The 144,179-nt window shown below is 41.2% G+C and overlaps 1 protein-coding gene across 4 annotated transcripts; it reads left to right on the plus strand.

The window, feature by feature from the left end:
- Nucleotides 1-13,420: 13,420 nt before the first annotated feature.
- MACROH2A1 (macroH2A.1 histone) lies at nt 13,421-85,694 on the plus strand. Of its 4 annotated transcripts, none has more exons than XM_073355517.1 (9): nt 13,421-13,555; nt 26,100-26,300; nt 49,200-49,306; nt 51,031-51,228; nt 53,783-53,893; nt 67,481-67,580; nt 73,759-73,848; nt 77,502-77,676; nt 84,961-85,694. In XM_073355517.1, the coding sequence occupies exons 2-9, from the start codon at nt 26,129-26,131 to the stop codon at nt 85,124-85,126; spliced, it is 1,119 nt and encodes a 372-aa protein (XP_073211618.1). In that variant the 5' UTR covers nt 13,421-13,555; nt 26,100-26,128; the 3' UTR covers nt 85,127-85,694. The 4 variants fall into 4 exon arrangements, with proteins under 4 accessions (XP_073211618.1, XP_073211619.1, XP_073211620.1 ...); XM_073355518.1 differs by having other exon boundaries at nt 53,786-53,893; XM_073355519.1 differs by lacking the exon at nt 67,481-67,580 and adding an exon at nt 69,178-69,268 and having other exon boundaries at nt 13,423-13,555.
- The last annotated feature ends 58,485 nt before the right edge of the window (nt 85,695-144,179 follow it).

Below are 144,179 nucleotides of genomic sequence, written 5' to 3' on the forward strand. Positions count from 1 at the left end.
ACCTTAGATTAATATAATTGAAATCATTTTTAAAATCTAATTAAACTGTAGCTATTTCTATTTATTGTATGCATTTCTGTCAGCCTGGGAAATAGTAATAGAGCAATCATATCATTTTTATTTGTCGCCAGTTGCCAGTAAACCAAACCCCAGATGCCAAATGTGAGGTGATCAAAATCTAGATCCAAAATGTGGGGGCTCCATCCCCTCTATATAGTTCCTGGTCACTTTGACATTCAGATTCTTATGCTTTGGTATAAGACTGCAGTATTTCAGTTGCAAACACTTATAGGAGACCATTTGCTTTTTGAAAAAGCTGTTTCCACTGGATTTTTTTAAATGGTGTAAATATTAGTCTTAAGTTTTGTAATGGCCAGATTTTAAGGTTAAATTTGAGCTGAAAAATGTGTTAGAAAATTACTAGTCTGAAAAAACTCAAATGCTCATTCTCATGCAAGACATATGTAATGACAATGACACCACTGTAGCTCATTTACGTACAGGACATTTTTAATCTGAATGTCTTCAAATCTATTTTAGGTACTTATTTGGCCCTCATTACCATAGCATCTGAACAATTTGCAATCTTTTATGTACCCTCACCTTCAACCCCCACTGTTACCAACACAGCACCAGGACTTTTGTCTGATAAAACTTGCAATTCATGTGGAGTTTGCAACACTTTCATTATGTGGTATTGCCAGTGAGTCCTTCTCAGTCTTTTCTTTTCTCGGGTAGGTAACCCTGTTAGGAACTAACAAGAAAACTTACAATCAGGAAGTTAGTTCAGCAGCAATAAGTACCTTTTCCCCTTTTATCTATTCACAGAACTATGTTAATTGACTGCTTACTTTCTTTTTCATTTAGGAATACAGACAATTATTTAACCCTTCCACATGTTATCTGAAGTTGATATGAGTGAGATTAATAAACTACACATGCCACCCTTTGAAACAGCCTATCAGGGCTTACAGCTAATGGAATGCAAAGTGATCTTAGGGTTCTTTAGAACTTTAAAAATTTCTAAGCCATAGGAGGTACTTTTGATGATAAAATTCTGAGCAAGGGCTAAAGAATATGCATGGCTCTCTCTCTCTTGTTTTATTCCATTTAGACTCCACCTGCTGGTTGAAACTGTTAACTTCATTTCTACACATTAAGCAAGGACATTAGCCAAAAGAAAGGAAACACATCTCATCTAAAACATACAGATCAAGGTATTATAAAGGGACTAGTGATTTTAGGTACCCAACTTGAGACACCTTACAGGGGCCCAATTTTCAAAATCAATAGTCACTTTTGAAAATCTTGGCCACGCTATTCTGGAATATTCTAAAAATCCCACCAGGCCGAGGAGGGAAAGTCCTAGTTATAAAAATAGTCATGAATTTGCTAATGAAGTCGTGAGATAGTAGTTTGAGTAACCAGATGTTTGTATCCAAAAAATAGAATGCCATCTTTTGCCAAGTACATTTTCCCCAAATGTATTACATGTAATTTCTTACTGATATATATATATATATATCAGATACATACATACAGAACACATGATATATACATATGTTAGCGATGGTAGCATGTTTATTTCAGTGTGTTGACACATAGATATATATATTTGTGGTCCACACACATGCATTTTTTACAAGATCACACATTGAAATTAATTTGTTTGCATTCAAGATCAATTTGGATTTTCTAAAATCTTTTTTTCCTTTCAAAACAGGAAGTTCAGGGGGAAAATAATCTATATCAAAGTTTAAAAAATGTTAGGCATCCAAAATGCACAAGTAGGTGAATTTGTTTGTACAAATAAGCAATTTGCATGTGCAATCGTGGTATTTTAGCATCCAGTTGCACACCCCTCATTTCTGAAAACTGGCCCTATGTTAGAAGAACATTATCATGCTAATGCTAATACAAGACTGACAACTTGAAACACACAAGTGTCAGGAAATTTAGAAGTTGATTTAAAGGTATTACCAGAGCCACAGGAACTATACACAGTGAATAATTTAATTTAGTCCTTTTTTCGTTTCAAAAAAACAGACTTCGATTTTAGGGTTACATACTCAATTATCCAATGAACACTTTACGTGAACATTTTTCAACCTATGCATTGTTTGCAAACTATTTGCCATCACTATTACTTTGAATATTATTTGTTTTTCATAATTCAAACTGTGGGATTGGTCACCACAATCACATGGGATTGTTTCTACTGTCTTCTTGGTTGATTTTCAAACCCCGAAAGAGCCTTCAAGATGGCCATGTGAGCACTTCCAGATAAATTGTCATGGTTATTCTCGTTGCTATTCACATCACTTTCTGAAAATATTCTTACAAACAAAAACTTGATCACATGCACTTGCAGAAAGCAAACAGGAGAGGCTGTATATCCGAAAGTGAATGTGAGGGGTTAATTCAAACAAGCAATCACAAATACTTTGCTGCTGCATTAACCTAGCTCCTGTACTTACACTATGCGTGACATACGCCTACTCATCCCTAATTTGACAAAGCCATGTGATAGTAAGATGTAAATTGAAAAAATATTTCTCCATCTGTCCTCAATAGCTGTTTGCACAGATTCACCATGGTGACATTCCCCTATCTTTGTAATGGGTAGAACAGCATAGGAGTAAGTCATGGAGGATGGTAGGGTCAAAACATAGGACAATGGGCAACTTTCCGTGATGATGGACAACAAACATACTGCATTGCTGAAGAGTAGCACTGTGGCTATCCCACCCAAAGCAGGACATATAAGCACACTGCTGTCGCTAAACTTGTGGGAAAATTAACACAATCGTTGGATAGCTCCATGAGAGTAAACTCTTTTAAAACACAAGTTCTGAACGGGTAACAAGGCACCAAGGCTTTTATTCAGAAATAACTGGTTGTGGTTCTTACCCTGAGCCATCTGTTTGCTGTCTGCCCACACAGCATATTTTGAATTAACAGTGCAATTTACTGGGGCCTGCTGACCAGTTAATCAGCATTGTAGAAGTTTTAGCTGGCAAGAGAGGTTGGGCGATGCAGCACAAGTGAATTACTCAGGTAGGAGATATTTCAACCCCTGCTTTTTTCTTTTTTTATTAAACTTTTCTCATTTCCATATACTGGGGTGAGGAGGGGGAATCTGCAATCACCAGACAGACATTTCATGACATCCAGATTTTTGGAGCCAGGCCACGTACAGCACCAGAGCTTTTCATATAGATCACGTCATCTCATTTCTATTTGTTAATGCAGCTCTTTCCAGTCTTTTAATATGAAGTCTTTATATAGCATTTTAGCCCTACATAGAAGACAGCTACTTAGAGGGTGACACTGTGGATATCACTTGCCAAGCTATACGGAGGTAACAGGAGTGTACAGTACTGTGATGACCTCAGGTTTCCTTTGAACCAGTTTCAAATACCTGCTGCCACCACCAAGCTTCTCACTTGGAAATTTTATCTCAGGTCACCTCTCCCCCTGCTCCTTTGTTACAAGAACTCCGTCGCCAGGAGCAGGAGTCCTCTAATAGGCATGGTAGGTGTTCAAAGGCCACTGAAGAGATCCCCATTCACTCCAGCTCCACTCCAGACTGAATTAACTAACTTGTAATTTATTATTTACAATTTACAATTATTTACAAACCTATGAATGAACTCTGGTACTGACCATCTGGCAGTGCCCACTGGCCTTTTCAAGCCCCAGAAAGTCCTATTTCATGCCTCAAGTTCACCTTTCATATGTAATAGAGTCCGATGTTCTCCTTATCTGGTCTCACCACCGCCGTCTCCACTATTCCTCCACTCCTCAACCCCCCGCAATACCATATCCAGGAAGCACCCTCCTAAATGGTGGGGTGGCAGCTGTGCCCCTCTGAGGCAGCATGACTCAGCACTGCTGTCAACCTGAACTTGTATCTAACATGCACAATTTGGACTACAATCCTTATCTCCCGATCACAAACAAGTTCACACCCCTTTAAATTAATTCTTTCCATGCCCCTTCATCTCTCCAAAGAAAAAAAATACATCAAAACATAACAAAAGAAACAAAGAATCCTCTAGGATTTGATGAATTTATGGCACTGTTTCTAATCCCACTACATTAGCCTTCAATAAGGCTCTGTGTCCTTCGTTTTCTATGCCAGTTAGTGACATTCACGTCTACAAGAAAGGTCTTGCTTCGTTTCAAGACTGGTTTGCTAAATTCATGGGATGAATTTGAAAACCTTCCAATTTCATTGCTAGCACTTTGTTGTGGCTTACTGCAATTATCTAGACTCTCTCATGAGTTATGTTCTGTCAAACATGTGATGTCCAGCACTGATGGTTTTTTTTAATTTACTATTCCTAAGAAAGGTGATCTGATTTTGCTCTTGCAGGCAAATAAATGAGTCAGTTTTAAACAATATTTTTTTATTTGAAATGAAGTAACTCAGAGCTCACTGTGCCTTAACTAAACTCAGAGGTTCTCAAAATATTACATATCAGGAACCACATTTTAATACACATTGTCTCCTGGATGCCTCCCTTTGCATTTGCAATCACTGAGACTCTCTCCTCTCCAAGGGAACCAGGTAAAATCCCTGTGGCAACTTCAGCTATAGCTTACATGGAAAATTGTCAGGAAAGTAATATATTTTAACAGTCAGTTAATAGGATTTAGCAACTGAAATAAGAAATATCAGATAGTACCATGTGATCATCCAGCTTTCCAGAGACTACCCCCAAGTGCTTGGCAGGCCACCATGGATCCATGGGCCACAATTTGGAAACCTTTGACTTAAATTATTATTAAATGCTGGCTCTTACATTCTATACTTTTTTAGCACAACATTGGAATAGTACTGAACTTTTCCCTGCCACTTTACATTCAAAAATATTTGTATAAAGCACTGATTTTCAATACATGCCAGCACACTAATCTCTCTACTATATGTGAAACCTGATTCAGGTCATGTATGTGCGACTGAACATAAGAATGATAAATATGGAATGCCCTGCAGATGGGAGACAATTCTTTATTTTTTGTGCTCTGATCTCAGTAAGAACAGGCCTCTTTTGCATTGGCCATGAGGCCAGCAATTACGCTTCCTCGTGCCAGAGTGTCAAACTCATTGTAATATTGCCACACATGTGTATAAGAACATAAGAATGGCCATATTAGGTCAGACCAATGGTCCATCTAGACCAGTATCCTGTCCTCTGACATTGGCCAATGCCGAGTGCTTCAGAGGGAATGAACAGAACAGATAGTCATCAAGTTATCCATCCCCTGCCACGCATTCTGAACTTCTGGCAAACAGAAGAAATAGCTACTATTGAATTTTCCCCTTACTATTACTAGCTCTTATATGGAGCTTTTCATCAGTTGACTTCAAAGCACTTTACAAAAGAGATCAGTATCATTGTTTCCATTTTCAGATTTATTGCCATCCTACAGAGATCTTATTGCCAGGTACGGCATTCAAAATACCCACCAGCTGCATGAGATACCTCACTGACTTTTTTTAAAATGTGTGAAATATGTCACAGTTGTTTCCAATTTTCAGGCTACAAATGGACCCACTTTTCATTTCTGCAAAATATTTTGATTGAAAATGTTTATAAAAGGTATTATCCAAGTGGTTATCACTGTTCATTTTACCAAAACACCTGGTCTTGATAGACAAAAAATACTGATAATTATTTTGATAGTTTTTTCCAGAAAATTTTCAATAAAAATGTCATGAAAATGTTGAAAAAAATGATATGCCAAATATTTAATTTGGTGGGGGACAGGAGGGAAGAGTCCCTTTTCCAAGAGAAAAACTTAGTTCAAAATGTTTTGTTTATTTCTACTCATAACTATCTACCAAGCTGGGAAAGTAATCCTCAGTGGGAAATAAGAAGGCAACAAAATGAATGTCCTCTATAACAAACTGCATCTGAACTAAATACAATATGGCAGCTGCCTCCAGTAACAGCAGGCTACTAGAAATGTAAAGTGGAGTGCACTGTAAACCAAATTGTTGCACTTAGAGATTCATAGATTTTAAGGCCAGAACCCACCATTAAGATCACCTAGTCTGATGTCCTGCATAATACAGACCACAGAATTCCACCCAGTGGTACCTTCATTAGCCCCAATAAACTGTGGCTAGAGCTAGAGTATATATCTTGGAGGAACAAACAGTCTTGATTTACAGGCTTCATACGATGGGGAAATCCATCACATCCGTTGGTGGTGGGTGGTAGATGACGTGGACTGAGGGAAGAACATAAACCGCTACTACAGACATATACTATGTGTGCTTGCCCACTCATCTCTGCATTCACCACTGGCCTCAGCTCCCAAAGGGAAGACTTGCCGATGCCGAGTTTAATCAGGCCCTGGTGGAACCTGTTTAAGAGTGGAAGAATCATGTGGTTCCACCTCAGGACAGGTGAAGTCAAAAGGCCTATCCCCTGAGGGTGGAGAGGGGTACACTCAGAAAGACCAGAAAAGGACACAGAGGTGCAGCTAGTCCAGAACCATGATAAAGAGTATCAGAGAAGTCATATGTATGGGGGTCTGATGAGTCCGTTCATTCTTCTTACCGTTGAACAACAGCAGAAGATGGAGGGAGAACATCAGGGAGCTGCTGGCTCTGCACATTGTATTTTGTGATGGCATTTGCAAATTACATTGGGGGCATTTGTACATGATATTTCAGCAGATTGTTGCAATGTAATAAAATCATATCAAGAACTCTTAAATTAGTATAACAAACATACACAAAAATGCAATGATGGCAAAATCCTTAAAGTTCAGAATCTGGATAAATATCCTAAAGTGCAGATCCTTATCTAAGTCTAGGGGGGCTTCCACCATACACAACACTTCCCCCACCACAACCATACCTCCATTGCCTTTTCTATCCCAGTGTAATGTTCCCATTTCTACCTCCTCATCCAGTGTTAAAGGGCTAGATGCCAATACCCTCAATTCAGGCTGAATAGCACCTTATTCCACAAATAGTCCACTGAAGTCAACAGGAGTATTTACAGAGTACTGGTGCTAAACTATTCATGGAGTAAGAGTTGGAGGTATGAGAGACTGTAGATTATAGACACTTTAAATTTATGAGCTGATAATAGCTCATCTTACTTAATTAGCCTCTTACAGTTTGTATGGCAACTTCCACCTTCTCTGTATGTATATATATATATATATATATCTTCTTACTGTATGTTCCATTCTATGCATCCATTGAAGTGGGCTGTAGCCCACGAAAGCTCATGCTCTAATAAATTTGTTAGTCTCTAAGGTGCCACAAGTACTCCTGTCCTTTTTTAAATTTATGTTAATGGACCTTAGAGCTCTGGATAGATGCCTTTTAGCAATATAAATCTAAATAAATACACAGCAAAATAAGCAGAGGGAATAAAGCAGAGGGTTAAGTCCTATATTTGGTTGATACTTGAGGCATTGCAGTGTTTCCCAAATTTTTGAAAGCTGCGTTTAGTCTCCCCCCACTCCCTGCCCTTCAGTCAAATTAAACCCATTGTGCCCCTCATGTGTTGTTAAAAGAAATATAAAAGGAATGGTCACTCAAGTAGATTGGAATGCATCCGATGAAGTGAGCTGTAGCTCACTTATGCTCACTTATGTACCTCACTTATGCTCACTTATGCTCAGATAAATTTGTTAGTCTCTAAGGTGCCACAAGTCCTCTTTTTCTTTTTGCGGATACAGACTAACGCAGCTGCTACTATGAAACCTGTCAAGTAGATTGGGTAGATTTTCAGAATATGATGATTTGTGTTTTGATGAGATAGTTAATGCTGACATTTAAATGAATATCAGTGGCCTTTGAGTTGCCATTGAAATAAATGGGGAAATTCATAACTCAGTGCTACTGTTTCAGGCTCTCTGCAAACTCAGGAAGACATCACTGCATCAGTTACACTCAGGTTATGTTTTAAAGGTTTTCTTCACACCCATAACAGCTAGAGACTCCCTTTAAGAAAATTGAAAGATGAAAACCTACAGAACAACTGAGATACCCATCTTCATCATCCTCCAAGCTAATCCTTGATGCCCATCCTAAGGCTAGGACTCTCCCTACACTTAAAATGCTGTTAGATTGATATCAACTCCCAACCGAAAGTCATTGCTCTGCTTTTTACATATTGGCAATATTAGTACTTATTTTTTAAACTAAAATTTGTGGGTCACAACAGCAGGTGGGGATGGGCAGAGAGAGGCACTGGGAGCATGAATTCTGTTCCGTGCTCTGCGTACTGTGTGAGGGAGCAGATGCTGCATGGATAGCATTATTAGTAACAAAGGGGATGAGATAGGTTCTGGTGTGGATAAGATGAGGAGATGGGAGGGAGGTGGTGGGTGTGGATTACAGTTAGGGCAAAGTATGCTGTATTCTTAGCCATATCTGCAAAGGCACTGCAGACAGTCTAGGGGTGTATCTGTGTTCTTATGGAAGTTAGGAGACAGAATACCTTTACAAATCTGGGCCAAGGTGCCTGGCTATGCACGATCGTGGTATTTTCTTTAACAGGGAGTCTTTGTCAAGAAAGACCTAATGTATCATTAGTGTTTGATTTACAGTAGCATTCAGAAAGTGCAGTCATATCAGGGTCTCCTTTGGCTGTGTTGTACATATATGCTAGAGTAATTAATCTGTGGAACTCATTGCCCCAAGTTATCATTGGAGGCCAAGCGCTTAGCAGGATTCAAAAAAGGACTAAATATTTATGAGACCATCCACAGTTATAATAGTAAAGATTTAAAAACTTCAACAGTTTGGAAAGGATTTAAATCCATACGCTTCAGGGCCTAAACCAATCTTTAACTGTGAGGGTTAGGAAGAAATTTTCTCTATGGGCCGCTATTAAGTGCCTTCTGCGGGGTTTCTTATATATTTGGTGCTGGCTAGTGTTGGATAAAGGACACTGGATTAGATGGACCACGAGTTGAAACCAGTATGAATGTTCTTGTGTGTCCTGGCCCAAAGAGCTTTCTGTTGGCTGGCAGGTGACATGTCTCTAATATGAGTCACTGAACCTTGCAGCTCAACCTCTGCCTCACCTTAGTCCAGCCCCCACACCACAGCACCACGGAGAGAGGGTGGGACGGCTGCCTGCATGCTATGAACCCTGTGGGCCTGCTCCTGCTCTCACAGAAGGCAGGAGAGAGGAAATGCTCTGGTAAGATAGTGGCAGCAGCAGGAGGGTAAACTGTCTCAGCAGGCTGTCAAGTGTTGGGTATCTCATGTGACAGTCAAGGGGCTCCAACTCTCCTCCCCTTAATATCGCACTGGCCACACGCAGGCAGGGCGAATTCCACTGCAGTTACTCCTCCCCATCCTCAGGGCCATTGAGGTGCCTGCTGAGCCAGCAGCCTCTTTGCTCCCTCTACAGCAGCAGCCAGGGTGTGGGAGGGAGCACAGCCAGTGGGAGGTGGGATGCAAGCATGGGCCCCCAGGTGCTCTCAGCTCACTGCACCCAAATGCCCAGCAGCCCCAATGCCTCCCGCAGGGATGTAGCTTATTGACTCCTGCAGCCATGAAGTTATCACTCCAGCAGGGTAGCATGCGGGCCTGGCAGCGCACAGAGGGGACAGGCCCTTTTGGGAGGCCTGTGCAAGGAAGGGGGAAAGGGGTTCCTTGTATACAGCCCCCCTCCCACTGCATAAAGACCTGTCACAAGCTGGAAGAGGGGTAGGTAGCAGCAGCAGCGGGGGCTAGGCAGTAGAGAGGCAGGTGGCATCGGGAGGGGGGCATGTCGCAGGCACAGACCAGAGGGAGGATGAAGGGAACTTTGCCCCGCTCCTCTCCATGCTCCTGAGCAGCCAGGCACAACTGCAGCCCTTGTGACCCTCCCTTCCCGCCAGTGCAGCACTCCTCCCCTCCTAAACACTTCCTAGGCTTCAGGACAGCAAGGAGAGAATGAGACAGAGCCACAGCCCCACCTGCCTCTCTGCGCTGACCAGCAGAGCGGGTTGGTGATGCAGTGGGGAGCAGGCTGCACCCCAGGAAGAAGAGCAGCAGCAGGCACGCTCCCCTGGCATGACAACGGGGTACACACAGACGTGTTTGCATCTCTAAGGCAGAATTCCTCTTACGAGCTGTGTGAGGAAGCAAGGGGTGTGGGGCAGTGTGGGTGGCCATAGCCGCCCGGGGCGAGGGTATGTGTATCATGTGACTGTGTGGGAGAGAATCAGAGACACTTTCTTCTAACACTGAACAAGGAACTTTATTCATATAAGGAAACATTATCCCTCAGCTTCACTGTAGCCTTTTGCTTCCAATCTCCCCAGCCTCTTTAGTAAGGAAGCCAGACACGATTGAAAGAACCAGAGCACACTGTGCTGCAGCACAAGGCGTGGGTAGCCGCAGGGAAGAGGCAGTCGTGCGGGGAATGGTGCTGAGGCACTTTGCAGTGTGCTCCACACCATGAGTGGGGGAAATCCTCTACTGTGCTCACTGCCTGGATCTGAGTGGGAGAGGTAATGAGACGTTGTCATGAAGACTGGATTGTGCATTACATACTTTTTCAGAGGATGGAGGGGAAGAGGCAGGGAGGGCCCAGGGTGCTGGGCAACGCATGCTGAGTCGGTCACAGCAGGAGGCTGGGGGAGAATCCCTGCAAAGGGAGGCACAAGGTGCTGAGTTAGGCCCTGCCCCAGGGGAAGTGGGTATATAGGACAGGTCTGCATGGGAGAGAGCAGCAAGTGTTGCTGTGCTCGCCACCCTGGGTGAGAATCAGCAGGAGATGGGGCACTGGGGCTCTGTGTTCTGCCCACAGCGTAGGTGGCAGACAGGAAGAGAAGCAGATGGAAAGGGTGCTGGTCTCTGCGGTGTGCTGCTGCACATTCTGTGGGTAGGGGAGCTGTGGAGGGAGGGAGAGAAAAAAAGGGGGATTGGGGCCTCTAGGGTTTTGCAGTATGGGTAGGGGAGCTGCAGGGGGAGGGGGAACAGGGCTATTCCACCAATTTGATGGGCTGTGCATAGGGTGTGGGGCGATGCAGGGGCAGAGGGCTCTGTACACAGGATGGGTAAAAAAGGAGGGTCCAGTCCAGGACTCTGTGCACAATGGGGAAGAGAGGAGGCTGGCGGCTCTGTGCACAGGGTGGGGGGGGGGGGAAGCAGGGGAGGTTCTGTGCACACTGGGAGGAGGCAGGAGGATACTGAGCACAGGGTGGGGGAGAGAAACGGGGGGCTCTGTGCACTGGGGGAGGGGGAAGAGGGGCTCTGCGCACAGCAGGAGGGGTAGGGGCTCTGCGCACAGGGGGGCGGGGGGGCTCTGTGCACAGGGGGGCGGGGGGGAAGCAGGGAAGGGAGGTTCTGTGCACACTGGGAGGAGGCAGGAGGGTACTGAGCACAGGGTGGGGGAGAGAAACGGGGGGCTCTGTGCACTGGGGGAGGGGGAAGAGGGGCTCTGCGCACAGCAGGAGGGGTAGGGGCTCTGCGCACAGGGGGGCGGGGGGGCTCTGTGCACAGGGGGGCTCTGTGCACAGGGGGGCGGGGGGGGAAGCAGGGAAGGGAGGTTCTGTGCACACTGGGAGGAGGCAGGAGGGTACTGAGCACAGGGTGGGGGAGAGAAACGGGGGGCTCTGTGCACTGGGGGAGGAGGAAGAGGGGCTCTGTGCACAGCAGGAGGGGTGGGGGCTCTGCGCACAGGGGGGCGGGGGGGGCTCTGTGCACAGGGTGGGGGGGGAGCAGGGAAGGGAGGTTCTGTGCACACTGGGAGGAGGCAGGAGGGTACTGAGCACTGGGTGGGGGAGAGAAACGGGGGGCTCTGTGCACTGGGGGAGGGGGAAGAGGGGCTCTGCGCACAGCAGGAGGGGTGGGGGCTCTGCGCACAGGGGGGCGGGGGGGCTCTGTGCACAGGGGGGTGGGGGGGCAGGGAAGGGAGGTTCTGTGCACACTGGGAGGAGGCAGGAGGATACTGAGCACAGGGTGGGGGAGAGAAACGGGGGGCTCTGTGCACTGGGGGAGGGGGAAGAGGGGCTCTGCGCACAGCAGGAGGGGTGGGGGCTCTGCGCACAGGGGGGCGGGGGGGCTCTGTGCACAGGGGGGCGGGGGGGAAGCAGGGAAGGGAGGTTCTGTGCACACTGGGAGGAGGCAGGAGGGTACTGAGCACAGGGTGGGGGAGAGAAACGGGGGGCTCTGTGCACTGGGGGAGGGGGAAGAAGGGCTCTGCGCACAGCAGGAGGGGTGGGGGCTCTGCGCACAGGGGGGCGGGGGGGCTCTGCGCACAGGGTGGGGGGGAAGGGAGGTTCTGTGCACACTGGGAGGAGGCAGGAGGGTACTGAGCACAGGGTGGGGGAGAGAAACGGGGGGCTCTGTGCACTGGGGGAGGGGGAAGAGGGGCTCTGCGCACAGCAGGAGGGGTGGGGGCTCTGTGCACAGGGGGGCGGGGGGGCTCTGTGCACAGGGTGGGGGGGCAGGGAAGGGAGGTTCTGTGCACACTGGGAGGAGGCAGGAGGGTACTGAGCACAGGGTGGGGGAGAGAAACGAGGGGCTCTGTGCACTGGGGGAGGGGGAAGAAGGGCTCTGCGCACAGGGGGGCGGGGGGGCTCTGTGCACAGGGGGGTGGGGGGGAAGCAGGGAAGGGAGGTTCTGTGCACACTGGGAGGAGGCAGGAGGGTACTGAGCACAGGGTGGGGGAGAGAAACGGGGGGCTCTGTGCACTGGGGGAGGGGGAAGAGGGGCTCTGCGCACAGCAGGAGGGGTGGGGGCTCTGTGCACAGGGGGGCGGGGGGGCTCTGTGCACAGGGTGGGGGGGCAGGGAAGGGAGGTTCTGTGCACACTGGGAGGAGGCAGGAGGGTACTGAGCACAGGGTGGGGGAGAGAAACGAGGGGCTCTGTGCACTGGGGGAGGGGGAAGAAGGGCTCTGCGCACAGGGGGGCGGGGGGGCTCTGTGCACAGGGGGGTGGGGGGGAAGCAGGGAAGGGAGGTTCTGTGCACACTGGGAGGAGGCAGGAGGGTACTGAGCACAGGGTGGGGGAGAGAAACGGGGGGCTCTGTGCACTGGGGGAGGGGGAAGAGGGGCTCTGCGCACAGCAGGAGGGGTGGGGGCTCTGCGCACAGGGGGGCGGGGGGGCTCTGCGCACAGGGTGGGGGGGAAGGGAGGTTCTGTGCACACTGGGAGGAGGCAGGAGGGTACTGAGCACAGGGTGGGGGAGAGAAACGGGGGTTCTGTGCACTGGGGGAGGGGGAAGAGGGGCTCTGCGCACAGGGTGGGTGAAACACGGGCTGGGGAACAGCAGAGGCGGGCGGGCGGGCAGGAGAAGCCGCGGGAGAGGGGGCCGCGCGCTCCCCTGGGCCCGCGGCCCGGCAGCGCCCGGCGGGGGCGGGGGCTCGCCCCACGTTGCGGGCGGCGGCACCAGCGCCGCCGGCCCGCCCTGGCACAGGCGGGGAGGGGATGTGACGAGGCGCTCGCGGTGCATTGTGGGAGCCCACCCCGCCGCTCTGGGGTCGACTTGTTCCAGTTCACACGGCGTCGGGCTGAGCCCAGCGAGCGGGACGGGCAGACGGGCCGGAGACATCGCGCTGCTGCCGGGAGCCGCCCGGTAAGTCGCCGGCGGGGTCGCTCCCGGGCTCCGGCCGTTGGGCTCCGCGCTGCCCGCGAGCTCGTTACCGGGCCGGGGGCGGTTGCTCTGTAACGTTCCCGTCTTGCCCCGGGTACAGCCGCCGGGCGGGCGCTCCCGGGCTACGCTGCTGGGGGGGGGGTGAGAGCGGGCTGCTCGCTGAGCCCGTTGGCAGCTGGGGCTTCGGGGAAGAGAAAGGAGCTTCCTGGACCCCTTCCTGGGAGCAAATCCTCCTAAAGCCCCCATCCCCTGCTCTGCCTTTCGTAAAACCGGGACGTCAGCTCCTTGCCCCCCAGGGCGGGGACAGGGGCGTTGTGTTCGCGTTGACTCCCAAGCAGGGGGGTGGTATTCAGGCTGGAAGGAGTCCAGTTGACGCCCGGCATGACAGTGTGTTGCACAGCGATGAAAATGAATCGTGTATATGTTGAAACAAGCTCTTCCCTCCTCCCCGGTTTCCTCCTTCTCTTTCCCACCGGGTCATTGGACAGGAGAAGATAATAATGTGTAGCGGCTGCCAAAAAAGAATGGCTGAAGAACAAGTGGGAAGACATTTTTGGTACATTGCACTTCAGCCTGAGGAGACGATGGCACGAAGTTGTTTTATGATTGCAAAATGGGAAGGATGCAGCCTAGAAAGAACTAGCTGACATTTTAAAAACAGAGAGGGAACCTCCAAGTGGGAGAAGTAAATATTGTTCAAGGAATGGATACGGCACACGTTATTTTAGGACTGTCACTTCTTTTAAAGCCTGTGCAAATCTTCCTGGCAAACACATCACAATCCATGCAGTGTGGGCCTGGGTGTGGGTGTTTCTCACATGGGCTGCACCCTAAATGCATGTGCTGTATTGCATGCTGCAGGTGAATACAGGTTTCTCAGTCTCGGGAATAAGGCATAAAACAAAGTACATGGATTTAACTTGAAAACTGAAGAGTGTGTGTGTGTGTGTGTGAGAGAGAGAGAGGAAAATGAGAGGAGCAAATACACACAATTTGTGTGTGTTTAATCTAACAGTAGTCTTGTTTGCAATGCAGTCTTTAGAGGTAACTTTCACAATGCCCCATTTATAGTTGTAGCAGACATTTGGGGGCCAGGTTTTGATCAGTTAAACTGGTGTAAATCTGAAGTGACTCATGGAGTTAACTCAAAAAATCAGTGTATGTTTGAATGGTAGCAGCTTATGATTTCATATTTTGACCATTAGAATGAGCGTAACAATTTTTCTTAAGATTACAGTATAACTGTCATGTAGCAACAGGTGTGTAAGGAATTTTACAGCTGAGGCTTCTCTCCCATTCCTAAAGGTTTATGAGAAATAAATGAGCCAAATAGCAAGTTAGTCTGTAATTGGAGAATGAACAACTGGGTTCTTATGCACAGAATGGAAATAAGAGATTTAGGCATAAACACTATTACAATTTCTCTGACAAATCTATTTCTGTTATTTTAAATGCTGTTGGTTACAGTGAGAATTTATACTGAGTAGACATTACAGGACAATTTCTCTGGACTGCTGTTGTTTTTATTTTGATTTTTTAAGCAGTTGAAGGAATTACCTTTAAATATTTTAGGGCCAAATTTTAATTGCAGGGCACTTTGTTGTTATGCTAGAACATGGCAAAAATGGTATAAAAAAAGTGAAACCTTTTAGGCCACTTAAACTCCTAAGTGAAAACTTTATTTTAAATAAAATATTCTTTTGTCTGTTGAGTTGAATGCAAACTGTACACACCAGACCAAATCCTGCTCCACCTTTACAGTGGTGTAACAGAGGAGAATTGGCCAGCTGACATTAACACTGGAGGGTACTCTCAGGTGTTCCTGATTTTAGCTTTGTGTTAACAAAATTATAACTGCTACAAACATCAGTGTTTAGAAATTAAACATTCAGACATTTACATAGAGTGAAAATAAAATTCTCTTGGTGCTGCAGGACAAATTCCACTGAATAACAGGGAGCTCCTTAAAAAGATCCATTCTCTGCAGGACAGTTGGAATATTAACACTCCAGAACAATAGTTTGGATCCAAATTTCCCTCACTCTCAAAATAAGGAAACGATGATGTACATTTCACCTTACCATTTTAAAGGCCCCAATCAGTCCCCCTGCTCTGCATGCTTACAATGTAAGTATATGACAAGTAAAACAGTTGGAGGAAAGGAGAAGGCCTCAGAATTTTAAGAGCTGTGTTAAGGAGAGGGACACTGGCCCAGTGAGAAATCTGGGCAGCATTATGCTTGAAAGCAGGCACAGTGCTTTCCAGAGGTCTAAGTTGGGGAAGGGGAGCATAGCTATTCCCCCTCTTTACCCAACCATCCCTACTGGATGTTGCTGGGGAAGAATGGGAGGGAGGGATGGTCTATGGTTCCATCTCCTTCTCCCTTCCCAGCCCACACTGGAGAGACTAATACCGGCATTCATCTTAATATAGTTCTTAACAGTCAAAGGAGTTAAGTGTGAGGATCAAATTGTGCCTGACATCTACTCAGGGGCAGGTGTTTGTACCCTCTCCTCTATTTGTGCACCTGCACAGGGCCAGGCAGTATTCTTGTCTATTTTTAAACTTATTCTACCTCAGGATTTTGGCTGGGAAACATCCACATCAACTGTTTATTGCATTTTTGCCTGCTTCCAAAATAGTGGTTGTGGTAAAGGAATTTCTGAAACATTCTTTCCCTGAAACACATTGTCTGTCTTGACATATATCCCCAGTTCTTAAATGGTTCAATGATTTAAAGTCCTTTCAGTCTTAATTTTATGCCTGCTCATGTACATACAGCATTTCTCTTACAAGAGGCTTCCTTTTTCCCCAGTGTCAGCACTTCCAAGAGTGGTCAACAGAGACAATAGTATATTTACATTAGTCTAATTATTTGCAGCAAGAAATGCCCTGCAAGGAATCATAGCACACCTCTAATACCATTCACACAGTCTCATTTATTTATTAAAAGGGAGCCGTTGCCTAAATATCTTGCAGCTTTGTAAAAAGCCCTTTTGTCAATATGCTAAAATTGTGTAACTATTTTCATTCTTGCACACAAACTTAGTGGAAATAAAACGACCATTAGCTTAAAAAAAAGTAAGTTTCCTTTGATTTAGACACTTTCATTTGTTATGGAACCTCCATAAAATGAACAGCCATGGGGCACTGTAGTTGAGGAGAATTTGTCTTGATAGAGTTTTTCTGTGGATGTATTCATTTTTAACTGTATATTTTGATGTAATGCTTTTAGATGAGAAATGAATGTAGTAGGGTAGTAGTAGTGTATGGGGGTTGTGGCCATTCTTGTTATTTGATTCTTCCATACTATTGCTGCCTCTTCACAGGCCAATAATAAAAAAGTTACTGCCTCAATAGAGGACTTAGTTTCATGTGAAATCATGTTGTTCTATCAAATCATTGCTTGCCTACTTGCTGATATAACCCTATTTATTATTTGTATTACTAATAGAAGTCTTAGTCAGGGACCAGGAATCCTACTGTACTAGGCTCACATATTAGAGACCATTTTATTCATGCTTTTAGACACTGTATTTTATAAAGTATTCCTAACTAGCTTCTGATTAGCTGAAGGACAGAGCAAGTCTGCAGTCAAAGATTATCAGAATGCAGCTTTTCAAGAGTAGTACAGTGAGCAATATACATCAGATGGGATGACAGCATTTACATTGTTACTGATCTGGGATGATGGAAAGAAAATGAACAGTATTGCAACAGAATTAATCTCTGCTGGAGCAAAAAACAAACATCTCTCTTTTGCCTTGATGGTGAAAGGAGGAGGGTGGGAAAGGCAAATGCCCGTGTTTCATCTTGATGTGTACCCAGTTGCAGAAGAACATTATCCTGTAAAACGTTCCCCTTGATATGCTTATATAAGAGCTAGTGAAATCTGTCATCTTTGTTTGGTGAGTATAATTAACATGTGGATGTAAGTATCTAATCAGACTAGTCACTGTCTCTGACCTGATTAGCATGAATGCTACTTGCTTGACTAAAATAGTCACTTAGAGTCAGCACTTGATGACTTTTAATAGCAAGTTATTAGCTTGACCCTCTTACCAGACGTTAATTTGGTATTGGCTAAACTAATGTCAAATGCAGGGTATGACAGCCACCTATTATTATGTACCTTTTTACCAAGATGTGCACTGTGTGATATGAATTGTATGATGCTTAGGCTTTCAAACAAGGAAGACCTCCGTGTGCATCTGGAGTGTATATTAAAAATGTGCCTTTGACTGCAATGTATGCATTCTTCACATACAGTGTTGAATTCAACCAAGAATATCCTAGCCAGTTTCAAGCATGAATTAAAGAAGTAGAGCTGAATTATCCTGACTTGCAGAGGTACAGCTGAGCATTGAGCCTATTGACCTCAGTGAACTTAAAGCTGATTCACACTGGTGTAGGTCAGAGAAGAGTAGAGCCCATAGCTTGTGTTTGTTCTTTTCTTTCTTGTTAGTTATTTTGATGGGGGATGGAATCCTCCTAAGGGCTTGCCCCACTGAAGACAATGGGAGTCTCAACATTGGTGGTTATTAGTGTAAACGTTAAGCTTTTAAGAAAATTCATGGCTGAACCACTGCCTGGTACGTTATTAGGGATCTAACTCATCTAGTCTGTCTTTATCCTTGATCCAGAAGTATCTGTAATATAAATCACATACTTTTGCTCTATGTCAGTGTGTCACAGTCAGAATAGAGTTGTATTCCCTACACATTCGCGGAAGTTTGCCAAATATTGCAATGGAAAGTCAGTGGAGAAAGAAGAGGAATGCGCCTATTACATGTGTTCTCTGATTTTTTTTTTTTTTTTTTTTTCAAATCTTGTAACAACTGTTGAGCACTCTGTGCAGTTCCTTTTGGTTAGCTTTACCTTGTGTGCAGTGACTCAGCAAACTGCCCTAGGTTTCATGAAAGTTGGCAGCATTTCAGAGTTTGTTTTACAGTCAAACTGTTTGTGAGCACCATGTAAAGTAAAATAGAATTTTCTTCAGCATCAGACCTATGGCCATTATCTTTACAACTGTATTTTCAATAAGTATGTTTATTTTGGCCATTGCAAATTAAATCCCTCCTCTGCCTCCAGCCTCTTCCAATCATGTACAAGTTATACAACCTGATACTCACAAATCCATAGTTAGAATTGAAGGGATCTTTTAAAACTTTGTCTTATTTTTATCCCTTTTATGTTAAGCAGATGCCAGAATAAAGGAGGGTATTAGAGCTTCAACTAGGAATTCCCTAAAACTTTTTTGCATTTACAAATTGAGTAATTCCATGTATACATCAAACAAACAAACTCATCCTCTCAGCTTGCACTATATTTTTCTGATTAGGTAATCAGTTGTTGTCTGATCACCTCACAGTACACTTATTTTTTGATTCTTAGTGTAGGTCCATGGTTACAATTAATGTTAGCAGGAGCTACTTGTGGTCATGCGGAAGTAATGTTAAAGCAAGCATAGTATGGAAAAAATACTACCCATTGTGTATATATCACTAGTAGCTAAAATCGTACGCTGTCACATGGATGTGGCAGTTGGACCAAGTAATCCACCATCTGTACATTCTCCCTCATACAGCCAATGAAACTGTTACATGCGGACTAGCTGTAGAGTAATGGTGGTGGTTGGTTGAGTTATCTCTGATATCACAATGGTCTAGCACTCTTGGCATGGCCCAGATACACGCCTTGCACAGGTTTACATCAAAGTTAAAATGGCAGAGAATTTAAAAATTGGATGGTAAAAGACCACAGATCCCAGTGATGATCGAACTTGGTGATATTCTGAACAAAGAGAGCTCTCAACCATGCTTGTAGCCGTTTCCATCACTTCACGCTGACTCATATATTTTAGGCTTCAGAGTTACACACAGAGTGACAATCCTAGACTCAGTCTTGTTATATACATTGCATCTTGAAGGTGCTTACTATGAGCACAGAAGCCTCGAATGTTATACATTAATGGGAAGATTATTCTACTGAGCAAGAACTACAAGATGGGTTGGAAAGCACCAGCCAGGCTCTTTTCTGCTGCCTTTGCTCAAGCCCGATAATGGAAGTTGAATTTGATAACGATCGATGACAATTGGCAGTAAGTTAACGACAACCTTAGCATCACTCAAATAGACTTTCTATATCCACAGACAATGACGTAGGTACAATCTGCTTCCACATATGAGGGAATAACGTTCATAACTCACATCTCCATCTCTCATGAGTTGAGTCATTTTCTTGGTGGTAGAAATAAAAGTGTCATGCCATGTGGTCCCATTGTACTGTACATTGTGGCACTCTACCACGACGGTCCATGTAGGTCTTCAGTTTGTATTTTGAAAAATCAGATATGCTGTATTTAACACCAATTCAGTCAAAATGTCAGAAAAATGCTATTTTGCTACACGTTTTACTCTTACGAATTGGGCTCCAAGTGTTAGCCACTCAGGGCTAGATCAAACATGCACCCTCCCCTCCCCCCGGTGCACGCGCACACACACACAGTAAAATCCACAGGGGCAGTAAGGGAAGGAAAACCGAGACTCTTTCAGATTCCCCTCCAACCATTCCGAAGGACAGACTGCCCCATGGAGTAAGTTGCCAGATTGCATAAATCCAGAGACTGGGGCCACCTGTAGAGAGGCTTTGTGGAAACTGGCATCCGTTTCAGTGAAGCCACATTGCCAAAGAATGGCAGCCAAGCTACCAGGGCCTCCATGGGCATGGCTGCCCCAGCATCTCCTACACGGGGGGGTTTCTCACCTCAGACAGGACACAAAATATAGCCTAAGAAACTCCAGGGTGCTGCTGGGAGGATGTGCTCCCCTGTCCAATACCTCACTGCTGCTCATTGACCTACCCTGTTCCATGTGGGAGGGGTGAGACATGCACTGAGATCTTGGAAGTATGGTCCTACCTGAATTCTTCTTCCCCTTCTCTGGGTGTCAGAGCTATAGGAACAAATCTACAGACACAAGTATTTGAATTGTATATTTTTTCAAAAGTTTCTAGAGCAGAAGTGGGCAAACTATGGCCCGCGGGCCACATCCGGCCCGCGGGACTATCCTGCCTGGCCCCTGAGGTCTGGGCCGGGGAGGCTAGCCTCCAGCCCCTCTCCCCGCTGCTCCCCTCACCCGCCCACCTCCCAGGCTTTCCAATAAGCCAGTCCTGCCGCTCTGAGCGGCATGGGGGGTGGGGGTTGGATAAGGGGCAGGAGGTTTGCGGGCGCGATCAGGAGACAGGGAGCGGGGGGGTTGGATGGGGCAGTAAGGGGACAAGGAGCAGGGGGGGTTGGATGGGGCAGGAGTTCTGAGGGGGGCAGTCGGGGTGGATGGGGCGGGGGCCAGGCTGTTTGCGGAGGCATAGCCTTCCCTACCTGGCCCTCCATACCATTTTGCAACCCCGATGTGGCCCTTGGGCCAAAACGTTTGCCCACCCCTGTTCTAGAGGTCCGACAATACTATTTGAAATTAATTGTTTGGCCAAGTATAAAAATATCCCATATGCCAGCCTTTGGAGCGGTATAGCACTCTTCAAAACATAAGTAGAGCCACTCTAAACTTCACTAATGACTAGCAGGCCCATTGCAGGTTAGAGTTTTTCAAATTGGTGAACAGGAGGCAAACTGTAACCTGCTAAGCCAGACTGGGCACTAAAGAAATACAGGCCTTGGAGCCGCTCCTCGTAAGCTGCTGTGGAGTAGCTTTGCAGAAGAAACGTTAGCCCAATGGGTGAAGTAGACTCCATGGAACATTCATATACCCCTGCCAATTGGAGGGTGAGTGGAAAGGAGAATTTATTCAGCCCCAGCATTTTTGAAAAACTGGGAAGTTCTGTTTCACAGGGGCTCTCTCTATAGCTGTGGAGGAGCCTAGATTTGCCTCTAAATGAATAATCACCATTTGGAAGCAAGGCTAATGCATCACAAGATGCATTTTTTCCACTTACTGTGACAGTTAATGTTCAGTTTTCATTTATGACCATGCTTCATTCATTAAATGTTCACTTCACTAGTAAATGTTCTGTTGTAGAGTTGGAAAAATGAAGTTCTGGTAATGTGGCATCTCATTACAGCCTCAGCTAATAAATCCTTGCTGAGAGACTGTCGGATGTTTGCATATTTTAGATTGTGTGAACAAGCAAAGTTTACTTGTATTTGTAAAATAGCTGGTATTTTGTTTTCCACCAATAGCTTTGTTTGAAAACTATGTACTGAAGATTCCAGCATAGAATAACACATGCATAAATGTTGCTTTAATTGAATTGCAAGTAGTTCAGAACATGCCATATACTTTTGGGGATTTCATATTTATAGAATCATAGGAAGGGACCGTGAGAGGTCATCTAGTCCAGTCCCCTGCACTCATGGCAGGACTAAGTATTATCTAGACCATCCCTGACAAGTGTTTGTCTAACCTGCTCTTAAAAATCTCCAATGATGGAGATTCCACAACCTTCCTTGGCAATTTATTCCAGTTCTTAACCACCCTGACAGTTAGGAAGTTATTCCTAATGTCCATCCTAAACCTCCCTTACTACAATTTAAGCCCATTGCTTCTTGCTCTATCATCAGAGGTTAAGAACAAAAATTTTTCTCCCTCCTCCTTGTAACAACCTTTTACATACTTGAAAACTGTTATCATGTCCCCTCTCAGTCTTCTCTGTTCCAGACTAAACAAACCCAATTTTTTCCATCTTCCCTCATAGGTCTTGTTTTCTAGACCTTTTATCATTTTTGTTGCTCTTCTCTGGACTTTCTCCTATTTGTCCACATCCTTCCTGAAATGTGGCACCCAGAACTGGACACAGTACTCCAGTTGAGACCTAATCAGCACAGAGTAGAGCTTCTCATGTCTTGCTTACAACACTCCCGCTAATACATCCCAGAATGATGTTTGCTTTTTGTGCAACAGTGTACACTGTTGACTCATATTTAGCTTGTGGTCCATTATGATCCCCAGATTCCTTCCTAGGCAGTCATTTCCCATTTTGTATGTGTGCAACTGATTGTTCCTTCCTAAGTGGAGTACTTTGCATTTGTCCTTATTGAATTTCATCCTATTTACTTCAGACCATTTCTCCAGTTTGTCCAGATCATTTTGAATTATAATCCTATCCTCCAAAGCACTTGCAGCTTGGTATCATCCGCAAACTTTATAAGTGTACTCTCTATGCCTTTATCGAAATCATTGATGAAGATACTGAACAGAACTGGACCCAGAACTGATCCCTGCAGGACCCCACTTGTTTTGTCCTTCCAGCATGACTCGGAACCACTGATAACTACTCTCTGGGAACGGTTTTCCAACCAGTTTTGCACCCACCTTATAGTAGCTCCATCTAGGTAGCATTTTCCTAGTTTGTTTATGAGTATGTTAGTTATATTTGTTCCTTGCTTTCAATGAAGGCCATCTTTTTTACATACCATAATTAGCCAGCTTGCAATGGAGACCTTCAGTACTTCCACACCCAGAAGAGCCCCTGTGGGGAAGAAAAATTATATATCTCTACTTCTGCTTTTCAGTTAGGAAATGAGAGAAACTAAAACCCACACAGTTTTTTTTTTAAACTTCCTCCCCTGCTTTTCCAATGCTTTGGTTTAGTGAAAACATGGATAATATTTTGTTAAAAGTTTGATGGAGTTAGCATCTGTAAAATTGATGGGAACCCAAATTGAGATTATTGACTGTAAAAATATTTGCTAGTAGGGCTATAGTAGGTAGAAAAATGGTTTATACAATTCCAAGTTGGAGCTGACAAAGAAACCACACCATTTTGCTAAGAGCATGCAACGAGACAGCACTTAGTAGATGGTACTGTTTTAAATAAAGTTTTAAATCTGATTTTTGCAGTCGTGGTTTTAAAAGGGGATGTAAACTAATTTGAGTAATTTCCCAAAGCAACGAGGCCAGCTTTTGCTGTCATATTCACTGATGAGCTGTTATGGCAACTGGCTCAGTTTGGTGGGAGCTAGCAGAAGTAGTTTGATTTTTTTTTCCCCCTCCAAGGTTGTCTGACTTTGTTTTTGAACAAAGTCAGTTTCATAACACTAATATAACCTGTGTCAAAGTGAATAGTCTAGAGCTAGATTTGTTTCCCTTCAGCAGGCAATAAAACACTCATTGATTTCACTCAGTCTTTCGCGCAGGTATTGAATTGTTGAGGAATACAGCCCTCCGTGCAAGTGGGAGGGAAAGAGCATGTTCATTAGATGTTTAAAATAAGGTCGTAGTCATAAGAAGTAATCCTAATTTGAGACTGATGCAATCTGGTGCTCAGTGACTAGTTGGGATTTGAAAGTCTTCAAGGTATATCAGCACACATCCGAAGCCTTATAGCCAAAGTTGCAGAATTTAAAAATATGGTTGGGTGAACCTGTTTTACCTAATTTTGAACTCAGTCATTGTGTGTTTCAAGTTTGACACACATGGTATTAGGTTTGTGTTCCACTGTAAAGAGATTGCACAGAAAAAAAAATCCAGTTGAAGAACAGAATGAAAAATGGAGCAGAGCATTAGCCGAGTGAAGAATAAACACAAACTGTGAAAAAAGGAGAGAAAAAAATTTACACTGAAAAACCTGTCTAACAGGTGCTCATTTGTGCCAGGCTGGATTTGGGGCAGGAGATGGGAGGACTAGGGGCTGTATTGCTAATAGACCATTGGTTTCCATCTGTCTAATAAAATATTTTTTTTAAACTCAATCTCCTTTCTGAGAAAAAAAATCTCATTACTATATGTGTATTATGGGGAGCAGTGGTGGGGAGGAGAAGAGAATCATGAACTGGTTTTACAAACCAGTAGCCCAACCCCCCAAAAATATTTTGGGAACTTGGGAGCTCTCAGGCTCTATGGGGCTTTGCCTGTTTCTGTTTAAAAGTTATACTCTGGCAAGTATCAAAAGGTAACAAGGCATTTGCCAGAAGTATCAGCAGCAGGTTTCTATACTGCAGTAAATTAAAATACGGTTATCAGACATCTGTCATGTGTAAAGACTAGTCATATTAGGGGAAGAAAGGAATCAGATTGAAGTTTATCAAATTCCTGGAGTCGATGTCTCAGTGGTTTGAGCATCAGTTTGGAGACAGCTAGATTCCTATGAGTTCATCTCATCCCTCTGTCCTTCCAAAACAGCTAAACTACAGGAGTTATAGTTCACTATGCATGGGTCTTCTGCGGAACTTTAAACTGAGTACTGCTCTTCTGCAGGGACCTAGAATCATACAAGTATAGGGCTGGAAGGGACTTTGAGATTATCGAGTCCAAGGTTTCTCAAACTTCAGTGCACTGTGACCCCCACCACAAAATTGGACAACAAAAATTACTACATGACACCGGGAAGAGGGACCGATGCCTGAGCCCAACTGCCCCATACAGTGGGGTCAAAGCCCAAGCTCGACCGCCCTGGGGAGGGGCCAAACCTTGAGGGCTTCAGCCCTGGGCTGGGAAGTTGCAACCTGAGGCCTGTCGCCCAGGGGTGAAGCCAAAGCCTGACTCCTGCCACCCAAGGATGAAGCCCTGGGGCTTTAGCTTCAGCCCTGGGTGGTGGGGCTTGGACTTTGGCTTCATGCCCATGTGCCAGCAAGTCTAACGCCAGCCCTGGTGACCCCATTAACATGGGATTGTGACCCACTTTGGGTGCTGACCCACAATTTGAGAACTGCTAAGGTAGGGCCCTTTATACCTAGACATCTGTTGCTTGTATATCTGGCCTTAACAATAATTTAATCTAGATAGGCATTAGTGCAGGCTGTTACCCAGTTTTGTGCACACACAGTCATGGTAATTTCACCTACACATTAGCAGCACAATTATATACTGTACTTTGAAAACGTAGCCAATGGCTTTTTCCATAAGAGTAGAGGTTTGCTCGGTGTCTTTGGTCAAAATTTTCCCTCCCTTCACTCTCAAGCCCTGTTTTACTATGACTGCCATGATTCACCTCAGAGATGGCTGCATTCAGTGATACTTATCTATGGTAAAATCCTTTAGGATCTTCAAGGATAAGAGGAAGCTCTAGATGAATGTAAATATTGAAAGGTCTGATTTCTCACCAGCCAATCTCTGGATCACACATTTTGTATTATAAACAAAGTTATGGCAAGTAAAATTCACCATTTTAAGGAGTTCAGAGTAGCAGCCGTGTTAGTCTGTATTCACAAAAAGAAAAGGAGTACTTGTGGCACCTTAGAGACTAACCAATTTATTTGAGCATAAGCTTTCGTGAGCTACAGCTCACTTCATCGGATGCATCAATGGTGTATCCACTATAGAACAACTTGTAAAACTTTATGTGGATAAGTTTTAGGCACCTTTGATACAACTCTAAAATGCCAACTTCAAAGTAACAGTTCAATATAGCTAAAATTCAGCATATGACATTTTAGCAGTCAAAAAATCTGTTGATTTTGTCACTGATGAAAAAATGAGTTGTACTCTTTCCATGGATGCAAGAATAATAGTCATCTGAAAGCATTAAGTGTTGTATTCCTTACTGGTAATCTTAATTTTTCCTTTGTTTACAGTGTGCTGTTCTAGACCCAATATAGACAAAATGTCCAGCAGGGGTGGAAAGAAGAAGTCAACCAAGACTTCCCGCTCAGCGAAGGCTGGAGTCATATTCCCTGTAGGAAGAATGCTACGTTACATTAAGAAAGGTCACCCAAAGTACAGAATTGGTGTTGGTGCCCCTGTGTACATGGCTGCTGTACTCGAATACCTGACTGGTAAGTTTGATAGAACAATGCAAAATAGCAGCAGTGAGAATTAAAAATGCATAAATAGAATTCCTACAATATGCAAGCAATCAGAAAAACTAGTTCTGCAGATTTATGAAAGGCTATAATAAGATCTAGTTCAGTTGTACCTATAGGCCCAAACTACCAGGTCCAGACCTAGATCAAAGTTTCCTTATTTTGACGGCATTCCAATCCTGAGTTTTGGTTTAGTCTGTTATAAAATCCTTATCTTGCGCATAGCTTTTCTAAGGGTTTCTCATGGACCTCAGTAAGTGTTAATTGAACTCTCAGTGCTGTACTCCTGTTTGGTCCCATTCTTGCACCTAATCTTTTTGTTCATGTTGTATTTGTCTGTTAGAATGTAAGCTCCTTTGGGCAGAGGACTTGTCATCTTCCATGTTTATACAATGCTGGGTACACTTTCAGCATTGTACGAACATGAGATGTATCTTAACTTCCAAATTCAATCCTTGTTGGAGGTGAACTGATCATTTTTGCTGATTATGAATTTGAGACATATGGCTTTACAGTTAGACTTAATCAGCAAACTTGTGCTTGTGCACTCTATCCAGCTGCACCAAATCAGCACAGCTTATTTTCATTTATAGTCTTTCTATTGCTACCATCATTGGAGTGCACAAGGACCTTAGAAGCAATTAAATTATCCTCATAATGCCTTGTTGGGGTAGGTAAGTGCTATTTTCCCCATTTTACAGATTAGGACTTTGAGTTGCACAGAGATTACATAATTTTCCTATGGTTTCATAGGATTTGGCAGAAGTGGAAATAGAATCTGGATCTCCCAAGTCCAAGTGCAGTTCCTTACCTACAAGACACTCCTCCCTGTCTTAGAAGTTTCACATTTGCTTCTAAAAACATTCTCCCTCTGGCATTAACTTGACATTAATCTTAAATGTAATGAAAAAAGAACAGGAGTACTTGTGGCACCTTAGAGACTAACAAATTTATTAGAGCATAAGCTTTCGTGGGCTACAGCCCACTTCATCGAATGCATAGATTGGAACATATAGTATGAAGATAGATAGATATATACACACACACACACACACACACACACACACACACAGATAAGTTGGAAGTTACCATACAAACTGTGAGAGGCTAATTAGTTAAGATGAGCTATTATCAGCAGGAGAAAAAAACTTTTGTAGTGATAATCAAGATGGCCCATTTAGACAGTTGACAAGAAGGTGTGAGGATACTTAACTTAAGGAAATAGATTCAATATGTGTAATGACCCAGCCACTCCCAGTCTTTATTCAAACCCAAGTTAATGGTATCTAATTTGCATATTAATTCAAGCTCAGCAGTTGCTCGTTGGAGTCTGTTTTTGAAGCTTTTCTGTTGCAAAATGCCACCCTTAAGTCTTTTACTGAGTGGCCAGAGAGGTTGAAGTGTTCTCCTACCGGTTTTTGAATGTTATGATTCCTGATGTCAGATTTGTGTCCATTTATTCTTTTGCGTAGAGACTGTCCGGTTTGGCCAATATACATGGCAGAGGGGCATTGCTGGCACATGATGGCATATATCACGTTGGTAGATGTGCAGGTGAACAAGTCCCTGATGGCATGGCTAATGTGATTAGGTCCAGTGATGGTGTCACTTGAATAAATATGTGGACAGAGTTGGCATCAGGCTTTGTTGGAAGGATAGGTTCCTGGGTTAGTGTGTTTGTTGTGTGGTGTGTGGTTGCTGGTGAGTATTTGTGTCAGGTTTGGGGGCTGTCTGTAAGTGAGGACTGGTCTGTCCCCCAAGATCTGTGAGAGTGATTTTTAGGGCTAATAAACTTGACCTTAAAAGGAGTACTTGTGGCACCTTAGAGAGTAACCAATTTATCTGAGCATGAGCTTTCGTGAGCTACAGCTCACTTCATCGGATGCATACCGTGGAAACTGCAGAAGACATTATATACACAGAGACCATGAAACAATACCTCCTCCCACCCCAATCTCCTGCTGGTAATAGCTTATCTAAAGTGATCATCAAGTTGGGCCATTTCCAGTACAAATCCAGGTTTTCTCACCCTCCGCCCCCCCCCCCCCCCACACACACACACAAACTCACTCTCCTGCTGGTAATAGCCCATCCAAACTGACCACTCTCCCTACAATGTGTACGATAATCAAGGTGGGCCATTTCCAGCATAAATCCAAGTTTAACCAGAACGTCGTGGGGGGGGGGGGGACAAGGGGAAATAGGCTACCTTGCGTAATGACTTAGCCACTCCCAGTCTCTATTTAAGCCTAAATTAATAGTATCCAATTTGCAAATGAATTCCAATTCAGCAGTTTCTCGCTGGAGTCTGGATTTGAAGTTTTTTTTGTTGTAAGATAGCGATCTTCATGTCTGTGATTGCGTGACCAGAGAGATTGAAGTGTTCTGGTCACGCAATCACAGACATGAAGATCGCTATCTTACAACAAAAAAAACTTCAAATCCAGACTCCAGCGAGAAACTGCTGAATTGGAATTCATTTGCAAATTGGATACTATTAATTTAGGCTTAAATAGAGACTGGGAGTGGCTAAGTCATTACGCAAGGTAGCCTATTTCCCCTTGTTCTCCCCCCCCCCCCCCCCCCCGACGTTCTGGTTAAACTTGGTTTTATGCTGGAAATGGCCCACCTTGATTATCGTACACATTGTAGGGAGAGTGGTCAGTTTGGATGGGCTATTACCAGCAGGAGAGTGAGTTTGTGTGTGGGGGGGGCAGAGGGTGAGAAAACCTGGATTTGTGCTGGAAATGGCCCAACTTGATGATCACTTTAGATAAGCTATTACCAGCAGGAGAGTGGGGTGGGAGGAGGTATTGTTTCATGGTCTCTGTGTATATAATGTCTTCTGCAGTTTCCGCGGTATGCATCCGATGAAGTGAGCTGTAGCTCACGAAAGCTCATGCTCAAATAAATTGGTTAGTCTCTAAGGTGCCACAAGTACTCCTTTTCTTTTTGCGAATACAGACTAACACGGCTGTTACTCTGAAACTTGACGTTATACACTGAATTTAAATAATCAGGAATAAACCATGTACTCAGATTGGTTTATGGAGCCTGTGCATATGGGTTAGAAGCTTCAACAAGAATCAAGATTCAGCAGAACCAAATTGGTGCAAGAGGTCTGAATTACTAGCAGTAAGGGCAAATGAAAAACCTGCTTTGGTTCTTATCTCTCTCTGTCAGTACTTCCACTTCGTAATTGTTTCATTTGGTCCTCTGCAAGTGGTCAACAACTGATGCTTTAGAGGAAGGTATGCCATCTCTATAATTTATTTGATCAGCTGGGCAAGGGGAGGAGGAATTAGTTTAACTGCCTTTTCATGAATGTAGCAGCATGTAGTAAAGCATGTGACTTAAGCCTGGGTTTTTTGTGTGTGTGTGATTTTTTTTTTTTTTTTAAAGTTACATTGATGTTGCTCTCACCACCAAGACTACTCTTGCTTGCGGTGATCTCAGAGTAGCTACAGACACTGCCACAGCAGATGCTGGAGGTAGGAGACAATGAGTGCAGTCTAAAAGCATTCTCCTTCAGTGTTGTATTGTGTTTTTTTTTTTTAACAAACCTCAAAAGGAACTTACAACATATCAGATTCAAAATGAAAAGGAGTACTTGTGGCACCTTAGAGACTAACCAATTTATTTGAGCATGAGCTTTCGTGAGCTACAGCTCACTTCATCGAGCTCACTGTAGCTCACGAAAGCTCATGCTCAAATAAATTGGTTAGTCTCTAAGGTGCCACAAGTACTCCTTTTCTTTTAGCGAATACAGACTAACACGGCTGTTACTCTGAAACCTGTCAGATTCAAAATGTTCACTCTACACTGTTCCTCCTTCAGTGGAAGACAGCTGTTCTGAGGCATGTCTGTTGACCAAAATATCAATGGTAGATCTGACTTTTAGGCCTACCTCTTGGAGAATGTGGTCTCTCCTTAGAGCATAGTTTTCAAAACAAGAATTTAGCAGATTGATGGGTGATTTTATCAGCCAGTGGTTCATTTAATTAAGTAGCTAATAGTACAGGTTTGTTAGTTTTTTGCAATTGTTGCTGTACTTTTAAGTATAAATTTAATGTATATTTAAAAAACTGAATAGATACCACATGGGCAATGTAAATGAGTGTTAATTCATATTCAAAGGACAACATATGCTGCCAGAATCCTTCAGTTACCTGCCATTGAATGTGTGTCTATAGAATAGTTTTATAGCATTTTTTTCCTTAATTTGCCACACTTGATGCAGACTTTGCTACTGGTTACATTCCAATTGGAACAACAGGGCTATCAGGTGTCAAAACTAAATAGGTGTATAACACTGTATTTAAAGTGTTCATACTATTAGCTTGCTTTTATATGCTAAAAATAAACCCACTAAAATGTTATCTGGGTTTATATTTTAAGCTTTTTGTAATATTTTGGACTACTTTAAGTAGTTCCATAGATTTTTCTTTTCATTCCTACCAGAATTTTGTATCTCTTACTGGAATCCTCCTTCAGAGAATATAGATGTAATTGTACTAGCCAGCTGTAAGTTCCTGGCTCCTAAGCGCATTCTGAGTGCTTTTTGTATCTCAGTCATTTCTTTTTAAGAATGGAGCATGATCATACTGATATGTCTTTTAAGTGGTGGTCGGACAATTTTCTGTGGCTTCTGTTTATTAGTACTTCCGTTCGCACAGCCCCATAGTTGTTTGCCTGTTTTTCACTGGTGAGTCATTTGGCATATTGCCTGCCAGCCTCTGAGAATTGAAGACATATAAGACTAGTAATTTAAGGGAGTAATTGGTAGTCAGCCTGATTCATGTGCGTAGAAACTATTTTAATTACCTTGTTTTTCTGTCAGCCACCAAACCTTCCCTGCCTTTCTATACTTTCTTGCAGATTGTCGTCTTTTTTGCTGGATTTCTTCTTAAACCCTGTAGATTCCCTTTGAAACAAAATCCCTCCCCCCTTCACCTGAGCACCCCCAGCTGAAATGTCCCTTAAGAAGAGAGTGCTTTGAATGTTGTCCTTTTAAGCAGAGCAATACAGGTGTGCTTGAGGTAGTGCTAAGGAGCAGCACATGTTACCATTTAAATGCTTGACTTAAAGGCTTTCCAGGGTAGGGATAGCTTAGGCAATGGAGAAGAGAGTAGAAAAGGAAAGATGTTTCTTTAACATCTGTGCCTTCTGGGAAACCTGGTTGCAGGGGATAAAAGCCCAGCTCCCAAAGAGGTGATCCTAGAAGGAGGGGGGAAAGGGAAACTGAAGTATTTTGAATTTAGGGTTTTCTTGTATGTTCATGTAAATTATCGTAACATTTTAAAAACCATATAAACATACAGGCAATAGACCAGTTTATTCCAAAGCAACTATATTCTCTACACTAAGGATTGTGCAGGCAGTGTTAGAATTCTTTTGCTGTTGTTTTGTATCTCTTCTTGCTATATGAGGTAGTTTTGTTACCTAACCTCTAACATTTCTTCTCCCCTTTGAATTGTAACAGTCCTGTTTGTGCCATTTCTATTTGTATCAGATATGGCTGTTTTTGTACTCTGTTTACTGTTCTGTGAACTCTACAAACTTTATATTATTGATATACCCCTTCTAGGTTAAAGGTAGTTAGTGTTGTCTGCTGAAAAGTATAAGAGAAATATAAAATACAAAAGTTCATTGCCACTAAAGAGCTTTTCAGTTAAATGGAATGTCTAGAAACTTTTCTGTATGCCCCATTAACTTTCAGCAAGTGGTGTTGTATAAAGAGGTCACAGAGATAGTCAAGAGAAAAGGCTAATGGAATTTTGAAATTAGGTTTTGTACATACAGATTATGGCTCTTATTTCAATTCTTTAGCACTCAGACTGGTTAAAAGCACAGTAGGCATGGGCCCAAGCTGTGAAGTCTAATTTTGGAGTTAGATTTGAACTTGCCCAAAATTTGGGTGCTCAGATCTGAGGTTTTGGTTTGGCCTACTGCAGAGAGAGGGTTCAACTACAAAGTTCAGTCTGGGCTTTGAATTTCCTAAAGTTCACAGCTATTTAGGTTTAGAGTTCTGATTCAGGTCTGACTCTAGTTAAGAGGTTATTCTTTATCCCCTTGGCACCTTGAAGGATTTAGTTTGGCCATGTTTCATTAGCACTTCACCCCCAAACATACTGTACTGACACACTGTATTTTCATCCATTTTTTTCTCTGCCCCTTATCCTGATGCTTCCCAAGCTATATTTCGTTTTCTGCCTTTCATTACTTATACACACAAACTTTCTGAGCATTGCCACACACTGCCACTAACAAGAAAGAATATGGCCCCTACTTTGAGCTGAAAAACTTGTAATTTTGATATGCCATTTTTCAACTTGAGGAATAGAAAATGTACCATGAGTGTTCTAGCAGCTCCTTTGCAAAGGCTATCCAGTACATCGTCCCTGCAGCCTTTATTTTTCTGCAATAAAAATGACAGAGGAAAAAGGAATAATCATTAAATCTACAGTTTGGCTTCTGCTTTCAAGCTAGTAAAACAATCGTCTTTATCTCATTTTTCAGTACACTTGACATCTGAAATATCGTCAGGTCAGACAAGATCCCTTTACTGTTCTAAAAGTTGTATCACAAAATACTTGTGTTTGTCAGCACATCCAACCTACGTAGGTTTCTACGAACATCCTTAGTGCACATCTTTATTGTGCTTTTCTTTCAAGGAAATAATACGTAACATCTACAATGCCTCAGAGGCGAAAGTGTGTGGGGGAGAAGAAGGAGGCGAAGACATATATTTATTTTGCCAAAGGTTGTGAGGTACGTGGCTGTGAACACACTAGCCACACACTAAAGCTACAGAATGAAATGAGCACGTCAGTTTTACATGGATACTTCAGCATCTCACACTGTCATTTTGTAATTCATGGTTTGTGACATCCCGTCCTTCAATCCAGGCTAGTTCAGACAGTGCAGCCAAATATGCAGGGGAGCTAGGTCAGGACATCCAAAATGCTTCCTCATGCTCCAGAGCCAGTTATGTGGATTACAGACTGGTTCATGTGATAATAACATTGAGCTCCTTGAGGAGTCTCCTCACCTTATCGTGGCACTGGGGGTGGCATGTTGCTGGCTTTTCTCCCTTATCCTCTTTAGCAGGAAACTACAATCCACCATGCCCCCAATTTCCTCTGTATACGAGCACACTAGTTCTGGAATACCCATGCCTCCAGTTGTCTTGGCATAAGAGGTTACGGCAGTCCAAGAAGTCACATATTGAATCTTGGGTCTCTCAGGAAGAACCCCCATTGAAATGATGTTGTATAGGTCCTTAGTTTTGCTTAAACTGACCTGGCCATACACCCAACCACATGTCTTCCCTTTGGGTCCATAATTTGCAGGAGTTGTTACGTCTGTATATTATGAATATTTTGACAGAAAGAGAAAGACACTCCTTGACCCTCAAAAAGGAAAACAGAAATCTCCTGAGCATGCTTTAAAGGCAGGAAGAAACAGTCCTGGGTGATTTTTTTGTTAACTGGCTCCTCTACACAGAAAACAAGTTTCAGTTGCCAAAATGTCACAACATATGAAGAGAGGGAGAAGTGTGTAAAACAGCAGGAGAACAGGAATACAGAAAAAAAAATCAGACTTTTGATTTATGTTTGTTCTGCGCTTACCGAAGTTAGGTAGAAGAAAACTTGAAATGTCTGTTTTTTCCATTAACATTTTTTTTCTTGACTGGATTTTATTGTCTGTCCATGTATTCTGTTAAAATATAAAACAAGTACCTTCTGAATTCCAGAGCTAAAATTCCATCTCTGGGGTTCTGGTGACTTGAGCTTTGTTCTCATGCATTACGACATCAGTAGAATTTCTCAGTGGAGTTTCAGGTACCCCAAGTCAGTTGCCTGCTGTTTCTTCTTGATTCGTTTTAGATGTGGAAAATTATTCCAGGCCGTTTACTGGCTGAAAAATAAGTCATGTTCAAGTCCAATACGTTTAACTGCTCGCCCCAAATGAGCACTTTTGTATGATGTCCAGATTCATTAACTCGAACTGCTGTTCACCTCTTGTGTTCTGCTTCCTGCTCAAAAACTACACAGGCTCATAAAATAGGAATACAACCTAAATATATTTTATTTTTCAAAGCAAATGCCCCAGTGAACTTTTTTCTGGGGGTAGGGAGAGTACGTGGGTAGCCTAGCATTTCACAATTAAAAAAAAAAAATCCATTGGTTAGAAGCAGATTAGAGTTCCAAGTTTTCTGGGGGTTATTGTTAATTGTAGCACATGAGGGGTCAAAGGATTTTAAAAATTATCCATTGACAGTGTTCTTTTGAAACAGTTAAAACATTTTAATCTCTAGCATGATATGTTTTCTTCCATTCAAACATGCAACTTTTAAGCAATGATCCCATTTTTGGCTCTGTTTTGATCTGATTGATTCTGGCATAAGCCATGCACTCCAAGGCTGGACTTAAGTATGATCAACTTAGGAGACTTCTAGGGTCCATGTGTTTCCTTCACCACGGGAAAAACTGAGTAATCAGGGGAAACAGTGTTGCTGAGTATACACAAAGTGATGTCTAATACACAGTGCAAACAAACTGAAAAAGAAAAATACGTTCCTCTAGCTTCTTTGAGCTGCTTTTTGTATGACATCTTGAAAAGCACCATTAAAGGTTTCTCCTTTTATGATGTTTGCCCTAAAAAGGGCCATTTTGTTTGAGATGGTTGCTTTTTAGACCATGAGGCCACTGATCGGCATTCAGACACCATGTTGGTGACATGGGTCATGCTGAAGCACTTAACAGAGGATTGGATGAATGTTGCCATCTTCGTCCCTTAAATTCTAGTAACCTTAGCTGTCCCTTGTAAACATTCACAGATAGATGTGTTTTTTTAAGTTGATGGCGTATCTCTTACACTGAGTTGTACCAGTGCCAGCCATGGCCTTGCTAAAGAACCGTAGTGGCAAAGCTTCTTTGTAACATTCCACTTTCTGTGTTGGTTCTGTGCCATCCTCATAGCAGAGGTGAGACTGTTACAGTTACTTTAGACAGCTTTATACTTGTAGAATGTGCCTGTTTAACTTTAAAACTGTGTAACGTTATCAATTAAATGTTTAACAGTCTTCCCTTCCAGCCCTATAAATGCATGAATCAGAGTGCTTCCGACCTATATAAATGAAGCGTTTCCTTTCTCCTATAAGCCTTGCTGGCTTTGGCTCCGATCCTGTAAATACTTACGCACATGTTTAACTTAACACACAGGAATAATTAATTTCAGCTTCCCAGAACAGTGTGTAGTTTGGACTGTTAAGTAAGATAATGAAGAAAAAAAAAAAGGTTTCATGTACTAAACCTTCATAGCATATAATGGAAAATGCAGGTAAACAAAGCTTTAGTTCAAAGTATAAACTTAAATTAAAATCTCGTTTGTGATGGGTATCTTTTTGGAATAGTGTATGGGACAATACATACGGTTGGCTGCCTTCTGATTTCAGTCACTGTGATTTATTTTCTACCTTCATAAATATTAGCCTTGGTTAATATTTACCTCCTTGAGTCACTAAATCTTGATATTGACAGCAGCAAAAGTTGATATTTATTTATTTTAGTGATAGCATCACCTTTATTACTTACCTTCTTTTTTTCCCCCCATAAAACTGCAACACAAAATGAAAACTGTGGTAAATTTTGCTATACATTCTTTTTGTCTGTTCTAAAACCCTGCCTGATCTTGGAAAAAGGCTCTCTTATTATTGAGAGAAATCAAAAACCATCTCTCTGTGCAGTTTGTGGTGCCTCTCTTCACCACTCCCCATTTGGGCCTGACATCATCCCAGGACAGAGAAGTGGGAAGAAGGAGGACATCCATTGTTGTCAACTATATAAACGTTTCCCTTATTCTACACCTCCTGCCTTTGTAAGGCAGTGCTCAGGGCTAAGCCACATGCAGGCTTTGACTTGTGACTGAGAGGACAAACTCTTTTTCTGAATCTCATTTAGTCTACCCATTTAGGGGTATGCAAAGGTGTGTACACACTTCAGCTGATGGCTAGATAGTCCTCTTCACAAATGAAATTTGACATCAGTATGACAGTTTATGCAAATGCAGATTCTTTTAAGTCAGCATGTCACTTTCCAAAATGAATTTGCTCTGAATGAGTCAATATTTAAACTCGGTCCAGGCAACATATTTTAATTTGTGACCCACATTAGGCTGCTAGAGAGAAGTGTGATCTGAACACAAGACTAGAACTTCTGAGTTTTAATCCCTCTTATGGCACACATTGAATGAAGATGTTACAGTAACCCCAGCTTCCCACCTTCTAAAATAGGGGTAATACTCACAAAGCTCTTGTTAGTATTAATTGTTAATGTTGATAAAGTATTTCTGAATCAACAAAGTCCAAAATCTGTTAGAGAAGCAAGCATATTTAATCCTTGTGTGTGTGGAGGAGTTGCCTGTACTTTTGTTCAGATGAAGTTCTTCATTGGCGCACATTGTGAAAGTTCTCAAACCTGTTGTTGTATCTCCTCCATTTCCTTGAAGGTCTGTGGTAACAAAAACTTTTTAATGGCAGATGGATTTGATCTGCAAAGTTGGAATCTGGTTGTGAATTTACCCCAAATTTGAGAGTGCCCTGTTGAGTGGTTGGGGATCCAGATCATCATAATGATGAGAGGACCTAACTTTAAGGTTCAGGTCAGAATGTAGGTTCAATTTATGAATCCTCCATTAAAGTTTGAGATGTTCAAACTTGGATTTTTGGTGACATCACAGGGAAAGGGGACAGTTGCATACTTTGTATCTGGATTTCTAGCCAAACTTTCTCAAAGTTTTCAGATCCAGGATTCTGGTCTTGGAAAAACTTCTAATCATTTTCCTTCTCCATCAATGTTCTCGAAGCCCCTCTGAGCTCCAGTGACCCTACCAATTCTCCCCTGGGCTTTACTCTCTCCACAGTAAGAGCCTGTCTAGTCCCCTGAGTTCAGTCAGAAGACTCCAGTCTCTAGGCCTATCAATCCAGCACTTGCTTACTATGAGCACCAACTTCATTTAGAAGAAAAGAAATCACAGTGATGTACCACCAGAAAAACATCCAAAGTAGTAAAATGTGGAGGTTTGCAACTTAACTCAAATGGAGAGAGAGACCAATTGTGGCAGTGATGGCTTAAATATGCTACATCATCACCACTGCACCAATTGTATGAGATGATCAGGACAAAAAAATACTGTTAAACACATTAACATTCACTTTCAGAATAACCTACAAAGATGTACTGACTGCAAAAATTTGTGATTATTATGGCCTCCAAGAAGAGTATCTTTTGATACAGAAAAAATTTGGGGCATGGGAAGGACGATGGGATAAAATCACTTTTTTTATTATTAAAAATCAAAATATTCTCAATCATTAGATCTAGCTTCTTTTTAATCTTAGAGGCAGTGTGTAATAGAAGTGAAGCAGATACTATAGTGTGGAGAATGGTATGAAACTCAGAGAGCAAAGCAGTAAAAATATTATTAGACTTAGCTAGATAAATCTTGACTTTATAGTGGTAAGAACTCTGTTAGGTCAGTGAAATCTTGAGGGTTGGCTTCTGACCTTACTATGGACCAGTGCCTTGCTTTGCCTATATGCTTGCACATTATCTCAGCACACAGATATTCACACCCTCTGTACACAGACACATTCCATGCATCCTCTCTTTCTGCCCCCAGAATTCAGAAACTTTCCCTTTGACATAAGTTGAGCCAAAAACCAGACATTCAGTATGAGGTCATCTGCTTTTCTTTCATTACTCATGCCTTTGGCATTCGCTGTTTCCCCAAACTTAGGGCTTCAATGGGTGTTTGGCCACCTTATTTATTTATTTAATTTGTGTAAATGCAGGTTCATTACATATGCCTGCAAAGGTCAAAGGTTAAACCAAGACCAAGTCTTAAGACATTAGTAGTCTTCTGTACTATGAACCAACTAGGCCAAAACATACTGCTGTACTCGATCAAGTAACGTCTGGCAGCAGTTAGGTTAATCATGTTTGAATACATTTTTTTAAACATATGTAAACTGTTAAGAGTGAGTGTAAACTACTATGGAGAGGACACGCCACTGCAAAAAAAAATTTTTTTTTAGTTTGAGTTAAATAGGAATATGCTAAGTTGAGGGAAAGGAACTGTGCTGTAGGCGGGATCTAAACATTGCACATCAATTTTCATTTAAGCTTGAATTTGCTGTCAAAGTGCCCTAAAAACTGAACTCCTTGTACCTTTTTCAGTGATTAACCTGGAACTTTAAAAAGCCCGACAGTTGAATGATATTGATGCTTGCAAAGAATAATGGAAAGCTTAAGAGTGTAGAAAGGAGAAAAGAGCTGAACAGAAGTTTGAGTCAGATCAGAACGGTTTAAGTGGAAGTGGCTTTTGTGGCCTCAACTTGTATTTTATGTAAACATCAGTCTGTCATCTGCCTCACAAAACTTACAATAACTTGACAGAGTTAACAGTTGTTGCTCAACAAGGCCCAGTTTTGATATAGCCCAGGCGCCAGAGCATGAAGGTTTTTATCACATTCCTAAGAGTATGATTGCCTTGTTGAGGTTAGTGGGTGAACACCAAGGCTTGCACAGAGTAAAAAAAAAAAAAAAAATCCCTTTAATAGATTTTCACTCCATCAAATTTCTCTGACTTTGAGTCAAGGTTTGAGAATTGTTTTATAGGAATGTGGGGGCGTGGGGGGAAAGAGTTATTAAATGATTCTACCATTGCTGTTAAGACTAGAGGTTCCATGGGGGATTGAATGGAATATGTAGGGGGAAGAATTCAGGAAACTCTTAACAATCATACTTGATTGGGGTTGATTGGGGTAAAACCTGGAACCATGTAAAACAATTCTGAACTCAGTAAAATGCTGATGGAAGGATTAATTTACAGAAATACAATAAACAGATTCCTTGTCATATACTTGGCTTCATAGCAAAGACGTGTTTTCTCAATGGGATTATACCAACATACACTCTTCTTTGATTTCTCAGTGTTGTTTTTAATTTTCCTTTGGTTAGAAGAGAGGCTTCAAACAGTTTTCAGAAGGCTCTGACTTCTTTCTTGTCGGAAGTCCTTTATTCAAAAATTGGCTTTGTCTCAACATGTCACCTGTTAGCTGTTACAAGCTGAATTTGCAAAGCTATGATTTCATCTCCCTGAAGAGAAGGTGGACAAAAGGCTTCCATACAGCAGAAATCACTTTAGTTCAAGAGACATAAACCAAACAAAGGGAAAAATCGTTCATCCAAAGAACGTGGAGAGCAGGTCCATCAGCCATATTTGCATTTGGAAAGCAAGGCTAGAACCCTGAAAGCCCACCAAATGAAAAGGTTTTGTCATTTAGACCAGAAAAAGCTTTAAAGGAATCACATTCATTAAGGAGAAATAATATTTTGTTGAAGATGAAAATATAGAAACCACCCGCTATCTATCCAGAGGGGAGGGGAATGGAATCAAATGTGTTTTCATCCAGGTCAAACGTTGCTACTGTGCATGGTTCATTTAGCACTTCAGTGACTTGTTTTATTTTAACCTCAGAAAGTCCGTGCTTGTTCCTAAATTCTTTAGACGAGAGCAGAGCAGTGAAACACCATAGTGAAGAAAAGTGTATAAGGCATACATCTGGTTTGTGGCACACACAAATGAAACTAATTCAAGTGAGAATTTTATGAAATGCCCAAGAGGTAAGCAATGTTGAGTTTAGATGAGTGTTCAGAGGCTCATCCCAACCCTCTAGGATGAAAATTCACTCTGAAAATCACTCTAGAACATGCTTTCTGTGAAGATTTCTAATACAACTTGGTTGTGGTTCAGTAGGAAATGCTGAGAGCGCAGCTTTTCCCGTGGTCTTATCTCTGACTTAAGTGCAGAGGTGCACAACCTCTTTTGTTTTCTCTTAAAACTTTTTTTTTTTTCCAACTGAACTTTTAAAAACCTCAATAGGCCAAAAAATTAGTTCAAGTTTTAGGAACAGGTTCAGACCAGTTTTTGTTACCGAAATCCGTTTGCCCAGTTCTAAATTTTGCAAGGGAATTTTTTTCAGTTGATACAAATGATACAGATGCCCATGGACACAGTGTCTTAGCTGGATTGTATTTAAGAGAAATCTTTGCAACTTACAAGACTCCACTTTCTTCCATTTAATTTAAAAATCTTAATGGACAAAATATAAATATAAATCAACCAAACCAACATGTTCACATTACAACTTGTCCCCAAAGCCATTCCACTCTTTTTTGCTTCATAACCAACCATTAAAAACAGAGTCACATGACATCCAAACTGGTGTCTTGCATTACACTTTCCTTCCCTAACAATACATCTTTCTCAGCCTTTCTTTTACTGGAACAATGTTGTTTTTAAATCTGCAACAACAATAACATATTTTTTTTAAAAACGGGGGGTGGGAGGAGGGCGGAACAGAACTGCTAGACCAGGTGTTCTCAACCTTTTTCTTTCTGAGCCTCCCCCCTCCCAACATGCTAAAAAAATTCCACAGCCCACAACAACTGTTTTTGTGCATATCCAGTAGATTAAAAGCCAGGGCCGGTGTTAGGGGGTAGCAAGCAGGGCAATTGCCCAGGGTCTCATGTCACATGGGGCCCCGCAAAACTAATTTGCTCAGGCTTCAGCTTTGGCCCCAGATGGTGGGGCTCGGGCTTCGCCTTTCTGTCCTGGGCTCCAGAGAGTGTCATGCTGGCCCCTCTCTGGTTTATTTTGGTAGACACCCTGAAACCTGCTCACAGCCCCCCAAGGGTGCCCAGACCCCTTGTTGAAAACCAGTGTTCTAGAGATCAATTTTTTAACCTTTATGTTGGTTAACTCTCGATTTTCAGAGGGACTGTGGATGAGAGAGCTCTCCTCGGCATGTGTCCGGGTTGCAGAATCAGTCCCTGAAATGTTAAACCCCACCTGATACTTGTGTTCCTTACTGAAACTTTTTTTTCCAAAATAAATATTTTGATGTGCGATTCTTTTTAGAAGGTGTATCTCAGATGTACACAGGCTATGGCCCTTTACATAAGGGTTGCTATAGTAACTATCCATCTGGAAACAAAATGCTTGAGTAAATAAATGACTAGAATAAAGGTGTTGCACATCTAGCTAAAGCCTCAATCCTGTTTGTTTACCCTTGCTTTTGAAAATTGCTCTAAAACTCTGTTCTTCCGGTTGGGTGAATCTCTGTTTCCATCTCCTTGCCTGTTCAGAGGTTGCGGTCCTCTTTGATTTCTCTGTGTTGATATGCTGCCTTTTAAGGGAGTCCCACCTCTCTGATATTATTCATGTACCAGCCATTAGCAGGTCTGGAAACTGTGCAAGGTGAGCACTACCTATTAATCAACACACAGTAAGTGACTGCCTTGATTGCACTGAAACCTGGGGATGCAGAACATATTTGGTCCTTTGTCCCATTGAAATCTGTGAAATTTGTTAAAAATGTTAGACTCCTTTCTAGCCTTCCCCATAAATTCTGCCTATGGCACTGTTCAAAATGACTGTATTTTTTTTTAAATGGGTATATTCTAATGGGTAGCTTAGTGGGCTGAGCATCAGGTTGGAAAGACCTAGACTCCTTGAAATACGAGGTGTGAAACTGAGCCAGCAGGGTCCACTCGGCTTTTAAGCCCTGTGAGGTGTATAAATTGAGTTTCCTGTAGTTTGTGTGTGGATCTTTCAGATAAGGCCTTAAAAACTGAGGTCATGCCTCTTTTGCATGGACACTAAGGGCTAGATTTTCAAAAAGAGGAGGTCCATCTCTACCTGTGCAATTGCATGCTTAGACTTGCACATGCATTTACCATGGACATGTGCAACACATCTTGCAGAACAACAGTTACGGAAGGTTAGTAACCATTTTTCATATGTGCAAATGGCCAGTTAGGCATCTAAAAATGCTCATTTTTATGCACAAATACCCAATTTATGTGTGTAATCATAGCTGTGCAACATTTTTACATCTTTTATTTTAAAAGTGTGTTGCTAAACATTTAGTGGCACTTTTTGAAAGAGCAGGGTTTTGCCCCAGCATGTCTGTTGAGAAATGTCCTACTTTGGTTGTTAATCTCCTAGTCCCAAAGTAGCAGCAATCCAAGCAGGGCTGTATGTAGTCTGAAGTGCCGTGGGTACACCTCAGGGAATTACGCAATTATGCGCCTGTGTAATTTCCCGCATAAAACGTCTGGCTATGCATTGTCACATAATATTCCTTAGCAGATAAAGACCATGCAAAATGTTGGATCACACTGGGAGTCATGGGACCATTGATCGATTTTTTCCAGAAAATGCCATGACAAAGATCCCACATTGCAAATATACCAGCAAAAGAGAAAGTACAAGATTTTCCTGGACAGGTTTTGGAAGATAGAAGAAAAATCTTTTGCAAAATGTGCAATGTTGTTCTGGACCACCAGAGGAAATTGACAATTGCAAACCAACTCATCCAATCACAGAAGCATTTAAATAGAATGACAAAAAATGCAGCGTGCACTTTCAACACAACCACAATAGCACAACATGAGCACTTAGAGGTTGTCCGTTACTGTATCTTAACATGTGCCGCTTTTTTCCATGTTCTCTGTGTGTGCGCATATATATATATATATATATATATATTGCGCATATATATCTTCCTACTGTATTTTCTACAACATGCATCTGATGAAGTGGGTTTTAGCCCATGAAAGCTTATGCTCAAATAAATTTGTTAGTCTCTAAGGTGCAACAAGTACTCCTTGTTCTTTCTGCAAACATACTGTTATCTAAGGCAGACCATCCTTTTATATTCCAATTTCTAAACACTTGAATGAAGAATAGTGGTGCAGTTCCAGGATGTTACCGGCTGCAAGAGGCATAACTTACACACGTCTACAAAACTGAGAAATAAACTTGAGGACAAAGTGAAGGATAACTACGTGTCAGTTATATTCAATGAAATGACTGATGACAAGGGCTGCTATGTACTTCACATTTTACTCGCACCTGTGGTGAAAGCCAGTACTCGCACCTGTGGTGAAAGCCAGTACTGGGAAACGGTCTTCCTATCTTGCTGACTTGTTTTCTGCAAGAAGTGCAAATCACAGCACTGTGTCTCAAGCAGTCATTCAAAACTGTGCAAAGTTATCAAATTGTATGTGGTTGTGTTTGACACGGATATGCCGCATACATGAAGAAAACTTACAAAACTGTACTGTCTGTACTGTTTCCTGGTAGCATCCATGTAACATGCTTTGCTCACATAATCAATCTGGTGGGGGAACATTTTTGTAAGCCATTCAAGGATGTCAGCGCATTGGTAAAAGCTTTCTCACAAATGTTCTATGTGGCAGGGGACAGGAAAATGAGGTACTTAAATTACCTCAGGCAGAAAGTTCCCAGTATAACAATGGCACCAGACCCAGTGGCAACTAGATGGAACAGCTGGTTTGCTACTGTTCAGTACCATGAAAAGCACTTTCAATATTATCACAGCTTTGTTAAAGAAGAAATGGAGGTGTGTGACAACTCGGCACCGCATTCATTGCAGGAACTTGAAAGAGTGCTGTCAGATGAAACCCGATGTTTAATGCTGAAGATTGTTTTAACAATGAAATGCGCAAGCCAATCATTGACCTAATGGCTATATTTGAAAGCCAGAGACTGTGCACTCTTTTTGCTGTTCAGAAAATGGACGAACTGCTGTTTTTCCTTGAGAGAGACAATGGTTTCCTCCAAAAACTGAGTGTTAACAATAACCACTAATCAAAGTAGCAAGTTGGTGAACCTGTTTTGTTCAGCTGTTGACAATTCAGCTGAAAAGCTGAAGAAGTACATCAGTGATACTGAGAGTGGGCAGCCCTCAATTAAGTTCCTAAAATGCATAAGGATTTTCAACCCCAGAAGACTTCCTGTAATATCTCATGTGAAGAAGGATTACACCTCAATTCCTGGCTTCAGTGACATTTCAGCAGAGGAGTTTGCTTTGTGTATCGGGAAGGTGGCACCCGACACGATCCAGAGAACTCTACAGTCACGGGAAATTGACATCACCATGTTTTGGTCATCAACAGCCAACCATCTTCCGAGTTTGAAAACATTAGCTTTCAGATACATAAATGCCATAACAAACATAGCTGATGCTGAGTGCAGCAACTCGCTGTATAATCTTGTCTTCTCCTGTCGGAGACATTCTCTTTCAGAAGACAAACTGAAAGAGCTGATGTTCCTTAATTTCAATCTTGGAATTTAAAAAGATTTTATGTTAACAAAAAATCCATTGGTTTAGTCTTATTAATACTTTATTTTATTTTATTTTTTACTTACTGTGCTAATATTTTGGTAAGCAGTATGAGAGAAGAACCCAATATAACTGCACAATAATTTTGTTACATTGCACAGTACTTGAGGTACCTCAAGGACTCAGAATTCTTTTAATTGTTTTTTGTATTGCACTTGGACTTTGAAAAGATGTGAGAATTTGAAGTACTGCAGAAAAGGGGTAATTTTGCTGAAATTATAAAAAAAACTAACCTCAATTTAACAAGTCCTCATTTCACAACTTTAGTTTTAAAAATCACACCCACTGGGTCACATTTTTTTTGTTCAAGGAATACAAAAGCCCTACAGTAGATTCCGTGATAGTGCACTTTTGTCAGTTACAAAATTTGAGTAATTAAAGAGATTTATTCCACTATCTCCAGGTTACCATGTGAGATAGACCTATCCTAAAAGTTCAGATGCAAACTGGATAGTTAACTTCCAACCCAGAGTTCAGAGATGTGTGTAATTTTTCCTATGGAGAGAAGACCAGATTTTTATTTCACTTAAATCATGTAAAACGTTGAAACCTTACAATTTACAATTGGTGTAAAACTGATGTTAGAGGAGAATGACTCCAGCCAAATTATTAGGGTCCAAGAAAGATTTTGAACCTTCTTGACCCCAAAAGTTTGGAGGTGATGTGATCTGGAGGGTTGATTTGGATCTGGCTTAAGTACTATCTTTACTAGATAAGTTCTGTTGCTTGTGCTGGTTACATTTATAATATTGATAATGCTTAAATTAAATGCGGGAGGGGAGGGCAGAGAGGGCATCAGTGCTTGAGAAGGAACATGTGCTTGCAGCTTACTTTTGCTGGGCTGTGGGTCATTTCGATGCACTGGCAGCTTGTTGGATTCTTGTTGGAGTGATGGCAGAGGAGTAGGGAGAAGCAAAAAGAAAAGATTTCCCCCTCTCCCTTTGTGGCCCTCTGCTCCAAAGCAAAGCTTTCTCCTTGCCTTTAGTGCCTGAAAAGGAAGTGGGTTACCTCAACTTCCCTAAAGGACCATTAGAAAACTGTAATTTCAAAATGAGTTTCCTGTCCAAGGAAGAGAGCTTAGCACTTACAAGAACAGTTCTCCACTATAGGAGGCAGACATTTTAGTTTTATGAGGAACAAATAAAACATTCCTCCATGCTTTACAGGCATAACACTTTCTTAGGCTCTTTCGTTACAAAATGACCTGTCTACATAGTTACGCTGATCAGATGCAGAGAATAACATGACACAAGTGTTAGCAGTGGCTGATGTTGTAAAGAGATGGGGGGGGGGGCAGGGGAAGGGAGGGCAAACAAAAAGTAGCACACTGTTACAACCAATTCCCCCCTTACCTTTCAGCCAGCACTAAACCCTCACACATAAGGATCACAATGCCTGGATTGAGGTGTTTCAGTTCTTTATTACAGTGGTGCAGTCCTCCCAAAAGCAGTGGGGATGCACTGGGTGTTACTTAGAGCAGAATCTGTCCCTTGGAACTTAACACATTTCAAACATCTACTGCGATATTAGAATTCTGTAGTGATGCTGCTAAGCATTGTATGTCTGAACTTTGGGTCATGGTGAGTGAATGACAAGAGGGTTATGCAGGTTTTAGTCTGCTCTATGGAGGTTTGGGAGATGCCTTATCCTACTAGTTCTGATTTTTTTTTAACAGATTTGTTGTTTGTATGAAATATATTAATTAATATTGAAAGACCAAACCCAAGCCCAAGGACATGAATGTTCTTTCTCTGTGCCACACTCAAGTTGTCTACCCTTTAAGAACATGAGGATATTGAAAGCTTGCTGAAGTCCTTGATGAAACTGAATTGTAATACAGACAGAAGCAGCTATGAGTTTTCCAATATGTGTCAAAATTGGCTTTTTATGGGAGTTGTGATTAAAAGTAGCCTTAGAGTCATATTAAAATCAGTATAATATAAAGCCATGGACTGTGGCTATATAGCGTTGCTTTCTCAAGATTTACAGTGTTAGAGGAAAGTGATCTGATGTGAGCTTTGATATATTTTTTAAATCATCTTTTTTTCATTTCCAGCCTACTGTCTTTATTCCCTTCCACTTGTCCATTAAAGCAAGTTTATGCATCAGCTTTCATTGTGTATTCAGTTCATTTGTTAGCAGGGTGGAATGATTTCAATTACCTGTTTTAATTTTGTTTTGCATTTGTACGTTTTAGTAATTTTCCTAAGGAAAGATTGATTCTCATTAGTTGGAGACCATAAAAACTTGTTGTTTGCAACTAAATATAGCCTTTATACTAAATTTGGTGCTTGTTTTTGCTAACCAGGAGGATACACTCTATTTATATACATTTGTTTAAGCAAATGTATATCTTAACTTGCCTTTACCTTTATTCAGAGTCTTAATTTTTACATTTCGTATTATGTTAGAAAATGGTGAATGATGCATTATTTATTTACCAGGTGAAGACTTAATTTTTTTTACTTGTGATTTGTGTCCAACTCTGTGTATGGAAATACAAATTAAATTAAAATACACAAAAACAGCATTTTAATTTTTTTATTAAATAAATCTCCCTTAAAATGCTGTATACATGAGAAAAAATATCAAAGTTTATGAAAACATGTTTTGGGTTTTAAAACTAACTGATTTATTAAACAAAGGAAGTATTATCTGTACTTAATGAATTGAACTAGTTATTTCTGGTCACCACATTCTTCAAGATTTTAGTGCTAGTAGGTGTCATTCTCTTACACCTACTCTTTATTCATAGTTTTGGAAGGGGAAAACAACTTTCCTGCCTTTTCAACACCCAATTGATTTCTTAACTTTGAATGAACTAGTCATTGAGTCGAGCTAGGTGAACAAACTAAAATGAAGAAAATGTTCTCACTGTACCTGTAGAAAAGGTTACTGCTGTCAAAAACTGGTTTAGCACTTCAACAAACACTGGTTCCAGGTTAGCGATTGACTTCCACCAGTTCAGTGGTTTGACTTTATTTTACTTAAATCATTGATTTTTATCCATCTTGGTTGTTGAAAGAAAGAGTCAGGTACAGTAGCCCTGATGCTCAGACATTTTCCTTAATTTCTCCTTTTCAAAGATTACCACTCACAGGTTTGCAAAACTAATGATCCAAAAGCAGTAGAGAAATAGTGTCTTTTGTCTCCCTCTGTACAGACAATCTAAAAGTGAGCAATGGTATTTGAATGCGGAGCCAGATAAACATGAGCATGTTGCTGTAATTTCTGTATTTGTGCCCCATACTCTCTATTTTAATTACTTCTGGTTCCCTTACATTTTTTGCCTGAGGCTTGTTGAGCTGAAGATAGATAAGTTAGCGGATAAAGCACTGGCCTTTCATATTATAGACAGTTACACAGAAACAAGTTAATCCCCCCCTAATTCAAATCAAGAAACCATCATACATGCTATAGCTAAGTACAATTTGACATGATTGGAAATCTTTTCTCAGGAGATAATCTACTAGGAGTGAACAAGCTTGACGTGTCAATTACCTCTCCTCTAGGAGGGAAACCTTTCCTTGAAGCGCCAAAAATCATTAAGTCGCTGCCGCAGCAAAGAGATTTTGCACTTTTGCCTGCTTGTCTATAACCTAACTTAAATGTCTGTATGCCTGCCTAATGGCACTACAAATGAGAAACACAGAATAAACATCTCATTCAACTATGAAAAAAATGTAGGAGGAAGAAAAGCCATCACCCAGGCTGGTGCTGAGTGCAGCAAAAAGTTCTAATTTTATGTGCATACAGTACTTTGAAGTCTGGCAATAACAAAATCCTAGAAAATGTACAAAAAGTTCTGGGAACTCAAAAAACGGTCAATCAAGGTTTCTGATTTAGGAGGACATGAAACATAAATATAGTTCAGATAGTAGGACTTCAAACAGGCATTTAATCTTCACTGGCATAAATATTAAAGGTTTCAGAGTAGCAGCCTTGTTAGTCTGTATTCGCAAAAAGAAAAGGAGTACTTGTGGCACCTTAAAGCTTATGCTCAAATTTGTTAGTCTCTAAGGTGCCATAAATATTAAGAGACAGTGAGAACTGTTGCACTTGGTTTCTCATGAGACAGTATTTTAGCACAGTTTAAAACAAGTTCGGCTTGTTCTCTCTTACATGAGTGCAAATTAGGAAAAACTCCATTGGGTTCAGTGGAATTACATGAGTGTAAAATTAAGAAAAGATCTGAATCCAGCCCTTTGAGTTTCACTAATCTCAAATCTACAGCGTACATTGCTACATGTTCACAGATCTGTAAGCGCAGTAATGGATTTTGTGAAACTTTCAGTGCTGTGCCTCCAAGATTAGAGTCCATCCTCAACCATTTATATTGCATTCCCTGACCAAATGAGGCAAATAGTTCTCAAAAGGTACTACATAATGCTTTAATATTTGTTTATACGCAATGTTGTTGTAGCCATGTCGGTCCCAGGATATTAGAGAGACAAGATGGGTCAGGTAAGATCTTCTATTGGACCAACTTTTGTTTGACTGTTTGAGAATTGACATCTTATAGCCCTGTTCACCAAACACCCATTGGCTTTTAACTATCATATTTTAATTAAGAAGGGTTTATTTTCCCCCAGCGGAAATTCTTGAATTGGCTGGAAATGCAGCAAGGGACAACAAGAAGGGTCGAGTCACTCCTAGACACATCCTGTTGGCTGTAGCAAATGATGAAGAATTAAATCAGGTAAGAAAAGTCTCCATTATGTGAAGGCCAGGATTTCTTTTAGGGTTTCTTAAATTATCCTTCCATATTACTGAATTGTAATTCAAGACCTCTGCTTCTGAGCAGAGCAGGCCACTGGGAAGCAGTTCATTCATTCATTCATTATGGTAACTAGTTAAAGTACTCAGCTTAATTACATGTTTCAGGGAATAAAATGCACAATGCATAGGCGATACAACACAACCGTTGCCTCCTCTGAGACACCAAGGTAAAGCCTCCTAGGAAACTGAGTCCGTCAATTCCTTTGAGTTGATATTCCTGTATGTATTCTGGTTATGTATATCTATCTTTTTTGTCCTAAAACTTTCTTAACCCATTGGGGCCAGACTTCAGGAGTAAGAGGGCTGGATTTTTTTAGATAGTCAAATAAATTCAGACATAACTAGTATTTGTTTGTCATTTATTTGCATTGGAATCACATCACCCAGAGCACCTGCCAGGATCACAGTTCATTGTATTAAGTCCTGTACAAACACATAATAAGAAAAATTCCCTGCTGCAGTCCAGTGTTCCACTAGCTGAAAAAACAATCTACTCCAGCCATCCTCACTACATGGTTTAGAAATCCCATAATATTGCCCTGTTCATCATTCCTTTTGTGAGTCAGGGGCCTTACCTTATAGATCCTGAGCTGTAATCAAGGAGCACTCGGCGCAGTTCAAGACGGGAAATGCAACAGGGGCTTTAAGTCACTAATTCAGGAGAAATCTTGATGCTGGTCTGGTGCAGGACACTAACTGGAGCGTGGAGTTAAGGTTGTCTTTAGAATATGCAACTGGATATATTTCCCAAGTACTTTTAGTTAATAGCATGCATGGACTCTGAGTGTATTTGAATATATATCTACCTCAGTGGTTCTCAGACTGTGGGTTGGGACCCCAGAGTGGGTTATGACCCCATTTTAATGGGGACCCTAGAGCCAGCGTTAGACTTGCTGGGACCAAAACCCGAGCTCCACCCCCACCCAGGACAGTGGGGCTTGGGTTGTGGCCCCCTCCACTCCCCCCAGGTCATGTAGTAACCTTTGGCAGAAGGGGGTCGCGGTGCAATGAAGTTTGAGAACCCCTGATTTCTACCTTCTCTTAACTGTTCTATTTCTGTGTTTTAAAGGCTTAGATTCTTTTTAACTGTAACATTTCTGGACACACGCACACGCACACACGCACACGCACCCACCCCTTCACTTGAAGTTTCATGTCTGTTAATTTCTTTAGTTTTTAAAGATTCAAGGAAGTGCAGAGTTTAAGAGCTCCATACTCATGCCTCCCCCGGCACTCCCTGCAATGTGAAGCTTCGGGGCTCCCTCTCAAACACACACTGCCCTGCAAAGCTCCTGAGTCCACAGATATGACTACCCTATTTTTTCTCTCATCTATTGCTGAATAATTTAGTCTTCATTACACACATTTGACAGCATAGATGAAAAATTAATTGTTTGTGAGCACAAAAGACCTCCGGGATGCATAGCAACATGCAAGGATCTGTGCATTTTCTGGCTAAATTGTTCAGTTTAAATTCATGTTGTGTGGAAAGGGTTTCTTTTCTTCACAGATATTTATTGAGCTATATAAAGACATAATTAGGAATAGACAATACAGAATACAGTGCATATTAATAAATACTGTTCGCTCTTTATCACTGTGTAAATGCTGGATTTCATTATTTGCTACTTTATTTGCGTTTAGCTATTGAAAGGTGTCACCATAGCCAGTGGTGGTGTATTACCAAATATTCACCCAGAGCTGCTCGCAAAGAAGCGGGGGTCTAAAGGAAAACTGGAAGCCATCATCACTCCACCCCCAGCTAAGAAGGCAAAGTCCCCATCACAGAAAAAGACTGTATCAAAGAAAGCAGGAGGCAAGAAAGGATCAAGGAAGTCCAAGGTAATCTGTATATATCAAACCTGAAACGTGCAATGCAGGAGCTGCTAAAAACTGGAGAATCGGAGAGACCTAGATGTGTATATATATACAGTATAGACCTATATAGTAAATATCCTAAAGGATATTTTCCAGTTCAGGGTGTGATTGGGGAGCAGTTTCAATAGTAACATAAACCGTTACCAAAGTTCAAATAACAGCCCTCTCCTCAAGGTGTCTCAAAGCATGAAAGTCAGTCAAACTGGCACATCTGCTGTGAGTATTGCATCCCCTGTGTGGAGGCAGTTTCTGTATGACTGAGGAGCTGGAGGTTGTAACTGTGGCATGGCAGGATTGTGGCTAGCCTATCGATGAACCAAACAGATCCAAAAATCTCACATAGCCGCTATAGTGGCAGCTGTGCAGTGGTTGCGCGGGTGCCTGTGCTCTGCCACTGGGTGAGAGGGGCAATTTAAATTTACTTGGATTTCACATGGGGTATCCGCATGTGGCACTGAGAAAACGAGGATTTGGATAATTCTATCATAACTAAAATCACATTAGAACAATATCATTTTTCCTTCAGTTGCAAATATTAAGAAAAAGTATAACATTTTAGTTTGCTGATTTTATTAGTCAAGCATTTTTTTAAAAAGTAGATTTAATAATTTCTTCTCATTTAATAAATTTGCTGAAATTCAGCAATGGCTTTTGTTATCTCTTTGAACTGAAGACAGGATTCTACCAGAGCAGGTAGTTTGATCTCTTTCTGCATGGAGAAGTCATGATATTCAGCTTGCCTAAATACAGATTCTTCAGCAGAAGAGTGCCATAAATTTTTTTTTTTATTCCACATTTTTAGGTTGCTGTAATGAGACTCTTCTGAATTTTGAGCTGGAGACTTCTTTAATTCCTAAATACTAAATGTACTTCATTCGAAATTTGAAGAGAGAAGAAAGTGTGGGGGGGGGGGAATGGACGGCATCCAATCATGATAAATGTCTTGTAGTAAAATAGGGAAATTCATTTTTGAACTTTTTTTTACTAGAGTTTCCATTTATAGAGGTTAGGAATTTCTTTCTAATTCATGTGCTTACATGCAAGCTTTAGTGTGTGAAAAAAATTGTGGAAAATTACACATGCAAAATTCTGGGTGCAAAAACGTTCACAGGCATTTAATGTGCTGCATTTGAAAATGTTGCCTTTTCTGGTCAACAAAGACAATACCTTTGTCTTGAGCTCTCCATTCTGAGGTCCTAATTATTTTCCTGATTTTACAGTTACTTTTTGAACTCTTGAATTTTCTCTCTCCTTGTAGAACACATAGTAGGTGGCATTTGGAGTGCAGAGCTTCTAATAACCTTGCACTAATAATTTCCCTAAATCTGGATATTTTTTTTCTTTCTTGATTACAAAAGCAGGAAGTCTGTTGTGGGGTTCTGTTTTTCTTTCACACAATAAACTTCATTGTCTGCTTATTATACTAATATTTGGCTAATAATAAACTCCAGGGGAATTGAAATAGGAGGCATGAAAATCTAATTTTCGAAACATTTGTATAATGTAAAGTATGGTTACACTTCCTAGAAACACAAATATACTCCTGCATCTTCACCACCTTATTTGTTTACTCACACGCTATGTTACCTATACTTTTGGGGGGAATATAACACAACAGTAGCTTTGCTTTAATGTCCCAAGTAGAGGTTTGATTCACAGACATGTTATTGAGGCAATACATATTTATGCTAAATGACGATTATTATTATTTTATTTTATTTCAAATTAAAATATTCCTACCTCTCAGTTGGCAGCAGTTGAGCTAGTTGCTACAGCAGTTGTTTCACTGCCATGACTGACATCCCTTCAAAATGATACAGTTCTAATTTATATCCAACAATTTGATGCAGGCCAAACCTGTGGTGTTCTAGTTAAATAATCCAGTTAAATGGATGGAATAAATTTAATTTAATTTTAATTTTACTGAGTAATGGAAGATGACTGGGGCCAGGTTTGAAAAACAGAATTTTTCAGCTAGGGCCTACAGCACCTCTATTAGGCATACAGCATAATGGAATAATTTATTTATATTATTTACAGTAACAGCCAAATTTTAAAATAGGTACCTAAAAACACAGTTGTGAAATTTGCAAGTGACCACTTTCATGCACAGATACAAGATTTCGTGTCTGAAGAAGGCTCTTAGGAATGCCAAGAATGTCCACTTGCAAATGGGTACATTGCCCCTTTGCATTTGCATTTTTAAAAAATCGTTGAAAATATTTTGGGAAATTTTAGAAGACGAGTGAATTCTCTAATGTGTGTGGTTTCATAGGCAAGAGGGGACCTCAGACATCCAAACATTGAGGTCATTTCTCCTCTGGATGTGTATGTGTAGCTGCCTTTATTAACATTAATCAGTCACATATGTGACTAAAGGTCAGACTCCAATACCATTGTTTGTATTCGTTGTTTATAGCATAATAAATATGGCTACGTGTATTGCATGTCATATTATCAGTATTATTGAACCATATTTCTCAGCCTCTGGTTAACTAATTAACTATATTTTTACAAGAAGAAGCAGGGAGAAGTCAGCAAATCAGCAAGTGCTGACAGTACAACAGAAGGAACTCCTGCAGATGGATTCACAGTCTTGTCCACCAAAAGTCTTTTCCTTGGCCAGAAGGTATGTCTAGGCATTTTATAAGCCAATACCTATCTTGAAGTTTTGCTTAAGAGATACACCCCAAAAAGGCCTGTGCTTGACTAGCATTCACCCAGTCTTGTAGTTCATCTGCACGTGCATTACAGAGCTGATTTGGATAAGTCTTTTTTAACAAAGAAATCACCTGAAACTGGTTTTGAAAACTTTATTTTTAATAAATGGGTCTTCATGTGCGTAATTAACCAAACATTCTGATGCAGTGAAATTTTGCTTGCTGTGAAACTTTCCACATTTTTTATTAGACGGCATAATTATTACAGCTAAGCTTCTCCCAGTGATGACATTTTGCTGAGGACAAAATGGCTTTACAAAAGGACAGCCTGCTCTATTGCCAATATAAATGATTTGCTGGCTTCTATCAAAACCTATTTAAAATATTTATTTCTAATAGATCTTTTTTTTTTTTACAAAAACTAATAACATACAATAACGAATGACGCTTTTACAAAAAGCCATTTATCAACAGTTGTATTTACCCTGTGAGCATATTTTGAGAGTTGGGTGTGTTAGGGTTTTAATGCTAAAATAGCACTTTAAAGAGACATTGTTAATTCAAGAAATGAACCTGGTCTCTTTTCTTGAAACCAGCCTTTAACTTATGTGATATGCTATTTTGAAGTAATACTGCATCTTTCTTTTATCATTCAGTGGCTAAATCATTGTATTGTAAATTGAAAGTGACGAACCATTTTTGTCCCATCGTGGAATGTCTCCTTTAACTCATTTTTATTTCATATCGAGACTGTACTCCATTTATTGTTGCACAGCTTGTCTGCTAAGTTCATTATGCATGCAAATAACTTTATTTTATTTGCTGCAAAGGGTTTCTGTATTTTACATGCAGTTTACACTTGCAGTCAGATTGTCATTTGAAGGGGAGAGATTGGCTGCTTCCCCTGGAATCTTTCTGAAAATATTCAAATTTTAAGACACTTTGATTAGTTAAAATCCAAAGTTTATAAACTCAATATTCTCTTTACGGAGCAACCAAATTAAGGCTTTTGGAATTGATTTGGCATTCTTTTTGTTCAAAATAGGAATTAACGTCATGGTATCACAGACCTGACCCTGATGGCCACGTAGCCAGTAGGATTTTGCTATCCATTTCAATGAGAGAAAGCTCTTTGGGGCAGGGACAGGTTTTGTTTGCTGTTTGTAGAGCAACTATCACAGTGGGGTCTTGATCCAGACAGGGTCTCTTAAGTGATAACAATAATACAAATAATTAATAATAAGCAACTCTGAGTCCTAGTTTTTCTTTGATATGAATCACAAATATAATAGGTTTACCTTGCAGAGTTTACCTTCCTTTGTCCCCTTAACAGTGAGGGATTTCTAATCTTATGTTGGTGAAAGAGTGCAACCTAGCAACACCATAGAACTCTAGACAACTGGTTCCTTATTCACGTGGAACACAGCTCCCTGAGGGGTGTATTGTCATTCGGTGTCCATGCAGCCATGCTCCTTTCTCCCTCTGAGCAGCTTTAACTCCTAGACAGAACTGCTCATTGCTACATCTTAGATTCTCCTGCCCAGTGCTACTGGTTTTAGCTCCTCTCTACCCATGCAAGTGAAAGGGAGTATCTGTTTCACTTTGTGTGCAAATCTAAGTTACATTAAAAAATCATGCCTATGTAAGGTAAACACAAATCCTGTATGAAGGAGCTGTTTCCCAGTGGCTGTATTTGATGAGGCAGATCGTGGTCACATTGATATTAGTGGGAGTTTGCTTGTCTCATATTTGTAACAGCACACGTAAAGGGGAAAAAATGCAAACGTGATGCAAATTACACCTCCTATGAAGAAAAACCCAGGTAAAATGTGCACTTCTGCTGATGTAGAGAGGATACATGTTGATATACATCACCTAGCTATTAAAGGCCATATTCTGTTTTTGCCCCATACTGGGAACTGTTGTTATAGTCAGTGAGCGCTCAGTGCAGAAATCAAGGTTATAAAATACCATATCGTTAATGAATCTAAGAATTCCCTAAATCCTACTCTCCATCTTTATTAGGTTAAAAAATAGAGAGCATTCTTACCTTACACAACGTGACAAATAATAAATCTGTTACCGTGGTAATATTTTTCCTAGAAAAAACATTTTTAAGGACTAATTTGATTTTTCATGGATTCCTTTTAAGCCTGAAAACATGGAAAGCTTAGAAGGCAAAGATCTCACTGCATTGTAGTGTATAAGAGGTGATATCTTTGAATGCGTGCATTTAATAAGAACACAGGATAAAATAGTTAGTTTGTTTTGTCAGCTCATGGTTTAGGAATATTTTCAGAAGCATTCCCCAGAAGTTATTTTTCAGCAGCTCAACATGCCTCAGTGTATTTTCCTAATGATCCAACATAGTGTATTTTTTTCTATATTGAGAAAAAACAAGGGCAGAACATTGGGCCTGATCTGTGGTTGCTGAGTACCTCAGATGAAGTGCTTAGCACCCTCAACACCCACAGATGCAGTGGGAGGTAACCACCCTTTTTGCCTCCTAGGTTATAGGCCCATTCTGCACAGGCTCGGTTGAATAAGAAAGGCTCATGGGTGTTACAGTATGTCTGTTGCTAAGATACTTACTGTACTAAAGAGGGCAAGCAGGTTAACAGACTGGAAACTAATTGTTATTGTTAATGATGTTTGTCTTGACCCATTGAAATTTTCAAACAATTCCTTTCATTATTCTGAAAATTTTACAAATTACTTATAAATTTTGAGTGCATTATCTTGGAATCAATTAAATGCTTTTAAGTCATTTCTACATGCAACTGCGGTTTAAAAGGACCTTCTTGATTTAAAACATTTATCTAAAGCATTAAGTCAGATACTGTGTTTCCGGAAAGAATCTAAAGTTTTGTTATTGGAGGTGGGGGAGGGTATGTTTGTTTTTTAAATCGGAGTCTAATGATATTAATTAAATTTTCTAGGTCTTCTTGGCACAGCAGATATTTATTTTAAATGACTAATGTAGCCCAACAATGTGATGAGCACTGTAATTCTTAGAAATTCCCACTGTACAGTATTTTCAGAGTGTGGGGGAGGGAGAAAGTGCCTTTTTTTTTTTTTTTTTTTTTTTTTAAGGCAGTTAAGAGTCATGGAAAGTTACTGGGAAGGAAAGGGAGGACCTGGTTTTGCTTTCTTCAGCACTACTTTGCTCTTTCAGAATTGTGGAATTTTGTGCAAAAGTTAAATTATTCATAGCTCTCAGAATGCAGTTACCCTCATACTTAGAGGAGACAATGGGTTCAGGGGGTTAGTAAAGGGGGACTGAGAGTTATGATTCCTGGGTTCTAATTCTGACTGTGCCATTGACATACTGTAAATCATTTCATCTTTTGGTATGTGTTTCCCCATCTGTAAAATGGAGATATATGCATATATTCCTCACAGAGATGATAGCAGGCTTAATGCACTAATGCTTATAAGCATTTTGTGATGGAGACCATTCTTCCTTAAATATTGATTGATTTTTTTAGTTTGTTTCAGGTTTCAGAGTAACAGCCATGTTCATCTGTATTCGCAAAAAGAAAAGGAGTACTTGTGGCACGTGAGAGACTAACCAATTTATTTGAGCATAAGCTTTCGTGAGCATCCGATGAAGTGAGCTGTAGCTCACAAAAGCTTATGCTCAAATAAATTGGTTAGTCTCTAACGTGCCACAAGTACTCCTTTTCTTTTAGTTTTTCAAGCAACCTTCCATTGCTCTGGGTGCTCTTACAAAAATGTGATGCTTTGAATGTTTATATTGCAAACAGATAACGGTTACGGCCTCTTAGATATTAATTTTATTCACTGTAATAAGAACAAGCACTATAAATAATAAATAAGAATAACAGGCCCAAAAGATAACTACTCTTCCCTAAAATAGACCTATAATCAATAACCTTCAAATGACCCTTCTCCTCCCTGAATGCCTCTACAAGCACGTTCACTAGATCTGCAAATCTGGGCTGTGGCAGACTTAAGGGGAAGCAAGGAAGTAATCCTATACTTTCTACCATGTCATCCATGATGCCTTAATGGGAAAAATCACTTTTCCTGGCTCCACTTTTGGAGGAAGGAAAGGGTTTACTTGCAAGAACTGGCTTCTGTCACTGCAATATCCCCCGAAGATTTAATTACTGAGAACGTTGTAGCACACAGAGCAGGTTTGGGTACAGTCCATTTCTAAAATGTATTGTTGATTTTTGAACAAAATCTTTAAGCAGCCGTATTAAGCTTCACTTAAATTCAGAGGTTTTGAGAAATTGTGTTGCTGCCATTTTCCATGGGGGAAATCCCCCTTCATTTATTAAAACATGTAGATACCTAGTTATTAATGTTTTACAAACCTTAATCTAATAATCTAGTTGATTTTAAAATTACTGTTGCGGTCTACAAAAGATGCCTTTGTGGCAACCGAGGATTATTAAAATATTCTATAAATTAACTAAAAGCACCTTTAGTTAATTTATAGAATATTTTAATAATCCTATTATAATATTATAATTTAATTACATAATTTAATTTAATATAATATTATAATAATTTCATAATCCTGTTAGCACCAACACTTGTTTTTCTGGAATTGTTGACCAGTTGCTGGATTGGAAAACTTTAGTGGTAAGCATCTGGGTCTGGCTTTTCAAAGAGGCTTCAACTTCGCATGAAATAGGCATCCCAGTTTTCTGTGTGCAAATTAAATTGCTAGATAATTACTCAGTCCTTACCAGGCAAAACACCAAAGAATTCAAAGGTAGTTTTGCCTGCAGTAAAGACTGAAAGGGTTGGCCAAATAATAATACTTAGCACTTCTGTGGCACTTAACATTTTCTAAGTACGCTTTAACTAATTCATCCACTTAAATGTTAACTAATTAGAGGCCTACCCAGTGTTGTACACGCAAGTGCAATTTGTGTCTCTTTTTAACAATGTGGTCCTTTAGGGATCAGTCCTCTTCTCTTGCCTGATATACAAACTTGTATAATATGATGCATGCTTGCATATTGGGCAGTAAAATCGAGCCTTTAGTCATCAGGATTTAATTCTCAATGAAAGCTTTCAATTTATATTGTAAATATGTGACAGATACATAACTGCACAATAAATGCGTAATTCAACAAAAAGTGTCTAATTGCTGCACAGTAAAAAGGCAGCACAAGACTATGGATGATGGGTCTTTTGTAGGTGGATTTTTTATAGTTAAATTGGGACATACAATAATAACTAACGTAAATGCATGAATACCAAGGGTTCCAAAACTGAAAAACCAAAATGGTCTGGAGTTAATAAAAATGAGGGGAAAACCCACAGAAATCTGGGAACTAGGGAACAAAAAGAGTTAACTTTAAAATGAAACAAATAAATATGTTCAGGCCTCTATTACAATTTAAATCCAATATGGTCAGCTTTTTATTTCAGTGCACACAAAGTTTTTTTTCAGTATTGGTTTGGTTTGATTTAAAAAGAAAAAACAGCAGTTGCTTGTAGTCAGACTCAAGACTCAAACTGGATTATGTGAAAAGTCAGTAACGAGATGTGTGAAATATTACTGGGTTCAAATTCTATTTGAAAGTCAAACTTTTCCACATTTCATTACAAAATAAAAAATGGGCCCATATTTGCACAAATGTTCAAGTATGCTAATTTTTGGAACTAAAATGGGCCCATTTTTTTGAGTGACGATTGCTTACAGGTTAATTATGCAAACAGTTATGCATTGGCAAGTTTTTAAAAGCAAAATTTCTGTTTGTGTGCATAATCACATGAAATGAAATGGTGACAATTTTTGTTGGAAACTCCACAGAAAAAATTATAAATTTTGCACATCTCTAGGAATGACCTGTTGACTTTACTAGCATCTAGATCATACATTACACAAAACCAGTTGTCCAGTGTATCGACACATTTATATTCTCTCTCAGTAAATTAACTCACACGCAGGAAGGAGATGTACAGTTAAAATTAACGTGGATTAAAATACAACAGACCAAATTTAGCAATCAGTGGAAGTAATCTCAGGGTCTCGATATACTTGATTACACTGAAATGTTATACTTCATAGGTCTGATCCAAAGCCCATTGAATTCAAAAGGAATCTTTCCATTGACTGCAGTGGGCTTTAGATCAGGGCTTACCTGAGTGAATGAAAAATTTGTCTTTCATTTTTTTATCTCTAAATATTTGATAGAAATTTAGCATTAGCTCATATACTTACTTGAGTGGCCTTCTGTACTTGCATAGTCAGACACTGAAAAAGACACTTTAGGTGCATGGATAGCACCATGCTAATCACATCTATAGGCATAATTATAATGTGTATATATCTGCTTATTCTCACTGTTGTGCTCTATAAAAGGGATTAGGGAGATTACAAGTAAAAACATTATTGAATCCTATTTTTAAAACATTTGAGTTAGTTTGGTGCTTATGATATCAAAGACTTCACAACACTGGCTACAACTAGGGAACAGTGTAGCTAAGCACAGTTTTAAACTTCTCCACACAGTTTTGTCCAAGTGCTGTCTTCACTAGACTCTTGCTGTACCAGGGTGGGTATGTCAAGAGCAGAGTCTGACATTCCATGTTCAATTGTCCCAGACTACAGAGTAGTTTGTGATATAGATTAGAGACTCCCAAACTTGCGCTCAGAAGTGAACAAACTGCACTAATAGTGTGTCACTGAGCACTTTTTTACAAATATGTTCTTACTGGTATGGTATTGTAACCTTAATTCTTCTTTGAGTAGTATACCTAGGGTGCTCTACTTCAGGTGTGCATGTGCCTCTCGAGCCCTTGATTGGAGATTTTCCATTAGCAGTATCCGATTGGTCTGTGCATTCACTCTATACTACCTCGTGCTGCACACCAAGGGTTTGTAGAGTTGCATGGGCAAACCACCCTCAGCCCCTTCTCTACCACCTCGGCCTGAGACAAACCTTTTATAAGCTCAGCATGTTCTACAGTTGTTTTAGTTAGTTCAGTGTTTCTAGTTAGTGTAGAATTAATTAGATAGTAGTGAGGGGTTTGGGTTTTTTCACCCTTTTTCCGGGGAGCCTATTTGGCCTGGCTGGGCATGCCTGGCTCACCAGGTTTCAAATGCTGCCTCTTGCCAGGAGGCTCTCCTGGTCAGTGACAGCCACTCGAAGTGTATCCATTGCTTTGGAGAGTCCCATATCTCCCAAAAGGGTAACTTTCGCCAACCTTTCAAATTTAGCATAGAAGAATCGGGAGACCAAATGGAGGATGGAACACTCCCTTCGACCTGCTTCTGAGTCAGGTCAGAAGACACCTCCCGCCGCCTCCCGTACATCTGTGTCTGGACAGATCTAGCACCCCTTTGGCCTCAGCCCAGTCTCCCCGAAGAGGAGCTCTGTCTCTCACCAGAAGGAGTCAGCTGCCAAAAGGCCCTGATCTCCCAGTCACATTATGGTGTCAGGGACCTTGACCTCTTGGCTCGGTACCATTGTGGCAAAGGACTCTTCCTCTGCTTCTGGTGGAACTGGAAGATCCCAGAGCGCTTCAGGGAGGCATTGCTCCAGCAGGCCCCCAGTACTGTCTGTGAAGGACAGGGAGGCCCAGGAAATACTCCTCTAGAATGGCTTCATCTACGTCAGGTTTACCATCAGTGCCTTCTCACTTGGACCATAAGGACCAGGAAAATCAAAGCGCCAGACACCTTCAGGCCCAGCACCTACATGCTCCAGATCAACGGTACTGTCCACTTCAACTGTTGCATTGATACCGACTCACTTGGTACTGCAGGAATTCCATTACTCCAGGTACTTGTCAGTTTTAGATGAGCTGGAGTCCCCACTGTTTATGGGTGCCAAACAACTCTCGGTACCAAGATCCCGGTCTCCAGATTATCATTGTTCCTGGTACCACCAGATTCTCTTTTTTCTCCTGCCCCCGCCCCCTGGAGAACATTGAGGAGAATGACAGAGACATTCAGTCAGTCTCCTCTTTATCAGTGCAGGGTTCTGCTCTGTTTCCATGCAGGAACCCGTACTTTGACAAGGATCCTCAACCACAACAGGAATGGTGGGATCAGTCCTGAGTGTAATCCCCTCTTCTAGATGTCCCCCACCCCGAATGGCCATACTGGGATCTTTGGGCGGCATATTGGCAATAGTTTGCCAAGCCTCCAGCTTCATTGCACTGAGAGGTTGGGGTCTCCTATACCATGCCCACAACACAAGGAGACCTTTGAACAATAGGAGACTAAGGTGGATATGGAGGCCTCAACTCCTGTTTCAGCCTTGTCTCTGGAAAAGGCAATCATGCCTCCGCTACCATTGATGGCCAGTGATTTTCGTCAGTTCCAGGACCTCACGAAAAGGGTGTCTGACACCCTTCAGATACCTCTTGAGGAGGTTAAAGACTCACAACACAGGCTCCTGGACATTTTGCAGTTGGCAGCACCCAGACGGGTTGCACTACCTGGTAATGGAGTGCTCCTCCATCCAATGAAGACTATGTGGCAAACTCTTGTCACCATCCCTGCAACTTGCAAATAGGTGGATAAGAAATATTATGTTCCTCCTGGGGACTGAGAATTTTTGTTCCCTCACCTGTTTCCCTTGTAGTGAATGTTGTAAATTGGAGGGGCAAACTGCATTACTGTACATTACTTACAATAAGGACCAGAAGAGGTTAGATCTTTTTTGGTTGAAAGGCTTACTCATCTGCTTACACCTCCAATTTCAGATCTCAAACTGTCTGGTGATCATGGCCAAGTATGACTTCATGAATTACAAGAAGTTTGCTGCCTTTATTGAACATCTTCTATATGAGCATAGAGAACGCTTTCAGGCCATCATCAGGGAGGGTCAGTTATTAGCCAGAACCTCTCTCCAAAGGTCCTTAGATGCCACAGACACTGTCGCCAGATCCATCTCCACAGGGCTCAGGGTGTCATGGCTCCAGCTATCGAGGTTCCCGAGAGAGGATCAGAATACTTTTGAGGACGTCCCATTGCTTTTGGGGATTACAAATGAGTCCCGACACACACTGAAGGACTCCAGGGCCATGTTGAAGTCTTTGGATATATAAACCACTAAGAACAAGAGATTTTTTTAGGTCTCTAACTGCTCAGAGATCATGCTTGGGCCAGTTGTCTGGATTTCACTGGACTGCCGAACCCACTAGAAATTGAGAAAGATTCCAGAGGAAGAGAGCTCCTCACCCTCCTTCACTGAATACCCAGTCATCACAACAATTTTGACAGATCAGTCAAGGATTTAATTCTCCCTCACCTCTAGCAGGCAAGCTGCAAACTTCACTAACCTTCCCACTTTTGGAGACTGCCTTTCTCACTTCCAACAGGCTTGTCAGCATACTACAACAGACAAGTGGGCCCTGAAGGTTATAACATTTGGCTGTTCCGACCACTTTGTCTTTCCCTTCCCCATCCATCTTCACGATCCGTCTAATGAGACTATACTGAATCAAGAAGTGCATTCTCTCCTTCATTTAGGAGCAATAGCACCAGTCCAATCCCCTCACAGGTGGAAAAGGTTTTACTGGAAGTATTTTCTTATGCTCAAGGATGAAGGGTGGAGACCGATCTTAGATCTAAGATGGCTGAACAAATTTGTGAAGTCTCAGAAGTTAAGGATGGTGACTCTGGCAGTTATAATTCCTTCTCTAGAGGCAGGAGATTGGTTTTCAGCCCTCAGCCTACAGGACACCTATTTTCATATAGTGATTCACCCATTCACAAGAAATACACATGTTTTACTGTGGGCCAGGAGCATTTTCAATACTAGGTACTTCCCTTTGCCCTCTGTTCCCGAGAACTACAAGAGTGTTCTCAAAGGTTCTAGTGGTAGTAGCTGCTTTCCTTTGGCAAGAGTCGATTTTAGTTGTCCTGTATCTCAACAGCTGGGCCAATTTTACTCAAGGGCCAATTTTACAAAGCAGTGCTGACCTCCACCCAGGCAGCTCATGGTCTCTTCCAGGACGTGGGTCTCCAGCTGAATGTAAAAAACAAACAAAAAAAATTTTATCTTTGCTCTGGTACAGATAATGCAATTTATAGGGGTATACTTCGACTCATTAGCACCCAGAACCTTCCTTTCCATGGGCAGATTCATAACCTTGGCAAATCTGGTTGTGACAATTCAAGGAAATCCCCGATCCACAGTAAGGAACTGTTTACAGTTGTCAGCTTTCACCTTGGTAACAAGATTTCACCTTTTGCTGCTTTCAGGGCTGCTTCTGAAGGATCTATTACTCAACCAGAGACAGCTTGGACAAACAGGTCATGATTCCCCTCCAAATGAAGAACTCTCTAGACTGGTAGAAAAATCAGCTCCATGTCTGTACAGCCATCCCTTTCATCCACCCAGCTCCAACAGTAACTGTGACAGACACATCACTTTAGGGTGGGGAGCACACCTCCAAACCCTCACAACTCAGGGCAGATGATCACCTAAGGAAACCAGTCCCTCTATCAACCTGTTGGAACTCAAAGCAGTCAGGAACGCCTGCCTTCAGTTGCTGCCACTCATCGGGGCAAATCAATCAGGATCGTGACAGGCAATGTGGCTTGAATGTTCTGCGTCAACAAACAAGGAGGAGTAAGATCTCCTTCCATGTTCACCAAAGCTATCAAGTTATGGAACTGGTGTATAACCCATCAGATTCAGATCTCAGCCTTTTAGCTTCCTGAAGCCCAGAATATCACAGTTGATATGCTCAGCATGTGCTTCTCCCAGGACTAAGAATGAGCATTGTACTCAAATCCTTCATGGGGTATTCCAAAGGTAGAGACTTCCAGAGGTGGACCCATTCGCCACATTCAAAACCAAGAATTATCCCATTCTGCTCCAAAGGAGGCCTTGTTCACCACGCTTTGGGGGCTGCTTTTCTCCTTCCCTGTATGAAGGGCCTGTTCTCCAGCACCACTAATACAAAGAGTGATTAACAGGATTAGACAGGACAAAGACAGGACTATCCTTATAGTACTGACCTGGTTGAGACAGGCTTGGTATCCTTCCCTGTTTCACCCATGTGTCCAACTGGCGTTCAAGCTTCTTACCATCTCTCATCTGGTCTCCCAGGATGCAGGTCACATGCTTCACCCAAACCTAGGGGTTCTCCACCTCTGAGCATGGCTTCTAGATGGTTCACAGAATTAGAATCCACCTGCTCGATGAGAGAACAAGTATGACTAAACATTAGAAGGGAGTCAACTCGAATTAGTTCCTTTCAGAAATGGAAAAGATTCAACCACTAATGTTACCATCACCATCTTGTGTCTGAATTCTCTTTGCTGTCAGCCATCTTGGATTACCTGCTGGCTTTCAAGCAATCAGTGTTATCAACTGGCTCTATTAGGGTTCATATCACTGTGATATCAGCATTTCATCACCCACTAGAGGGGTTTTCCATATTTGCTCATCGTATGTCCTCAAGATTTATTAAGGGTTTAGGGAACCTCTGCCCCCAGGTTAAGGATCCTACTCCTACTTGGGATCTCAACCTGGTACTTAGATACCTCATGCGACCTACATTTGAACCTATGGCAGCCTGCTCCTTGCTTCATTTATGAAGACAGCCTTTCTAGTAACTATCACATTGGCTAGCAGGATTGGGGAGATTGTTGCCTGGCTGGCAGACCCTCCATTTATGGTATTTTTCAAGGACCAGGTCTCTTTATGGCTGCACTCAAAATTCTCACCTACAGTGTTGTCAATTCACATCTTCACTGATCTATTCATATACCGGTATTTTCCCCAAAACTGCATAAAACTCAGCAGGAGACCTCCTTTCATTCTTCAGATGTGAGGCAGGCATTGGCCTTTTATCTAGATTGGACCAAATAATTTTAGGAATCACCTAGACTGTTTGTCTCCATCACAGACAGGCCCAAAGGGTCCATGATATCTATACAGAGGCTGGATCTCTGTGTGTATTGTCACTTGCTGCGATGAAGCTGGTGCTCTACCTCCCCAGTGGAGAACAGCACACTCTATCAGTTCAGGCAACTTCAGCAACTCTAGTCAACAACATTCCAGTGTCTGAAATATGCAGAGCTGCTACGTGGGCCTCAGTGCCTACTTTTTCTAAACACTGTTTTGGTCAACATCATCAGATCTGATGTGGTTTTTGGTTCTGCTGTACTGTCTTAAATCTTCGACTCAATTCCAAAGCTCCCTCCTCTCTGTGGTGATGCTGCTTGGGAATCACCTGAAGTGGAGCAACCATAGAGATGCTACTCTAAGAAAATGAAGAGGTTACCTTTTGCAGTAGCTGTGGTTCTTTGAGATGTGTCCGCCTCTGGGTGTTCCGCTATTGACCCACCTTCCCTTCAACATTGGATTGTCCTTTGTTGGGCATTCAGATAGAGAAGAAACCAACGGCGGTTCACCTGCACACTCTGCGGTGCGCAGCACAAGGTTGTATCAAGCTCATGTGGTGGCCGAATGGCCCTTGCTAATGGAAAATGTCCAGTCAAGGCTCAAGAGGCACATTGGGCATCGGCAGTGGAGCACCCATAGGGACTCACATCTCGAAGAACCACAGTTGTGGCACAAGGTGTATATTTCTTATTTGAGCATGATTTATGATTTATATACCTTGCTGAAAATACGGTGCTAGACATTAAAACTGTATTGCCTGAGATTCCACTTGATAGTTTCATTTTTAAAGAACTTGAGATATAAATGTGAGGTTTATCTCCCGATGCCTGTGCTAATTGATTTCCATCACCCTGATACATACCAATGATAAATCCTCCTAATACTGATGGCTGTGGGGATGTCTAAAAGACAGCCCTGTGCAGGTATAGTTCACAGGCTGCAGGCGGTTTATTTTCAGAAAAATATTTAACTAAAAGAAAAAGTAGCCTCCCTAAAACTATTCCACTGGATTGCAGCACAAGCATGCACCACAAACACTGCAAATATTCAGACAGAGCCTTATATTTACTTAGTGATGCTACTTCACCAACCCTTCTACCAATATACTGCAGTCCTGGACAAATGAAAATTTAAGCTACTAAGGTGCAGATCATGATGTCTGCTTCTGTGACTGAAAAGGAAACATGCCTTCTTTTTAAGATTGGCAGTGTCATTGGAAATAAATGCCCGTTTTCTCCAAAACATCTTCACACTTAATGGATTAAGCAGAGAAGGGGAGACCCATTAAAACCACCACGTACTCTGTTAAAATGCTTGGTCTGTCTAAAGAATTCCTCGCTCAAATTGATGCATAAGAAGTCGTGAGAGTATCTTTGAGCCAGGAGTTCAAAGGGGAATAGTTTATCCTTTATCATGTCAGGAATTTCAAACAATTCTGAACATAAAACATACACTGTATAAGAGCAGAGCTCATTAACAAGAACATTGACTTCCTTTCCATATACAGAACAATGTTTGAGTCTTGTGTTTGAAATTGATTCTTTGTTGGACCAATAACCCTTTTTATGACCTGCACTTTATTTTGCATATTTATTTGCAGTGATGCTATCTCCATCTGTGTTGCAAAGCTTACTTTTCTGCAGCTTCTCCGATTTCCCAGCTGTCCTGTTATTTCCCACCTCATGCTTTTCTTTTCAGCTGAACCTTATTCACAGTGAAATCAATAATTTAGCCGGCTTTGAGGTGGAGGCCATTATCAATCCTACCAATGCTGACATTGACCTTAAAGATGACCTAGGTAAATGGGGAATGGGTTGACGCAACTAATGGTCACATGAAAATTATGGAACCCAGAATTTATTCTCCTGGACTTCATGCATTAAAATAAAACTTCAAATTCTAAAGTGCTCAAGAAAGTAGAATCTAGAGAATTCAGTTAAGAAGCATGATTTGCAACAAATCTAAATATTTGTGTATTAATTATTAGTGATTGTCTTCAAGTTGATTGCAATTAAAATAAGAAGTCATCTAAATTCCTTTCCATAATGCTCATAATTGACTGTTAGCTACTTTGAGGGGGGGTTCTTATGTGGATTCATTAAGAATTAAAATATTCTTTGTCAGGTTACTTTCAAAATAAGCAGTTTCTCCATTCTACCTGCAATCCCTTGTTTTCAAAGTAGACACAGAAATTCATAAAGAGGGATGATCAAATAATCCCCTAAATTGGCTTTCTGCCTTGATTTCATGTTTAATTCAATCAACTGGTTTGTATGTTTTCATTAGTCTTCAATTACCCCTCTCCATCACCTTCATATTCAGTTGAAAACCAGATTTTATAGCAGCATAAAATTTGAAAATATATTCCAGTGTACGGTGTATTGCTTTTATGGCTTCCACTCTGTTTCAAATAAAATATTACCCTTCAGCAGAAGTATGCCTACTAAAAAAAATGTACTGATCTAGATGCACTTCATGCAAAACTATTTTTAATATCTGTTGTATACCTGCTCTTTTTTATTACTTTTCAGATTTCCTTAATGGAACAGTAAATTTAATTCCATTTTCACTGCATTTTATACATGAATGTATATGTGTAAATTACCAGGACAAAGATACAAGAAGGCTGAGTCTAAGTCAGTGTTCATCTAATTATATAAGTGTGTGTGTGTATATATAATATTTATACTTCACTTGTTCAAAAACTATCTTCTTTTAAAAAATAACCACACAAATAAATGGACTACCAGAGGGAAAATGTTACATCATGCACATATTTTTAAAAATATAAGAAACTTTTGAAATCTAACTTCATTAGATGGATAAAATGTGGATTTTTTAAAAAAATACTCAGTTCTATTTTAAAAAGCAAATACCAGACAACTCTGCCTGAAACAATACTATTTTCTCCCGACATGAAGGTTACTTTCTTTTTAGAAGCTGACAACATGATGAAAATTGCAAATTTAAAAGCGACAGCAATGGTGGCAAAAAATGGAGAAACTAATTATTTTGTTTGACTTGATGATCCAGAATTTCTTTTTAAACAGATACCATATTTTAGTGTCATGCTCTGTGGGGTGCTGGTATTAGAGGTTTCTGCAAAGTGAAATGGGGTTTTTAGCTGGTTTTAAAACTTTCGAAATGATCTTATGTGATTGCTCTGACTTGTCATCCAAACGTTCATTTAACCATGTCATACTCAACATTCCTCCTCCTCTTCTCCACACACCCTTCTTTACACATACTTGCACACACCACTCAGAATACTCTCTTGGCACAAGGTTTGGAGATGTAAAGGTAGGAAAACATGGACGTTGGTACATGTGTAAATGTAGAGCCTGTCCTCGGTCTCTGTCCAACGTGGTTGATATACATTTGTTTACCTGTTGTAGTTGCAAGTTGTACAGGCTGACATTGCCACGATCGACAGTGATGCTGTCGTTCACCCGACAAACTCTGACTTCTACACCGGTGGTGAAGTAGGTAATGGAAAGTTCAGTGCTGCAGAGTTTGTATGTGTGTGCATGGTCAATCAGCAGCAACAAGCTTGTCCAAGCTATGCAGATCTGCATTACTTTCTCTCTTCCAGCAGTCCTGACTGATCTTAAAAACAAGCGAGTAAGTGCAAAGTCATTGGACAGCTCTGATTTGCATAGTCAAATCAGACTTCTAAAAGCAAAGTTATAGAATGCACAACCAAAACCAAAGTGCAAGAAACAGCGGTGCAGTGCTCATGTGTGCCCAATTAAACGGTACACCAGGATTGTTTGTTTTGGCTATGTAAATACCTGGACTTGAATAAAGTTGGGCCAGACCCCTCAGATTTCTGACTTAGATCCAGTTTCCCCACTGCTCACCAAGTGTGAGGTGTTCACATCTGACATCTTGGGGGTAGCCTATCTGGAATTTCTAAGCTCATACATTCAGTCATTTGGTCACATTTTACATACAGCCCCATTGTATTTGTGGCTTTCGTGAGCTGTCTTTGTATTCTCATGTACACTTGCATAGACATGCTACACCAAAGAGAGAATGCATGGGAGGCAGAATGACTCAAGGAGTTCAGTTTAATTTTTTATTCTTAAGATTCACATGTGTAACTCAATATTTTTAATCACATAATTCCCTGATAAGCACCTTGTATCTCAATTTAAAGCATTTCTCAAATTTTAGAATAGAAATGTAGACAGAGGAGGGAGCAAAAGAGTATTAAATCTTACTGAAACTGCCTGGAAAACTTAAGGCAGAATGGAATAATCCAAACTGGAACTCTGAACATTAAGGTTGCTGCTAAGAGTAGCAACCTACCCTTTGTGACAAAGTTTCTCCTCTACCTTGGTGGGTCTTGCGCTTATTGGTGGATTTGCTCGCCTTGGAGCTTCACGACGGCCCTTAGCTTGGCCGTTTTTCTGAACCCACAGTCCAGGTCGAGTCCTCCTGTGTCTGACCAGGAGTTGGGAGGTTTGGGGGGAACCCAGGCCCGCCCTCCACTCCGGGTTCCAGCCCAGGGCCTGTGGAATGCAGCTGTCTAATGTGCCTCCTGGAACAGCTGTGCGACAGCTACAGGTCCCTGGGCTACTTCCCCATGGCCTCTTCCCAACACCTTCTTTATTCTCACCATAGGCCCTTCCTCCTGGTGTCTGATAATGCTTGTACTCCTCTGTCCTCCAACAGTCCATGTTCTCACTCTCAGCTCCTAGTGCCTCTTGCTCCCAGCTCCTCATACATACACCACAAACTGAAGTGAGCTCCTTTTTAAACCCAGGTGCCCTGATTAGCCTTCCTTAATTGATTCTAGCAGCTTCTTGATTGGCTGTAGTGTTCTAATCAGCCTGTCTGTCTTAATTGTCTCCAGAAGGTTCCTGATTGTTCTGGAACCTTCCCTATTACCTTACCCAGAGAAAAGGGACCTACTTAAGCTGGGGCTAATATATCTGCCTTCTATTACTCTCCTGTAGCCATCTGGCCCAACCCTGTCACACCTTATAATAGGATCTAACAACAGGGATCACAGCCTCATTTTACCACTGAACTTAACCACATCACCACTGTCCACACAATGCCCCTTAATGCCGGGGATTTTGTTTCATTATTGGCTTGAAGGGAAGAGTGTCTCCACATGATGAGCACTTCCTGCAACACCTTGGGTTTTCCTAAAAGACCTCTCTTCCAAGCAATGTCCAGGCAAACCCAATTCTGCATAGCTTATTGGAGTAGCAGAGGCAATAGCCTGATCTGGTGCAGCTGTAGACTCGCTGGCTAAAGGAAATTACACAGAAGCCTTAAAAGTAAAATACAAGAATATTTTGTATTTGAATAATATTTTTCTAAAGACTATAAGGTTCAGCTAGCTAATGTACTCGTCTCTTACCTTTTGAAGAGATGCTTTTGAAACTAGTGGACAAAGAAACTTCTATGAAAACTGCACTGATCATGCTTTCATCTATGTTCTAATTACATCTGACTGCTGGAAGAAAGAATAAAAATGCACAAATGCTTAGCTTCCAATTATTAACTTTTACCATCCGTCTAACAATTTAAATGTACTGTGGGTTTATCCTGAAAATTTTACAAGCCTAAATTTCTGCTTAGGTTGTTTTTCAACACTGATACCCATGCCTGCTTGGAAAGCATGAGATAATGACCTTACTCTCATGGAAGTAACACATATTTATGCCTGTGAGTAAATAAGCCACTAACCTTGAAGCTGTGAAGCAAGACTTTCACCAAGAACCTTACTAATTTAGTGGAAAATGGTTGAATACAATATGCCCTTTTCTAGACACAGCTCATAATTGCATAAGAAGGTAGTGAAGTATAATGCAAAATTAAAACTTCACTATCAATTAAAAAGGCTAAATTTAATTTAGGAATAAATGCAGAAATTAGTCTTGATCTGTATGAAATACTTTTTGTTTTCACCACATCTGCAAGGAGATAAGTATTTGGATTGTTACATGAAAAGTGAAATAATAATTTTAAAGAAATTGTTTTTATAGATTTTGTTTTCACAGTAAATGAATCCACATCAGAAGGGGTGGAAGCCCCATCTCTTGACACAATTAAAACTTGATCCAGACAAAATACCATTACATGTACAACAATGCTATAATGGCAGAGTGCTGTCACTCAGTGACCTAATATCCCTTTTCTGTCTTTAGATTCTCTGTGGTTGTGCTAGAGGGTACATGGTCCATGCACAGTGTGTTCCCCAGTTCTGGCCAAATTCACCAACAGCCCCAAATGGGGTATTTCTGGGTGGAGTGAAAGCCCATTTTCCCCCATCCCTTTACACTCTGGAGTGGCTGCACAGGAGGCAGTGCTAGCTAGGCCTGTTAAATAGCAAATGGCACCCCCTCCATCCTTCCAGCCCGATCAAGATATGTTTTTCAAAGGCATATTGCTCTCAAGCACCTCTACTCAGGTGGTGCAACTCCCCTTTATCCCCAGTTGGCTCTGATTCAGGAGTCGTCCTGATTCTACAACTATAGCTATAAAAATGTGCCATTTGGAACATATGTAATGGATGTGCAGGTAACTTCTGAGATATCATAGAGGTAATCAGGAAAGTTGCACTCATTTGTGAAAATGACCCTAGACCAAGATATTTAGATGTAAAGTTGAGATGTTTACTGTGAACAGTTTAAACCCTGAACTACAGGGTCTGAGCTTGCAGTCCATACTTGGACGAAATGCCCAGTGTCAGTCAGTTATGGCGAAAGAGCATAGGATGCATATTCTCTAAAATTATTAGCATCCAAATGCAATAGAATAAGCTGTATTTAACAAAAGCAGAGTCAAAGTCAAAAAGTCAGTAGACAACAGTTATTTAACAAACTTTTAATATTAATTTTGGAAGACATCTAATGATGTCAAAGAAAAGCAGTCTGCTGCAGTGCTGTTAGCTCTTAGAATTGTAGCCCTGTTAGCAAAATGTAGCTCGTAGGAGGGTCTCTGCTTCACTGAGCATACAATATGTGCATTTCCATCAGAAAATGCAGTTTTCCCCTCCTAATCAGTAAAATGAATGGGCTTCACCAAATAAATGTGTAAATCTATTACAGTTTCTAATTCTGATTTATTTTTTTTAAATCAGTTTTCAAAGTAATGTCACAAATCAGAAACTTTGATACCACTTCTTACTTTGCCTATCTTATAATAAATGTGCACAGTGCTAAATGATTTGGGATGCTTGAGTAGTTAGGGAAATGTTTTCTTTGGCTATTTTTATATTAATATATGAAACTAGAGCTGCAAAATAAGATCTAAACCATTTCATGTTGGACTGCCTTTGTAGACTGCACCTTTTGTTGCCCTGAAACACTGCACAGCTCTCGTCCTCCCAGAGCGACAGTGTCCAGCTCCTTAGCAGTAGTTAGAGAAGTTCGTTGGAGGAGTATGTTCCTTAGAGATTCTCCTTATTTCTGAGGCTCTTCCTCTTGGTTAAAGGTGGCTCAACAAGCTGGGCAGTTGCCAACTAAAGCAGCCCGCTGCACTCACGAGACTGTTTCATTCCTGGTGCCACCTGTTGGGGTCAGGGATCAAGATCAGGTGAGTTTCAAGTTCTTATTGTGGCAAATTGCTCTTTAAAACAATTTATAAGAGAAAGGGGAACTGAATCCTAGGGGAAGAATTATGAACCATCAGTCACCATTGAAGTAGCCCATGAAGCACAGCACGGTACCAGGAACTATGTGGTATGGAGGCAACTAGGAATGTCACCACACATGTTGAGATTGAAATCAGAATATGAGTGTTAGAGAAAGGATACAAATGTGAGGTCCTGGTGGGATTTATTCTTAAATGACTAGTTAACTCCAAAGTCCCAAAAGGTTTAGATCTTACTTTGCAGTCCCCAAAAAAGATGTTTGGGCAGAAAAATCTAGGCTATGTGACCACCTAAAACAATGAATCACATGTCTGCTTTAGTAACTCAGGAACAGATGGATAAACTAAAATATGTCTTTGTTCAGGGAGCACTTTGGAGAAGAAAGGTGGCAAAGAATTTGTGGAGGCCGTCATTGAGCTTCGCAAAAAGAATGGGCCATTGGACGTAGCAGGAGGTGAGGCTTAAATCTCTGAAAATGGATGAATAGAATGTCTGCATGCATTGTGATTTCTAGTTGACTTTCAGTTTGGTTTTATTCTATATTGTGTATAAGTCGGTCACAAACAGACGCATTTGAACACAACATTTGCATGGGTGTCTCTCTTCTTGCATGTTTCAGAGTAACAGCCGTGTTAGTCTGTATTCGCAAAAAGAAAAGGAGTACTTGTGGCACCTTAGAGACTAACCAATTTATTTGAGCATAAGCTTTCATGAGCTACAGCTCACTTCATCGGATGCATACTGTGGAAAGTGTAGAAGATCTTATTATATACACATAAAGCATGAAAAAATACCTCCTCCCACCCCACTCTCCTGCTGGTAATAGCTTATCTAAAGTGACCACTCTCCTTACAATGTGTATGATAATCAAGATGGGCCATTTCCAACACAAATCCAGGTTTTCTCACCCCCCCCCGCCCCCCACATCAACATAGTTTAAGTATTTTAGTGTTCAGAGGTAAAAAAAATCCAACACAGAATCCACCCTAAAGCGATGGTCAAGTGGTGTGGTCGTGATATCAAAAACTCAAAATTAATTATTTACAAACATATATTGATGCGTGTGATTGATAGCGTATGCCTGTATACATGTGTATCTATGTACTTAAAAGGCTCTTTAGTGCCTCAATACAGCAAAGCACTTAAGCATGTGAGAAGCACATGCTTAACTTTAAACACATTTTCAATTCCATCCTTATTCAGCAAAGCACATACTTACATCCCATTGACCTTAATGAAACTTGAGCACATGCTTAAAGTTAAGCATCTGCTTACGGGCGTTGTTGAATCGGGACCTAAGTCATCTGTATAAATGTGATTCTTTCAAACAGTTTATGAATTTTTGATGCCCAGTTATCAAGAACTTAGCAATATGAGTAAATCTCACATATGGGCAATAAAGTTTGATGAATTGCAAAACATACTATTAGGCCATCTGTAAAATTGTTGATATATGTTGTGAATAAAGAATTCTGATTCTGCCATCTGTGTTTACACTGTAAAAATAAATACAGTGCATGCAGTTTACTAAATGAATACTGACTACAACTAGGACAGAATTTATGACTTGGGGATATGACAGGAAAATTGATGACTGTTTATGTCTGCTGTTTATCTTCACTTTTTTTCTTTCAAGTTGCTCAGTTTTTATCATGTCACACTCAGTGCACTGTCCTCATTTGTCCAAACTTGAAAATGGAGACGTACATTAAAACATAATGCTTACTTTGTTACTAATGGTTCTTGTTCCATGAAAATTATAGAGTGAGCTGTTCCCATATTCTTGATTGACTACAGTACTCTACAGTATTTCTTATTACTGTATAAACCAGACCCACAAACCCAGGCACACTGTGCTCAGCATAGTATCTGAGACTGCAGGGAAAAGTGGCTCTCAGCCACAAATCCACTTCCCCAATCCTGGGCTCTGTGAGGCCAGCAAAAACTGCCACCTCCAGCTTGTGACCACCGGAGAAAAGTGGGTTCCAGTCATGCCACCAGCATCCCCTGCACATTTCCCCTATCTCTGGGGATTCCTGTTCCATAGTGGAGACTAAACCATGATTATCTTCCTGGAGTATAGCTGTAACCATAGCAGAATTCTGCACACAGACTTTGTATGTTTTATAGAAAACTGTAAAATACTTCCTCTTTCAAAGCACTTTAATTTGAAATAAGTGAAAATTGCTTTGGATAATTAACAGTTGTCCTCCAGAGTCCCCATAGTTCCATCAGAAAGCTCTCTCCATTTCAGAGACAGTAAAACTAGTCAGGCATGTCAGCACAGTATTTTCCTCTTGCAGTATGAAGGTATTACAAGTGAAGAGAGGCACTGAAGTGGTCACATCAGAGTCACATGATACATAAAATTCCACTGACTAGGGATGTGTCAGCTGGCTTTATTAGATTTTTCTTGGATTTATGATGTATTCTGAATCTGCCAACGTTTTAGAGCTAATTATGCCAAAATTGCCTCGCACTGAAGTTATTCAGTATGTTGAGGATCTGCAGGCCCCAAAGTGCACAAATGCTTGTGCTTCCATTGCCTCTTAGAATTTATCCCGCTGCAGTCAGAATTCCACATGCCAAGGTCTATTTTCTCTTTTTTGCAGCACCTACAGGATAATATCCATATGTGATAACAAGGCTCCAGGAGTTATTGCCACCATATTGTAATAACAAAGTGCTCCAAAAACATACCAGCGTGGAATAGAGAATTCTTGCCAATAAGAACATTTGCAGGTCTGATTGTTAGAAGCAAGCTCCCATTTCATACCCACAATTTTGTGGGCACAGATAGCTTCAGCCCCAGATGCAGTTAGATGTCTGTCTGACTGTGAACTGCTATTCAAGTTTGTATTGTGTGACTAACTTTGTACTTGAGCCTATGAATAGGCATTTTTTAAATAAACCAAAGTAAGTAAAATAAAATTCCTGTATTTTCCACCACTGAACTGCGTCGCAGAATAGAGACGCAATCTGGCCCTAAGCTCCCTGGTATGCACGTAGTTGGCTCCCTTCTCTGCACCCAACCAGAGGAAGGTGAGAGGTGGTGAGGCTGTAGCCTTGCTTCCTGCCCTGTCCTCTTGGGAGATTTGTGCTCCCAAGTCACAGGAACTGTCTCTCCACTCCCCGAGCCTGGAGACTGATTGTCACTAGTCCATTTGTGGGGTGTCCTTGTGTCCCTTGCACATCTGTGCCAGGGCTGGGGTGCCAAGATATAATTAGCATATAAAATGCCCTCTTCCGTTCCCTGGCGCGCACACAAGATGTCTTCTGATGTATAAATCAAATGCTGTAAATTCATAAATCCATACTGGACAGTTGTCTCATTAAATAATGAAAGTGGTAAACTAGAAAACTGCATCGTATCAGTCATCAAGGGTGAGGTTATGCATGCGACAGAGAAGTTTTAAGGTAACATCAATCCAAAACTGTCTGTTGAAATTAGACAAAATAGACTCATACTAAATCAGAAACAGACTGCCGCATTGGCAGTGAATAAAAGAAAACAGTTGCATAATTACTGTAGCTTTTCCTGTCGATATATAGATACATCATAATCTTTGCATTTGATGACATTTGGGCTGCAGTCTAATCAAAAGCTGGCTCAACAAATTGTATATTAACACCAACCTCTAAAGATCACAGAGGTAGTTAATCTGAGACTGGAACAACATTCTGGCACGTACGGTAACTTGACAGTACCATTACAATAAAACAGCGGCCCTGTAACAGTTTTATACTCCAACAGACAACCCAACTTTGTAACATATTATCTGATAAAATAAGAAGAAAGTTGCAATAAAGTGCCCACTTCAACTTTATGTGTCCTCTAAATCGCCAGTGATAGATTTTGCTCTCTAGTCATTGAGGTCTATTATAGTTGTAACTTACAAATTACTGCAACAAAACGTAGTAGCAAATGTAAAACAGTCTATGTAATCATGTTATCTCTTCAGGCTATTTGATTTGTATGATAAAGGATCCACGGGGATTACAGCAGTGCCTGTAAGCTGTTTACTGTTTTAATTACACTTTCACATGTGTACTTTTTAATCCTGACAAGATGAAAGCAATTAAATTTCACTTTCTGTTTCTTACTAGCTGTTGTCAGTGCAGGCCATGGACTGCCTGCTAAATTTGTGATCCACTGCAATAGCCCAGGTTGGGGTTCAGACAAATGTGAGGAGCTGCTGGAAAAGACAGTTAAGAACTGCTTGGCTCTGGCAGATGAAAAGAAACTGAAGTCAATTGCATTTCCTTCAATTGGCAGTGGCAGGTAAGGTTGTCATGCAAACCTATTACCTAACTTGGTGTGGATCAGATTTTCTAATGCAACCCCACATCCTCCAGTCCTTGGGCATAACTCCCATTGCTGCAATATTGATTTATTCTTGTTCACCCACTCAATTCAGATCTCTTTAATGAAATTGCCCCTGGCTTGTAGACTCATTCAACCAGTAAATCACAATTGAAATACTCTTGTGAATCATAGTTCAGGCTTGAGCAGGTTTAACAATAATCCCTGCAGAATCATAAAGTACACAAATACGTTAAAGTGAATAAAATGTATTTTTATGAGTGCATTAAAATATTTAAAATTAACACATTTTAATAATCTAGCAAAAACTTGAAAAATAAACATGAAGAAAAGGAATCTATTTTACCAAGATTTAGTGTGTAGTTAGCCCCACCTGCCCCCACCATATGTCGTATGATAGCAACGAGACATGGCTTAGCGTTAGTCTAAGTATCGGGGTTCAAACACCTAGGGTATGTCTACATGGCAGTGAAACACCCGAGGCCTGCCCAGGCCAGCTGATTCAGGCTCCTGGGCTCAGGATGTGGGGCTATAAAATTTCATTGTAGATTTTTGGGCTTGGGCTGGAGCCCAGGCTCTGGGACACTCCCCCTTATCCCCCCGCCGCCCCCATTGAAGGGGCTCTATTTCAGTAGGGAATTGATTCCTGTATATCCTTCATACAGTATAAAGCAATGTTGGATCCTTTGAGATAATTTGCACTATAAAATGTAAATTATCCTTGTCATTTTTATTGAAACAGAAGGGACACACATCATACCAGGTTTAAAAATACAAGTTAATAGGTCATACAGAAAGACTGTTGGCATATGTCACTTTAAGAGGATGTAAGATTATGCAGCTTCAAGGAGACTTTGTGGAGAACAAGGTTTATGCAAAGTGTACTCCTTGACATGGCATTCCTTACAAAACAGAACATTTGGGTCACCAAATATGCAATAGATTTAAAACAAACAAAAGGAAGTATTTCTTCACACAGTGCACAGTTAACCTGTGGAACTCCTTGCCAGAGGATGTTGTGAAGGCCAAGACCATAACAGGGTTAAAAAAAAAAGAACTAGATAAATTAATGGAGGATAGGTCCATCAATGGCTATTAGCCAGGATGGGCAGGAATGGTGTCCCTAGCCTCTGTTTGCCAGAAGCTGGAAATGAGTGACGGGATGGATCACTTGATGATTACCTCTTCTGTTCATTCTCTCTGGGGCACCTGGCATTGGCCACTGTCAGAAGACGGGACACCGGGCTAGATGGACCCTTGGTCTGACCCAGTAGGGCCATTCTTAGGTTCTTAAGTATATTTTTTTTTCTCAACTGGATGACTTACAGAAGCCGTTGTTACAAGGAGTGTATTGCTGTTGAATAGAATGAAATCCCAAATAATCATTTCATTCATATTCAGTTGTGAGCCTGTCTGACTGACGGACAAGATTTTGGGGTATATTCTCTTGGTATATGCATGTAATTCTCACTGAAGCCAATGAGAACGTTGGGGGTTGCAACCTTTAGAACACGAGAGAGAGAAATACTTAGCTGTTTTCTTTAATTAAAGTGGGGAAGGGGAATGTAATTAATTTCTATGAAGGAGAATATATTCGTTCTGTCTCTACTGTTGTTTTGTAAAGTAAAAGGTTTTTGCTTTTTTTTAAATAAATAAAGCTTTTAAGGACAACAGACGCCAAAGGCCGCACATGCACGCAGCTGTTCTAGTACAGACATCTGCCAAACAGACATCACCCAATAAACCCACGTAAACAGCTTCATTCTCTTTTATGGCTGAGGAATGGGATTATGTGTGGGCAGTTACAATAAATCATTTTGTACTTCAGGGGGGAAATAAAATGGCTTGCTTGTAGCAGTCAGATGCTCAGCTACAGCCAGCCTCCAGAGAGCACAAGTCAGGGGGTGCTGTGCAAAGGGGCTTAAAGCTCACTGTAGCATGGCCCTGGGGAGAACCATGAGGGAGAGAAGTTCACTAGAGGTTCAGTGTGAATACAAAGTCACCCCCTCTGAATGGGGTTTTATTCCAGGGACTCTGACTTTAAATCAGTCTTGACACCAGTTTGGCAAAAATCGCAAACTGCAGGTTTACAAGAATTAATCTCAAAATACAAATAGTGCAAAGCTATACAAGTAATTCCTGTTTTCCCTGAAAGCCCCTAAGGTGGTCTCTGGTCAGCACCTCACTCCCCAGGTCTCTCTTTGCTCTTTCTAACATGTTGACCCTAAATAAACTCCCTTGCATCTAGTCAGTGTGCAGACATGAATGCCTCCCTGGTGGTGGTTGGTTGTTTGTATTACCACAGCACTTACAAGCTCCAGTCACGGACCCGGACTCATGCTACGTACCGCACAAACACCAAACAAAACAACAGCACCTGCCCCCAAGAGTTTGAATCTAAATAAAGTTTACAATCTAATCCTGGAGCCCTCTTAATCCTGGGAATTAAGCCCCCAGAGCTCTGCCTGTGTTCTCTTTTGGCATCTGATTGGGACACCATTGGGGTGGGGTGCAGCAGGATCCCGGGGGCATGCCAAAAATTGTACACTCTATCACACTCCTTTGCTCCTGGCGCTAGTCTGCATAAGTCCCCCTACTGTACCCCTGTAATAGAAACAGACTGAAGTCCTCTCTAATTTATATCGGTCTGAAACATCCACAAGGGACCAGAGAGGGAGCTGGGGAGTGATGGAGTACAGGGGCATACTGGCCGGATGCCTTTTTTTTTTTTTTTTTTGTGAAGCCAGCATCCAGGAGGGTAAGTTGTATAAGAGCTCCCATGACAGCTTGTGCACCACCATTGGGTTGTTCCTATATAGGGATGCGCTTCACTAGGACAGCTAAACTAGCTTGAGGAAACCTGTTCTGATAAGAGGGGAACAGCATGGGCAATTTCATGTCGTCAGGTCTGAAATATCCCAGGCTTACTACAGGCAGCTTGTCCAATATCCCATTATGTACAGCACAACCACACAGTGTCGGTTAGAATATGTTTTATGATAAGGTGTTCTGTGTAATATGTAGTACGTGGCACAGGCAACTGCCTTCTGGCTTTGCTGCTGCTTCTTCCAGCATATAATAAGAGGAAGAATAAAACAGTATTATTGGCCAGATTCAATGCAGGTATAATCCAATGCTAAGAGAGGTAGCACCTGTTAATGCCAGGAGTGAATTTGGCCCTATATCTTCAAAGTGCTGGACAAACACTAACTAATTCCCAACACTGTTGTGCAGTTTGTAAGTAAGAAGTAGTATTCCCCTGTATTACTAGTAGGTGAGTATCTCAATAACTCCAATACTACGATAAGGCTAGGAAGGATTAGTTTATCGGTAAATATCGGTAACCTTCGATTTCACCCTAGACACACAAGCTGACAAAAAACATTTCCATTGATGGTAATTGAAATTTATAGATAGGCGGAATAAGAAAAATGCTGCTTGAGAACTTATTAGAGTTTGATTGAAGGCTAGTTACTTTGTTTATTTTGACACATGATGTTGACAATTTGTGTTTTAAGTTATAAAACTTAAACTGTTTGAATTTCAACATCTACCATCATTAAATAATTATTGTCTGACCATCGTCCCCCATCATTTCCTGCAACTGTGAACATTTGAATCCATAATAATTGGAAAAAAATGCCTAAAAATAAACATGGATATCATCAATTGAAATTATAAAAAAAAATCAAAATCTAATTCTGCCAAGCCTAACTATGATGTAAGCATTCTCTTTGCTTAAATGCAAGAGTGGCTTTAAAAAAAATAAAAACTTTCCTTTACTACGTAAAACTTTCTTGGGGAGAAAAAACAACCTTGTTTCCTTAGGGCCTGATCCTATTCTCATTAAAGCTAATGGCAAAATTTTTAATGGTACAGGTTTTTGACCCTTTCCTAATATTTTCCAAAAGGCAAAAGCAATTTTAAAAACCTAAATCATTGAAAGTCAACGGCTAAAATTTTCAAAATTGCCCACTGTCTTTTTCCATGTACCGAGTACTGTTGTTCCCTATAATGCATCTCTTGTACAACAGAAAGCAGCCTCTGTGGCTACTAGTCACTCACGTTCCACATTGTGCATTCTTATTTTTATTCCAGTACCGCTTAGAGGCCAGTATCCATGTCCCAAAGCTCTGATGTGCTAAGCACTATGCAGACGCAGAGCAAGAGACAAACCCTTGTCTAAATAGACCGCGATGGTTAAAGGCGGTGAAGATAAGTGGGTACAGAGAGGTGAGGTGACTTGCCCAGTGGGCACCCTGCGGGTCAGTGGCAGAACCACCCCTGATTCTCAGTCCAGTGGCCTCTCCACTACATATGCTGCCTCCCCACAATCCATCTGTCCTCTCTTAGCAACCACAGTAAATGAGGGCCTTATAACGACCAAAGTGCCTCAATCTTTAATCTGCCTGTCAGGAAAGGTAGTAATGCACCTGTAGACGCTTTTCCCAGAAGTGTCAATAACTTCACAGTGGCAGCTGTGGGGCTGACAGGAATGAGAGGAGGCCCAGATGTTTCTCGGAAACCAAACTGTCAGAATGAGGGAAACCCTAACTTTTGTGATCAAAGGCCCATGCTCCCTCCAGCAGTGTTGTGGGCCCACCCACACCTCTCCAGTGATTGGGATAGGACAGATTACCCCCATAATCACCGAGGCCCATGGCCTGCCATAATCTGTTCTGCCTCCCCCTTTTGTGGCCATGAATAGGGTTTCTTTGGCTTTACAGCTATAGGAAACTCCTGCAGTCTCTCTGGTTCCAGTGGAGAAGGGTAAAAAGATGCTGAGATAGGAGGTGGAGAGTTCTTTTTGCAAGCTCTCATTCCTCCAAAGCTGTACCCCAGCTCGAAGGTATGGTGGGGAGTTGGCTCTTTGCAACAGATCAGTGTTTCTGCAACGTGCGTTGACCTGTTGTGTAGCCAGCCTATGTAGCCTTCCAAATCTGTAGAGCCTAGAAGGTCAAAGAGACATTCTCCTGGGTTGGGTCAACTGTTTCCAGTGGAGCTTAAAATGTGAGTGGCTTTTTGTGTATATTTCCCAATAACAAGATGTGCAAAAGACTTGTCACATATTGTCAGCACAGCCAACATTCAGATCTGTTATCTGACTGCTGCAATGTAACTAGGTGGTTGCATTTTTTTTTTTTTTTTTTTGAGACAGAAGATTTTACAAGATTTTTACAGAGCCAAATGGCTTTCATAAAATAGATTGGGTTGAGCTGGAATCCAGATATATGGAAGAGGACGTGACCTGGAGTGGGGCAAAACATTTGTTTGAAATCTGTAGGAAAATTCTAGTGTAAAAGTATTGAACACCTGTGGTGGGTCAGTATAATATTTACAGTTTCCTGTGTCGTGTAAATCTTTAAAAATACTTCCTCCATCCCATTCAGCTCCTTTCTTGACTTCTTCATTTCTTCTGTCACCTGTCTCATCTGATTAATCCAGCTGCTGCATAATTACTATGCACAACTGTGTTTACATTAGGAGACTGTGGACCAAATTCAACAAACTTGATGCAGAAGGTTCAAATTACCTTGGCTGCAGCCAGCCAAGCCCCTTTTGCCTATCAGAGGGTGACCCAAGTAGAGAATGGTTTTGCTGCTGTTTTCTGAAACCTGGGCATCTTCAGCCCTCCTACTACAGTAATTATAAAATTTAGGAGACGAGGTACGAGGTTGTCATAAATATAAAGGGAAGGGTAAACCCCTTTGAAATCCCTCCTGGCCAGGGGAAAGCTCCTCTCACCTGTAAAGGGTTAAGAAGCTAAAGGTAACCTCGCTGGCACCTGACCAAAATGACCAATGAGGAGACAAGATACTTTCAAAAGCTGGGAGGAGGGAGAGAAACAAAGGGTCTGTGTCTGTCTGTAGTCGTCTTGGCCGGGGATAGACCAGGAATGGAGTCTTAGAACTTTTAGTAAGTAATCTAGCTAGGTATGTGTTAGATTATGATTTCTTTAAATGGCTGAGAAAAGAATTGTGCTGAATAGAATAACTACTTCTGTCTGTGTATCTTTTTGTAACTTAAGGTTTTGCCTAGAGGGGTTCTCTATGTTTTTGAATCTAATTACCCTGTAAGATATCTACCATCCTGATTTTACAGGGGGGATTTCTTTATTTCTATTTACTTCTATTTTTTATTAAAAGTCTTCTTGTAAAACACTGAATGCTTTTTCATTGTTCTCAGATCCAAGGGTTTGGGTCTGTGGTCACCTATGCAAATTGGTGAGGCTTTTTATCCAACATTTCCCAGGAAAGGGGGGGTGCAAGTGTTGGGAGGATTGTTCATTATTCTTAAGATCCAAGGGTCTGGGTCTGTAGTTACCTAGGCAAATTGGTGAGGCTTTTTACCAAACCTTGTCCAGGAAGTGGGGTGCAAGGTTTTGGGAAGTATTTTGGGGGGAAGGACGCGTCCAAACAGCTCTTCCCCAGTAACCAGTATTAGTTTGGTGGTGGTAGCGGCCAGTCCAAGGTGTAATATTTTGTACCTTGGGGAAGTTTTGACCTAAGCTGGTAAAGATAAGCTTAGGAGGTTTTTCATGCAGGTCCCCACATCTGTACCCTAGAGTTCAGAGTGGGGGAGGAACCGTGACAGAGGTAATGTTTAATTTAGGTGAGCAAGTCTCTCACATTTATGCCCTTCTCCCACTATATAACTTACATGGCTTTAACTCTGAATTTCAGAGAGGCCTCATTAGGCCTCCTAGTTGGCAGGCAAAAAGTATCTTAAGTATCCTTTATACCACTTAAACATCGCTCTGTGAAATTCTCACAAGGGATCGGGAGTCACAACTACAGGGTTCTGTTCCTGGACCTGCAAATATCTTTATACACAAACAGCTTTGCTCAAGTCCTTTGGCATCTGTGTGACTTAGTGTACCCATCTGTTAAATGGAGATAATAAATAACTTTTTCACTGGGGCCTTGTGAGACTTAATTCATTAAGGATTAGGGTGTAGAGAGATTCAAGATCTTTGGATGAAAGTTCAAAGGATTATTGTTTTAGGAGTATTTTCCTCCACAAATGTTTTTTAATTACTGGTGCATTTGAGCTCTATGTCTAAATAGCTAAAAAAGTGTTAAAACCTAAATTCCATTTGGAACTCTCACACTGTTACTTTGGAGTTTTAATTACTACACTACATAAAAGAGACTTCCTAGATATTGTTTGCAAGTTGCAAGGCTAGTCTATTGAAAGCTTTCTGTGCAAGTCTCCTTTTCTTTTCTTTTTTCTTTCCCCTAGAAATGGCTTCCCGAAGCAAACTGCTGCCCAACTGATCCTGAAAGCCATCTCCAGCTACTTTGTGTCGACAATGTCCTCTTCAATCAAGACAGTGTACTTTGTGCTCTTTGACAGTGAGAGTATAGGGATTTATGTGCAGGAAATGGCCAAGCTAGATGCCAACTAAGCCTAGAAAGCTACAATACCAGCCCTCCTACCTATTCTCTCCCCCTGCCCATCCCCAGTCCTTAACTCATTGTGAGGCAGAGCTCCCCTTATTTTAAATTTCGCTCATATAGGGGAATAAAGTTTTTTTTGTTTTGTTGGTTTTCTTTGGGTGGTTTTTTACTTTCTAAACTGTTTTTCTGTTGGCACTGATGATAGTTGGCATTACTGCTGTTAATGCACTGTATTCCAGGCATCGTCTGATTTTTAGTGTAATCTAGGAGATTTTATAATTTTATTTTAATGAAGTATTGATTGATGCAGAAAGTTGTTAGCAGTCTGTAGTCTTTTACTTGTGGAAGAAACCGGCAGACCCTATTTTGTAACTGTGTTGTGGTGCTTTATCAATACATCGCGTGGCGTTCCTTTCATTTTTTAAAAAAAAGAACACATGCTACAAAACTAATTTGTTTGTTTGTCTTAATGATGAATCTGGGGGAAAAACAAAACAAAAAAACCTCTGTTGTCCTTAATTATATTTGCAATTTGGAATTTGTGTGAATTGATTTAGTAAAATGTTTGAACTGTTACAGTTGGTGTGTTTGAATTATTTTTTAATCCTTTGTTTGATACACCTCAGCGGTTTGGGGGGATGGAATGGATGATAAAATGCACTGGGCTTCCATCCAGATTCCAAACCAGAATACTTAAAACCTGGTGCCCAGAGGTGCTGAACACCCGCAGTTCCCATTGACTTAACTGCACTGGTGAGCGTGCCGCACTTTGGAAAAGGAGGCCTTTGTAAATTGAAATAAGTGGTCTCATTTTCTGGTAGGTGCTTAGCTTGAAAGTCCATGGACATTTAGTTATCACTGATATTTCAATCAAAGCATGATGTTATAATGTTTGAAGCCCCCCCCCACACACACACACTGTTCCCATGTGTTTTGAAGGTAGGCGGGTAATTTGTTAATCATTGGTACTTGATGATAAAAATTGATATATAGGATCCAGATTAGTTCCAGAGAGCTAATAGTAGCCTGTTTTATATAAAGGGGTTTGTGTTTCCCAAATACAAATGAATCCTTGTATTATTAGCCCAGTTTGCATTTGGTTGCCATATTGTTCTCACAGCCCAAATCAGATCTGTGTAAATACAGTCTTACTTTACAGCAGTCACTGGTTTGTACTTTGGGGGTGGGAGGGAAGTTTCAAAAGATATAGGAAACCTACACTATATTTCATAGGACTGCTATCCCTTGGTCAAAAGTTTTTCCTTTGAAACCTTGTGCTCATTTTGTCTGTCTTCTAGACAGAAAATGTATGTTTATGCTTGTTCAGCAAATTATATTTGCTGATGAAACAGATTCCTTCCTTTTGGCCCAATCTAAAAGCCCATTGATAGAATGACTGTTACTGACTTCAGCAAACTCAGAATCCAATCCTGGTCAGAATTTGATTGAGTAATTATCAGATATGTCTGATTTATAGTCACGTGACCTCTGTTGAGATTGCTTGTCACGGTGTGCTTGTAATTCCGATTATATAGAAGTGTTACAAAGTGCAGGAAAAATAGATAAGTTTTCAAATAAGAAATAATTAAGCAATAACAGCCTCAGTGGGGCTTTTTGTGATTTTTGGGGGAGGGGGTGTGGAGGGAGGGAATAAAGTAGATAATTTGAGCCAGAGAGAGAGAGAGATTTGAAAGTTTAGTTGTCTCTTATCTTTCCTTAAGAGTGTCATGCCACACATTCTTAAAGGAAAAAGATTGAAACTGGAAGTGAAAAAAATCACTTAGAATGGTATAGGATTTAAATAAAATGTTTTACTTATACTGCAGTGACATTAGTTCTAATCACTATGAATTCTAGAACTGCATTTTGCACAAACTCCACTAGATGTCACTAAAAGGATTGAAAAATAAGTAAAAGCATAAAATACATTTGATTTAGATGTTTTGCTGCAGAGAAGTAAGCTGAATTTGTCAGTGTGGTTTGCATGGACTTTAGGTATATATGTGACTTCCCTTAACACGGATGAGATGTATACATCAAAACTTGTGTGCACCGTGCTATTTACAGCATCTACAGTCTTTTCTTTGCAGTTTATAATCTAGTGTAATGTTTAACACTGTAATTGTTGAATGATTTTAGAGCAAATGTCATTTCCAAAGGGTCACTGAAAAATACAAATATTTTCATTCAGCACATCCAACTTCAATTACAATTCAGATAGTTTCAAAACTGCTTAAAATACCTCTCCCCTGTCCCCCCAGCAAAAAAAAGTGTTGAACCAATATATACTATTACTTCTACAACATCAAGGCAAGTACATGTTTTTCTGTTTGTAGAACAAAGTGGAATACAATTCAAATTAAAAAGGCTAGTTTGTCTTTGGCTTAGAGTCTAATACACTTACATTGAGTACTCCACAAGCAGTCCTGTCGATTTCACTGCAACTGTTTGTGAAGTCAGGTACTTCTCATCATGAGAATGGCCATCATAATCTGGCCCCTTGTGAATTACACAGGATGTTAACGAATCACAGTGGAAAAAGTCCTTGTAGGCAAATGGCCCATCTCCATGTGAACAGAAGGTTTGTCCCTTGAAAAACATTTTTCATTGTTTTGTTTGCTTTAAAAAAAAGTCCCAGATAACATGTCTTCCACTGCTTTCCTTGGCAGACCATTCCACAGGTTGATAGATTTCCCCACACAGGAGCTTTCTTTAGCCTAAATTTCCCCTTTTCTTTAATTCCCTCCAATTAATCCTAATTATGGACCCTGATGTTGCACTCATTGAAGTCATTAGGAATTTTGACTTTGATTTCAGAGCAGGCAGTAGTGAGCTATATGCTCCTTTGTACCAACCTAAATCTTTCCTCTTCCATGAATTTATTCTAACTCATGTCATGTCAATAAAAATGATCAACCCATTTAAAATGGGCCCAACAAACTCTAAGTAGTTAAAACTGATTTGGTAATTTTATTACTTAATATTTTAAAGGGACAGTTCTTAACCCAGCATGCGTCAGAGTTGCTGCCTTCCAGCCTCCACAGTTAGTATCCAGTGCACTCCCACTCTGTGGATGCAAATGGATTAAAATTGGCTTAACAACTGATAGGTCTCAACGTCATTGTAAATGGGAAATCATCACTACATGGATGTGTTTCCAGTGGGGTCCCACAGGGACGGGTACTCTATTTAATATTGTTATCAGTGACCTGGAAGAAAACATAAAATCATTGCTGATAAAGTTTACAGATGGCGTTATGGTGGTAAATAGCGAAGAGGACAGGTCACTGATTCAGAGCGATCTGGAACACTTGGTAAACTGGGCACAAGCAAGTAAGTATGCATTGTAATATGGCTATGTGTAAACGAATAGATCTAGGAGCAAAGAATGTAGGCCATACTTACAGGATCGGGGCTCTAGCCTGAGAAGCAATGACTCAACAGATTCAGGCAGTCATGGTGGATAATCAGCAGAAAACACGAACTCCCAGTACAATCCTGTGGCCAAAAGAGCGAATGTTATCCTGGGATGCAAAAACAATGGAATCTCAAGTAGGAGTAGAGAGGTTATCTTACCTCTATATTAGCTTGGTGCACTGACTGCAGGAATACTGTGTTCAGCTCTGGTGCCCACAATTCAAAAAGGATGTTGATAAATTGAAGAGGGCTCAAAGAAGAGCTATGATCATTATTAAAGGATTAGAAAACATGCCTTATAGTGATAGACTGAAAGAGCTCAATCTATTTATTTTAACAAAGAGACGCTTGAGTGACTGGATAACAATCTATAGATATCTACCTGGGGAACAAATATTTCACAATGGGCTCTTCAATCTAGCAGAGAAAGATATAACACAGTCCAATGGCTGGAAGTTGAAGCTAAACAAATTCAGACTGGAAATAAGGTGTACATTTTTAATGGTGAGTAATTAACCATTGGAACAAAAGTTGTGGTGGATTCTCCATCGGTGACTATTTTTAAATCAAGATGGGATGTTTTTCTAAAGAACTGCTCGCAGAATGATTTGGGGGAAGTTCTATGGCCTGTGTTATACAGGAGCTCAGACTAAATGATCACTGTGGCCCTTTCTGGCCTTGAAATCTATGAATTTGTAGATGACCATACAAAGTCCTAGATGCGCAGGCTCCTTCCTTGACCTGGTGTGGCCTCACGCCAGAAAACACTAAAGCTCCAAACCGTGCAGAACAGCTCTGTAAGGTTCCCAAATCCGGCCTCCTCTGTCAGCAAGGAATTCAGAAGTTAAGGATCCAGCAGCCATGCTACACAATCTGCAATATGACATACATTTTCAGACCCAAACTACTGTATCAGGGTACGTCTTTAAAGTAGAAAAACAGGAACAGGAAGTGCTACTACTATGTATATTGTGGCCAGGTTATCCTTGCTTCCAGAACCTTAACTTTTGCAGTTTGTTTTTCAAATTTAACTGGGCAAGCTCCATTTGCCCCTCCCTCCCCTGCCCACCTCACCCCAAAACAACCACATTCAGGCAGGACCAAGTATGGAAAGCGTCAGACCCAAAAGTGAGTGTTTTCATAAGATTGTTTTTAATGTGCCTGTCACATGAATGTTTCAAAACAGGAGGTTAAAAAGGAAACTGTTTTGCAACCTTAACTATGGCACTTACTATTAATTCTGTCTGAAACCCTTTTATAATGGGTCTGATTCTTCACTCTGTTTTTACTCTGGTGTAGGTCCATGAACTTTCTACATTGTGCGAGAGAGAGCTAACTTTACTACTGTCCTTAACATGCATCAAACTATGTGACTTTAGATATTCCCTGTGCATATTATAGCCTACTGTCCTCCCAAAGGCTCACTCATTCTATGCTGTAAGCCCATATGATTTGTTTATATGATAGAACGACTCTATTGCATTCATGGTCCGGTTGCCATGCTAGGTCACAGCAGCAATTAGCTGTTGACAGAAGTGTTATTTTACCTCCCAAGAGGAAGTAAGTGAAAATGCAGTTTTTCAAGAGGAAGAGTTCACAAGTATTGTACAGATCTTCTGCCACTGGAATCCTTGTTTCCTGAAGTCCTACGGTATTCACCTGAGGGATGGAAGCAATGAATAATAACATTTATATAACTCTTTTTTGCAAAAAAACACTTTGGGAATGGAAGAGTCTTTGGAAACAGAACTGGGAATGTGTCTTATATATGCCTGACCTTGACAAACAAGTATTCTCCTGCATTCTCTGCCTATGAAATACTGCCCTCCATATCTAGGAAGCCCTAAATAATTTGCGGCCTTCCTGCCTGAAAGGTCACTTCTGTCCTTGTGCTGTACTGCTGCAGTTGTGATCAGATTTGGTCCAAAAGCTAGAGCCTCCTCGCAGTGTGATAAAGAAACATCTGCTGGCACAGTGATCTGGACAGAAACCCTCTCTTTCACCCCAACCTTTCTGGCTTGACATAGCTGGAATTTGTTCACCATGCTACCATGATGAACCTTTCCAATGGGCTTGCAAGGAGAGGGTTGATATCTGGGGGGCATGATTGGTTTTCTTTTAATTTTTTGCTTAGCTGGTTATTTCCGGTCTGTGTTGGATAGCTATTGGTCAGTATGTGTGTGTTTAAAGAAACCTGAAATGCCCCAGAGCCTGCCATTGGCATCTTTTTAACAGTGATATTATGAATTGAAACTCATGATACATCATGATGATGATATTTTCAATGTACTGAGCTATTTCAACTGTTTCCCTTCTCTCTACTCGCTGTCACCAAGCATTGATCTCTATTCATCTCACAAACTAGAGTAATTAGGCTTGGTGATTATACATGAGAGAATAATTGACAAATATTTGTGTAATCTCTGCAAATTGAGAACATACTGCAGAGGCTCCTTAGTTATTTATTACATTGTGTTTATATGGTACAGCATACCCATAACCAACATGCCAATTAAGTACCATGAGGTAAGGAAAGCTCTCTCTGGGGAACGTTTCACTGAATGCTTCAATATATTGGTTGAAATTTCATAATTATAATAAAATAACCCTCAAGTAGCTCACATTAGGGGCTCAGTTACCATGCTATATTAAAACTATAAATAGTATTGATCTCCATCTATAAATACTTAGGTATTCAGGAGAAAACATAAAGAAAAGGAGTACTTGTGGCACCTTAGAGACTAACCAATTTATTTGAGCATAAGCTTTTGTGAGCTACAGCTCACTTCACTGAATACATCCGATGAAGTGAGCTGTAGCTCACGAAAGCTTATGCTCAAATAAATTGGTTAGTCTCTAACGTGCCACAAGTCCTCCTTTTCTTTTTGCGAATACAGACTAACATGGCTGCTATTCTGAAACCTGTCATTATGCAAGGAGAAAGCATGTCTACAGACATACTAGATAGAAATCAGTAGAATAACTTTGTATTCACAGAAGTGAGACGGATTGGAATCTGATGCATTGTTTTGGAGCAAAGTATGTTCAGATATGATTCTCTGGTCCTAAGCACCAAAAGAAGAACATAATTTCTTTGTATGTGTCTAGAGAGCCTGAGAATTATTTTAGGAACTCAGAAGAATTTCTGCTGAAGAGAAACAGGTGAGAGAAAATAAAGGACCCTGGTATTTGCTGAAATGCTGTGGGGCTTCCTTAGTAAGCCAAATATCTAAAGATTTCAGAAAGAAGAGTTTCCATTTTCTTGCATTTGTTAACAATAGCTGATGTTATGGAGCCCCAGATTCTAGAAGCAGTAGGAGAAAGAGAACTCTGCTAGCCTGAAATATGACGTTCATATTTCATATGGGTATTGAGTACTTCTGAGGATCAGGCCCATAGTCTGCAGCAACTAATCAGATACTCTGCCCTACAATTTCTTTACAGATGGCAATAATACCTCAAGCTGTAACAGCAAGTCAGAGGAAACAGCATAATTGATCGGCCTGAAGAGTGCAGGTAAGTAGAAGGATTGCATTTATATCCCGGTATGAAACCCAATGGGAACCAGACTGGTGCACACTGACTAAAAGATTTGAAAATTGCCACCAAGTCCTTTTTGTGTTCTGCTCTTCAGAGATTTAGTTCATTCCTCCATAGAATCCAATTTAATGCCTCCACAACTCATGTTTAACCATTATCACTAGCAACCGGCTCATCAATGCCTTTGCTCTCTACTGGATTTTACAAATAGGAATCAAGGGGAGATGATATTGCTGATTTCTAAAACAAATAGTGACATTTCACAGTGTAGCCTAAGAAATCTTCCACACTTTTGCACCAGGCTGGCTAAGAGAGGAAATTTGATATTTTTGTACCCTTGAAATGACTAGCCTTCTTAGGCTTAGGAGAATAAATTAAAGTTGAGCCAAAGTATGCCTCAGCTGCAGTGGATGGGCAGATTGATTTGCTTTCCATCTGGGAGATTAAATTCCACTTCCAAAAAAAATGGCACCAGCATAATTAGCTGTCAGTCAAGTTGCAAAGAGACAGACTAGATGGGATAATTGAAAGCCCTGCAGCTTCTCATTACGTTCTACAGTAGCACTATTTGCAAATTTCCACCTTGAGGTGCTTCTCAGAACATTGTCAGAAATTGTACGTATCCCTGCTCGCACATTCTTCTGAAGTGAAACACAAATATTGCACAAAGATTGGATTTATTTTAAGTAACTTTCACTTAACCTAACTTTGTTGTAATATATTTGTCAACGGTCATTGACAGCTTCACCAGGCTCTAATTACCAGCAGTCCAAACAACTGGAAGGACATGGTAGTTCTCCAACTATGGTTGTGTCCAGGAGGCATTCAATAGACATAAAAATCTCTTCTCTCTCTTTTTCTTTTCTTAACAGTTGCCTAGAAGTACCACTCCTTAATAGATTCACTTCTTTAGCAACTTGCAATTCACAATGAACCTGGCAGCTCGTAAGTTTCATATAAAATAATCAGTCTTCACATTTTGTGTTTTATTTTATGAAGCTAGAGCACATTTTAGATACCAATGGTAGTAAAGAAAAGTTCAGGTGAACAATACTATTCTGATGACCAAGGATCTAAGGCAAATCCTACTGAAGTCTATGAGGTATCTCCACTGATTTAGTTGGAGTTGAATCAGGTTCTGATAGAATTAAACACATTGAAATCATATTCCTCCTTAAACCATGGGGAACATGGGCAAGGCATATTTTATATGGAAGATACCTCAAATATGTGATTATGTCTCAACTGATGTGTATCTATGATAACAAATAATGTAGATGAGCTAGAAGAGATTTTTAAGTATTGTGATAGACCCAGGCCAGTTGAATACAGCAGAATAGGAGAAGGCAAATATACTGGCCACTGGATTAACAGTTTTCTGTTCCCTGACTGACCAGAGCAGGGGCTGCTCCAGGCTAATGAGAACACCTGACTCCAATTAACCTGCAAAGAGTCAGGTGAGGCCATTAAGCTAATGTGACCACCTGACTCTAATTAAGGTCCCTCTGATACTATAAAAGGGCTCACTCTAGCCTGGGAGCTAGGGGAGTGGAAGTGTGGCTGAAGGGTTGGTTAATGAAGACACCCTCAAGTCATTGGTAAGGGAGCCCCAAGGTAAGAGTGAAGAAGGGAGAAGTAGGAGAGCTGTGGGGAAGTAGCCTAGGGAAATATAGCAACTCTGGCAGTGAAAGGTTGGCTGCCAATAGCTGGGCCCTGGGTCGGAACCTGGAGTAGAGGACGGGCCTGGGTTCCCCCCAACCCATCACTATAGAAACACCTTCTGGGAGGGGAAAACAGGCCCCCGTCAGGACAGGAGGCTAAACTGTTTTGGCATAAGGCCAGAGGAGCAACAGAGACTGTGAGAGTTCTCTCAGTAACCTCCTTGCTGGCTTATGATGAAAAGTGCTCAGTAAACTATCCCTGGCCCTAGAGAGAGAACAGCTACGTAGAGGGTTGCAGTGAGCCTCCGAAGCTAGCCTAAACCACCTGGAAGCGCGGGACCCACGGGGACAAGGTCAGAGCTCTGCCACAGTATGTTTTTCCACTCCTGGAAGTGCCAAAGTTCTCCAAACTAGAAAAGTTACTACTTCTCACAGAAGCGGGAGCCAGGATCACAGCACCCATGCAGGAAACCTCCCCCTAAATTAGCTTGATGCTCTCGGTTAATAAAGCCTAGTGGAATATATGAATAACTCTCTTTTTTAAAATGTAAGCTTGCATTATAAAGTACTAATTTATAACTTATATTCACCCTCAAGAGCTCCAGAGGCCTGGATCCTCTTACAGACCTGGATTTTCCTCCCTTCTACTGTTGTTCGTACACACGCTCACCCACCCAAAATCTATGGGGATAACTAGGAGCAGAATCAGGAAGGTAACAGGTGGTTTATAAAATTATTAAAATGGGAGCAACTACCACGATGTGATGAAATGGTACAGAAGTAACATGACGAGGAACACAATGTGACAAGACAGAAAATGCAGAATAAACTGTTAAAGGCCTGTTTGATTACTGATGACACCCAGGCTGTGTCAAGGCTTCACACTATGAGCGCCCAAAACTACTTTTGAATCCAGTCAGAGTTTTGGGTAGTCCATCACTTCAGGTTTGGGTAGTGTGTTACCTGGCTTCATGTATGTCAGGAAAGGGAAAATTACCCTCTTTGTCCACATACAATGTCCCTTTATGATTTATTATACAGTCCTCATCTGTTTGCCTCAGTTACTTCAAACCTGGGTGGAAATGATACATTCCTTGCCTTAATGCTAAATGCATGTAGTCAGTAAAAAAGAAAAAAATGCTGAAAAATGTTTAAAAGGGAGGGTGCTTAAGTTATTGCAGCCCATGGGAGCATTAACATACGTGCCAACAAGTCACTCTATACGGCTTCAACATGCTTATTTATTCTGCTGTGCAATAAAACTTTGTCTTAAATAGAGCCAAAACCATTTGCCATGGCAACCCCTCATCACATATGTGCTCCAGGACTGCTTCTGAGCACCTTCTTAAAGAGAAATATACAGGATCAAATTGCCTGTGACCCTTGTGGCATTTTAAGCACCCAAAAATATTACCACAGTCTGAAATATTTCCCCTAGATTTTTAAGAATAATTTTAAATAGCGGACCAAAGCTGTTTGCTGGTTTTTTGCTCATTTCCCCTTAAGTGGCTTTCTAAAGAATCAAGAAAAAGACAGAGAATGTTTATACCTGGCAGGTCTCTGAGCTGTTGCCATTCTGTTTGGGAACACAGCGAGAATTGGCTGGTGGTCTTTAGTTTCAAGTGCACTGTAGCTGTTTCTTGTGTCATTAATCCTCCTTTGTATTTTCTTCCTCCCTCCCATCTGTGCTTAGTGTTTGTTCAGACCAGCCACTTGTCTTAAATTCTGAGCATGCCTGTGTCCACCATAAATCCACATAATGTATATCATAATAGTAATGTTAAACTTAACAAAATTACAAGTATCAAATACTGTGGAGTGTTGATTCTGGATCCTAATTCCAGTGCTTGTTTGCCTTTTTACTTAATGAAACCTTAAATGTGAGCTCATTTTTCACAATGAGGAAGTGGAGGTGTTACATTATACCTCAAGAATATATACAGTTCTGATCTCAGAACAAGGTGAGAAGCAGATCAGTTGAAAGTCTCTGAGTAAAGATCAAAGGGGGGGGCGGATTAGGGTGACATCATGGTAAAGGTCTACTAGAGACCACCAAATCAGGAAGAGGAGGTAGATGAGGCATTTCTATAACACACACAAATATCCAAAACAAAAAATTTAAATAGGGGACTTTACCCAGATATGTGTTGGAAAGTAATATGGTCCAACACAAACTTCCAGTAAGTTCTTGGAATGTACTGAGGATAACTTTTTTGTTTCAAAAAGTGGAGGAAGTAATTCTCAAGGAAACAATGTTACAGGCACAACTGCAAACTATCCCAATGTGATAGAAAGACAGTAAGAGGCCAATATGGCTCCACCAGGAGTTCTTTAATGACCTGGAAATTGAAAAGGAATCTAGAAGTGGAAACAAGGATGAATTGCTAAGGAGTACAAAAGAATAGCATACGCATGTAGGGGAAAAATCAGAAAGGCTAAGGGGGAAAAAATGAGTTGCATCTAGCAAGGGATATAAAAGGCGATGAGAAGAGGTTCTATAAATATATCAGGAGCAAGAGAAATATGAAGGAAAGTGTAGGCCCTCTACTTAGTGGGGAAGGAGAGCTAATAACAGGTTGCATCAAGTAAACTGAAGTGTTTAAGGCTTATTTTGCTTCAGTCTTCACTAAAAAAGGTTAAGATTGAGCAGATACTCAACACAATATTAACAACAAGGAGGAAGGAACTCAAGCCAAAATAGGGAGAGAACAAGTGAAATAATATTTAGATAAGTTAGATGTATTCAAAGCAGCGGGGCCTGATGAAAATCATCCTAAGGTACTTGAGGAACTAGCTGAAGCAATCTTGGAGCCATTAGCAATTATCTTTGAGAACACATGGAAGACAGGTGAGGTCCCAGAGGACTAGAGAAGGGCAAACATTGCACCAATCTTTAAAAAGGGAACAAAGAGAACCCAGGGAATTGCAGACCAGTCAGCCTAGCTTTGATACCTGGAAAGATACTGGAACAAGTTATTAAACCATCTATTTGGATGCACTTAGAGGAAAATATAAGGAATAGTCGTCATGGATTTGTCAAGAACAAATTATGCCAAACCAGCCTAATTTCCTTCTTTAGCCGGGTTACTGGCCTAGCAGGTAGGGGAGAAGCAGTAGATGTGATATATCTTGATTTTTAGTAAGACTTTTGATACAGCGCCCCCTTTGTTCTGGAGAACTCCCAATTGGAGCCACATTGCCAGGCACCAGTGGAGGCAAGAAGCCGTGGAGTCTGAACATTCTCATAAGCAAACTAGGGAAATGTGGTCTAGATGAAGTTACCATAAGGCGGGTGCACAACTGGCTGACAGATTGTACTCAAAGGATAGTTATCAATGGTTTGCTGTCCAAATGCAGGGGACGTATCTAGTAGGGACCTGCAAGGATCAGTCCTGGGTCCAGTACTATTCAGTATTTTTGGATAAGGGAGTGGAGATTATGCTTTTAAAATTCATGGATGATACCGAACTGGGAGGGTTTGCAAGCACTTTGGAGGACAGGATTAGAGTTCAAAACTATCTCGACAAATTAGAGAATTGGTCTGAAATCAACAAGATGAAATTCAATAAAGACAAGTGCAAAGTGTCACCCTTACGAAGGAAAATTCAAATGCACAGCTTCGAAGTGGGCAATAACTGGCTCGGTGGTACTGCTGAAAAGGGTCTGGGAATTATAGCGGATGGTAGATTAAATAGGAATCAGTAATGTGATGCTTTTGCAAAAAAAGCTAATATTCTGGGATGTTTTAACAGAAGTGTGGTAAATAAGACACAGGAGGTAATTGTCCCACTCAACGCGGCATTGGTGATCCCTCAGCTAGAGTACTGTGTCTAATTCTGTGTGGATAAATTGGTGAGTTTCCAGAGGAGAGCAACAAAAATGATAAGATTTAGAAAGGTTAAAAATACTGAGTGTGTTTAGTTGTGAGAAAAGAAGACTGAGGTGGGAGCTGATAACCATCTTCAAATATAGTAAGGGCTGTTATAAAGAGGACAGTGATCAGTTGTTCTCCATGTCCACTGAAGGTAAGACAAGAAGGCTTATTCTGCAACAAGGGAGATTTAGGTTTGATGTCAGGGAAAACTTTCTAATTATAAGGATAGTTATGCACTGGAACAAGCTACCAAGGGAGGCTGTGGGATCCCCATCACTGGAGGGTTTTAAGAACAGGTTGGACAAATGCCTGTCAGAGATGATCTAAGTATATTTGGACCTGCTTCAGCTCAGGGTCTGAACTAGAATACCTCTCAAAGTCCCTGCCAGCAATACATGTCTGATTCTGTGATTCTATAATGCAACAGCAGAACGTCACCATAGAACTCAGCAAAAATTGTTAGACACAATACAGGTTTGACACTTAGTGCTAACATTGCCTCAAACTGTGATTTTTTTTTTTCTGTGATGAGAGAATCCCTGCTGCCCTTGGATCATGTTTGTTCCTAATTGGATGTCCATGCTTGTTCTTTGTATTTTGTAACAAACAAAATGGTCCTTTCTTACCAACAAAGGCCCAATCCTGCAGTGCTTTCAGACGGAAAACTCCCATTGATTACAATAAACTAGGCTACAGGATGATAGCTGGGTTGCTGACCCTCATTTACAGTCCCTTATTTTTTTAACACGATATTTCCTGGTGTTTGTTCTAACAATGAATCTGTTGCTGATGTTTATAAACACGCTGGGATATCATGGGTCAGATTCTCAGCTGGTGTAAACTCACCCACCCCTTTTTTTTACATTATTTTTAGATTTCTACACTGCATCCATCAACCCTTTGAGTGCATGTCCATAATTCTGGGCCTAATCTCCCTACCCTAGAGCCATATGCAGAGAATACCACTCTGCATCTGAATCACTCCTAGCAGGAAGAAGGAAAGAGTAGGTACCTCTGTCATGCTATCTCTTTCTCCCAGGGTGCCCATCTGTGTGTGGGGAGAGGGGACTGGGACATGGTAGGAATGATGCCAGGGGGTACTCACATAACCCCCTTAGCCATCAAGCAGTACAGCCCCAGAAAGCTAAAACAGACGGAGATTTCATTACCTTTGACACAGAGCCCCCTTTGTTCTGGAGAACTCCCCATTGGAGCCACGCTGCCAGGCAGCCAGCAGAGGCAAGAGGTCTTGGAGTTTAAACAGGAGAGCATGGCATTGCATGGATCTCAGGGGACCCCTGAGATTAAATTATTTGAGAGGAAAACAGTGCAGGGAATGATGGAGTTTTGAATCCCCCATGGCTCCTGTCATGAATTTCTCCACAGGAAGACTCAATCAGGCTCATAGAAATGAAACCGCTCACTGAACAGTGTCAGCCTCTAACAGACTATGCGTGCATACACACACACACACACACATATATATATACACACACATTCACCAGCCTTCCCACCTTCCAGCAAACACCTGAGAATATAAGCTTTATGCTATGCTGTGCTGAACCAATGGGGCAGGTGGGGGAAGGGAGTTCCAGAAGCAAGCGCCCTTCACTGAGAGAGTCACATTTAAGGATTGTTAGCAAGGGTGGCCCAGGTGACCTTCAATCTCAGGGTAGTGCATAGAAGGAGAGGTGATCTCTGGGGGCGGTGGGGGGGGGAGTGTGTGTGTTAAGCAAGACAATAAAACAGCCTGTTCATAATATCTGGTATAAATAGTACTAAATACGCTGATTACTGATGTACTGGGGAATAGAACAGGTCTGTTCTTTAAGCCTATCAGATGTAATTCAATAATAGTTCAGGGAACAATTATGCTGTTATTACAGTGTCTCTGTAACAAAGACACTCAAAGCTGCATCTTAGTAACTGACAATGTTTTATGACTTCAGTGACTTCATTGCATATATACACAGGTACACCCCTGCAAATGTGATTCACAGGGTTTCATTCACAATTTCATAATCTTCAAAAACCAGATGTTACATCTCTGTTCCTTGAAATTGATTCCTACACCTAATTTGCAGCCTGATTCTGTACCATCAAGGTTATTGGGTATTTTACTTCAATGGCAGCAGGATCAGGCCCTTGTAGAGTAACCCTGTCAAACACATCATCTCCTTGCACCAAAAATGATTTTTGAGTAACTGTGTGTGGGTTAAAAATAATGCTGAAATGTCTGATTGTGAATATTTTTGCCAATGTCTTACTATAACTGGGCACAGAATCTTTACTGCTTGGAGACTTTTGAAAATGTAGCCCTAACTGTTGTCAGTGAATGATCCCTATTAGTGCAGTCTAGCCTATCATGAGGCATCACATTACTTCATGGCATTATTATTGCTTGAAAATGGCATGAAAATCAAGTGCACTCTCCAGACTGAATTAGCATCTTACAATTTCTCACACCTAAGTGACTAATCCAAAGGAAAGGACTGTTCAGTCTAGGGTGATCATTCATTTGTCTCATTGAAACCCTATGACTCCACTTTAAGAGCTTTTTTTATAGACTCGCATAAAGGAGAGAGTGAACTTTTTAACGTGTTTGCACTCTGCTAAAGCGATGCACGTAAAAAGAAGTGCAACTGGGGTTCCTACGTACGTATATGGCCCAGCAAGTGCTAAGGCAGTAAAGAGTACAGTTACTGTAGTTAAGCAAGAGATGGGCTTTGAATTGCCTTTTCTTCACTTAGGGAGTGTCCTGTGCTGAGTTACAGGGTTCCAGCAGTCATTGTACTAATAACGGGCCAGATCTTGTTGTCCTGACTCAGGAAAAATGTCCCACTAACTTCAAAGGGCGTTCCATGCTGTACTAAATCTTTGCTCAAGCAAGGGAGGAGGGGTCTAAAAAATGACCTAAGTCTCAGACATGTACCTCACATTGCGGTCAATAGAAAGCTTGTATCTGTAATGACGGCACAACTAAGCCCTATTTCCATGCCATCGGAAATGATGTTTATAAAACAATCCCAAAGCACAGGTAATGTGCAGAGATCATATTTCCCAGCATGTTGTAAGGTCCTTTAGTCCAGCTTTAAATAAACCACAGGGAGTCCAATAAAATCCAGGATAGACTGTATTCTGAAAAGAGAGACAAAAACCAACAGAAAAATATGATTTTTGTTAATGCTGGAGAAATACAGGTTCTTTTTTTTATCATAATTTACTGAAAGGAAGGCATACTTACAGTTAGCTAATAGGATAATATTGACAGGCTTTAGATGTATATAGATGCCTCCACAAGATTAACTCCTGATATATTAACAAGCAAGGCCTAACACTGAAACTGTGACTCATGTAAGTAATTCTCACATGTGTAGTACATTTGGATTTAATGGGACTATGTGTATCAGCAAATGTTGAAGCCATTGGGATGACCTGAATAAGTAAGCAGCAAATAGACTGGCAGGTGTTTTGCACTGTGTAGTGTTGATTTGATGATTGAGGGGAAAGAATCAAATGAACACTGTGATGTTGCACTCCATATGCTTTATGGAAATATGCTTATGAATATGAGGTAACTGGAATATGCTTTATGCAAAAGGTCTCTTGTAAGGTAGCATTACAAAGCTTATAATCTACTGAGTGTGGTCATCCTATTTGTCTGCATGTATCATTCTTATATCTGAAGCTAGAAATATGAAGTATAACTCTGAGGTCCTATTGTAATTATGCAAAGTGTGGGCCATTAAAGGTGGTTTAGAATCTGGATGGCTCCCATTGACAAGGTCAATTGGTTGTAGATGGTTTATTTATGTACCTGCAAGCCTTCCTGCATATGTGTGGGCCAGCCCATGGGTAATGAAGAATGAGGTCTCACAAGACATGTGACCATGTCACATGATACTGAAATCCATCTTAAATCTGGTACTTTTCCATTTAGAAGGAGGGGTGGGGACCCAGGGAGACAAAAGATTCCTGCCTTGTTCTGTTCCACCCCCTTTTATAGCTTTGTTGCCAGTCATGAGAACACCCCTGCTTTCCACCAAAGGTGTCTGCTGGAACTAACAAGGACTGTACTGGGGGAAAGGATTGGGCCCAGACTAGGCAGGAGTCTAGTCTGTGAAAGAAGCTTATTGGAACATCTCTGAGAGTGAGATTTTACCTGTAAACAGCTTCTTAATGTATTAGGCTTAGACTTGGGTGTTTTTTCTTGGTGACTGACTTTGCTCTGATGGTTATTACTTGGAACCACTTAAATCCTACTTTTTATACTTAATAAAATCACTTTTGTTCATTAATAAACCCAGAGTAAGTGATTAATACCTGGGGGAGCAAACAGCTGTGCATATCTCTCTATCACTGTTATAGAGAGCGGACAATTTATGAGTTTATCCTGTATAAGCTTTATACAGAGCAAAATGGATTTATTTGAGGTTTGGATCCCATTGGGAACTGGGTGTCTGGGTGCTGGAGAGAGCTGGCCTGCTGAACAGTTTTTGGTTAAAATCTGCAGCTTTAGGGGCATGGGCCAGACCTGGGTCTGTGCTGCAGCATACTGGTGTGCCCGGCTCAAAAAGACAGGGTTCTGGAGTCCCAAGCTGGCAGGGGAAATGGGCTCAGAGGTAATTCCAGCAGATCAGGTGACCGTCCCAAGGGGATCTCTGTGACCGAACCCGTCACAAACACCTCCCTGAATATTATCTAAGTTTTGAAAGAGCTGGTTGGCGAGTAAAAATAATAATGTATTTGAAGGAAAATTCCCAATTCACTGGATGAATTATTCACATGAAATAATCTGACCAATTGTAGTTACTAACGTTTGGAGGCTGCTGTGATGGTACTTTTTGCACAGGTGTCTGCAGGCCAAATCCTGTGGTAAAACCAGCAGGATCTAGGCCCTTGTGCAAGGGTACATGGCAGATGTCACGTTATATTGTTTGGATGAGTACATATATTCTGCGTATGAATCCATATATCCCTATATTTATTATTACTTATTTTTAATAATAATTGTTTGTACAAGCCTAGAGGCCACAACAAAGATTTAAGTCCCCACTGTGCTAGGGGATTTATTTTCTTCAAACTCAAAATAAAAGTCAGTCCCTGATCCAAAGAGCTTACGTCGTACATAAACAATGGACAAAGGGTGGAAACAGACTTCCCCAATGTCAAACAGCAGGTGGGGATTACAACCCACGTCTCCTGAATTTGTGCCCTATCCACTTAGGCACACGCCTTCCTCCTTGTCTGGATCATTTTATAAATGATATATGTACATCAGACAGGAGTCTGTGACCATTTTCAACTACCCTGCAGATTAGGGGCATTCTCATCTGAGAAGTGAGAATTATGCACTTAACTGCTATCACCACCCCCATCGTGCGGGGCTGTGAATACCGAAACTCAGAGCAGTCGCGGAAAAGGCAAAGTGATGGATTAAGTGATCTCTCTCTCTTTATAGAAAGAAAAATAACCTCTTTGTTTTAAAATGCAAATATGTACCTTGCAAAGCCCCCTCCCAGATGGGTGCTACCTGTCAAGTTTTTAACTAGACGCCATCAGTGCAACTGCAGCTGTCAGTTGTGCTTTACCGAAAAAGTGACTGGTTTGTTTTTTATAAATGAAATTCTGTAGAAGCCTCTAGACCTGGAACATTCAAAACATTTTTTGTTTAAAGTGAAGGTTCAAAATGGTGGAGCCTTATTGCGGGCCAATGTTAGAGCAGGGTTGAGGAACAGCTGAGATGTGATTAATTATCATAAACATTTCCATCCTTGGCAGATACTTACCTGCTTCAGTTTTGAACTGGCTGGATAAAGAAGAGCAATTAGGGTCCTATATCTAAGGAAATAATAGCAGCCACCCTTTCTCCAGCTCACTTATTTTTTTCTCCGTACTGAGGGGTATATGAAACGCACACATACATTTTGATATTGATTGAGTCTGTTACCAAGTTTAACAAAGGCAATTTAATCCCAGACAGTGCTATTGTTATAAATACCATCTGGACAGTTTTTGACCAATCGGACTGCAGAGAATTTGAACGGCACTTTTAGAATCAATGAAAGCAACAGGAAAAACTCATCTTACAGCTGTTCTTTATGGGCCAAACCCTCAAGCTATGTAAATCAGCTTAGTTCAATAGACTTCAGTGGATCTGGCTTCTGGAGAGCAATTTATTCAAAGCCATCTGATGGGACTGTGCTGAAACCTGCCTATGCCTAGCCAGTAATTGGAGGTGACAATCGGAGTGATGGGTTATAATGATGATGTAGTAAAATGATGGGTTCAGGTGGAAGTTGAGGAGGAAGCCAAGGCATTCTACAAATATTAGAGCCTTTAGAATCAGCCTTCACAGCCCCTATCCCACTGCTGTCATAGGGTCGCTTGGGCACTTCCTAGTCATTGATGTGATGGTGGCCAGCACCCAGAGATAATTTTGGAGGGGGAAGTTGAGATGAGACCACTGATAGTGCATTGCAGGAGTGTACATGCAAGAAGCTGCCTAGATTGTGTATATTCAACAACTGTCAAAACAATGACGACACACTCTACAAGCCAGATCTGGATGCTGAAGGGGACTAGCTGGAAACTGCCCTTGTCAGAAAGACGCAGGTGGTACCCATTCCAGATTAACCAACTGGAGACTTTTCTATAAGGACCTCTTAATAATTATTGACTTTGCAGATGTTTGTTTCCCAACTCCCCCCGCAGAAGTTCTGTTATAAATTGAACTAATAAAATCCAGGCCCTGAGCTGTTACATCTCAATGGGTCAAAGGTAACTCTCCGCTTCACCTCATGCTGCCTGAACACCTTAGACATGCCAGTATCGATACTCTGTGCCCTGGCATTGTTCAGCTAATATATTCTATGCATCCGTTCTTCTAGCTCATACTAAAACAAAACCCTCCTCCGATTTTGTGGTCCTGTGGAGATAGGCCTGAACTGGAAGATGGAATCCTAAATGCCACCCTGCTGCTGGCACCTGACCTCCCAACTCTGGCTTTTCTGTGGAATGGGCCAAGTCAAAGCTTGACTTTCAAACATACCCCTGAACCTCCTGGATGTGGATCTGACTGTGGGAGTAGGGATCCTTTCTAAATGGAATCCCTTCAATCAGAGCTAGCGGGTACGGATTGCTCTAGCTAAGGTAATTCAGAGCTCTGGGAGCAAGGGAAGATAAAGAACATGAAGGAACTGAAAATCAATGGGAGAAACAAGTGGGTGGATGAAACCTGGAGAGGAAGGGTAAAAAAGGATATGACAGGAGTGGGGCAAGGAAGAAGAGAGGTGAAAATCTCAGGAGTAAAAACAGAGAGGAAAGAATAAAAAAGCAAATGAGATGAGAAAAAGCCCTTCGTGTCAGCTCACAGAGTCAGAGGAAGCGTTCGCTGTGACTTTTGCGAAGTATGGCTTGGATGGGGTTTCAGTAAAAACCTTCCTTTGTATTGCCTCATTTTTCATTTGCTTGAAATGTGCAGGTATTAGTCAAAGCTCTCCAAAGAGTGGTGAAAAGCTCTGAGTCCCCAGCCATAGCTTCAAATGCCAAGCTAGCTGCTTTAATTCAAAGCATCTTCTTTCCTGTAAAACATTGTCCCAGGCTGTTTTATTTGACCAGAAAATCAAGATGACATTTAAACCAGTGAAAAATACAAGCTAGAGAGAACGTTTTTATTAAAACTCACCCAGAATGACATGTTTTGTTCACGGTGATGTTTATTTAGCTACAGAACAATAATTCATGTCTTCGTAGAGATTCAGGTTATACAGTCTGGCAGCACATACGGAACATATGAAATGTTTTCATACCATGAAGTTTTCTTTTCTCTCTCTTCTCCCCCCCCCCCCCGCCTCGCCCTGTTCCCTCTTGGGTTCGATGAGCATAGATTTAATTTTGTGTGTGTTTAAAATAAGTCTTATTCCATTCAGAAAGGGGTGAGTATTCTAACATCCTATCTAAGTACCTGCAAGAAATCGAGCACCCTGCTTCCCCAAAAAGTTTAAAAAAAAAAATTGTCCTTTATTCTTCCGGCAATAGTTAGTGCCTGTCTGCAGGAGGACAGGATGGCAGCAGTTCCTAGAGAAGCATTCGTGAAGCTTCTGCTTGCAAAATGAGGGGGCAGGAGGCAGTGGAACCATTGTGATTCCACCGGAAGCAGAATTGCATGCTAGAGGGGTCCCACTCGGAACACTGCAGAGATGTGCTCTCTGGAAGCTCCTTGCAGGTCACGACGGAGCAAGGGTTTCCAAGGGGGGTAGGGGGTGTGGCTGGGACCAGTGGGTCTCAACGACATGGATTCATGTATGCAGCAGCAGCAGGATGGTCCTGTGGTTAGCCTGAGAGTAGAGAGACCCAGATTGAATTTCCGGCTCCTCCACAGACTTCGTATATGACCTTAGCCTTGTCATATGTACCCAGACCCACAAAGGTATGAATATCTTTGTGGGTCTGGGCCTTAATCTCTCTCTGCCTCAGCTTCCATTGGTAAAGGGAGGATAATAGCACTTCCCTGCCTCACAGGAGTATTGTGAGGATAAATATATTAAAGCCTGTGAGATGCTCAGATATTACGGTAATGGGGGATAAGTGCCTGAAATAAATAGAGCCACTGGCTGCGCCACTCTCTGGGGGAAACTACAGGCCATAGGGGCTATTGCAGCCCTGAGGTTTCAGTCCAAGATGCTTCCCAGCCTACGGAGTAGTTACTCAGGTTATATGCTGAGCAGTGAATTTGTTGTGGAATATGTTAGATGGAGAATCCAGGACATGACAGAGCTGTCCATAGGACCGAAGTCACATGAGGAGGGGCAATGCAATCTTATCACTCTAACACAATTAGCAGTATCAAAAGCAGCTGCCCAGGGTAAAAGGATCTTCATCCTGGCTCAGGACTACTTCATCAGCCAACATAAGTAGCACAGTTTCTGTATTAAACTAGGCTGACTGATGTCAAGGGAATCTCTGGAAACCAGACATTGCCAAAGTTGCATCATCACCAACCTTCTCACCCATCTTTACCAAAAAGGAAGAAGTTTAAAACTGGTCAATGATTGGCAAGATTATCATGTGCAGGGATTGTTTTGTGTGCAAATGCCTCCTTAAGGATAGCTGTCAGCAGGCCCCCCTGCAGAGGCAGTAGCAATCGCTACCAGCAGCTGGGTCGGTACCTCAATGGCTTTCAGTTCACAGCTTCTTGAGAGAGGATTTGAAGGCGGTGAGGACAGAAGCTTTGGGGATCAGTCAGGACTGGCAAGCCACATGTAAGCAAATTGCTTAAGTTGTTCTGCTGTTATACTGCCTTTGTCCAGTGTGTTTTCTAAAATTGGTTTGATTTATGATGGGCACTTTTGTGCCAGTTTGAACTATGCAATATCAAAAATAAAATCCAGAGCACTCAGGGAGTGGTCTGTGCAACAGATGATATTTGGCTCCGATGTTATCAGATGAGAATATTGTGAAGCAGCAAAAAAAAAAGTTGGAAATGCTTGAAAATTTCTGCTTCATTACCTCACGTCAGCCCCTTGTTAATTAGGCCTAATTTTAATCGTCATCCACCTCGCCTTATTCAGCTGCAGAAGAGTATTATCTTCCCACACAAGACTGCTCATGTCAGGGAGAACTGCACTAGGTTTATTCAAGGAGCAGCATTCCTGGAGTGTTCGCCATTCTTAGTTTCAGCAACAACAGTGAGTATAATTTTATCCAGCCCTGCTGGTGGCCTTGTGATCATCTTTACCAGTGCGGCAGGTTTCTAGCATTCTCCATGCAGCTAAGAGGGAATCCCAACACCATCGGTTTTCAAGCTGTGTGCTTTGGCAGAAATACTATTACTCAAACCCTAAAGAGAGGCCAGAAAAGATGGGAAGTCATCGTGAGGATAATGCTTCAAATAGGCCATCCAATGGAGATCCCTTATGTTATGACAGTGCATAAAACTGGAGTGGAAAGAAACTACATCCATCCTGAAATTCTAACTGGCAAAGTTTTCAAGCACCCTGTCCTATTTACTTTCCTTTGTGAAGATGACCTGTTTTTAAAAAAACAAACCAAAAAAAAAAAAAAAGGCAATGCCCTGCTGAGAGAGAAACAAAAGATCAGGGGAACCAAGGTAAAGTGTCTAGGATCCACCCTCTGATATGCCGTTCGTGCATGGTTAATGGATGCTGGGCATTAATATTTCTTACCCTTTTGTCTGCGTTCACTGTAATAGAAACCCCTGTCTAGACTGAGTGGCTACTGCAAGTAATCCCAGTAATATCCAGTAAAATCACTCTGAAATGTGATAGCCATAGTTATCAAGGAGCACCAGGATTAACTTGATTGATTGAACAATGGACTTCTGGTTTTTAACATGATCTATATGTGTGTCTCAAAATCAAAAAATATAGATGGTTTGTAAACCCTTCATTGCAGGGTAACTTATCATAGTCAATAAATGTACTGACACACCCTAAAACGAGACAGCTTAGCAATGTTGCCTAAGTGAAAGGATAAACAGCAATAGCCATAAAGAAATACTTACATTTAATCAGCCACTGCTTCTGCAAGGACAGCATCCAGTAACATACTTGTTGTTGGCCAGTTAGCACAAAATGCACAGTTGGTCAAGCTTTCTGTAACAGCTCTTGTTTTGAAACATCTCATTGCTGAAGATATTCGCAGTAGGCCCCAATCAGGGCTGCCATATTCCGTCCACAAAGCAGTCTGAATTTGCCAAATTTACCAAATTTGCTGGCACACCTTATATTTAGCAAGAGTATACTAATCAGTCCAGATATACACTGAATGCACTTGCCCAATTTTTAAACTGATTATTAAATCAGCTGGGCATAGGTGTATCTGAATCCAAAGCATCGCAATTACATGCCCCATTCCTGTTAACGCTGACTGGGAGTGTGCACCTGACACATGTGAATTGAGATGACTGACATTCTCTGTTGCTCCATTTTTACCATCTGGAAAACCGGCATAATGTTTCTTTTCATGACAGAGTGGTGTTAAGTTTGGTTAATTAATGTTACCAAAGAGTTTCAAGCTCTTCAGACAAAAAGAACAAGTGCAAAGTGTTATGACTTAATAGTATAATTTTGTAGAGGACAAGTTTTTCTCACTTTAGGGTTAAGGTGGAAAAAAATGTATCCTGTAAAAGGACTTTCTTCCCAAAGAAGAACATTTATGTCCAAACCCAGCTGCCCTTCACTTCAAAGGAAACCATCCTGACACAAGAGCAGATTTTGGCTCTAAAGTTGGTGACAAGGGGATAAATTCTTGATTATCGTGAAAATACCCTAGATGAGATTCTTCCCTTAGACAGTGTCCATTGCAGTCACACTACACTGGAATTTATCCTATCAAGAGACAGGAGTTTCTTTTCACCCAGCACATATGGCAAAATGTGAGGGAAGTAATGCAGATGTGTGGTGGACACCACATTGGCATTAAGTGGGATGTCACTTGACTTGGACAAAATATTGATTGTGATGGATTCTTCCAATAGTCACACTATTCATATAACACCACATGGCACCATATAATCTCCAATGTAACTTAGCATTAGCTAATGGTCAATTTATTTTAAAGCTTTGTCACATTTCGCAGCCAAGAAAACCAGTTCTATATTTGCGTTTAAATAATTCTGTCTTGTTTTTTTTTATGATGCACCTGTGAATTGTGTTCCCTTTTGCCCTTGCGATCCAAAGACTGAACAGATGGTTAAGGTTTTATTTAAAGTGTTGGGTCTATTAAAATAACCCTCGGTGTGTTGCCTATTGGCTTGCTCATTAGACCAATGGATTTGTCCACTATGACAGGGAACATTTCATCAGGGGTTTCTCATTACCTGTGTCTTTTTAATACATACATTTTTATGAGGGAGGCAGAACCAAAATGAAAAATCCCCAGGAACATCCCTTTTATCTTTCTTGTGATGGAAACAAGTGTTTGTTCTTCAGGGTGGGACTGCAGCCGCAAGCAAGATCCTTGAATTGCTGATAAAATTCATGAGCTCAATCACCTTTTATTTTAGAACTAGAGAAACTATCCTCTCAGAGGGACAGATTCTCGTAAGATATACCTCGACCGAGCTTCATTGGCATCAACCGAGCTGTGTCAATTTACACCAGCTGAGGATGTGGCTCTTGGCATGGTTGTATATACTTTAGCTTGGCAGAAGAATTCTCTTGCTTTGACCTGACATTGACCTTTCGCCCAGCCTTCAGCAGCCCAGGAATACACTTCTTCTCTTACAGCCCTGCAGAACTCATCCGAAGCACAGACTTCCAGATTAACAGCCAACGTGTTGAGCTCATGTTAGGCTAAATTACGTGAGACCTAGGCTTGGGATTTTAGCTGCTCTTGATGTTGAAATGGCACAAGAGTTTGGGGTGGGAAATGGTTGTAACTTAAATAGTTTGTGGCATTTTGCAACTTTAGTTGGGGATTCTGTGTAAAGGGGAGTAACCCTATCCTGTGCAAAACGGATATTTGCAGAGAATTATGGAACATAAGCTCTCAGCATCCTGAGAATACTTTTTTTACAAGAAAATTCATAGGAGCTTTCTGGCAGACAAAGCAACTTTGAGTCCCTCAACTTCTGGATATGTACTCTATGGTCACAATACATGTGGGAATGAATGGCAAAACTAGAAAGTGCTGAAAGGGGTAGAAGAGGAAAAGGGGATGTAGGCAGTCAAGCTGTGGAGAGGGGTTCACGCTAGATTTCTTCTCTAGGCACAATACAGCCCCCTAGGAGTTTAGATCTGACTCTGGGAGTCCCGAAATTTGATACATGGATCTTTCTGATCTATATTGGGTCCAGACCATGCAATGACCAACAGACAAATTAAACCAACTCATACATTTGTTTTTCGTTGCATTAACATCTATTTCATTGCTTTTAGGGCCAAAAACATTGTAACCCCTAGGATTCAATAGCATTGCACGTTTTTCTCACCCAAATTTCCAAGTTATCCATGTTTTTCATGCTAACTGCAAAGATAGTTGCAAATATCCTGTTTCCTTTCAGTGTTGGGCTGATATCACAGAACTTGGCTGTGAGGTATGTGATATTTCCATTACAACCCTCATGTCTCCTTGGGAGCTATATACAGTGTTATTGAATATTGTACTCTGTAAGCAATCACTGCAAACAGGAAGTTATATACTAAAAATACTGCATAGAACAGTTCCTGAATCACCAAATATAAGACCAAGATAATGACAAATGTATAACAAAAATCTAGCCTCAGAATTTTTTCCTTGTGGACGTTCTGATCAAAGTTAGTGGAGTAGGGGCTGGAGCAGCACGCAGCTGCACAGGGCACCAGGAAATGTGGTGCCCCAAATTTCCTGGTGCCCTACGCAGCTGCTTGCTTTGTGTATGGGTAAGGACGGCCCTGGGTGGATCTAGTCCTGTTTCGAAGTTCCTTGAAATACAAGGAAGTGTAGAATCAAGCAGACGTTGTAAACTTCCAAAAGTTAAACTAGCTATCTTGGAACCACTACTATTGTTCTCGTTCAAAAGGCAGATGGAGTGTGGGATGGATATTTAGCTGTCTCACGTAAGTGTCCATCTTCTGACTGCACTCGTAGGTGGCTACTCAAACCAGAGTTGTTAAAGTCCAATCCTGAGAATTTGAGTCTCCCCAGAGAATTCCACAGGCAAGAGTAATCCAGGACATACACATCTCAGCGGTATAAAACTATGACTGAAATACAGCAGGTCCAGCATAACACACCCTGGGAAGAAGTGATAAGGAAAACAATGGCAAAAACATTGGGGGGAAATAAGATAATGTGAGTTGCCACTAAAGAAATACAGAAGAATTGACAAAAATCAAGGCAAAGTTAAAACAAAAATCTGCAAAAAGTAAATAGCCTGGAAAGGGAATTTGATACATACAATTCTGCTTTAATAGCCTACGGTTAATCTATGACTTTTGCTGTGTGTTCTTGCCAGGAGAAAGAACCTCTCCCCCCCCTTATGTCAAATTTGGGTCTGAATACACAGGATGCAAGTGGGCTTATGTAACCACCTACTGCCTCTCTGGACTATGTGATTCCCTGGCCAGAGTAGCTTGGCCAGTGTGTATGTGCGGGTGTGGGGGAATTGTAATTTGCTGCTAGTCTAGGTATAGGGAGCACTGGGCAGATGAGGAGACACTCACCATCTCCTCCTCCTCCTCCTCCAACAGCTGGCAGTCTTTCCAGTCTCTCCCCCCTTGACTTGCTCTTGCAGCCTCTCCCTGTCTTAGCAGGCCCATTATGCCCAGGTAGAGCCAGGTATCATGGACACGCATGGATAGTGTCTGGTAATGCACACAGATATGCCCAGGGCTAGTGATCACTGTTTTGGGGGGATCTTCCTCTGAGGACCTTGCAAGTTTCAAGGAGAAACGTGACTGTCCTCGCTCCTAGAAACTAGAAATGTAGCCAAAGGTGGAGGGCACAGGTGCTGGGTGGTTATGGCACCTTCAACAAAAGCAGTGCAAAAGAACATGTTTGTGACAGTTTTGAGGAACGTCCTCGCTAGAGGATTGCCGGTATCTTAACTTATTGTCCCAAACTACAAGGTAGTGCCTGGGAAACAAGTTAAAGGTACATTTAAAGTTTGCACACTAAGGCCAGCAATAACTTCAATGGACCAGGACCTTCACCCAAGAGTTTACTGCCATGCACGGGCAAAAAGACACCCTTACAGATGAGTCGCAGGCTCCACATGCGAGGAGAGCTACCTGGGGTTGGTGGGTAATCATGGGAAAAACTCCAAGCCCTTAAATATGTCAGGGGAGGCATCACTTCTACTCCAGGTTTACAGAATTATTTTTACTTTTCTTATGATTTGTTGAGCCGAACAGCCAGCCAGGAAAAAAAAAATCACTGTAGTTCTCATTTCTCAAGCACCGTATCTGTTTTAAATCAAGGAGAAGGGAGACTTCTAATGAGGCCCATTCAAAATAATGTATTTTACAAGCAATTCCCAGCAGATTCGCTGAAATATGTCACTCTTTATGCCTCATGAGAGACACATGAACAAACAAGAGTTTGGAAGGGAAAAGGGAACTGAGATGGGGGAAAATCCGCATTTCTGACCAGTTCTGCAGCTAGTGTGTTGGACGAGAGACAAAACTGGAAGATCATCTAGAATTGTGCTTCCAAAAGATCAAGGCCCAGAGTTCAGCTGCAAAATCTACTCTAGTAAATATGAACAGTATAAGACATAAGTGTCTTAAAACTTATTTCCAAGGAAGTGTCTCATTTTATTACAACATGAATAAGAGGCTCTAAGGTAATATTTACTTTGGTTTACATTGCATAAAAACAGAAGACTGTAATTTCATGGAGGCTATAGCAGGAATTCCTCTTTCCATCCAAGCGGAAGAAATCATGTTCAGGACCTTTCCCTGAGGACTCCGGGGGAAAGCACATTAGCATGGAAACTCCCTCTCTGCTTTATTTGTGGAGCTAGACTTTCAGGCGGATAAGGCTGGAATTGAGAGAAGCTATAACTGGACTAACTGGCCAACGCCTGTGACATTAAGTGGTAGGCAAGGGGAAAGGATGCAAAGGCTGAAAGGATAATCCCAAAGGCCCAGCACTCCAGCTGATAAAAATCAGAAGAGCCATATAATCAGTAAGAGAGATTCCTACCTAGAAAGAAGATAATTGCAGAGACTTGAAGAGGTTGGTGTAGTAGTTTAGTCCAATTCAACCTGTCACGTCTTTCACAACTGAGTAGCCCAGCAATGTCTTTCAGATGCTAGAGGAGGCATTGGGGCCCTTAATGAAGGTGAAGGGCTGAGCGGGAGGCTTGTGAAGAACAGGAGTGGAGAGAGAAAGAGGAAAGACATCTGCAAAAAGCTCAGTGCATGGGGGAAAGCATGCAGGAGCTCATTCCCGATACAAGAGTATCTGAAGCACAGATGTCAATAGGTTGCACCCCACGGAATTTTGGTCGGATGAATTGAGTCCCTTCTACATGTAGCTGACAGGTTAGGCAGTGTGGTCCCTGAGGCAGCACCAGGACAGAGGTCTGAAGAAAGCAAACCAGCATGGAATTATAAGAACAGCGTCCTCATCCTCTGATTTCTTGATGAAGGCTGGCTCAGACATATCTCCTATCTCAGCTGTGACTGGTGAGTCTAGCCTTTCCTTGGCTTTTGAAACTGTCTTTTGATAATGGCATGGTTGCTAATCTTTCAGCAGCAGGTTTCCTTGCAAGTTGTAGCCCTTCTGTATTGATAGGGGCCTCAGCTTATCCCCTTTCTCACCCCACTGTAGCAACTTGCCTTCTGGCAAGGACAATTGGCTGCAGTTCCCTTGTGTCTGGCAACAGAACTCCTTCTGTTGGCCAGAGGGGATCAGTGGAGAGTGGTGCATGGTGCTTCCAACTCTGTGTGCCTGGAAATGAGAAACTAAGCTTGGAACTCAAGCACAGATCCTAGTATTTTGCTGCCATTAGTCCACAGGCTTGCCCTTTTGGTTTCCTGAAAGGCCATCTGACTTCTTTGTAGCCTCATCAGTGATCCAGTCATAACACCACCATCAGCCACCAGCTGCTGTCTATTCCCACGGTATAACCTATCCACTTCAGGGTCTTTCCCTGAATGTAATACTTGGTGCATTTGTGGCTGGTCCTGTCTTTCATTTCTGCAGTGGAAATTCTATCTCTACATGGAGAGTGCCCCTAATTCTGCGGAGGCACTTGTTCTTGAGTACACATTTCATTGCTGAAAGTCTATACTGCTTTAACAGATGCAATAAAATTGTGTACATCTAAAGTTCATTCTCCTGCCATAACTACTTACAACTGGGAAAAGTCTCCTCCGATTAGCACAATTCTTCTCGTACTTGCAAACACTTTAGAAGTAAAGGCTCTGATTGACGCCGCTATGTATATTTTTTTGTGTGTGTGTGTATGTATGTATGTGTGTGTATATATATATAATTACGCGTTGAAAGTAATCATCAGGCTTCCTCAAATCAGTCCCACATTATTTGGGCTCCATGGTGGCAATTTCAAAAGCAATGTCATATGATGCCCTTCATGATGCTTCCACACCCCATGAAGCATGTCCCCATGCTGTGTAGGCCCTTGGCCAGACTAATATCAGTGGCAAGCACCCGGCCTGCACTTGGAGCCGCTCTGATAAAGTTTAATTCATCCTTAGACATGCTTAACTCCTTGTATGATGATTATGTTGCCTGGTATATTTTAAATGGGATTTCACAGTGGAACAGACTATACTGACAAGTTTCCTTGAAATAATTTTTAAAATACGGAATCTGTTTCTGCATCTCTACAAAAACCTTGGCAATATGCCCTTCGTCTAAACAAAATCAAATTCAGAGTCTCCTTTAATGTCACTTGCACCTCTGATTTAAACTAACTTGGATTAATACTCTTTCTGCCTCATCGAAGATAAGCACTATAGTCCTAGGATCTCTTCAATATAGAGGAATCATGGTCCTGTGCTATAAAAGATGGGACACTGGGGTGGACCAGTCCCCTGAGGTGGCATTGAGCATTCTCTCTCTCTCTGGTGCTTGGCTGGATGGTTCTTGCTCACATGCTCAGAGGCTAACTGATCACCATATGTGGGGTTGGGAAGGAATTTGTCCCCAAGTCAGATTGGCAGTGACACTGGAACAGAGGGATTCACCTTCCTTTGCGGCATGTGGGTGCGGATTATCTTACTGTATCTCATTTAATGTTTCCCTGCCATTGCAGGAGCCTCGCGCACTGGTGCACCTCGGTCCCTCCTATTCTCTGCCAGTGGCACATAATAGTGTGGTCTCCTGTCGGCGGCATTTCCTTTGGTCTCATTTCCTTTGTTGGGTTTAGTGTGCAGGTGCGGGGCAGTGTTGGTGGCCTCTGGTATACTGCTTGCAGGTATTTTGGGATTTGTGGTTACCGCCCCACAAAGGAATAGTTTATCTTGAACGTTAAAACTATTTGCAAATGACTCAAACGTAGCTTTCAGTTTAATGCTGCTTCCCCTTTTTAGAATTGTTTCCTAGTGTCCTTTTAGAGCACATGGGTCTTGCTTGTCCTTGTTACTGCAATGAGAGAATTGCAGGGATAATTAAGGAGCCTGAGTCAGATTCTCATTTACACCAAGGCTACTTTACGTGGTGTAAAGAGGCCTTAAAGAGTGTGTAAAATTTACTTCCACTTTAAGGCCCTGTTACATTGCTACACCATGGAGGACTATACAGTGGACACAGGTAATGTGTTGTCTGCACTAGCACCAGGTTGATGGAAGTAGGTCAACTTTGGTCCTAAGTTGTTCGAGAAGGTGATGATGTTGTGTCCATGTAACAGCGTGTCCATGTTGTCAGGAGACGAATTTAGGTGTGGATGCATGCAAAACAAGTCAGCTTAGGTCAGTATAACTTTGCAGTGTACATCAGGCCTTAGTGTAAATGAAAATCAGATCATTTTAACTTGTGATTACTTGTGAATCTAAAATCTAGATAAAGGTAATTTCACTATTTAATAAATGAGATTTAATGCAGCATTTTTAAACATGCCCATGTAAGTGATGGAAGAGGAGGAGGAAGTAGTGAGATTTAAGGGTAACAGCCCAGAACTAATTCCCATTGAAGTCTTTAGCACCAAGAGAATATTTTTACTGTGATCAGCCTAAACACACAGTCAGGATCTGAACTCCCCAAAATATAATGGAGTGAAGATGAGCTATGGAATTCAAATCAGCATGTAGATCCAGACTTCCCAGCCAGCAAAACTCTAGACCTGATCATGCAGGAATTGTGTGTGTGTGTGTGTGTGTGGTGGGGAAGAGTTTAAAAATCTGGATGTGGATCCACACTTTGCTCTTCAGGACCATCCTTCCTCTTTTAAGGGTTTTGGCTGTCTGGGATTTTTTTAGTTTAATACAGTGTCCAAAAGATACAGGAAGGGGAACTCAATTGAACTATGGCTTGGTTTCAAAAGCAACTGTGTGAGGAAAAGGAGCAAGAGACGAAACCTAAAGCAATTTCCTGCCAGAGCTTCTTCCTTGAGTCATGGTAGCTTCTTTCAAGCCATCTTCTAAAAACTGCTTCCCACACACACCAGCCAGTACAGACCACCCAGGAAGAGGCACAAAGAACTTCCTCTCCTTATTGGATTAAGGATTTGCATTCCACATGCCCATACTCACCTCTTTCAAGCCCAAAGTGAGAGATTTATTTCAATATTCTTACAAGTCAGGAGCCTGAGGGTATAACAAACATTCTGAAAAGTAGATTTCTACACTCTTATTGTACCTGAGACCTGAATGACCAGAACATCAGGTTTGAAAGGAAAGGATCCATGCATTCTGTTATCATCAGAAGTGTTTCAACCTTTGTGGCAATGATATTATTGTTAGCATGACGTTTCAGCATAATTTGTTTGTATTATGCTAATGCTGCTCACACGTGGTAAGGAGGACAACACCCATCTGACCGAGTAAAGAAAAGAATAGGAAGTCCTTAATATAGGAAGTCCAGAACAATGTTGTCTGTAGAAACAAAACTGCATGCTTACAGAAAAAGTTCAGATACAAAGAATGAGTAATCATTACCCAGATTTGGTCTAAAAACGGATTCTCAAACTTTTTCACGCTGTAGATCCCATTTTGAGAGAGAGGTTGCCTCATGGACTCCAGAGAACTATCCATTTGCAATTGAATGGACCCTCTCTTCAGCCATTCACAATAGGATAACCTCAATATGAAAGCTAGAGCACTTGCTTCCATAGAAAAGGAAAATGAGGGAAGTATTTAAAGTATGTTTCACTGTAACAGCTAGAAAGGAAGGAGAGGAGAACCAGAGCCTTTTGGCCAACAAGCTTCCTGCAGACCACCAGCAGCCCATGGGATTGGGAAATGCTGGTTTAAGAAAAATGGGTGGAGGGAGAAGACCCACTTACAGAAATTTGGACATGGGCCTCCTGAAAAAACAGGGCAAAGTATAAAGACCTGTTGTGCAACCCTGTCTCCCATGACGTTTCCAGACTTGTGCAAGCAGACACTTAAAATGGCAGAGCTGATCTCCTCCAGTGTTTCACAAAACCACTTCTCACACAAATTCCAGCTGTGACTGGTCATTCGCAGGAGGGGTGGGAGATGGAATAGTGTTTCTTCTGCCCCGTCTTCATTTTCCCAACCCCACAACATGTTGGGGATCCATCCTGCAATCTCCCCTCAGGGCCTGTGCAGTCAGCAACGCTTGTCAGGATTGTGCCTCTAAATAGCTCTCTGCAGCCTCAGATCCATTTGGTCTCTCTGGTTCCATGCAACCCCAGCCAAACACCCTGTCAAAGATTCACCAAAAACTGTATAGCCGATTCTGCTGATTCTTGTTTAGAGAAGAGCCATGTAACCAGTAAAGATACACTGATTTGTACTTGGTGCCTCATCACTGGGTAAAGAGACTGGGGGCGGGGGGGGAAAGCATTGTAGTACCTTGATCCCCAAGACAATGAAGAGCAACATAAGGGTAAGAAAAAATAAATATGCTTAATGAGTGACGGGATATGCGCCATAATAATAAAATTGTGAAATGTACATGCAATTTATTGATAGCCATGTCTTGCACCTGTCATCTTTGAAGGGCTGTAAAGAAATCTGACCGATAATGTCTTGCAATTTGAAGAACTTGTACTAAAGCACAGGTTCAGATCTTACTTCCTTTCATCCACAACACCCTGCCTCTGCTCAGACTGCAGTTCTGACATCTTTGTCCGCTTGCAGACAAGAGCCTCACTCAGCACAAGTTTTAGGCAATATTCAGATTGCTTTCAACACTAGGAGTGCTTCATTCTTCAGCCTGTCGGAAATACATTGGCATCAGTGTTCGATAATCCCCCCCAGATCATCACATAGACCTTTTTAGTAAATCTTTCCACTTATTAGAGAGAAATTTAAACAGCCCAAATATGATTATTTTTCTAAGGAGTCCTTTAAAAACCATTCACGAGCTCATGCGCCAACATACACGCTGAAAATACAATTAATAAAATGTGACACATATTTGAGCCCAAATTAAAACTACCTACTGGCCAAAGCCTCCCCCGCCCTTGCCCAAAGCAAATAAATGGTCTTTGCCGTGCAAATCCTCTGTGCGGCTTGCTGAGTTTCTTATGGGGAAACCATACAGCAACCTTTCAGCCCACAGACTATATGAGCATCTACCCCTCCCCACAGATCCCTGCACATACACAGGTGGTTTAGACCAGCAAATTTTCAGACCCACTGGCCACACCCTAGCCCTCATCCTGCACACATCTCACAATGACCTTCCCAAGGGGTGGAGACTCAAACCCCTTGCACAACCTCGCTGTTCCCAGCCTATTCCCATGCATACACAGCAGAACCACAACAGTTCCACTGCCTTTTGGTTCATCAGAAGCTACTTGCAGGCTGTTCTGCGTAACATCTGAGAGGCAGGACTGGCTCAGAGTGGCTTCAGTTCACTTTTGCACCCTACTTCCTCAGCTGCACTGTACATTCCTTGGCCTTAGCCAAGCATCAGAGCCAGAAGATTATGCAAAGTTTTCTGGGAGGCATCAGGAACTCTGTAGGGGATTTACTGTCAAATCTCCATGAATTATAGCCTTGTGTAACTGAAAGCCCCCAGTGTTTTAAAACGAGCCTTCCTTCAAAAGCATCCTAACAGCCACACTTATGCCAACACACACGTGAAACTACCACTATCTGCAGATAAGTGGGCCTAATTCACCTCTCACTGACCCCACTTTTACGGTGGTGTAACTCCATTGATTTCGACTGAGTACCTCCAGCATACGGCAGCGTGAAAGGGATGAGAATCAGGTCCACAAAGTCTATTACACTGTGCTGAAAAGCAGACTCCTTGAGAACTGCACTGGTTTGGTCAGTGAGTTTTAAATCTCTAAGCTTTTAAAGAAACAGACTGCAAGTGTGCAATGAATTCATCGTTATTGCCAGTGTCTCTCGTCAGCATGATCCCCAGGAGGGGGACTTGAACCTTCTGCTTGACAGGTAGATAGCATGTTCTAAGATCCAGAGAGCAATCCTACCTTGTCAAATGAAACCAAAAATGAGTCAATGAACAGAAATGACAGAAGGTGGGTTTTGTGTGTGCGTTAATTTATAACCCCTCTAAGCGTTCGTGATTTCAATTCCTGCAAATCCTGTCACATTCTTTGACACTATATGAATGATGATAACCTCTGCATTTATGTGCCCGATCTTCCTTCTGCTGAAGGCAATAAGATCAGGCCTTATACTCTTAGATGTTTCAAGAGCTAGTAGCTAGCTTGTTTTTCCCCCTTTTATTTAATCCAAAAGGCGTTACGGTACATTTCTGAGCTAGCCCAACTCCAGGTTTTGGTCTACTGTCATATTTTTCATGCAGGGACTTTAATTTTACCATTCAATCAAGTAGCCTTTGTATATACATTCTTACCACTGTATTAAAAGTAAGAGATTCTGTTCTGGTTTTTACTCAGGCAAATTCCTCCCTGGAGTAAAAACTGAGTCTCAGGCTGTGACCCCATGCCAGGGCAGGTCAAAGACAAGTGAGAAAAATGTATCCAATCCAGAGCAAAATTTAGCTTGAGAATATTTTGCCAGAGTTTGTCATACTACAAAAGAGGATTTGTCTTGTTCACTACACAATTTCCAGCCTGTCAGTACACCTCATACAACCCTCACTGAACTCGAAGGGCTTGCATAAGGTGTTAATCAAAGCAGGGTTTGGCCAGGAGAGAGTGTTTATACAGGGTGTAGAAATATACTGAAATATCCAGAGATAATTAGAGTATCTAGCTAACATACTGGCCCCTTGGTTTAGAATAACAGTCCTGCTGCAGAGCACTGTCACCTAGTCCTGGATTTTCCATCAATATCTCCTAACAGGAAGAGATGCAGAATGCCAACAAGTTCACTACAGGCTTCTCCCAAATGAAGACGGCTGCCTCAAAAAAGTGGGAATATAAACTAAGGGAAGTTAAAATATCAAAATCCAAACCATTTCGAAAGGAATAAATACCACCCAATTTAAATACAATATCAGCACAGCCTTGATTATCCAAATCTCCATTATCAAAATATCTCTGGTATCTAAAATGGGGTCATGTCCCCTGATATCTGTTAATTACATTGACAATTCCTTCAGCCATCCAAAACCTACATCCTAAATTATTCAGCACCCCCTGTTACATTCAGATAATACATTCAGGATTGTTCTGTATTATTTTGTTATTTGTCAAGAAACAGAGACTGTAGGTGTACATTGGACTGTAGACTGTTCATTCAAAATATTGGATTTTGTTGTTTTTCTTCCTAGTAGTTTAATTTTTTCTGTTTGACTCCCCATAACAAAAGCTAGCCTACTGACTTTACAAAGACTGAGGGTGTAACATGTACCACTCTCAATACATTACATTCATATATGCAGGCAGGGCACTGACAGCTCCAAGAATGCAATGGCATTCGGCATTCTGCATCAGCAATCACCACGAACCCAAAGCCCTGAGCTTGTCTGTAGATGTTATGGAAGTATGTTCACTCAGAATGCCTAAAGCATGTGGTATACGTACTCAACTCTCACATAGTGCCTATGGTTCTAGAAATCAGACTTCTGCCAAATGTCCCAACTTGAAATTGATCACCAGGAACCATCCATGTGCTTCATGCTAATTCTAATCTCAGTTACTCCAGTGTAAAGCCAGCGTCACTCCAGTGAAGTCAATGGAAAACTGGTGTAAGTTAGAGGAGAATCAGGACCAGTGTCTCCTTTTTCTACACTATTCAGATATTATTTCTGTACAGATGGATATCTTGAGATATAACTAGGCCCCATGCCTGCATGCAGATATGTGGGAAAGATTTCACACGGCATTGTATGAGAAGAAACATATTTTTGTGTTCATTCGCCATCTTGAAGCCATGTCTCTTTGGCACTAACTATATGCTTTCAAATAATGTTCTGATCAACTTATGTTAGCACTGAGTAGGAAGGCAAAAGAGCCCAAATGGGCCAAAGGTGGTGATGAAGGCAGAATTCCCAGATGGACCTTTTCAGATGTTTCTTTGTCCTGAGCTTAGATGATTTACACCGGTGGGCCAATACTTTTTTTGTAGAGTTAGGGTGTAGGATAGTCCCTTTGACATAGATGCTATATCTTGGATAAAGGTTATTGAATTAAGTTTAAGTATCTTAAGAACTTAACATATAAACAGTTGAATTTTTGATATAATATCTCCTAGACAAGCTACATAGAATATGACGAATGTAAACCTTGGAAAGTGTTATGAGCTTAAAAGGATATTTTTACAAGACATAGGCTAAGACTCAACTAACAGTTCATTCTTGTATGTTTCCTAGGAAATACTTGGGAGGAAGGGCAAGCAAATGTCCATCTCCAGACCTGATATTTTGAAGCATTGCCTTGGGGAGGGGCCTTTGTCTACAAATTACCTATTCCCAGGATCAGAAGGCCCAAACAACATAAAGGAGGAAAGGATTCACAGGGGTGCTTGTTCTGAGCAGAAGATGTGATTAACTTGTAGCCACAGTAAAACTCCTGGGTGGGGTCCGTAGGAGCCCTTGTTGGCACTGGGGGTGATCACTGGTAAACTCATTAGCAGGCATGTAAGATCTTTTAGTGCTTTTAATAGGTTTTCTCTATAATGCTTTTACCTTAAGAATAAATGTGCTTGCTGAGAAAGAGTTGTGGGGTAACTTAACTGTGGCAGTTACTTTGTTTACTGTCTCTGAGGAGAAAAGCAAAGCAGGCCTGCTGAGGCAGTCTGACTTTGCTGGAGAATTCACAGGAGGGAGAGAGACATGTGTCTCCGCCCAAGAGACGTGACAGCTAGGGAAATGGAAGCCTAGAAGTGGGTGCCCTGGCTGGACCATAGAGGAGGAATACAGATGCACTTACACTGAACTGTGACAGACCCAACACAGACACAATGTAAAGCCAACTTCATTTTCCTCAGCTGAAAGTATTTTTAAATGTTTCAAATACTTCACCCCAATCCCACTCTCCCACAGGCATGACCTACTTTTGATAAGAGAGAACAGGGGTAAGAGAAAGTGGCCCGTACTGACCTATCTGACTCCAAGATGCAGTTTATTTAGCAATTTCCCTCCTCGTGACCATATCACTAAGTAGTGATAACAGTTCTTTTCTCCAGGGCCACATCAAACTGCTTCAGGGCCTGTGTCACACCAGGTTGATTGTTTTTATGTCCTCTCCTTTCATTCCATAATGCAAGGGTTTCATGTCCAAAAAAATCCTCTGTCACATCCAGTTCACTCATAATTACTCTGACAAAAATCAGTCACTGAGGAAAATCCTTGATGTCAGGGGTTTCATCAAAGGCAAACTAATAAATACTGCAGCAGCCAGCTTGTCTTTGGAGTTCTTTTGGTGTTGCCAGAAATCTCACTTACTCCTTCAACCGCAGCACAGTCAAAAGAATTACATTTGTTTCAGTTTCTTTTCCCTGTTGTTGGCTTCCCTCCCTCCCCCGGAAATTAGGAGCACATACAAGCAAGATACCGTACCATCCTTATCACTGCACCATCTGTAAATGGTTTCATTCCTCTGACAATTTCACATGCAACCTTATAAAAAGCCCCAGCAGCCTAACTCACTTATGTTGCTAACTTCAAAGATTTACATGACTGTGTTGGACCAGTCTCTGCTGCTGGGGCAGATATTAAGGGTCACGCTCACTTTCTGTGTCAAATGGCTGTTGGTTAATTGAAAGTTGCTTTCAACGGTGCAGCTGAGTGTCCTTTCAAAACTCAGGACATTGGAAAGAACTGGAAGTGGAAGATGAACCTCTGAAGAATTCTGTCTACCTTGCACACAAGACCATAGAAGCTTTCAGCAACCCCATGGACATTCCAGTTGAAGTTAATGCAGCTCTGTCTTGCCCTCAACTTGGTCTGCCTTCTACCTACTAAAGTGACTATGAGGATGCAAATATATGGCCAAAAGTGAAGGAGCCATGTTACTGGGATCAGGCAGAGGTCTTGGACAAGCAGAAAGGGGCTGGCCCCTCTACACAAAGGCTCCATATCCTGGGTTTCCCTGCACATCTCAGGATATCAATATAGTTAGTAGCTTCCTCTATCCCATCCCAGGGGCCTATAGAAACCTCTCTCCCTTGCAATGATACTTTAAATCCATGGAGTGTTCATTTAACAGTCTCTGAAGCTACTTCCCTTCTTCCCCTCTCGCCCCCAGTGGTGCTGAGCATTTCTGAGACACCCTCAGCACTTTCAATTCCCATTAAAATTGGTGTTGGAGATGTTTAGCACCTCACAGGCTCAAGCTCCATATGGGTAGTTCCTCAGGAGTAGACGATTTACAGCTTAATCTTCATGACAAATGAAGAGTATAAGACAAAGAAGACCTTTCTACTTCCACGATAAAGGAGCCTTTCTGAAACTTCCTATACTCCTCTTTTTCTTTACAGCCAAGTTGCAATCTTTACTTATTTATTCGAGCTGGTCTGGAAATTTATATTTTTTTCCTCTGTGAAAATTTTCAACAAAAAATAACCTTTTTCATCTAAATTTTTTTCTATGAACTGTTTTGCGTGTTTTCATAAAAAATTATTGAAAACTTCTGAGAAACCCTCCCCCCTCAATTTTTAGGACAGTTGAAACTTTTCCCCAAAACTTTCAGCTTTGTTGAAAAGCCATTTTTCACTGGGGGAGGGGAGTTTTAATGAAAAAAACATTAGAGCAGCTCAATTATTTGTGCAGCCTTATGCATTGAGATTCAGATGGAACTTTAGATGGAATCAGTAAAATTGGTCTCAAACAACAATCCTTTGATCAATATTTATAGATCTTCCTCATCCCTGCCTAGCACTTCTCAGGTATAAAAACGGAACATCAAGTGGAAGAAAAGGGCCTTAAATATTCTGTTTTGGCTCTGTGTTCAAACTCAAGTTTATCATTTCTTTCCATGACTGAGCTTTTTTATTTTTTTAAAAACCTTTCTCTGAAGTGAAGCCTGTTGATCTCGCCCTTCCTCTCTCCAGGGATCAGTTATAAAAAAAACAACACTGAAATGAGGAGTTTTGGTACTCAGTCCATGCTCTAGCTCGTTCTTTTGTCTTGCTGTTATCATAAGGCTTTACTTTTGCATCTCCTACACATCGCAGCCTTCCAGGCATGTATCGATATATAAATATTGATTATAATGGGGAGCATGTGATCATTCACTGGGCATTCACACGAACATGCCAGGCATTCTCACTCATTCTGCTCAGAGACATGTTCAGACCTAGCAGCTCACTTGCTCAGAATCTGCAGAGTTATTTTAGGCTATGTCTTGCCTGCAAACGTAACAGGTGATTTCAGGCTTGCCATGGAGAACATGTTTCAGCAGCTTGGAGAGGCTGCTTTTCCCTGTTTCAATTTCTTATGAACTGTTGTTTAGTACATGATTAATTTAGCATCCAGCTTTTATGCACCTGGAACAAAGCCATACAGTGTGGTCATGGACTGTTGGTGCTATAGACCCGGGCTGTCTAAGGTGGTGGTGGTGTTGTCTAATATGCACTGTTGCAATATAAAAGTGGGATTCACGAAGGTTGTTTAGACACTGAACTCCCATTGATTTCAGTGGGAGTTTGACACCTAAATACCTTTGTGAAATCCAGCCTAAGTGTCTAGAGAATTTACTGTTAACTATATAGATTCTTGCAGGGCCAAATCATGAGGTCCTGACTTCATTTTTGCTCAGTCCTCACTAAAGCAAAACTGCTATAAAAATCAGTGGGAGTTTGCCATAGTAAGGACAGCGTTCGGCAAACATAGGTGCTAACCCACAGATATTTCTCTTCCATTATTTAGTTCCAAAAAGTGCTATAAGTGTTTTGCTTTCTTCTGTAAATTGTATGAAGGATCTAATGGTATCAAGCCCAATGAATTAGGGTGGAGATTGTGACCTTCGTGTCTTTCCAATATTGCTAAATGGTAGAGGGGTCTTATGCTAGAAGTATGGGGGGTTCTGGGGCCCAAGTATGGAAAAGGTTGAGAGCTCCTGGTCTAAAAGATATATTCCAATGTTTATTGTGATAATACTCTGTGTTAATTTTCTCATACTCTTTCTTGCTGAAAAGAAAAGAAAAATTCATCCTTTAATGCATTATATTCTGTTCTAGCAAAGATGCTTCTTGGATAAAGAAACCCAGGATTTGAACCCATGTTTCCACAGATCATGCTTAAGCCACTGAACCACCCACAGTAGCTCCCTTAAGCAAGCATCACTTAGCATGTCTCATTGTGAGATCTTCCATTAATTCAGTTATGAAGCCATATGGAGTATTTCGTATGATCACCAAATTCTCTGATCTCAACCAGGCCAGAATAGAAATGGGTTTAATAAGGATTAACCCCTATTGGCACAGGGGAGCAATAAATATTATATCACCACCATTTCTATCGCTATAGTTATCATTGTGTCAGCCTTTCTGTTATAAACCAGGGTTTGGGGGGGAAGAGAGGGGGAAATTAGAACTCCTCCATAAAAATTTGCTCCAGGCTAAAACTTGGCACACACAAACAAACAACTCAGCCTGTGATTAATTTTTTTTTACCCTTTTTGAAAAAAATCTTTTCAGTCTATTTTAAGTTACAAAAGAGCAAAATATATTAGACTGTTCCCAAATTCTTGAGATCAGCCTCCAGGCCCTTGAGAACCAAGGAATACTATGTCTAGGACTACACTTCTGGCTGAGTTTTCATCAGGATATAAGAAGCTTAGTGATTTAAAATGCCTTTTGGCATTTATAGAACTCCAAAATGACTTTATCTAAGTGAAAATTTGCAGTGCATTATGCTCTCATAGAGACCACTGCTTTGGGGATGTCGTTGCAGTATTTCAGGATCCTTTTATTTATTTTATTTATTTATAAACGTCAGAAACATTAATGCCATTAAATTGCTAGGACCATATTTCTAAAGAACCTTTAAAGCTATGCACACAGTCTTGCTGTGCTTCAAACCACAGGAAAATAATCCTGAAGGAGGTTTTCAAAGGCAGAAAAGGAGTTAGGCATCTAACTCCTATAGCTTTTCAATGGGCATTGGATACCTAATCTTTCCCTTACCCCCAAATCATTAAATCTTGTCATTGTCATGCAGAAAAAGCTCTTGTGGACTTGAGTCAAAGTTTTCCCTCCACAAGTACTATCATTCTTTAATGTTTATATTTTAGTAGTGCCTAGAGGCCCTGGATCTAGGCCCTGTTGTGATAGGTATTGTGCAAACAGAAGCAGACAGTTTCTACCTCAAAAACCTTATTTATGGTCTAAGAAGATGAGCAACCTAGGAATGGGAAGAATTAGGGAGGTGATAAAAAATACACAGCCTTTACTACATATAGGGAGAGACTTTTTAAAAGCACAAATTGGAGTTAGGTACTTAACTGGCTTTGACTTTCAATTGAATTTATATGCCTAGCTGCCCTTTTTGACAATCTCCCCACATACATTTTGTATACATTTGCCATTTATATATTCTTTCTATTTTACTGATTCGTTTTTGTTTTTTTTTTAGTATTTAAATAAGTATTGACGTTGCTCACCTGTCTAACCATTAAGCAGGGGCTTATCTGGCGTCAGTTCAAACCTAGAGTAAGCAACTCATTTTCACCCTCATCGGCATCCATGGGCAAAGACAACAGCAGAGATCATGCTGCTGAATATACATTGCCCTCCATCTTTGTGCAAAACTTCAGTCGTCATCAATGAGTGTTCCACAAGGGAGCAAGGGACAAATTAGTGTAGGAGTAATAAGCTGGCAGTTGGTTTATCCTGTGCCCAGTCCTGAGTCCACAAGCAAATCAAGAGAAGAATGGCTTTGCTTTCAGAAACCGTGCGTATGGCCAATGGGACCTGTGCAGCAAGAACACAACAGATGTTGATGGAACTGGGATGATCGAGTAGTAGCTAGAGGCTCCCCATCTGCAATTATCTGGGGCGATGTGGATCTGCAATGCTAGTTTGATGCAGCTCCAGTCTGTGGATACACCCCCTCAACTCCTGTCTCCCCCTTGGGCAGCAGGACCATACCGGTTTCACTGCTAGCAGGATATCTGCAGCCAGGGAGGAAGAGGCAGGATTTGCCCCTAGCTATAACAGTGCCTTACTGAAACAGTTCCCAAGTCTTTGCATCACCAGCAGTAGCAGAACATGAATTAATTTGTTCCCCCAAAATAAGGTTTCTTCTGGAAAAATAGAAATGTGATTTTAACATCTCTTTCATAAGGACCATGTAAGTCCAGTTTTCGTAAAGAGCTGAATTTCATCCTTCTTGTCCTAGGATGGTTTTATTTTAGTTACCAAATATTTGAGGTTAAAGTGAATAGTTCATCTTTAATGGGATTATCTCTTTCAATGTTTGCTTTCATTACAGTTTGAATAGCTCTGAGCATGAGAATCTAACCTCACCAAAAGCATATTTTTGTAATTTGATACAAACTAAATTTAACCTTTGATCTTCAGCTGTAAAGAAGTTACTTTTTTCCCTCTGAAAAAGAGAATGTCAGATTAAAGATCTGCCAGTTTCAATTTCCAGGTTGCTAACCTTGTTATTGATTGAGTTTTGAAATTTTGATACCTGTGTATTTAGCATCTGTATTAATATTAATAGTAGTATATGTACACCTAATTTTTTGGCCAGTCAAAGTGATCTGGTACCTGGTAGTTTTAATAGATCGAGGTACTCCATAGACTTTTTAAACAGAGAATAATTTAATTGAGCTGCCTCCGCATCAATAGTGTCTGACACAGTGGACCTGTTTGGGGCAGAAACATAAAAATTTTAAAAATTTCTTCAGATACATTGCCAGTTCACCTTGCTTCTTGTGTGTGTTTGTATCCTAATGTTTCAGAGTGTTAGGCTGGAGCTCAGAAATTGTTATGCTCAATTTTTCATGGGTTATCTTGTTTAAAAGTGTCATGGAAAGGAAAGAAATGTGTTTGTCTTTTTTTATCGTCATTATCAGATTTTTTTTTTTAAAACCAGATTATTTTCCTCAACAACAACCCCAACAAAAAGTTTTTTCTGCTCTTGAAAAATATCAAGGATTCCTGAGCTTGTTTTTGCTGGAAGATTCCTTCGAGGACTGAAGAACTAGACCGTTTCAGCCCAGTGGTCAGAATGAGAGCATTGAAGCTGATGTAAATTGTCATAGCTCCACTGAAGACCCGTGCAGTTGTGGCAATTTAACTCCATTGTGGCTCTGACCCCGGATACTTTCTACCGTAAAGAAACAAGCGGGGGGGGGGGATCTTTTTTTGTGTTAGTGAAGAAAATAAAATCTTTCAGACCTTCTTTATGCCTCAGAATGCAAAAATGAGCATGGATACATTTTTTTCCTTTGCAGGGAAATTAAGAACTTAGCATGAGCCTTGACAAACTCATTCCACCAATAGCATTTGCACCATTTCATTTTTACCCAGCTCACAAAAAAGTCATATTTAATTAACTTTGTGTATATACACACATACACTCGCTCACGCGCGCTCTCTCTCTCTCTCTCTCATGATTAATATACCAGATTGGCTCTTGTGCAATATTTGCAATTAAATCCTTTGATGTACATACTGTACAGTGTATTTATAGTCAGACAAATAAGAAAAGGAAAGAAGCCTGCCCTTTTATTTCAGCTCAGCCAACTTCAGAGAAGGATAATGCAACTAAAATTCAAATTGTAATACATACTGCGTTAATAAATGGTCAGCTTAGAAGCATTTCCTGTTTATACATTGTGTTAATGGCCATCCATCACCCATGTCATATATACTGGATACTAAATTCAAATGTCAAACAAAATGTAAGAGGTCACACATTTTCCTTTGCTAACTAAAAGTATAATTCATAAATATTATTGCTACCAAACTCTCCCTCTACAGCACTTGTTTAGAAATATGCACATGTAATATAAATTGTGATTAAGTTAAATGGGTATATTATTTCCTGTTTTAAGGGTGAACAGCAGCATGAATTATGTTTTACTCAATAGGCATTTCAATAAAAACATATAGACTAACAAGCTCCCATCATACAGTTCAGCTGCACATCTGAACATGAGAATAGATTTTATGATCCACCACTTCAAGCTATTTCTGTGTCTGTTATTTCTACTGATGCATGGAAAAGCATTTCCTTAAATTAAAATACCTTTTAATATCTCATAGAAATAAAGTCTATTAGGTAATGTTACATCTGTAAACTCAGAGCAATAACTGAACTAAGTTTCTTATCTACTCTCTTTCGAGTGGATTAGCTTTTGAAATCTACTAATTTAAGAAATGAAACTAGTGGTAAAAGAAACAATGAACTCTGTTAACATTGTCCTTGCAATAACTACATTTCGGTTTCTGTGAGTCAAACTCTTGAAGAATTAAATAAAACAATAAAGATGGAAAATGCAGAAATGTTTAAAAGAACAGAGAATCTATTATCAGTGTAGCTTGGTCAATACATTTGCTGAATTATCTGGCTATACTTTGGTCAGTTGTACTGAAATGACAATATATATTGTATTTTCAATTCTTTTAACCATTTAGGGCCTGATCCAAAACCCACTGAAGTAAACTGGAAGACTCCCATGGACTCCAATGGATTTTGAATTATGCCCTGAAAGAAAAAAGCTGCAATCAGTCGAATTATCAGTTAACTTTAAATGAGTCAATAGATAACAGACTGACAATCCATTTACAGGTTACAAAGTAGTAACCAATGACAAGAAAATGTTCTGCTCCCGAATCAAGTTAAATATTTTCCCTGCTGGCAAATAGAGTCAAAATGTAGAATGTAGCATTACCTCCACTGCTATAAAAAGCCTGCCAGAGTCACTTAGCTTCACAATCAACAATAGACGTAATGAGGGTTACTTTTAGCTAAAGAAATCTCTCACGTTGTATGCAAAGAGCTTTATTCTCACAGAGGGAGTTGCATTAGCCCAAAGTAAGCATGCCCAGTTATTAGTTGTCTTGAACAACAGCATGCAGGACTCGGTTGCAAACACTGTCAAATCAAAGACTTTCCAGGCAAATCAGAAGGCCACACATTCCCAACTTATCTACTTTTTTAAAAGCTTTGGTAGAAATGAGATTTTACCAAGTTGCTGGAGTCTGGTGTTCTTTTAAAAGCTTGTAAAATGGGAGTCTGAATATTTTCTTTTATTAGGAGGGACGTGGTGCATAGCAAACGCATAGAAGATTACTCAAAAGGAAGGAGTGCTAAATCCTTTAAGATAGTCTAAGATGAAAATAAGTTCCATACTCTGCATATCATAGAAAAACACTGATGTGTAGAAGAATTACGCATTAATATAACTCAGACTATTTTACAATAGTCTCAACTCTTTGATGTGACTGTATTTATGAAGTGAAGGAGACTCCGAGTCAGCTTCAGCAATGAGATAAGAGGAAAATATTGTTCTGCCTTGAGGTTCTAGGGAACCAAAAAAGGGTTCTAGTCATTAAAATTCTCACAGCAATGAATAACTAATAGCACTAATTACCAACTGTTGAGCTTTGTGCAACTATACCACTGAATTTCAATAGTTACAGAGGAGGTAATTTATTATTATTGAATTGTGTTGTGTGATTTTATGATTGGATTGTGTTATTGTGGGATTTCTCTGGTATACACAGAGCTGTCGGAAAGGTACAAAGAATGGATTTGTAAATACTTTTATAAATACCAGTGCCAAGTCAGGTTTGTTGTGAGCTGTGGAGTCCTATTATTTATTCTTTGTTAGGATTTGGATGGCCCCTGGGTATTCATGACAACATTCGCAGATCCTGAAAGCTGCATACATTTTATCATTAATTTATCTGAAAGTTAATCAAGGGCCTGATTCTGCCCTTCCTCACCTTACTCTCTAGGCATCCCACTGAAGCCCAGGACTGTAAATGTGACCTCTACATTTAAGACAGTCCCTGAGGAAGCCATGGCCAAAGACGTCTTAGGCAATACACCAGGAATCAGTGTGGAGGGGACACAGGGGCTCCAGAGTTGGTCCAGAGGAGTAGGGCTTCTGCATAGATGAGCCAGGCCTCTTTGGATCTTGGGGAATCTAGGGAGTTTGTGGGCAGGCCCTGCAGCTCATTCCATGGGGACCACATCCTGCCCCCTTGACTGAATGACATGTAGGAAACTCCATATGGAAAATCTCCCCCGGGATTTACCAAGGGAGGGGGAGAGAAAGGGGAAGGGAGGGGAGATCCAGCCCCAGGTTAGGAATCTCTGAAGCCACATTCTGAATGTTCAAAGGAAACCTTTTAAGAGTAAAGACATTGTCCTTATATGAGTGAAGATCAAACCTTTCTTAATCTTCTGTTTCAATAGTCAAATGATTTAATAAACATCTGCATAGTCTCCACGTAAGCTTTTTTTAAATCTAACTGACAAAGTTAGTAGCATTGGTATCTTTGAACACCAAAAAACAGAGACTGGAATAAGTAAGAACTTTTTTTTTTAATCTCCAAGGGTCCAAATCTTTGCTTACTTTAGTTACACAACCAGTACCACTCCCTGGGAGACATGTACATTCCCCAGAAGACAAACAAGGCAAACAAAAACATGCCATGGCATATTCTTCTAACCTATAGTTCTCTATACACCACGTAGTTAATACTAAATCCTACTGATGGTGGTTCTACACTCTCTCCAAAATCTGGTCCTTTTCTCCAGGCTTATGATGAAAGCCCTAGTCAACTTCGATCTTGACTACTTCAACCACCTCCCTCTCTGCTAAAGCACCTTGGAAATCTACAGCACTATAGAATGGATTTTTACAATGAACCACTGTTGCTACCATAGATGCATACAGCACAGTGACACTTTTATGCTGGTCATTGTTCCCCCAAGAACTCTTTTAATTAAGTAGGAATCTCAGCAATCTTTTATGGGCAGTGAGAAAACATGGTGCTGTTTCAATTCATATTGACCATTGTTTAAAGCGGCTCCTTTTAAATCCCACGACAAAGGAGGTGAAAGTTCAGGACTTTGGGGTTTCCATTTTCTTTGCATTCCCTCTTGTGAACTCTTACACCTAAAAGGAGCTGACACTGCATCAAGCCACTAGGAGAGGAAGATGCATTTTTAAAGGGTACTAGATAAGGGTCTTGATGAGTGTCACTACATATGGCTCCAGTTGCAGAAAGTGGATTGGTGAGTTAGCCACCACGTAAGGCAAGGTGGCTTTTATTATATATTTATGCAATGTCTGTTCATTCGTCAGAGGTTCCATTTAAAATCACACATGAAATGGACAATATCTGACAGAAGTGAGGTTAGTTTATTTATCTCCATGCGCAAGCTGTCTGATCACTTTTCAAATGGATGTGATGGGCAAAGGTTATTGTTCTGTGTCGTCTTTTGCAAAGTGGACTGCTAGTAAATCCTCACTAAAGGGTTGATTCAGCACAGGACTTAAGCTTGTGCTTAAATCTCATCAAGTGTGATTGTGCACATGCTTAAAGTTAAGCATGTGCTCAAGTGTCAAATCAGGGTTTAAGTGAATGTATCAGACAAAAATGAGTGAAAAGGGTCATCCTCTTTGCTCCCCGTTTCCTGTTTTCAATACAAACACTTTATTTTTTATCCAGCAGGGCCTAAATGATACAAAAACATAAATAAATGAAGTGGCTTTCAACATCATGTCCAAACAGTTGTCTAAAATAAATAGTCTTCAAAAGGGTTTTTAAGAAAGCGGGAGGGGCAACCCAGTGTGTTGTGGTGTCAGGGACATCACAAAAGTGACGATCTATCATGGTAGGAAGCAGACTGACACTGAAGTGTTGGTTTAAACATACCACATAGCTGATCATTTCCAATAAATTAAGGCAAGTTGTTTAAGAACTGGCACTACCCTTCTCATTTTAATGTGAAGGAAAAAAAAAATATCCGGTTGGATTACGTATTCTCTTCTAGTAGGAGATCACTTAAGAACAGATTGTGCTCAGCTGTTATATAGGTGCACATGGAAGGCAGGGCATGAAAAACTTAGTTGTAATTTACGTGGATTTCACCATCTAGGTTCCCAAGACTCTCCAGAAGGATTAGGAGAGGGGGCAAGGATACATGGCCCACCTTGCCCTACCCAGCAGACCTGGTGGGAATTTGCTTTGCCCTCTGAAGGGACGTGCCAGTGAGTGTGCTCACCCCAGGGAACTTTTCTTGAGACGGACTCTCTTCTGGAAATTTGCTGAGGTGACAGGACTCTGTACTGCCCAAACACAGGGCTAAGCATATATGGCACAAGTGAACCCTTACAAAATACTATAAGCCCTCACTCAACCTTTGATATGCACACAGTCCCTGCCTATGAAATAAATGCCAGTTCCCTGAGCAGAAGGGAGATAGAAAATGGCCTATGCAGTGTGTTTTGCAGCAGGTGCTACAGAATTTAGGAAATGAAACAAGGGTGTGGCCATCCCCATGTTGTAGTCGATTGCATGGGAAACTTGAACAGTCAAACTCTCTTAACCTTGGTTCTCTCTGGATTACAGCTCTATGGACTGCCATTGACACGCACAAAGGCTGAATTAGAGCTGTGCTCTGGAGAGAGGGGTTAAAATCAAAAATTGGTCCTCTGCAAAGATGGCGTCTCAGTAATGCCGCAGCTCCCCCGTGAGTGATGACTTCTGAAAGGAGAATGAGGAAAGAAGCACTGTGGGAAAACAGAAAAGCAGAATTTAAAATAAAAGCTAGACTCTATTTTCCTGTTTAGAGCTTCAAAGCTTTGAACATTCTCATCAACATCACAGGTACATCTTCAAGTCACTGAGCTCATGTACAAAAGGGACCTGAAGCAGCATTAAACAGCAGAGCAGCCAAATTAACACCATTGTCAGGTCACCAAAAGAGAGAAATTTTACCCGTCCATGGTCAATTAAGCTAATTTAATTTTCCAGCACCGCTGTGTATAATGCTTAACCCTTACAACCACTTGTTTTGTTCTACTGACATTTAATCACTTATTTATCTCTGTCGCCCTGGGAACGCAGGCCAAGCCTGGAAAGTATCGCAGTCTGGATTTACAGAGAATAGTTGCAGGGGGAGAGCAGTCAGTTAAGTTTCTGGTTAGTGGGCAGTACTTTTATCTATCCAGTTAACTTACAGCGACACCGTCAACTTAAAATTCACCCTTCCGTCTGCAAATGCATTCCCTGCTATTGTTGTAATAGTTCAGATCACTGGAAATGACAGATTCAAGAGAAAAAAGTTCCTCTTTATTTTTTCAGTTTGTTCCCTGTGTGCAAGCGTGGCAGCATTTGTATGAACTCAGCTTTCATGGCATAGTTAGCCTGCTAGTAAATCTGTGTGAGTCCTCCAAACAGCAATGCGGTAAATTGTTTTAGTAGGAAAATAGGGTAGTAAAATGACAAGAACTGGCAGTGAGTCCAGGGATAGATGTGGCCACAGGAACTTGACAGATACAGAATGTTTGCTTACCTTATACAATAAGACCTCAGAGGAGCAAGTATGGCTCTATATTGCACAATTCTGAAGCAGAAAAAAGGAGTGATGCTACTGACCAAGAAAAATAATATTAGAAAGACTGCATTGGTGGGCTATTTTTCGTTATTTTTGACTGTTCTGACTTGGCAGTGCAGGAGGCTAACAAAAAAAAGTTATGAATGCCTCTAGCATATACTTAACAAGTATATTGGTAAGCTTTATCAGTCAGGATATCTTATTTGTCTTGCCTTGCTTACACATGTGTTGCATGTACAGAACTACATACTGTCACCCACAGGAAAAAGTATTAGTTGTTTACTTTCTTACTTCAGGCTTATACTTCAGCAAACTAGCTAGGTCAGTGCTATTTATATTCAGCAGAGTCAGATTTTGCTGGCCTGAAAAGCCAACCGCCATGGGCCTCTCTAATTTGAGGGACCTAGAAATGTAAATTAGAATCTCAACTTTCAGTGTAAATTTAAAAGAGTTAGTTTCTCCCCGTTTTTCCTATGAAGACTGCCTGGCAAATGTAACTGACTCAGAGTGATCATTGTCACGGAAATCCTGCCACAGCTGTTTCCTTAGGTTCAGAAGTTATTCTCTGTCCCTGGCCTTTGGAGTCAAGAAAAAGCATAGCCCATAAATATCTAGATTTTTGGGATGACTCCCGATCAGTTCACAGCTGAAGGGGTCAAACTCCCTACCCTACCCAGCTATCAAAGACAGCCTGCTCCTCTGCTGAGCTGCAGAGAGAATTTTGGTCACAAGGAAGGAGACAGCTCAGCATCACGAAAGGCAGCCTGGTCTAGGGAACTGATCGAGGGACTGAGCATAAGAAACTAAACCCAGCACTGACACTGATTTTCCCTGTAACCTTTGTCAAGTCACATGGGCCACGAGACAATAGGTTGGAGCATAAACATTCAGGCTATGACTTAAACCTTAATGTGGTTTGCTCACCCAGTCAGAAGTTTGCTCTGGGCCTGTTCCTGGAATTATTGTTTGAAGACAGAAAGCCATATAACTAGGGCCAGACCAATATTTTTCTATCAAAACTGTTTTTGATGGAAAATTGGTATGTATTTTTGTTTGGGGTTTTTATTTTTTTTTAAATGTCTTTTTTCTGTGGGAAATTTTTATTTTTTTTTTTGCCAGAAAACGGAAATATTTCAAATGGAAATTGAAAATTTTCAGGATTCAGATTTCTGCCAAAAATCCATTTTTTTCTGTGGAAAATGTAGATGAAAATGAGTTTTTTAATATCAAAATTTTCTGTTGGGGGAAAAGAAATCCACGATAAGAACTCTGCATATAACACATATAACAGTATTTCTAAAGCACCTGCTACAGCTCTTCATTTATTCCTCTGTTCTCTAAACATTATCTTTATTATATTCTCTTCTGATAAGGGAACAAAAGCGTGTGTTCAAAAATTGGAGAGGGGAGAGAAACTATTTTGTGGAGCTTGTCTTTCAAATCTATAAAGAGAAAAATGTCAGATCACACATCAAGGAGTGCTCTGTACATGGAAAATGTTTCATGGCAGCAAAAAATTATACATGCTAATAAGATATTCGTACTACATGGTAATCTGACACAGATGGAAATATAGGATTTATGATCCATAGACTAATTCTCTTAACAGTATCCAAATGAACTAAGAGAATTACATAATATGGTGTCTGTAATAGCAATCTACCTAATCTTTTCTGGAACTCATAGGATTTTGGCTCATGTCTTGATGTATTAGAACATGGCCAATCCTGCAATAAATCTTCTGGGTCATATTGTTTTACATATCATACAATTCACAGAACAAATGAACCATCCGCCAACAGCAAACACCAATGCTGATGATTTGTAAAAGAGAACAATAGTAAAGAGAATTGCCCTATCTTCTTACAGCCTTTGAGACAAAAACCAGTTATAAGGTAGAACATCTGTACAACACAATGAAAGTCCTGGAAATTGGTTACAACTCAGAAAAGCTAGCTCATGGTCATTACATAATGCTGTGCCCATGATCCCAGAGCATAAGTAACATGCAATAACCAACAGCTATAGGAATCAAAAGAGAGAATATTCTCGCCCATGTGTTTTTAAGATGACAGAAATGCACTAATGCAATTCAGTGCTGAAGGTCAGATGTGGATGGGAACTCTTACTATAGAGGCTAGAGCTGAGTGAATCATCGGGGTTTTTGCAAATTGGTGGCCAAACTGAAAACTCCAAAAGAGAATTTGGTTAGTTTCAAGTTGAAACTGATCTTTTCTCACCAAAATGGAAAACCAAACCTATTTCATTCAGATCAAACAAATGTCCATTCGAAACAACATTTTTGAAATGGTTGGTGTCAAAAATGTCAAAACCAAACATTTGGACAGTCCTGGAAAAAATTCAGTTTTTTTCAGCTGAAACTATTCGCTGAATTCAACCCAAATTCTCAAATAGTTTTGGTGCCCCCCAAAAATGCATTTTTCAGGATTTTCACAGAAAAAAAAATTCATCTCGCTCTAATAGTGACCTTGCAAATTCAGCCTGTTCCCCTAGTATTGCTAAAGGGTATATATATTTGTACATTTTTAAGACCAGGAGGGACCATTTTGATCATCGAGGCTGGCCTCCTACATAACACATGCCATAGAATTACCCCTAGGAATTCCTGCCACAAAACCTATAGCATGTGGTTCGACTAGAGCATGTCTCTGAGAAAGATATCTAGTCTTAATTTAAAGACTAGAAGAGATAGAGACTCTGTCACATCCCTGGGTAAATAGTTCCAGTGGTTAATAACTTTTAGAACGTAAAAAATGTATATCTTATTTCCAGTTTGAATTTCTCTAGCTTCAGCTTTCACCCATTGCGTCTTGTTATATGTCTGTCTGGCAGCTTTCAGATATGGTTGGAGGTAAGCAATAAATGCAACTTTTCACTAATTTTTTGTGATTTTGTTCCCCCTTTTTAACTAGTGCTCGATTTGATATTGAAAATTAGCCCACTTCAAGACAGTTAGATTGTCCAAAGCCAAGCTACTCAGCTGGGAGACCCAAACAATACAATATAACAGGAGCTGTTCATAAAGGCACTTGGAAGGGAGAGGGGAAGAATGTAAAGTCCTACAAGGGACATAAACCAGAAACCAATTCCTCGGAACTGCTTGGAATGGAAATTGTTGCATTGTTAAAACTTAATGTTTGAAATCTGAGTCTCAATTTGAGTAGTAACTGCTGTTAATGCACATAATGGAGTAAACCTAGTGCAGGTGAGATACAAATAAGGCTACTTGAATCAATTTCTGCTCTCAGCTACCCCAGGAATAGAGTTACTCTGGATTTACACTAATGTAAATAGCATCATCATTTGCCCCCCTAGCTCCTGATTTATCTGGATAGCACCTTGCACACTTTGGGAGCTAAATAAATATTAATGTTACTATCCTGTTATTCTTTGGATGGCCTTTATGTAACATTACTGGTTGTACTGAAGAATTTGGGATTAACTCTGAAGACATATGTTGCTGATTGGATTAGACTTCAAAGGGGTGTTGCCTAACACAGAATTTTAAAAGAGGCTTTAAAAAGTGGGCTGTGTTGATATATTGGTTCTCTTCCTTTGAACATCAACAAACAGCAGACTTTAATATTACTTAAATACGTCAAACAAATGCAAAGGGTTCCTTGCAGTGCTCCTGCTCTGTATTCAGGAAACCACATGGGGAGGTTTTCAAAAGTCAGGGGACCTTTTAGTGATCTTATGAACAGCCCCGTTTTTCAACTCCTTTCCCAATTTTCCACTGTAAAGACAGCCACCCCCGTTACACAACCATAAGGTACTTACCAAAAGAGGGCAAGCCATGTAGAAGAAACTGTAATGTACTGTCCTCCAAAGGGCACAGTACAAATATTAAAAAGCAGGATCAAACTTACACAGGAATCAACCACATTAACCTCTTACTAAGCCAAAGCCATGATGCGGATACTCAACGATTACAGAGCATCTTCCTTAAACACCATCTTCTATTAAAAGTTATTACTTCTATGCTGGGCCAAGGCCAAGTACCAAATGGGTGGTTACTATTGCAACTCTTAGTAGACCTTACTCATGAGATTAGATCATTCAGAACTGGGCCCCAAAGGAATGTAGGATACCAAAGCATGGGCATTCCCATTCTCTGGCCATGGTAACAAGAACATTGGCCAGGTAGCTACGTACACCTTAATTAATGTGTTCATCTGCTGTGGCAGGTATTTTGGCAGTACTGCCAGCTGTTGTAAGGGGAGAATGAGAGGCACTTTATTCTTTGTGTCCCCTCTTGCAACCAGATGGAACTGATCGGCTGTGGGCAAACAGACATCAGCTGCATCTCCTCCCCTCTGAAAAGACTTTGCATGCTATTGTGCTGTGTTGCCCCCAGCCTGATTGGACACTCAGTTTCACATCCCAGTGCAAAAGTGCTGTAGATAAGAGTTTAACCATGACTGCTAGTTTTTCTGCATAATATTGGGGAGGTTTTCTTTTCTTGCGGCAGATCAATGTGAAAGAAGTGAAGCAGATCAATGGAAAAGCAAGCAAAGCACTTCCATTGTTACAGATTAATGTGAAATTTTGTTTTCCTTACCATAGATATTTAATCCTCACCTCCACTAGCCTTACACGATTGCTATTCACATTTATAGATTCAGTTATGCCTGCAAGAGAGAGTCCTACGGTGCTCTTTCCAGAGCTCCCCAGTGCCTGCTGTTACATCGCTTTACAGGGGCAGCTTGCTCCAACCTGCTAACCAGTGCTGCACTGCAGGCTGAGATAGGGCTCCCAAGGGACTAGAGAATAAGTCACTGTCTTCCCCTAAGCAACTCTGCCTGGATCGTATACATGCTGCACAACAGGGAGTGTTTCCTTTGCTCATCCTTCCTCTTTTCACATTGTGCACCTCTCTAAGGGCCAGACACAATCAGGCCCTATACGAATTATATTTGGGACAGAAATCCATGCTCAGTACCAGTTGAAATAGAAGAATATTATGCAATTTATAAAAACTCTGAAACTTAGTTGGAAGAAATTTGCTTCCCTTCCATGTGTGAAAATACCTCTCCTTGGTAATCCATTCCTTTCAGTTTGTGGGTAATGACTTATTCGGGGTCTGGAAAATGAATAGGGATGTGGTGAATGCGTCTGACCACTTTGGAAAGTGAAGCTCTGAAGTCACGGGGCAGGTTCAACATAGTGAAGAAGATTCAAATCATGAGTTGGTTAATTTCAGTTCAGCCCCTGCTGGGCTGTAGCATCTCCCACAAAACCACCACCTATGCTCCAGCAGAAAGTAATTAAGCACATATAGAAACTTCACATGCAAATCACTTCACATGCACATGCCAGATGTTATGCTCCTGGCATTCACACAGCAAAGTTAGGTCAAAACACAAAATACTGTTGCTGGAAGGCTGCTCTGTAACACTACTTTATTTCTTAGACGTCAGAATGATAATACACAATGACTCAAATACAGAAAGAGACAAAGCAGGCTGCTCCCTAAAAGAGTGAGGCACAGCTAAATCCGCCGTTCTGCAGGGTAACTAACTGCACCCTTCTCCAAAGCGCCCATTACCCTGCAAGCAAGTCTAGTGAACCCCTGAGCATCTAAAGTGATAGCATACAATTTTAATAAAGTTTTCTATATACCATCCCAAGGAACTGTGCATTAAATCTGATATGCTGGCACATCCTTCCCTTCTGCTGCTTTCTGTTAACTCAGGGCTCCACCATTACAGGAAAGGGGAAGGTGCAGCTCAAGTTAATTATCATAAAATTATCCATAAGGCATTTATCATCTGCATTTTCCAAATGAATATTTGCAAATTGTTACTGAGTTGATGTAGCTGCTGGCCAGACCCCACCCTCCTGCAATAATCTTCTACTATGAAGCTCTATATCCAGGCTGGATAGATGTGTGGACCCTCCCATTAACAAATATCCTCTCAGGCAATAGGTGTCAAATGTTCTCCCCCTTACCTGGCTGACATCATTCCCCTTCCATACCCACACAGCCCTTAGTTTTATCAACTTTAATTCGTGGTCCAGCCATCAGAGCAGGAACTGGCAGTCAAGTCTCCTGGGTTCAGTGTCTGGATAAGCCAATGTCCTTCTGTCGCTATCCATCTATTTTTAATGTACCCATCACTGGGGGAAATGCAGAGCATAGCAGCTGTCCTAGCTTCTGTTCCAACGTCAGTGTTTCCTTCATTTATGAGTGCAATCCCTAAATGTGTCCGTGCCTTGATATGGGCACCACTTCCCCCGCCACCGCAGCCTCAGGCAATTTAATTAACCTCTCTGTGCCTCTGTTTACCCACCAGTAAAATGAGCGTAGCGATAATCACTTAACAGGGCTGTGTGAAGCTTATTTAGTGATTTGTGAAGGGCACAGGCCCCTCGAATGAAAAGCACTATAGAAGTGCAGCATACTGTTAGTCTATAGGTCCTGGCCTACTATATATAGACTTTCTACTGGGCAGGGTAAGTACAGAGGGTAAAATGTCAGTGTTTGTTTCTTTCCTGAAAAGTTTGGGAATTTCAAGCAACTTGGAGTCGTTTTGCTGGACAAAAATGTTATCGCAAACATGCCAAAAACATTATGAACTAGATTGTGCCCTTGTAGCTCAGCCCTGCATTGGGGACAGTTTGAGGATCACAGCACCATGGTGCGTGCTGGGGTGGGATTGTGATTCCAGAGATAATCTGTTAACTTTACGGTACCTTAGTTTCCCTGTTTGTAAAATGGCAAGTAATAACACCCATGTTTGAAAAGTCCATTGAGACCAGCAAAAAGGCACCATAGCGCGACCAAGTTATTGATACACTTTCCTTTCAGGCTTGTGCATTTACCTTATCCCTGCAGCACACAGATTTAAACGTAGCTACACTGCAAATCAGTTTGCTTTCCTTTTTGTATACAATTATGCCCACGTTGGAATACAGGTCGTCTCTTGATAAGTGTGATTCTGGAGTGCATATGGATTCGGACAGGTGGAGTGGCATAACAGAATGAGTGTGGAGGACCAGATTCTCTCCTGTGGACAGCTTTAAAATCCAAACAGGTCTCCCTAAGATCCCTGCCAGGGAAAACTGCCAAGGAGTAATGCTGCATCAGTGACCTTCCCGGCTGGCCTGCCCCCACCTAATTTTATTACTGGATGAAAGTTACAATTTGAAGCCAGGGTCAATTCTTATAAATCTGTAAATTGACCAAAAAAACCCCACTGTGCTGAATTTGCTCCAAACTACCCAGAACGTCTCTCATTTCCCTTCTAAGCGAATCTTGCAATTCTTCAGGCCAAAATGAATTTCCCAAGATAAAGTTATAGGGGAAGCTGTTTGAGACCATACTGCCTCTCCAAAACTGAGCACTTCTTTCCGCGCTTGTGCATTGGTGTGGTATTTGCAGAAGAATTCCAAGCTTGCGGCTGGCTTTCTTTTCTTTCTTCTCTCTTAGTTAACAGTATGTTTGAACAAAAAGAGAGATCAAGGGGAGAGCTGGGTAAAGGATTGTGACTTCGGTTAGGGTGCCAGGTGTGTCTCATTTTTTTACAGTTGTGTGAATAGGAAAATTACTTAAGTGCATGACCAGTTGAAAAAAAAACGTCCAGCTTCTATCCCGCAGAATCCTGCTGCAAGACCAGGGAAGCGCCAAAAAATCAGTTTTCCACAGCCTCTTCAAAAGCCAGGATTTATTTTATAAATGTCTGCCATTTTATCAGCTGTTTTAGATCAAATATCCACTCGTATCCAGATGGGTGGTGGCTACTTCTTAACCTCTCCCTTTCTGAATCATAAAAAGCAGGCGTCATTAATTAGCAATGGTCGCTAGGTACAAGATGCTGGTCAAAATCCGGCCCAAGATGTTAGTTGTGACCAATAAAAGCAAGTAAACATCAACCTTTTCCCTTTCTTTGGTAAACAGATCTTATAACACATTATGGTCAACACAGCATATGTACACATTGATCTAAACTCAGGTCAGACCTTTGTGATTGTGAATTTCAGGAGGATTTTCAGCCCGAACTTTCAAAATCCTGGCTTTTATGGTTCATGGCACAATTACAATATTACTTACACACAGGGAGTTGTTATTTTTACTCTGGGCCAAAATTCTGAATTGTAGGGCTGAGGTTTGGAAAGGCACCTCTGTGATTTAGATTCACAGTTCCCTTTTGCTTTCATGAATTGGATGGCAGATTTGGCAAGTCTCAACCTAGATGCCTAAAATACATGAAGCCATTTTAAGGATTAAAGTGGCCTGATTTTCAGAGGTGCTGAGCATGGAGGGAAATGCAAAGGAGCATTGCGAGCAGATGGCTTCCTCACCCTGTTCCAAAACACAGTTCACACACACTGTATAGAGCAGTGGTTTCCAACCTGTGATCCCTGGGGATCCACAGACTATGTCTAAGATTTTCAAAGGGGTCCGCACCTCCATTCAAAATTTTTAGGGGTCCGCAAATGAAAATATGTTGAAAACCACTGGTATAGAGTCATAACTCACCACTCCCTAGAGTCAGGCTTCATTTGCATACACTAATAACAATCTAACACTAATAACATCTCATCTCGTCTCCCTAAAGTTGGCTGCTGCTAGGCTTCCTCCCTGAGAACCATTCAGTCGAGACTATTTCTGTCCAGAAATCCACTCCCACCTCCTTTACATCCAGGATGGAATTGTTGGGCCACCTGCAACAGTGCATAAGAAGGGTTCACTTAACATCTCCCAAGAGACCCCGGTGCCTCTACATGGTGGGCTTTCAGAAACCATGTCACAGCTACATATACATGAAATGTTCCCATTAGCACTGAGGGTAATTACATTCCCTTTCTGTATTGTAGAGAGACTAGGTCCGTAAATGTTCTAAACGGGGCAAAATCTTCTCCTAGCATTAGAAAGGATGGAAAGGAAAGACAAAGCTGTCAATCTGGAGTCTCCTCCACCCTGGTACTTTGGGTCAGTATTTTCAAAAGTATTTTTGAAGATGCAGGTAGGCATCTAAAAGAATTTCCAGAAGTGCCCAGGCATCTAACTCCCATTGATTT

This window comes from Lepidochelys kempii, chromosome 8 (genome assembly GCF_965140265.1).
Source record: "Lepidochelys kempii isolate rLepKem1 chromosome 8, rLepKem1.hap2, whole genome shotgun sequence".
Taxonomy (NCBI): Eukaryota; Metazoa; Chordata; order Testudines; family Cheloniidae; genus Lepidochelys; species Lepidochelys kempii.

Excerpts from the sequence above, each read along its gene's own strand:
- MACROH2A1 (XM_073355517.1), top strand. The coding sequence starts at position 26,129 with ATGTCCAGCAGGGGTGGAAAGAAGAAGTCAACCAAGACTTCCCGCTCA. Across the intron at positions 26,301-49,199 it reads TGTACTCGAATACCTGACTG|CGGAAATTCTTGAATTGGCT; the intron begins GTAAGTTTGATA and ends ATTTTCCCCCAG. Across the intron at positions 73,849-77,501 it reads GCCATTGGACGTAGCAGGAG|CTGTTGTCAGTGCAGGCCAT; the intron begins GTGAGGCTTAAA and ends GTTTCTTACTAG.